At 31.5% G+C, this 144,179-nt stretch overlaps 4 protein-coding genes across 7 annotated transcripts in view; 2 read left to right on the forward strand and 2 right to left on the reverse strand.

Annotated features, from left to right (window-relative positions):
* Positions 1 to 5,567: 5,567 nt before the first annotated feature.
* LOC136974270 (RWD domain-containing protein 2A) lies at positions 5,568 to 19,311 on the reverse strand. Its single transcript, XM_067269107.1, has 2 exons — positions 19,032 to 19,311; positions 5,568 to 6,263 (listed from the first exon to the last, which is right to left on the reverse strand). Exons 1-2 carry the CDS (start codon positions 19,233 to 19,235, stop codon positions 5,586 to 5,588), a joined length of 882 nt encoding a protein of 293 aa, XP_067125208.1. The 5' UTR covers positions 19,236 to 19,311; the 3' UTR covers positions 5,568 to 5,585.
* A 6,418-nt stretch (positions 19,312 to 25,729) lies between these two features.
* cv-c (crossveinless c) lies at positions 25,730 to 95,850 on the forward strand. Of its 4 annotated transcripts, XM_067269074.1 has the most exons (21): positions 41,308 to 41,382; positions 41,415 to 42,052; positions 45,324 to 45,459; positions 49,794 to 50,408; positions 50,489 to 50,607; positions 50,687 to 51,155; positions 62,478 to 62,520; positions 89,832 to 89,903; positions 90,473 to 90,554; positions 90,648 to 90,708; positions 90,800 to 91,850; positions 91,933 to 92,077; positions 92,152 to 92,399; positions 92,474 to 92,785; positions 92,857 to 92,987; positions 93,065 to 93,253; positions 93,731 to 93,877; positions 93,990 to 94,147; positions 94,216 to 94,341; positions 94,425 to 94,604; positions 94,682 to 95,850. In XM_067269074.1, the coding sequence occupies exons 3-21, from the start codon at positions 45,394 to 45,396 to the stop codon at positions 94,794 to 94,796; spliced, it is 4,329 nt and encodes a 1,442-aa protein (XP_067125175.1). In that variant the 5' UTR covers positions 41,308 to 41,382; positions 41,415 to 42,052; positions 45,324 to 45,393; the 3' UTR covers positions 94,797 to 95,850. The 4 variants fall into 4 exon arrangements, with proteins under 4 accessions (XP_067125173.1, XP_067125172.1, XP_067125174.1 ...); XM_067269072.1 differs by lacking the exons at positions 41,308 to 41,382; positions 41,415 to 42,052 and adding an exon at positions 25,730 to 25,845; XM_067269071.1 differs by lacking the exons at positions 41,308 to 41,382; positions 41,415 to 42,052 and adding an exon at positions 35,716 to 36,021.
* Positions 95,851 to 106,286: 10,436 nt separating this feature from the next.
* LOC136974244 (solute carrier family 15 member 4-like) lies at positions 106,287 to 124,884 on the reverse strand. The gene is made up of 7 exons (XM_067269077.1): positions 124,199 to 124,884; positions 117,836 to 118,146; positions 116,629 to 116,788; positions 115,828 to 115,932; positions 112,436 to 112,641; positions 109,706 to 109,827; positions 106,287 to 106,871 (listed from the first exon to the last, which is right to left on the reverse strand). Exons 1-7 carry the CDS (start codon positions 124,757 to 124,759, stop codon positions 106,570 to 106,572), a joined length of 1,767 nt encoding a protein of 588 aa, XP_067125178.1. The 5' UTR covers positions 124,760 to 124,884; the 3' UTR covers positions 106,287 to 106,569.
* Positions 124,885 to 125,228: 344 nt separating this feature from the next.
* Positions 125,229 to 144,179, forward strand: part of LOC136974245 (required for meiotic nuclear division protein 1 homolog) — a 30,651-nt gene continuing 11,700 nt past the window's right edge. Inside the window, exons 1-9 of the mRNA XM_067269078.1 lie at positions 125,229 to 125,437; positions 127,573 to 127,698; positions 131,068 to 131,306; positions 133,673 to 133,854; positions 135,117 to 135,156; positions 136,373 to 136,473; positions 141,358 to 141,455; positions 143,641 to 143,705; positions 143,784 to 143,860. Coding sequence (XP_067125179.1) covers positions 127,590 to 127,698; positions 131,068 to 131,306; positions 133,673 to 133,854; positions 135,117 to 135,156; positions 136,373 to 136,473; positions 141,358 to 141,455; positions 143,641 to 143,705; positions 143,784 to 143,860 — 911 coding nt within the window. The 5' untranslated portion in view covers positions 125,229 to 125,437; positions 127,573 to 127,589. The remainder of the gene's footprint in view (positions 125,438 to 127,572; positions 127,699 to 131,067; positions 131,307 to 133,672; positions 133,855 to 135,116; positions 135,157 to 136,372; positions 136,474 to 141,357; positions 141,456 to 143,640; positions 143,706 to 143,783; positions 143,861 to 144,179) is intronic.

Genomic DNA, 144,179 nt, shown 5'->3' on the forward strand with positions numbered 1-144,179 from the left:
AAATTATTCTACATTAAAGCTAGTATATTCATCTACTAACATATTAAATTCTAATATGTAAATTTCAAGTGCATACTGTGTATATTGAATCTTGTGTGCATTATATAAAACAAAATATTATAAAAAAATAACTTTTTTCTCTAATCTAACTTCCCTAGTTAAAAAGATACCAACTGACATCATTTCACATAAATGACATTACAATACACAAATTAACATAAATTTATGAATATAAACAATCATAAACCATGACATTTATTTCCTCGGTAGTTTATTTTTATGAATTTACAACATTAAAATTGTTATTTTTAAAGCACCGATAACAACAAAACTACAGTCGACAAAACTTTCTGACCGATAATCCAGTCTAAACCCAACTTCAAAAGAATTGTGCCACGCTTTAAGAATTATCTTTATATTGTTTTTAGCTGAAAAACTTCAAAACTACAGAAACTATAACAAACTTGACATACAAATCTTACTTTACCACAATTTAACAATTACAAACTAATGATATTAATGTACACTACACTACATTGTAAAATCTCATTAATTGAGAAAAGGTTTGTCCAGATTAAGTCAGAACTAAATCATACAATATAATCTGGGTAAATATTTCCCAAATGTGATATGCATAAATGCAATTTAGCTAATGAGACAATATAGAGAATATAGCACAGAAATATAAGATAAAGAATAACCAAAATATAGTATAGTCGATTCTCAATTCAATAGACTTCAATTTAACAGATTTCGGAAACAATGGGCCAAAAATTAGCGGAACCCAAAACGTGCGACATGTTTTGGCAAGAATTGGTTCCATCTCCGTGCACATCAATCTTTCTCTTTATCCAATTTTCTCTTCTCCCGTGGGAAGAAAATGTGTATGAGGAGTCACGGTGAATCAAAATAATTAATAATTATGGTGATTATTTGACTTCCTCTATACGACAATACAGTACATCTAAATCTCTTCACCATTCAAGATAAATCAGCATTTTAACACTTATTTTACATTCACTTTTATGTTTTAAATCACGTAAACATAGTAACTTTATTATTTATACAATATTGATTTATCTTGTGATTTTTGTATTTATCATTATTCAGTTGTCCTTAGAAACAACTTCAATCAACAATACAAACACCCTTATTAGTCCATTGAATCGAGAGTCAACTGTGTGACTTATACATGACAAATACACAAAACGAGTTCCAAATTAAGCTCTATTTCGACAAGCTCTAAACTGAGAGATCTCTAAAATCCAAGAACTTCAGACATAATCTGACTGCATCATGAAACAGATTCTTTAAAGTCTTTAAAATTGGATAAGTCTCACAAGAAACTAACTCATATTTAATCAATAACTGATTAAACAAACACGAAATTTTTCTTCTTTCACACCTCAATTTATAAAATTTTTAATACTTAATGTAATGTTTTTTCATTCATGACACATAGTAATAGCCTAATTGTAATAACTATGTAGCAGTATTTAATGTGCATATAGAACATCCTTCATATTTACAGTTTATACTAATACATCATTTAATGAATGAGCAAATTTTCAGTATTCTATAAAATTCAGCATGTAAATTAAGTTAATTTATTGCATATATTCATATAAAGTGAAGATAATTTGAAGAATTATAAAACTCATTTACATGATAACTTTTTGTCAACTTAGAAACTTATATAATTTCAACTTACACGAAATATCTTTTAATCGGAATTTTACGAGATTAATTAATTAAATCGGGAAATACAATGTACCGATATGCAAATATTGTTTTACATTCACTCAATGAAATAAATAAAACTCGTAAACATCAAAAATAAAGTAAGAAAAATTTTTATTCTTTCCATGATTATGGAATTTGTCATATTTCTACAAACTAACACTTTCTTAGAATAGTTCATAAACAATGTGTAAACAAAGACACCTTCCTAGCAATCTGTATGACGATAATTAAAGTTTATTTAGATACTTTGAAGTTAGAATGGCTTATAAGATATAGAAGTCTATCGTATAGGATGGGACAAGTTTATATCTTTGTAACTGCCAGATTTTTCATTTCTACTTCTACTTTTTAAAGCTAACTTTGCTCCTTGTTGAATGAATACCTACGTAATGAACAGAGGCTAGAGAATAATATTTAGCCACAGTACCATACGATTAATTGTGAAGTAAGTATAGTATTTTCATACACTCACTTTCCCTATATATCTACACGGTATGTATAGGTTTAGAATATTTTCTTTATTCTAAAGCAATGTTTCTCGACTATAGACTAACAACAGTCGTTTTTTTGGCCTACAAAAGAAAAATTAAAACTCACCACAGCTTTAATTATATTAATGCAATACCCATAAAGTGAGAATTTACGGACACTTTTCAAATTAAACTTATTATAAAACTTTTAAAAAATCCAAGCAATTTATTAATTACAATTTTATCAACCTATAGCAAATTACTTATATATTTGATTGATTTTCGTCTTAATTACGATCGAGAAGTATTGCTGTATAGAATACTATTAATTATTAATCACGAGGATCGACAATTAATATTCTATACATTTAATGAAAAAATATTTTTAGAATTCCATTGCTCTGTATTTGTGATGGCAAACTAATAATGCCAAATTTATAATAACAAAGAATTTATCCGCCGTCTTTTAATTTTTCAATCTCTTAGAAATTATTTCTCCGAAGTCTCTTAAGTGTGCACTTAATACGCTATTTTCAAGAATGCATCTACTGTGTTAACCGAGAAACTCAAAACTGTACAATTTTAAATCATTTCTCACGACATTTCAACTTCTTAAAATTATGTTTGCAGCAAAAGATGTGCACTATAGATTTCAAAGTAAATGGCAACAAAACAAAACTCGTCGCAATATGTAATTTAACATAAAAAACGAATCGGTATCGTACGAATATTTTGTAGTAACTCCAATATTATTTATCTCGTTTGCTCCAGACATCAATTCATACTTTATCTGATAATTTAAGATCATTTTAAATTCTAGTATACCTTATATCTAAGGATATCAATGTAACATCTTGCTGTTTTACAATAATACTGATAATTTTAAATCTCAGTATTTAATGATAAACTATACAAGTATATCTTTTGACCATTTCATTTCTAGATATAACTGGATAATGTAACACCCATTAATTTCAAGGATTTAAATATTTCAGTAAAATTAGTATTTGATTACAAATCAAAATATTCTGCAAATTTCTGAAATGTTACAAGCAGTGCTTTTTATTTAGTTATGTGAATTTTCAAGAAAATGGAAGTAGCTGCATGTTAAACTTAAAGTCACAATATTATATAAATATAAAAACAGCAAAATCAATATAAACAGATCACATTAACCTTTATAAATTAAGACATCAATATGGTTTGAAATACATATAATTTTTATCAATTTTTTGCGTTATCGTTCGTCCAGTGGATAATTATTGATTATACGATTATTGTTCGGTTAACATCAAATTTCGGGACTAAAATCCCTGCCGATAACTATTTATCCAATAGCTGCACAACCGGAGGATATGCAACTTTTATATGAACTCCGTACGTAGGAAAATACGTTCCGTGCAAGACTTACAAACAATGCACACGTAAGAATTATGAGGATCTGCTAATGCATACTAGATCTATCAATAGTGTTAGTCTATACGTAACATGTACATTATTACACAGAGACTGGCATCTTTAGCAGATCGTGTATATCACTCGATCGTACGTGCACATTCGTTACTATTCATTCACGTAAACCTTAATAAATATTAACGTACGAGTATAGTCTAAAACGAAATGGCTATTAAAATACACCATCATTAACCGTATATTTTATTAACCACACAATGACTATTTTATTCACATATTAATTATCATCATCTTATGATGTTATTTAATTCTAATCTTAATAAAGATTTATATTAACATTCATTCAAAGATTCAGATCAATATTATTTTAAATGATGTCAATTGATTATTCTGATGAATTCAAGTTAAGGATGGTAGACATGATTAGGAATGATTACGATTCACTCACTACTACATCACAATATCAGATTGTAAATCAGCATCTTAACTAACTAAATTTAAACTCTATCCACTTAGTTAAAATTATTCTGGAATATTTTCTTGCTAAATATTAATTTCAGAAAAAATTGGAAGGCTTTTTTCATATGGCAAAGAAAGTGATAATTTTCATTTTTCTTGTTATTTTTATATGTAAAAATCAATTTAATAAGTTTTTGTACATAATAAAAATTAGACAAGAGAATAAATTTAAAATTATTGCATGATGAAGTAATTTATTAAGTCTTTGTAGACATCTGATGCTCGTGGAATGATATACTCTCGAGTGATTATAAAATATAGAACAAAATTTAATCCGTATATCACATATAGATTTAGCTACGTTCACAAAATCAATATATTTGAATTGATTTTGTGTTAAGATTTAAACACATTATCAACTCTGACAAGTAATACAAACCTAAACAACTTCCTATCTCAATAATATGATATAATATCAAGTGTTTCACAGCCTTTATTTACTTGAATTTAACTCAGAGACTCAAGTTGACACATTGTAGTTTCTAATGTTTGTTAAAAAATAAGTAACAATAAAGATTATTCAGTTATACGAGCTCTGCGACCGCTTTTCTTTTCCGCTAGACTTATTACGCCAAGTTGGCGTAATAAGTCTAGCGGAAGAGATAAGCCGTCAAAGAGCTCGTATAATTGAACGCAAGACTAGACGAGAAGCGTATTACCGAATAAAGACTATGTAATAACAAGTATCTTGGCAGTTTGCAGTAGGAACAAATTAGAAACTAAGTTTTATAATTAAGTAACAATATTAAATTACTTTAGGGCAGTATCTTATTAAAATTCACATCACCCTGGCACGAAGAAATGGTGTCCCGGTTGCAGATCGAAGTAATATAGAAAGAATTAAATGCACATACCATATTCACTCAGAATGCATCAAAAAATGTTAAAAATTTAAACTAATTTTTAATTTCATTTTTGTATGATGATATTTTTAGTGTCTAATAATGGTGATTTGCCTGAAAATTACTGAAAAAATATGAAAGTTATCATTAAAGAGAGATTTCAATTTCATGCAAACAACGTACTTGGAACACGCAAAATGGAATAAGGTTAACGGCTTTTGCGTCACACCGACTATAAATTACTTATTATAAATTGGATTTCTCCAATGATAACTTTCATATTCCTAACTTTTTAATGAAACTCAAAGTAGAGTAAAAAATTACATTATAAAAGTTATCCTAGAAACTCAAGGAAACTATTTGGCAAGGAATGAAAATACTAATATTTTTATTTAGTTACGAGGAAGCTTTAAAATTTCAATTCACTATTTAGCAAGAAAATAAGCTAGAATAGTTTTCACTTAAAACTTCTGAAAAAATTTATCATATATTTATAGTTTATATTTCGGAAAAAATAAATCTTAGAAGCAAAAGTTTCGACAGCATTATTATTATGTAAAATACTTTTAGTGTTGCAAACTCTAACTTTATTGTATATTTAAGAATGACCCGACAGTCGACCGTCTATACCGAAATAATCTCGAAAAACGTAACCGCAGTGATGTTCTTCCAGGAAGTGAAAAAACTCTCCCATATCCATATGATACTCCCGACCCGGTCCCTTTCTCGGCTGAAAGCTTATTTCTTCAAAAGTACCAAACTTTCTTAAGTTATTCTTCGAATCGAGTTCCAGAATCTCCTTCTTCTTCAAAATAATTTTCTTCCAATTCATGTGCTTAATTTTGTGCCAAAAATAATTACAGTCTTTAGTTGGGCCTTCGACGCATATGATACCCGGTTTTCCCGGTAAACAGAAACCCGTGAGTTGCAGTTGTTGACTTAATTCTAATATGGAACGACGTTTGCATTTATTATAGATGTGATGACTATATATCCATAACCTACAAAAATATTCGTCGTCTTCACTATCTTCGCTACTTGGTAGAGTATTACAAAATTTTGATTTTTCGGTTATGTATTTACATGTATTGTCTAGTAACCACTGAATGAGAGATCCTATACACAATTCACCTTTAGGTTGCTCGCTTAAAAAATTACTTATGTCTTCATTTAACTGGTGTTGATTGTCTCTGGTCAAACAATTCGAACGAGCGTAAATTTCCGGTTCAGACGATGGATAATCGTGGGGTAAACTGCAACTAACTTCTAATTTTTCCTGAAATAACAGGTATAATTTCCTTTAATTTAAAAATGATCATATAAAAATATAAATTAATAATACACACAAATAGAAGAGAATCACAAACATATTACATAAAACCTCTTTAAGAAATAGACATTTCTTGTTTTACTAACATTTGCTACAAGCTCTCAGATAAATGCATACAACAAATGTGTCTGACAGATCCTTTGACTGTTTAGCATACAAGTAAGAAAATGTTTGTAATGGGAAGACCATATCTCATTTCAGAGGGTAAAGCTGTATGCTGTATTACAAGTTGTGTAATTCTATGCATTCAGTACACATGCATCAAAATTATGCATAAATTGCATCTTTATCAAAAGAAAAACAAAAAACATACATTCATAACTGCAAAAATACATCTGTATTACTTTACTGTTATCAAGTTGCACTAGAAGGCATAAAAAGCCACACAAATTGTCTGTTTGTGTTCTACTACATTACAGTGAAATGTTTCCTAAAAAGTGAGAAACAACTTTGGAGTCTATTTATGCAGAAAATGTAGACTCTGAATCAAATAATGAAATTACTGCTAAGAGACAGCCCTCTTTGATTTGACCAAACTTCTTATATTAATATATCATAGTACAATCCTCTCAGTAACTAATGATAAAAGCCAATTGATAAAACTCTCATATAAACTCATGTCCAAAATTAAAGCAATGCACATAAATGTACATGGCAAAATCACAGAAATAAATGGTTCTCCATTGCAATGAACCTCGTTTAACGAGCACCTCTCATAATGAGTAATTTGCATAACCAGCAAAACAACTGTAAAAAAATGACTCGCTTAACGAGCAATGTTTTGCATAACAGGTGACGAGAAAAAGGGGAAGTCCTGGATTGTGCACATGTTACATCTGTGTTTAGCTCTCATTTCGCTAGCATCTTAGTGTTGCTCGTGATCACACATTTTTCCAAAGTTGTGTTCAGACATATTACGTATAAACATCAATGACCATATCCCGTTATATAATAAACATGCCAAACGATATGCCAAATTCTTGGGCTATGTAAAGGCAATAATTCAATATTAGAAATTAAATAATTCGACTAGAGGTAGACAGTTATGCTGCCATCTCGTATTAAATTTAACGACCAATTCCAAATGAATTAAATTTTGATTTTTTTTGTTTTCTGCAAATCAAATTCACATTCCGGGTTGGTTCATTCTGTGCTAATAGAAAAGATGATGATGACGATTTATGCTCCTTAACAATGTATATTGTGTAATTTTCTTTGAATAAGCATTATACATAAAGTATTTGAGTATTTTTTCAGCACGGAACACATTATCGTATTTTACATGAATTTATATGGAAAAAATTGTTTCGCTTAACGAGTGTTTTATATTACGAGTAAGATTCTGGAACAAATTGTGCTCGTTAAATGAGGTTCCACTGTATGTCCGATAAGTTACTGATGTATTGGGAACATTTCCTCACTGTCAGTAGTTTTAGCATATGGTTGTTTGTCAGAAACAATTTCACTGTGTATATAGTAGCAAATTACACTTTCTCACATGGATGTGCTGCTATCATATCTCATTTGCATGACAGGATGGCATTTTTTTGATTTATATATGACATAAGTTTTAGCTACTTAAATTTCATGGTGTTGATTTTACATAGGTTTTGTGTTTGTTTTAATTTTTGACACCAGTGTATTTTTGAAAAAAATGAGTTTAAAATTTTCCATGTTCTTACATACCGTGTTATATAGTTAATATGTTAATAGTGGTATCATGTGGCAATTGATTACAATTATAATAGGCAAAAAAGTTTTTACTACAAGAGTCCCTTATGTTGCTATACCAATAATTCATTACTTACAAGGAGAACACAGAGTAAAGTAGTTAAACATACCATTCACTTGGCTATGCCACTGTAAAAATATTATCCATACAACATAGTACATAAAGAACATGGCAAATTTTAAACTTGTCTTCTTGTGAATGCTTGAGAGTTGCATTGAGTGACTTTACCACAAGCTACAAGGAGGATACTAATACAATATATATATCAAACTCCACCAAGTTGGAGGGAGCCATTTCTGGTAGTCCCTTATGAACAGCAAAAACTTCTTAACAGTAAATAAATGTACTACCATGTCTTTTAATTTTGCTACTTATTTTCATTTTCTTAAATAATTAAAGATGTTTAACACAACAAATAAAACTCCCTTAATAATGACCCTTAGAAATAAATCTTGTTTGTAAATCAAGAAGTACCTATAATGTTTATTATGTTATAAAATTCTGTGAAACTATGTTTAAAAAGTTACAGGAGATTAAATTCTATAAAATCAGCATTCTCTTTATTACATTTATTCCTTAAGTATGCCTTAAAATGAAAGCTTTATTGTATAGTGTATTAGTATAATACTCTTATATACAGTAAAACCTGCTAATATGACCACCTGTGTAAGATGACCACTCTGAGCTGTTCCTTTCAGTGGTCACATCAACAGATTTTACTGTATTATTTAAATTAACTTCAAAAGCTTTAGACTAAATAGTATGAAACTTCTGGAGATAAATCTGAGAAAATATTAAAGCAAATAAGTATTAAAAGTATTCTAATAAAACTTTATTAAACTAAACTAAGTACAATTTATAGAATATGAAAGGTAAGAGGTATGACAAAATTTCTATAAAGTTTATGTTCTAAGAAAAGATATCTGAATCAAATGTACATTTAATTAGCTGCTTTTAACAATGGTTTGTTTTCTATTTGATCCATAACTTGATTCATTATCATTAACTCCCAATGTAGAATTGTTTAATGTTTTCTTTTTATTTGTTGGCATTAAATGTAATCAGAAGAAAATGAAATTTAACATAAAAATTAAAATATCACACTAACCTTCAAACTTCAGCAAATATATGTTAATACAAATGTGTCAACCTATTCAAGGCCTTCTTCAGATAACATTCGAAACAAGAACATCAACACAAAATTTTAAAGACATACAAGTGTTCAAATACATTGAAAAATATAGAAAAAATAAAATAAAATAAAATGAGCAATTGTTTATTGGGACAACGTCACAATGCCGCACAATGCAATTTATTTAATTTAAAATATATGCTCTCCACCACAAGTGGCTTGCCCCTATACATCATATTTTCCTTTAACAACAGAGTCGTGCCAGACATCTATTAACTGCTTTCGGGGGAAAAGTTTTTTGAATTGAAATTACGTGACCTCCAGTTTGCATCAGAAGTTTGTATATAGTTAATCGGGGCCTCCTGCCCCTATTGTTTCCATATGGTCTCATCTTTCATCTATCTAACTCCATTTTTGAGATTAACTTTCCCCAGGAGGGAGATAACTTTTTCTTAGTTATTCTTTGTTTTTTAGATTTTACTACTCATATTATTTTGTATGACATCCAATCACACTGTATTATCACTAGTTAATTACTCTTCTTGTCTATAATAACTGTATGTATATTATTTTTTATAAATTACTTTGTACTTAACATTTATTAATTCTGATGTATGTATTCTGTTATCAAATCAGGTCAAACTGACGAGGAGCTTTAGCTCAAAATGCATATTTGACTAAACCACAAGGCAGACGGCCGGATGGCCGAGCGGTTAAGGCAGCGGCCTACCGCTCCGGGTATGGGACCGACCCGGAATCAAATCCACACCGATCAATAAATCCCCAGGAATTTTTCGGGGGTGGTCTGTCCGGATATATTGGACCCCATCCCTCACCACCGGGCTGCCCATTGTGGGCCTAGCCAAAGCCATAATGGACTTGCTAAAACAGGCCCTTTTAGTGCCCACAGGGCAGAGAGTTAAAAAAAAAACCACAAGGCAATAAAGAAACTTCTTAAACAGTAACATTAGATTCCTTAAGTATGTCACAATATTGTGCACACATTCATGCTTATATATATATAATAGAATTTTAATGTTGATACAAACATTCAGTTACTATATTAATACATCTACTTATTCCCATTTATATAATATTTCAAAATTAGTTCATATTTTATAGGCTTTACAAATATAAATTAACTTGATTTAATTAAGTGCTTTTGTAAGTATACATTAAAACTGCTTAAAGACTAAAAATATGATTTATTACTTTTTGAGATTATTGTTCAAAAATTCAACAAATACATTGCTAAGCTGAAGAAACCAATAGTTTTATTTCAAAAGTAATGTTTTCAGACTCAACTTTCCAGAATAAATAATTTCTAAAATTATTCCACAGTCAACTCACAGTTATATTTTGCTATACTCTACCCAAAATTTTAATGAACTGCCAGTTATATTTTATGTTCTTTGTTCTATTTAGAGCTGAGGCCGGATCTAATGAGTCAGAAAACATTACATCCCCAGATGGTGCCATGGGTAACCGTCGGATGGTTATATCTAATGTTTAAGTGTGTCTGGCTGGAAAGAATCACTCGGAGGTCTGAGTGCCATAACTGGTCGATGCACGGCACAGTTGCAGGTTTGACTCCTGCTCGGGACCGATTCTTTTCTTCCAGATTATTCTAAATTTAAAATTAAATTACTACTTTCATTCAGAGATAATGCCTAACATCTACCTTTACTTATTCTAATCATGTTATTTCTAATTAATATTTGTAGCATAATTTCTGCCCAATTATTTTGGCTGATGGTTAGATGAACATTACTTTTCAAATAAAAATATCAATTTCCCCAACTTAGTAGTTTATTTAAATTTTTGAACACAATTGTTCATATTCAGTGATGTTAATTTGTTCAGAAAAAATAATCACATAAGAGTGAAATCATCTGAAATTATCATTACTAAAGATAACTGATTACTTTCAAAAATATTTGAACTCAATTTTAATATTGAGTGTAGCCTAGTCTCAGTTAATAACTTGCTTTCAGTTAATGCATTTTTGTTTTAACATTGTTCAATAATTACAATTTTCATATTTCTGTAATTACAGAACAATGTTAAAACAACTTTGCTATTTTGCTTTAAACACTTTTTGCTATAAAATGGTGTAAAAGTTCATCAATAGCTATGTACTGTATAGAAAACTAGCTTAATATGATGCTTCTATAAGGAATATATCCACCCTGTTAAGTAAGAACTACTTCACGTATCTAAATGCCTTTTACCGGTGCGCGTATCATCCACAACAGAGTTGTGTGGATGATATGCGCACCGGTAAAAGGCATTTAGATACGTGAAACTTTACTGTTCTCCGGTGTAGATATTCTACCATCTTTCGAAAAACTACTTACACTTTCATTACATTAATACAAATCAGATTAACTCATTCAATCAAGTACTTTCATTTACCTTAAAATACATAATATACAACGAGTAATTATTTATTGTGACATTGTCACAATGCTGGGCTGCAATTTATTTAATTTAAAACATATGCTCTCCACTTTTTCAAATTACTAGTGGTTTGCTCCTGTACAACATACTTTCCTGCTAGCAACAGAGTCCTGTTGGTCATCTACCTAACTCCTTTCAGGTGAAAATGTTTGAATTGAAATAACATGACTTCTTGTGCAAACTGGAAGTTTGTATATAGTTAAATGGAGCCTCCTGCCACTAAGCTTTCTGTATCTGGTCTTGACTTTCATCTATCTAACTCCATTATCAAAATTAAGGAAGGACAAACAACAGATGAATGACAGTGGCATTTACAAATCTACAATTTTTTTCAAATCTCAGCCCAAAAATATTGTGGGCAATTTTTCATATTACACAAATATGTTGCATGATATCAGGGAACCATTTCCTAAAATTTGAGAGAGCATGTTTTTGCATAATTTTCGAGGTTTGATTGTACGGTAATATCTCGGTTTTTGTCGATTTTTTCCGCAAAAAATTTGTCTCGGCTTTCGCCGGTTGCCTCGGATTTTGTTGGCAAGCCCACGCGACCTTGCTTCTAATTTTGTGTGTTTTCCTGCTGACGTGTGAAATTATTTCTCATTGTGTAAGCATTATCCCATGTGTCTAGCTAAACAATTCCATTGCTTTCCTTTCCTTTTAGCTTTATCATGGGAAATGCCATGTTAAATGTTCATTTATTCTTTACATTAGTCGTTTTCATTTTACATTAGTCTTTACATTAGTCTTAAATGTTCATTTATTCTTCACATTAGTCTTTTATATTCACTTTATATTAATTTCTTATTGTTTTTAGTATTAAACATTATATGTAGTCTCTATAAAATGTTTCTGATATGTATTTTAGAATGTCTATAACGAATTAATTGAATTTACATTGATTCATATGGAAATAATTGTCTCGTTTTCATCTGTTACGGATTTCGCCGATTGTTTTTGGGCAGATTATTGACAAAAACCAAGGTATCACTGTATTTTGTACGTTTGGAATAATTTATCACATTTAGGTATTTCAATCTTATTGAAATTTTGAGATTTAATAGAAAATTAAACTCTAAGAAAAATGCTGACTAACACTTGGGAAAAGTAAGTTTTGTTAAGGAATGAGTTCCAGTGTTTTATTACAAATGATACAAATTTATGAATCTAGTAGTATTTAAACATGCTCCACTTGCTACATGCAATGTGGAGTGTCCTTTAGCATGAGAAATAGTATGTTAGTGGATTGACAGCACAAACTGATGACTGAAAAGTTACAAAAAATGCTAGTTTGCCATATGTAATTTGTATATCCAAATTTTAAATAAAAGTCCAGAAAATGTTGGTTTAAATCATAAATGTAAATTAAGATATAAAAATTAAGGTTTTTATTGTGAATCTTCTTTATATTATTATTACCAGCTATGTATATTTTTACATGTTTTGCATATTTTGGGTTAAAAACTACATAAAAATCTAATGTTTACTGATCACTCTACAATGCTTTATGAAACCCTGTAATTAGATTATAAATTACAGAAATTTGGTTAGAAAGATATCGCAATGGTGTATCCAATTTGGTTTCTTAAAATTATCTATCTCTTTATAATGTTATATAAAAATATAGATAGAAAATTTATTTTTAGCAAATTGCAATAATATTGGCAAGAGTTTATGCAATGATTTTTTCCTTAGAACATAGATATGTAAATTCACTAGCAGGATAGCTAAACTGGAATATTTCTATAATAATAAAATTCAAGTTTCTTTAACATCTTATATGATAAATTTGTTAACAGATAAATTATGTGGCTAGTAATCACATTACATAAATAGTTAACTGATACTCAGTTAGCTAATCTGTTTAATTGTACTAAGTCATTGATGGCTTCATTGCCTGTTGATATTTTAGAAACAGTGACATCACTATCTGATAAAATACAACAATAATGATTGATGTTAAAATATATAGCTGTTATCTATGACAGAATCATGCTAGCAACGTAGATGAGCAATGTTCTAGCCATTAAACCAAGAGATTTATTTAAAAACAAGAAAAAAATTATTTTCAACTGCCTTAAACATTCATTTTCAGGTTCGCAAACAAAGTTATAAGTTATACATTCTTGGACTGCAATTTAATGATCAGATATAAAGCAATTTGGATGTAGTCAAACTGCTTTATATCTAATCATTAAATTAGCCTTGTTATAGCCTGATGAATAATCTGGCAGTTTGTTTGGCATTAGTTGAAAATATTATTTTTAAAATAAATCTGCTGGTTTTAATTTTAGTTTACTAATTATTTAAATAACTGATAGGGGTAGAGAAGCATCAAACTGTTTGACAATATCACGATAGTATTTATTATACACAGAGTAATCAATAAGCCTACCATCTATTATAAATAATGACCGTAGTCCAAATTTATTATCATCATTTACATCAATATGTATGAGATTTTTTATAGTAAGCAAAATGTTTTTCATATAGTAAGAAAGTCTTAAAGATCTCACTGAACATAAATGGAAGCACTTGGTTAGATTAAATTAATTTTTATAAGTTAATGTTTATTCATTTTGCAATGAATATATCTGACTATGTAATGTATCACACAGATAAATGATGACCTGTTATTCCTCCTAGTGCACAGAGGAAATAAACACTTTCTCAAACAAAAAGTTTTATCTGATGTTTTAAGCTAGGGATGCGCAACTTACAGGTTGATTCAAGTTGTATTAGATTAAACTGTTTTGAAATGAACTGCAGTATTATAAGTAAAATATATTGACATGAACATTAATCAAACATTCATAAGCAAATCAACAATGTCAAACTGTCAAACTCGTGTATATTGAGCCATTGAGAGGAAACTGGGGATTTTTCTCAGGCCCAAAGAAAACTTAGGAGCTCGTGTGATTCCTACCCCTATAAAATTAACATTATCTTTAATAACAGAAAATAAGATCTTTAAGACTGAAATTAATAAGCATTCTACATATTTTATTTTTTCAAAAACAAAAGGCCAAAGAGCTCCATACAAGCTCTCATTGATCTGTATATTATATAAACTTAAATTAAAACAATATTAATGTATTTATAAAGACCTGAGTAAATCTATTAATAAATAAATTTTTGTTCCAGAAAACAGCATTTATATTTTCTTTTCTTTTGAAGATAACAGGTGATTATGCCATCAATTCATGCATCTTATGAGGGTCTTCTGAAAAGAATACTACCATTTTAAATTACTGTAATTATGTTAATTATTAATTATTACCTGAAAATGATTTAATATATTTCAAAACATAGAAAAATCTACCAAGTTCCATCAACAATGTGTATTCAAACAGTTTTGAATTGTGCACTTCCTCAGCAATGGATCAATGGCATGGGCAAAATGACATTGCTCTGCTGCCACCCAGCTCCCTGAAATTTCTTCTAGTGGGGCTATGTAAAATACATTGTCTATATGCCACCATTGCCTAGGAATCTGCAAAAACCTCAGAATCGAATTATAACTGCTTTGGGAGGAGTAACAACAAATATGCTGCAGTAAGTTTATAAAAAAATTAACAATCGGCTGGATGTGTGTCATGTGACACAAACAACACATATTGAGGGATTGTAATGAATAAGTACAAAACTTCAAGAGTTTTTCTGTTTTGAAATATATTAAATCATTTTCAAGTCATAATTAACATAATTAGAATAATTTAAATGGTAGCATTCTTTTCGGAATATCCTGTATTGCATATACCATATTTGTCATGTTATAAATATGAAACTAGATATTGATATTTTATTAAATTTCTTGATTAAAAGCACTTGTAAGACAAAAGTTTTTAAATTATATAACTTATTCATGTCATGTGATGAATAATTATAGCCAGTAAATTTTATAAACAGATAATTGAAATGTTTCACATTAAAACGCAAGTACTTTCAACAACTTACTGTTGTCATCTTCAGGCCAAATCGAATATTGTGGTTTTCAAATAAATTAGCTTTTTTAACGGATTATTTAAATTACGTAAAACACGTGCGTGGAATTCAATGAACATATTAAAATGTTAAAACAAGCTGATGTAATATGCTACTCTAATATAAAATAAAGATAGAGGTGCCGTATTTGTGGTGTACCTAACAGAGACAATTTATAATCTAGATTGTGTAAATAAAGTTACCCATAATTGCGGAATTTCTAATGTTGGTGCATTGCACGGTGTTAAGGTGGCTATGTAAAGGCTCTCCCATATGAATACCTCTCTTCGATCATTGCAAGGTTTTAGCATTTTTGTGTCCCCCAAAGTGGAAGAAAATCTTGATTTAATACTTTTTTAGCTAATTCTGTTGTTGGTTTATTGTTTCTGATATCTTCTTGGTGTTCAAGAATGCGGGTGTGTAGCATTCTTGTGGTTGCTCCTATGTAAGTACTTTCTTCCCCTGATAATGTATGCTTTAGTAAGATTTCGTAAACTCTGGATTTCTCATTTAACGTGAGAAAATCTCTATCATTGCACAACATATGTCTTAAGGTTGCTTGAGGGACTATGGGCAAGAGAAAACCCCGTTTTCTAAATATGTGCGCTATTTTTAGGGATAAATGGCCGAAATACGGTATCGAAGGCTGTACTAGAGTGAGTTGTTCTTTGTTGCAGAGGCAGGATTTTGGAAATAATTTATTCTTGACCCGGTTAAGGAGACAAAGAAATCTGTAGCATATTACATCAGCCTGTTTTAACATTTTAATATGTTCATTGAATTCCACGCACGTGTTTTACATAATTTAAATAGTCCGTTAAAAAAGCTAATATTCAAAAACCACAATATTCGATTTCGCCTGAAGATGACAACAGCAAGTTGTTGAAAGTACTTGCGTTTTAATGTGAAACATTTCAATTAACTGTTAATAACGCCGCAACACAAATGTGTTAATTACTCTTTATTTTTTGTTGGCGTGAAGTGTGTTAATACTATTTTATAAACAGATAACTTTATTAAAAGAATGATAATTTTTATTATTTTCAAATATTAATTTCAATTTAAAAAAAACCATTAATAGATCAAGTAACAGATATTCTTTATGACAATTTTTTTTTAACTACTTTCATTGTAAATACAAATTTCCTCCAATAAAATCAATATCAACAAATGCTCCTTGTGTGATGTGTTACCGAAGAAAAAACGCCCATAGCTTTTAATTCTTTAAAATCAACAGCATAAAAACTATTTTAATTTATTTTCAATTATAAATTACTTGTTTATGATGTTCAGTGTGTTATCATTTCATTTCTTTGACTGCTTAAAAAAATAACTGCACTTTCGATAATATTAATGATTTCACACACATACCTTTAAATGCGGTATATTTTTAATTATACTTTAGCATTTTTAGTCATTTTTAAAGAAGAAAAATAGATACTTAATATAGAACAATGCTGTCAGTATAGAACTTATTAACTCAATTTGAAAATTTCACAAATTCAAATGTATATACCAAATGTCTGTTGTATTTTATATGAATAATAGACATTCAACAGGCAGGTTGAAATTTGTGAAATTATGTTCTAATGCATTAATTTTCAAATTTTGACTTAATAAGTTCTACACTGACAGCCAAGTTCTATACTTAGAATGCATTTCTCTTCTTTGAAGAAGGTTGTTAAAAACAACTGAAACATTAAGGTATAATAAAAAATATATATACTTCATTTAAAGGTATCAGTGCAAAATTATTAGTATTTCACTTCTTTTTAAAAAATATAATTATTTTCTGAAAATATTGGCTTTTTCTGCTCTGCAGGCACTAAGGATTTTTCTCATGACCAGTATGGATTCAACTAGATTCACAATGAGAGCAGCTGGATGATTTGGAACAAGGTCTGAAATATCTAGATCAATTCACCCAAAAAATTTTCTGAGCTGATCTAAAACTCAAGACAAATTCTCCTGGAGGTATAGGATAGATCCTTTATTACCTCAGCAATCTGATCATTCTATTAATTTGATTGTTGTTAACCTTATTTTTGAAATAAAATTTTAAATTATGATTAATGACACGGCAAATATACATTATAGAAATTCCAAAAAATGTCTAAAAAACTGTTTTACACATAAGTGATCTCATTTGGGTGAAATCTAACATCAAAAAATCATTGTCTTTTTAAAATCTGATGAGATTTGCATTTTTAGAACATGAAAATTTTGTTAGGTTTATCAGAAAATTTGTCCATTCTGTAACTAACCTAAAATGTCGATCTGTCTAATATTCTCATGAGTTAATCACTCAATTGTATTATATAATAAAAACCTTGTCAATAGTCCTGTCTTTTTTATGGTTGTAGTAATTTTCTATTCTTCTGTCTCTGCACATTTGTTGAGTATGCTGGTTCAATTTCATTTTTTTGATTTTTATTTTCATTTAGAATTATTTTTGGGCACATTTTTCATTATGATTATGGATGATCCTATACATGTTTTGGTTTTGATTTACAGATTCACACAGTTAGTTCAATCAGCAGTGCAAATACAATAATATTGCAACATATTTTTATAGTTTACACCACTAGTCTCACAGCTTGTTTCCAATTGATTAACTCAAAAACATCTGCTGTTAGCTAACAACCACATGTTTGCTAACAGCAGATGGTTTTTATTAACTGATGAAAAATGTGCCCAAAAATAATTCCAAATGAAAATAAAAATCAAAAAAAGGTAATTGAACCAGCATACCCAACAAATGTGCAGAGACAGAAGAATAAAAAATTACCACAACCATAAGAACAGAAAGACCATTCACAAGGTTTTTACTGAAGTTGTTTAGTGTTGCTGTGTTACTGTCCTAGTGATAATTTAGAATCCTATTAATAAGTTGTATGTAATAATTTGTAATAATTGTACTATTAATGTATAGCATAATGTTGGCAATTGTCACCATATATTCTGTTTCATTTATGTCATGCAATCGATAAGGGCAAGTAAGCCGAAATGAATTTGGTTAAGTTAATTAAATAGGCTGGATACATAATAAGCCTGTTCATTAGTCATAGTAACTAAGTGGTCTTTTGTAATTAAATAATACAGGCAAGAAGCTTTTAATGTATTAAAATTCTGCTTTGGATATTTATAACTTCTTTAATACTTTATCTATTTTACAGGCATGTGAATTGTTTTCATCTTTGCAGAACTGAATAATGTAAAAGCAATTTTATATGCTTTAAATTTATGCTTATATTCTTCAAAGTTCGGGTGTTTGTCTATTTAGGTTCAAAATGTGGCATATTGTTACAAAAATGTCAAAACTTATGCCTGAAATTATGTAATTATGTATAATCACAATATATAAATTATTAATTGTTTAATGGGTTTATATAATGCTACAACATACCTCTCCTATATTAAGATGGAGAGTAAAGTCCATTCTTGGTGGTAGAGTGTCAGTTTTTCCATCGATAAACGATTTGATTTCATCGATTACAGACAGATCGTCTAATTTAAATTCATCTCTGCTCGGATACATACTGATTAACATGTCTACTTCGGTTAATTGTAATGCCAACAAGTCTATCAAACTGCAATCAGTTTCCGACATGGTTAACGATAAATCTTAGCACATGTCCTCCAACATGTGACAAAAACAAATAACGACGATGGCGGCCATCTAGCGTCGTCTAGCGGAGGAAATTTATTAAATAAATATTTGTCAAATAATTTGTGTTAATATTAATACATGTTCATATTTTATTTATATAAAGTTATATTGATATATTTTTTCATAAATGCAAGTGTAAATAATTGAAATATGGCGGATTCGTCCGAAAAAATAACCAAGAGTATTGATCCGTGTTATTTAAATTTGCGTAATTCGAGAGGTCCTAACCTGAAATTAGTTACTTATTTCGGATAAGGTACTAGGAGTGGTTTTCCAATTATAATTAATTTTGAAAAATTCCGTTTGGCTCTCATTCGGGCAGGTTTTCGAGTTGGAATTCGAACCCGATCCCTCCCGAAATTCATTTTAATTTGAGATATTTAAGTGAGAAATTACTTAAAAGTGAATTTCGGTTTTAATATTTTTTACTGAAAATGTTTCAGAAAAATAATATTGGTCATATATAGATTATATTAATTCTTCATATGATATACAGAGGTTTTTTATACTTTTTCCACCCTGTAGGCACTAAGAGGGCCTTTTTAATCAAGCTTTCCTGGGTTCGGCCAGACCCACAATGGATTTATCGAGTGGAAGAATCTGAGAATTTTTCTTCTTTATGTATACATAACAAGGGAGAGTATTGGAATCATGCAGTGGCGTGTTATAGCTTCATGGGACTCAGGAGAATTACAGGAATTAGCACGTACAGTTTTGACTTCAGACATTTTTATTTGGGGAATTTTTTTTTGGGGGGGGGAAATATTTTCTTACGGATGATTGATTTGGGGCCCCCTGTTAGTGAGCCAAAACGATTGCCCTTTTCGCTCGTAGGATAACGTGCCACTGGAATTGTGTCAAATTTGACCTTCCGAGTTTTTTGCAATCTCTCGTTTTGATATCTCCTGAATCCCCCAAAAAAGTGGAAAAAGTGAAAGATTCCGCGTGTTTGTTTGTGTGTGTGTGTTTTGGCGTCTATTTCAGGATGGGGTAATTATTAAGAAACGAAATTTGGCACGGCAGCTTGCGTATAAAGGACATCGACGCTATTATTAAATTTTAGTAGTTAAAGGTCGAGAGGGTGGGGAGATAGTGGGTGGTCACGAGTGGGGTCGGACTTAACGAAGATTTTACTCGTAATTAGAATTTAAAACTTTTTTTCTATTTTTATCTTGAGGAAACCGTGTTTTGTATTTTTTTTTCTTTTCTTTCGAAGACACAATGTAGTGACATAAACTTAAATTTTTCATCCTTTTTATTCGGTTTATCCAACCGAATAAAAAGGATGAAAAATTCGCCCAGTGTTTAAGTTTACGTCACTACATTGTGTCTTCGAAAGAAAAGAAAAGAACTTTTTTTCTTTTATAAAACTCATCTCCATCCTCAAAATTAAGCTTTTTGCCATTTTATAATAATTATTAATATAAAAGCTTTTATAACAAAATCTCGTAACAGATGGCGCCACACACTATTTTATTTATTATGATTAATGATATAAAAGTTATTTTTTAAATAAAATCTCATAACCGGGAAAGTTACGCAACTCGTTGCTAGATTTTTTAATAATAAAGAGGTATTCTGCGCATAGCCGGGCCCCACACAAGCACTCGACGGCCCTGATGGAGCGATCGGGTGATGAAGGCTTACTTAACTTAACTTATACTTACTTAACTTATGTAACAATGCATTAAATTTAAATTATCACTAAGTATATAGAGGGTAAAATCAGGGGTGTTCAGTTATGAAATCTAAACATTTCCTGTGACACAGACATTCTATTATATATATATTATATAGTTACAAGTATTTATAAACAGTATAATATGTATAGCTACATATAACTGTATACAGAGATATATGTATATAAATACACATCAAAGAACAGCGATACAGTTTGATATCAATATCATTAATTAGATGCCAAAAAATTTAGAGCACAAATAGCCGAATAGATAAACAAAAGGACAAACAAACAGACGTATGGATACAAAATTTCTCATCTAATTTCCGCAAAACGTGAGGTTTTTCCCTCCACAGAAAAAGGTTGTGAATTTTATATAAAATTGAGAGAAAAAAATTTGTTAAAATTCCTGAAAATTTTCTTCTTTAATTTTTGAGAAAGCTCGAGGACAGAAAAACACACAAGAAAAAAAATCGTCAAGATCACTTACGAATAAATTATTTCTCGGAGGACATATTTACAAGTTTTCTCTTTATAATCGTTACAAAATTGTTTATTTAAGAATTTAAACGCATTTAAAGTCATTATCTTCTATTTTAAATCATTACGGAATACAATTACGTGACGTCACTCATTCCGAAAAGTAATCTCTATTGATATATAAATTGATATATAAATTGATATATAAATGACGTCATATTTCAAAATACAATTAGATGATTCATATACGATTGCATCGTCTGAATTTCGAGTTAAGTTAAATTTTATATTTGTCTAATAAAAGTAATAATTTTTATAAGAAATACGTTTATTATTCGTTATTTAAATGTATTTAATTATTATTTTAAATTTTCCTAACTCGTTTGCCCTCCGCCAGATGTCACGACGTAAACAAATTTTTTTAAATACTGTATTATATCGAGCATTTTAGGAATAATTATTAGCTTCTTTTAATTTACTAATAATATAAATTTTATTTTTAATATTAATAAGTATTAATAATTTACTATTTTCTTTATAAAGTTTTTGACGCGACGAATCGCTCTCGCGTCGCCTATACTTCATTATTTTAAAGTACCAACTGCATTGTTTATTATATTAAAAGGTAAACACTTGAGAATAATCTTTCAGATATTTTTTTTTATAATATCTTTCCTTTACATGTTCAATTTTCAGATAAAATAACCGTTTATAAAACGAAACACGAGCCGCGCCCCACACAAAAACACCACCAGAAAAACCCCAAAAACGAAACCAAAACAATTAAATAGCAACTCCCTTCTATTCTTTAACGGAATAATTATAAAATAGCCCAACTTTCGCTAACAGAAATAGCATCGGTTCCCAATTATTCGCTCACGGGATTCACGTCGCAACTCTTTAACATCATAGAAGAGGGCCTAAAGACACGAAACACTCATCCATTCTTTTCTTATCGCTATCATTTCATATGCTAATCACATCTAAAAGTTTTTTTCACTCCCCTTTTGTACGCCTCGTGTACTTTCAAAGGGCTTCGTTCATTATTTTTATAACTAGCTTCGGTAAGAAGTTCACCTCCATAGCTTTAATATGGCATCCCCAAGCTTACGTATCTAATCAAACCCCATTTTTATATTCCAATTTTCTTCCTTAGATAAATATCTAAATCTAGGGAAGAAGTTTCATCATCATATTATCTTTAGCATCATAGCAGACAATTAAGATTTTTTTTACGATTTTCCTCGTACACGTGTAGCATGAATACTCTCCTTTAAAAAAAGAAATTTGAGGAATTTTTATAAAAATTAAAATAATTAGAAGTTAAATATAATTAAAAACCTGTTCTATCTATCACAATTAATTTTAAGTCGTCAATTAAATTAATTAAAAATTAAAATATTTGTTTTAAAAATCACCATTGGAGTGAGGAATTTCAATTGAATTTTTAAGCATAATTTTGATTTTTTTTGGGGGGGGTAAAAATTAATTTAATTATTTTTTATACGTTTTATACGAGTTTAAGGGCTTTAAAACAGTTTTTTTTTCTTACGAAACCTCGCTATAACGCCACCCCACACAGCGCCAATGAATACTCACCAACTTAATTAAACGTGAGAATTAAGATAAATAATAAGGAAAAAACCGACTAGAATAAAAAAAGAATTTTTTTTCTATAATATCTTCTAGATTTTGTAGCATAGTCTATTATATACACCGATTTATTTAAATTTTTAAATTTAATAATAAAGGAGTAACTCTTGCATACCCCCGGATAATTATATAGAAGGGAAGCAAGTCGGAAGCTAAGCACATTTTCTAACGTCACAAGCATCCGACAAATGTGTAATTTCTTCGAAACAGGCAAAAATATCCATTCGCACGTTAAAAAAAGGGGGCACCAAGTTCGGAAAGTCACCCTTGTAATTTGCATCCTTGCAAAATAACTGGTTGAGTTACAGATGATAACACTACCGATGTCTGATTGAAGTTTGTTTTCCTGTTGTACTCGGCGCCGTCTGTTTCCTTTCGAATTTTTAATCTGATCTGGAATGTTTCGGTCGATATACCTCCCCCCTTACTACGTCTCTGCTATTGTAAATGTCACACTAAGACAGGTTAACGAGGTAGAAATTTAGTAAAAGTTTTCATTAAAAATCATTCAATCCGGAACGTTTCAATCGATAACGTTTCTACTGTACTAATGAAACGTTATATGCGGGGGTAGGGAGGTAGAAATATAGCAAAAGTCTTCGTTAAGATCGACTAATTTGGAATCTCTCCCCCGATGTATCCCCTTTACGGTAAATAAAAGTCACATAGCAGGAGCAACAAGGTAGAAATCTGTCTTACTCAATCTGAAATGTCTCCCCCGATATATCCCCGTTTATAGTAACTAAACGTTACGTAGCGGAAAAAAATAAAGTAGAAATCTGTGTAATGTTTAGTTACTATAAACGGGGATATATCGGGGGAGAAAGTGATTTTAATGAAGACTTAGATCGCTCCCGTTAAGTTTTCATTAAATTCCCCCGATATATCCGCCTCTAAATGTTACATAGCAGGAGCGACGAGGTAGAAATCTATCAGAATTCCTCATTAAAACCACTCAATGTGGAATGTTCCACTCGATATAACGCCATTAACGTAACTATTAAGCGTCATATTAGCAAAAAAAAAGTATCGCCCTTTAAATCGGCACGTCTTCCCCGCAAACACGTAACCAAACGTCACACTAGCGGTATATATACTAAAGACGTCGTAACGAGGTAGAAATCTAGCAAAAGTCTTCAATTAAAATCACCCAATCTATCATAACTTCAGTTGATTTGTGTCAAGAAAGAGCGCCATTTTATGAAGTATCTGGTTAATATTAATGAGTTACGAGTGAATGTTAACCATACTAATTGATCTCTCGAGCATATTACAGTGGGCATTAAAACGTAACCCACGTTTTTTTACACACAACTAAACGTTTTCTGTTACGTTCCTAAGGCAACTAGACGTTCTGTATGATAATGAAGTTATTTTTTTTTTTACAATGGACGTTACTCGTTACTTAAGTGACAATTTTATGAGTTTTGTGGGTCCAATTGACCACCTAAAATATAATTTTTTAATAGTTAAACCCTATAAAATCCTATAAATTGTATATTAAGTCATTTTTTGTCGTTTGAACGACATAAATTAATGTTGACAATGATTAGTTATCGTTATTAAGTCTGTCACTGGATGTTGCGTGTCGAGTTTTTTCCCTCCTCTTCCTCTCCGTAATTATATTATCTGCTATTTTCTAATGTTTTGATCGCTGTAGAAGGCTCCATTCTATAATTTTGACCCCCGTTAAAACGCATTTTTACTGCTTTTTATGTAATTAAACCGCTTAATATGAGAGGTATTCTTGAGTGTGTTTAAGTGGAGAAAAAATGGACGTTTTCGAGCTTTTAATTATGTTTAACTAACGCTAATTTTGATCAAAATTAAGATCATAAAGTTTTTAATTAATTGGGATTATATTAAAATATTTCAATGGATAAAAATTTAAATAAAGGGGGAATAATTTGTGGTGTATAGTCTTTCTAGCGCGTGTCGCGTCGCGTTGACTCGCGCGCGACACTTTTTACTTAAATTTATATAGTTTATCTACTTTTTTTGTCGTTAAATTGCACTTTAAAATATTATTTGTCAATTTAAAAAACTGGAATTTTATACGACTTAATATTTATATATAATAAATAGAAATCTCTTCGCGTGGAGTACGTGCGAATGTTACGCGACGCGACAAATTTTCGACGATAGTAATCTAATTAAAAATACAACAAAACAAAACTTTAAAAATTATATGCAAATCGAGACAATTAAAAATAAATTTTTGCTTTAAAAAACACGTACATAATAGATCAAATTAATTTTTAGGAATGTTAATTTTAATAATTTCGCTCTGCACGCGACGCGACGCGACGCGAAGCGCATCCATACAGCAAAACTTAATTACACGCGTAAAATAATAAAAATAAAGAGTATAATCACCCAAGAATATAAGCGAATAAAAAACTGCTTTAAAATTCAATCGAATGAACTAGTAAATAATACATTTATTGTGTATTTTAAGCTTAAAAAGCGCGAGTAACTAAGCCCAATTAGTGCGGGTAATACACGAAAATATACGTAAAAAAACCGCGTAAAAGGCGATACCGAGAAGTATGAGAAGTTAATTAGGCATCAATCCCATGTAACGCATCACGTGATCGAAGTATACTGCACTGTGACCTTATCTTAACTCATTTGCTAGCATTGGTTGTCATGACTGCTATCAACTCGGTGCCTCTCGAACTTGCGTCATAGTTCACAATCCCAGTTAGGAAGCGATACGTTAAGCGTTCGATTAAGGTAAGTCCCCCTTTCTTAACTTAACTCGGACCCTCTTAAACGTCACGTAACATATAAATTAAGAGAAGTAATTCTATATGTGGGAAATCAGATAGAGAAGAATGAGTGATCATTTTTAATAACTTTTAAAAAAAAGGTATCCCCTCGCTTGGAAGGGGGAGAGAGAGATCGTTACAATTGCACGTGATTAGCGGTTACAGTCGGTTTCACAATGTACATCGTCACGGTGGTCTGTTTTCGTATTCAGTGCATGTATTCTAGTTAGGGTCTTCTAGCCAAATGTATTCTTGCTCTTCCTACTCCCAGGGGTTTCTCTGTGGGGCACTTGCCTTTCAGCAAACTTAAGATTGAAAGCAACGGAGTGGAATTTATCTTAGGGGTGAAGAATAGAAGTTTGTAAGATCGTTTCTCCTCCCCTCCGTCCCTGCTCTTTTTTTCTCGGTCAGGTGAGCGCTTTCGAGACTTGTATTCAGACAGATTAAACTGGTTTCTCTTAAATGTTAGCACCTTTTAAAGGATGTGAATTAAAAAAAAAAAAAAAAATGTCACCTATTTCATTAAAGTAGGAGTCACGTAAATACAACAATAGACTTAACTATTGTTGTATTTACGTGTACAAATTATATATAATTTAGCTGCTGGAGTAGAGTTTTAAACACGTGTGAAGAGCGCTTTGTGTTACGTCACCCCTCCTATAGTGTGTTAAATAATAAGAAAAAGAGTTAAGTGACGTAACAAGTGTTCATATACCTATATGGGTGTTCTAATTTTTAAAAATTTGGGGAACTCTAACTAGGTTTCTCCTTTGCATAAAGGGTAATTTGTTACGAGTCCTAGATAAGTCTTCCATTCATTATCTTTTTCTCTTATGTGAAAAAAAACACATGTAAAGTCTAAAATTTAACAGTAACCTTGACAATATGTGGCGTATAATAATTATTCCCGTGTGAAATATTAACATAAACACTAGCTTATCGAAAACATGTGCGAATTCCGTCAGGCAGTCTAAGCCAAATCGTCTTTGAAGCATTCCTAACGTGTCTGAACAATTTTCTCATCAACGTCAAATAGGAAGTGACGTAACGAAGGACACAACCCTCCCTCGATTCTACTCTCTTGTCGGTTCGATGAAAGTAAATCCGTTACGCGGCTCTATTTCGTCCTCTCGTCACTGGAATTCCATCCCTCTATGAATAAGGTTATTCAACTTATAAACATATTTTCTTACCGGTTATTTAAAGTATTCGTGATTAATGAATTAACATTAATTCGCTAGAAAGTGGCACGTGACTTCTAGACCCTTTGACACCCCGTCTAACATTCAGAGGGGGTGTTAAAGGGCCTAATTACAGTGTCTAATTCTAACATTTAGACCCTATAACATCAGGCAAGGTTATAAGTATGACCCTTTAACATCTTCTAGACTAGACATGCGTATAACATGACCCTTGAGAGAAGTTAAAAGGCCTTCACTTCTAGGCCCTTTCACGTGGGGAATGAAGGGTTTGGACAGTAGAATCGGGGGATAACGTATGTTTCTAAAGTCAACATGGGGGATGTTAAAGGGCGTAGAAGACTCTAGAATCGGAAGAATTACGTCATACGACCCTTTAGCACCTTCTAGATGTATTTTAAACTTATAAATTTGTTATATTCTTCAGTTAAAGGCACAAAAATTAATGAATAAACTGCTTGTAGATAGTTTTTTTTTTTTTTTTTTTTTTTTTTTTTTATCTCGAGCGCCTTGGATGTATTATCTACACTGGAAGTTTGCCAATAACATATCTTGACACTAATTAACCCTTTTATCACTAGAAAGTTGTCGTCGACATCTTCTATCTCTGAAGAAATCGTACTGTTTGAAGATAAGAGACAATGCATTGATAAATTTGAGTAGTTAAGTATAATAAATTACTTAAAACCGGCTAAATTACTAAATTTCTGACCTATACAAAGGAGGGTGGAGTTTATAAGAGTGATTTTTAACAGGTAGATAATATATTCTATATGTGATTATTCTTTAATAGTGTTCTTCGTCACCAGACGCGACGGCGCGCGTCGCGTTGCGTAGCGTCACGTCACCTCACTCATTACCTAGTAAATAACTATTGTTTAATACTTAATTGTCTGATTTTTGGTAGAGTGAAAGTTCGTAAATGTTTAAATTTATAAAAGACAGGTGTGTTATATTGCTGATGTGGGAGAAGCCAAGCGACTATACGCGCCGCGCTGATTTGTTGAGAGAATAGATAAGATAAATACATTTTAATTTTCTTTTTTAATTAAATTCTCTCTCTTAACAGTTAAGCTGTGTAAATTTTTAATAACATTATGAATTTGACGTAATAAAATTAGATATCGAATTAATTTTATGGGCGCGACGTGACTATACGCGCCTACGTGCGCCCAGAATAATTAAAACGATAAAAGATAGTTATTATTACCATTTAAAATGTATAAACCTTATAATATTATAAATTAAACTGTTTTTAAAATATTTATTGGACGTTTAAAGAATTAGAAAACAAAGAAATTGTGAAATTAACGCCGCGCGCCTCATTATATACAGAACTAGAAAACCCCCCCCCCCGAATAACGTAGAATATATATTAAACTAAGAATAAGACATCAAATACTCGAACGACCTTCGAAATAACTCTCTGTATATAGAAAAATCAACTTAAAATAAGGAATGCAGTCGTTATAAAGAGGACATCTTCCCACACCTTAAACGATTCAAGCAAGACACTCAATAAGAAAGTGCTTACTTTAATTACGACCATTTATCTGCTCGGTCCCGTAGAAATTGGGGAGGAGTCTGAGGTTAAAGACCCTCTACAGCCTCACTCTTGTCTGATCGACCTCACAATGGGGAGGTGCCTCCCTCTTCTAAAACTTCTGGTGACACTTAACAGTACCAGAAAAAAAAAACCCATAAGAAAAAAGTATAATAATAATTCTGCTGACGTAAACTACACGTGACCCGGACTTATATACATCCCTCCACCTGTCCAGAATTAATTAGAAGTGTGTGCGTGATGTGAGGTCATCACGTTTGGTATCAGGATAATTATGTGCATGGTAGATGTAACCCTTCGGAGGGGATATATTGGCATCGACCTGTGATGAGAAAATATCACTTTCCTGATACATATAATATGTATATATACGGTATTTAAAGGTACGTATGTGTACATAACATCCCCATTTTTTAAATTAATTGATCTGATAATGATTTTGATTTATGAATATTTAAAAAAAAATGAAAAATATTTTGCATAAGCGATATCGTGTGATCGGTTTTTAAGCAGCGAAAAAGGAATATTTACAAGCTTTATGAGGAGTTTTATAACCTGTTTTATGTGCCAAATTAGGTAATAGTTTAATATATAAATTATTCCGGTGAATTTTTTGAATATTTCTGTTCTTTTTACTCACTTATCTTCCCTAAAAAATCGACCTTTAACCTCATTTCCTATCTCCTACCTATAAAATGTCGTCATTGTTTACTAGTAATATCTATTTAAGGATCTTGATAGAAGCGTGTGTTTTTTGATTATTATGTCAAATTGTCATTTTTTTTAAATGGTAAATTCCGTTAGTTACTGTTTATAATGAAGAGAAAAACAACAGAAGCCATTTGTCAAGCGCTCACGTAGCAGTTGCAGTTTAATAGCTGTTTGTCCAGATATTACCCAGATTCTGTGATAAACAACCAAACCAGGAAGTGGAGGAACCCCTCTGTAAATATTCTTTCATTTCCCTGTGAGGGATTGATGACTTTTCTCCTGCTCTTAAAACTATTGTTTACGAGAGGAGAAATAGAATGATACTAGAAATACCCCCATCGAGTGAAATATTCCCCGACAATTTCCCTTATGTACTGTACATGTCCAAAATCAAAGTATATAAGCTATTCTTTATTACATAAGTGGGGATTATTTAATTTTCTAGTGAAGAATCGATTATTTTTCCCTGTTCTTAAGAGGCGAAGCTATAGAACAACACTAGAGATACGCCCTTAGAGTGAAATATTCCCTGACAATTCCTTTGTCCAGATGCATGAAATTTAATGTATAAGTTAGCATTGAAAATCCAATTTTCTAAAAAATCTTTACAGCGTTATCTATAGGCGATTGGATTTTTAGATAGAGAACAAAGATTAAAAACGATTAAGAAATAAAAAAATAAAAAATAAAATGACAAAGTTCGCTACAGTTTATTTTTCTGGAACACTTTTAAGACATTGTAAAGAGTGTTGGCGCCAAGGATATCTCTTCAAACAGATTATTCTGTTTGCTACACTTTGTCTTGCTGCCTTTTGAAACTTGACTAGTCCCCCTTCACTGCTCTAATGGTAAGTCAAAACTTGTCACTTCTTTGAAGGTTTTTTCATTATAAATTACAATTTACTATTTTTAGAAGTCTAAATAAAAAATATATACATTTTTTAGAAGGTCTGATACACCTTCGAATGCGGGGCAATTAAAATAGTTTCGTATATAACAAACCACGTTTTTTGTAGCTCGTGTATCACGACCACACTTAATATAAACTAAGGTGAGTTTCATTAGATTCTTCTGTATTGTTATAATGTTTTGTGGGTGGTAAAGGAGTAGGATAATTTAAATTTAAAACCAGATAGAATTGCCAGTAATCTTAGTATAAAGCTACCTACACTGCAAAAACATCCCTCTACATCTCTCGTAACTCCGCATTCTTATCCCCCTTCAGAATTAGTGTTTTGGGATGATATTTCATCAACCCCACGTTAAAAATTCATCCCAAGGAGCTTAAAGATGTTTAGTGCCTTGTATTAAAGTTTTAATGATGCAATTAAAGATGATGAATTAATTCTTAAAGACTTTCCTGACGACTTTTAATGAACATTAAGTAGGTTTATTCAATATCATTTTTTTTTCGAATTTATGGGTACCTGGTTGCTTTGTTAGAGTATTAACACTGACAGCAACAATGTATTAAAGGTGATTCATAAGAAACAAAGAGAAAATAAATCAGCCTTGGGTGTGGCGAAGGATTGTAATAAGAGAAGTTAAACTCTTGGGTATGAGGATGCTTTCTAAGAAGTTGAATTAAAGCTTTAGGAGGTGTTAGAATTAACAAAGTGAATGTTTTTAGAGTCGAACGTGATAAATTTGTTAAACAAAACACGAAGAACGTTACAAAGAGGGAGAAAAATTCACTGAATGTAACGCGATGCCCCTCCAAAAAAAAAAGGCGAAACAAAACGGCGTGGTCTTTATTAATCGCTTCTTTAATCTTTATAAATTTCTATTTTAATAAAAATTAGCTTTTTAATACAATAAAATAGGATTAATTTATTTAAAATGCTGTAATTAAATGCGCTGTCACTTGATGAATAACTTTATGTATGATTCAGGTTGTCTACTCCTTTGATGCCATGAAAGACCTCATGCTGTGTCTTACCATAATCAGATTTTCAACGTCAAAGTTAAAAATTTCTAAAAGTTTTGGGTATTTTTTGCTTTTATTGATAAAGTTCCCGCTCTTATCTTTAAGGTTAAGCTGGTTTTTTTTTTTTGGATGAGCATTTAAGAGAAAATAAGTCGAGTGTAGGTCTTCCTGACGTAATATGGCTTCTTTTTCTGACATTTCTAAAAATTTTAAATCAATTCAGTTAATATTTATGATGTTTATTATGTTTCTGCCTCAATATAGTCCGTTCGCTATCAGAATATACCTTAAAGATTCCATAGAGATCTGATTATTAAAACTAATAAATATAGAACATAAAATTGAATTGTATATTAAAGTGTAAATATAATTACGAATATTTATATATAAAAGTATGATAAAATGTATAAAATTATTATTTTTTTTAAATTTTAAATTATTCGGTCCACTTTCCTAAGAAATAAACTTATTACTTTACCCATTTCGAAAATGGTCTAGTTCGGTTTCTATGACAACGAAGTATTTTCTAGAGCGAACAGACTATTTACATAATGCATAATTAAATATAGAAATTTTTTACTAGAAAATAAAATAAAAAATTATTATTATTACCCTTAGAAATAGTAAAATATTTATAATGTGTAATAAATAAATTTAATGCACTTTAATCAAATTAGAAAGGAAGAATACGACTGGTGAGAGGACCGCTTAACGTTAATAACCGTTAAATCACGTGATTCGCTCTTAATCTATAGCCGAAAATCGAAATTTGCATTATTATGTTTAAGCTGTATAAGCAAATTTTTTTTTACTAAAATCAAAAGTCGCAGACTGGATTGCGAAAGGGTGCCATCAAGGTTAACTTTCAACAGATTGCTGTAGGCTGAAGTATTTTGTAAGCGATACACAGAAACAACTACCGATTGTCTGCATGGCTTTTGATATTTTTATAATAGTTTACGCAGTGTAGGGTATCGTTATCCGTAGGGGAGATCATGTTCGGTAGAGCTAATGTAAACACGCGGTATGTAGCAAAGAATGACAGTTTGCAGAAGTCTAGGTGGGACACACGACGTTCATAAAGGGAGATTAAGAAAAATTTCAGCCATTTTTATTTCTTTTCCGGATATAAAAACTGTATCGAGCGGTAGAATTTAGCGATTTTTCCAGCTCGTTTCACTCCCTCACCTGTTTCAATTGGGGAAAATTCCTTTGTAACTCCTCCTCTTCATCCTCATCTCTAGCGATGCTGTATAATCTCTCTGGTGATCTCTAGCATATAATTTACAGCATAAAACTTGATTAGTTAAGTATAGAATTACAGATTTTTTCCTTGAGGAACCGCCGATAATGCGACAATCCAAAAAATTATCACGAATCTTTAACAAGGGATCGAATTTCGAGCGTGGTCTGGAAGCCACAGGAGACTTTCTAGATATAGAATTTCGTCGTATATTTAAATACATAATACGATTTTCTACTATTTTAAAAACGAGAAATCTCTCGTTGTATATCTGCAGCCCGACCGGGCGGGGTGAAAAGGCCACCCACCCCACTCTGTCACCATTGTGACCGAGTAACAATTTGTGTTCTTGGGAATGTTCCCGAGGAGATATTGCCCTCTTTGTCAACGTATTCTTGTACATAATTAGAGAATTGTAAAAGTTCTGTGACGTTAATTACTATATTGTAATTGCCCTCCTCCTCATCTCTCGCTCTTTTCTTCCTCCCCCTGTACATTTTTTACGATCTCGTAAAGTTAAGGAAACTTTGGACTCTAATAACAATAATTTATTGGTCACAAAATACCGATACTTATTTAAGGAAGTCGATATTTTGACCTTTAAGTCTACAATACTTTAACTGGAGTTCATGGCGAATTTTTTGGTAAGTATTCTACGAAGAAACTTCTTTACATTCAATATTAAGTTACCGATTTTCTTTGAATAAAAAAATTTCTTTTTTGAGGATTGTTTAGCGATATTTTTAGAATTTTATCATCAGTTCTTCTATTTTTAGTATTGGTTTTCTAAAAAATTTATTACAAATTTTTCTTTTATTTTTCTGTGAAAATTCTTAATATTGTTATTAGAATTTTCCAATTAACTCCAAATATTCTTTAAAATTGATGTAAATTCTATAATTAGAGTAAAATTTCTTGGAGAAAAACTTTTGTAATGTTTAAAAGTTTTTATATTTTTGTAATTTTTTCTACAATTTTTTAAATGTTTCTAATTTTTTTGGAACATTTTTGGAATAATTTTATAATTTTTAGAAGATTATTTAGGGAATTTCCCCCAATTTTTAGATGATTATTTAGGGAATTTTCCCTAGTTTTTAGAAGATTAATTGGGGAATTTTCCCCGATTTCTAGAAGATTATTTAGGGAATTTTCCCCAATTTTTAGATTTTTGGAACTTTTTTCTGGTTTTTAGGAAATTAAAGCATTTTTCCAATTTTTAGATGTTTTTAAATAATATATTTTAAAACTTTTATACGATTTTTGGAGCATTCTTCTAGTTTTCCAACAATATTTTAAGAATATTTGTTAAATTTTATATTTTAGAGCATTTTTCTAACATAATTTTTACTAATTATTAACTGTAATATTTTCTAAAAAAATTGTTTTGTAAGCTACGAAAATAATTGTCGAAATTTGTTAAATATTAAGAATAAGATCTAAAATGTAGCTCTAAAAATATACAAGTGAGTATATACAAAATATTCAAATATACCTACTTTACTACACATTAAAAAAATATTAATAATAATCCAAAAATTTAAATTAATGATAATGAAATAACCGTTAAAGATTTTGTTTTAATTATTCAATTTAATGATAGATTTTTTTGAAAATTTTTTAATATTTTATTTTTGAATTTTTTTGAATATAAATTAAATTAAAAGAAATCGTTAGAATAATTCCAGAAAATTCCAAAAATCCAAAAAAATCACTAGAATAATTATTTTAATAACTTTTTTGAATTTTTCTGGAATATTTCGGAATGTTCTCACATTAAATATATTATTAATAATTATAAATACATAAATAAATACTTTTAGGGAATTTAATAATAATAAAAAAATCCCTAAACGAGCTGTAAAAATGCAAAATTGATATTTTTTACTTGTAAAATGAACATTAATTACTAGTAGTTTATACAAAACCATAAAATGTTTTTCTAAAAATTGCATCGCTTCTAAAATATTAATTACCAAACGTTTCTTTTATTTGAAAGATTTTTTGGAATTTTTTATTTTTTTTTGAAAGAATGCCCTTAGAGAAGCTTATCTAAATAAAAGTTTTTATAGCTGCCATTTTGAATTAATAACATCTGTTCAAGTTAGACGCTTTTTTTCTTTTTCCTAATGCTTGTAAACTCGCATATTTTACTGTTTTTAGTGCATAAAGTTGTATACTTTACAAAGTTCATATTTGCAATTTAAGCCGTATAAATGCTGTATATTTTACAGTTTAAAACATGTATAAATTCTTTTAATATCTTACTTTGCGTACCAGTTTTTCAAGTAAACATTAAATTCCACTTCCTTTATCTTTAAGAAGATATTTTACTGTATTTATACAGCACAATTACATTTCACGCGATTGCAATTCCTTACGGAAACAATGTGTGACTGTGCTGTATAGATATAATGTATTAAAAATATTAAATTATATGCGTATATTGAAGTTTATATAGTAAACTTTAATCTGTGTGAGCTTGTATTGACACTGCGCATAATATATAGCTGTATAAGCTATACTGTTCATATTAATTCTGTAAATAAGTTCTTTTGCAGAATTGTGCAACTGTATGATAAGTGGTGCAGCATAATTTACTGTTTTTAGTATAAGCTGTAATTTACAGATCTTATACTACTTATACAGAACTGTATACTCGTATAATCAATAAATATACGTAACTATACCTGTATAAACAGTTTAAGATCTGTAAATTACAGCTTGTAATTCACAATAAGCTTTAATTTAGATGTAGTATGGATGCTGTATAACACAGTTGTATGTAAAATCAGTTTAATCCGTGTCGGTTGATTTTACATACAAATTTAATTTAGATTTTGTACTGCTTATATAGGTATACAGTTACGTGTAAGCTTATACGAGTCTGCAGCGTTATAAATACCGTATAATTTACAGATCATATACAAGAACACAATGTATTCATACATTAGAATTCTTTAAAAACGACACACGTTAAAGAAACAATAAATATTTTTACACAGTTGCATAAGTTAACATCATTGTGTACGCTTCCCAGAACAAAAACAACACACCTCTTGACGTCACAATTTGAATATAATTACACGTCACACTTATTACAACACAACCGATTATTAATAGCATTTAATTAACACAAACTCGATACTGGGGTGAAAAAGAAACACACACACAAACACACCGAAAAAAAATTAATTTAGGATGTAAGGTAGTGTATATACATACATATTATATATATAAGGCAAATTACCACGTGTTAGCTTAGCCCCGGGGTCGAAGATTTTTCTCATTCAAGCAATGTCATTCACTCACTCTAAACAACCACCCCGCCAGCTGAATATTCGACTCTTCCACCCCATGTATGACTTAGCTTATTGGTCAGTAGACGAGTCGAGCATATGGGTGCTCGTAGTGTGCAGGTGCTCTTCTATATTAGTAGGTGTCCTCTGTAGTGTTGTAGAAGGGGGATCGAATTCCAAGTTCCGCTACCGCTATAACAAGTAGGTGAAAATTTATTAATGTGCTAATTATTTATCTGACCTTCGTGAAAACACTTGTGTGTATGTAGTGTGTCTGTATGTATGTTCTTTTTTAGAGCCTTTAATTTAATTAAGAGGGTAGATACCTACATGCTATAGTTTCTAAAAAAGCGCTTATTTTTTCGAAAGTATTTTATTGATAAATAAATTAGAGAAGGGTTTCGCTTCTAACAATGACTTCTGTGTTTTTTGGCAACATGATATTTTGTCGTAACACAACGAAACGTATGTTTCGAGTTAGGATCAACCCAGCGTGTGAACGGATCTGGATTGTGTAACCTCGTCTTTAGGAATTTTTAATACGAAATTTTTCATCAAAATACATTCTTGTTTTGTTTGTAACAACGTGAAGTAACTTTATCCCCTTCGTTCCTCTTCTCTATAATTTGTTTATTGTTAATTCGAGAATTTATGTATAGAAATTGTAACATTTTCTTGAGGTTAAAACTAGGATTTTGTGACGTAAATAACTTAATAACCATGAAATGGTACCATTAATTAGTGGCATAAACCTTATAAATCATTAAATTATGATTATTTTCTTACCATTTTGATAAATTACGTTTAATTTCTTTGTTAATTAATTGCTAATTAAATTAAGAGTTATCTTGCTTATGTGATAAAATCTATGTCATTGCGTATAAAAATAAGGCTATAAATTATAATTTTATGATATTTTTATAGTAATTTTACAAAATTTTATAACCTTAAATATGTAATTCTTTATGAGTGGTTACAGTACTTATTTATAGTAATTTATACAATTTTTTAAATAGCTTTCCATAATGTTTCATATGAAATTTTACAACTTTTGTAATATAATTTTAAGATTTTTATAGTTTTTTATTATTAAAATATTTTATGTGTAAAATATATAGCCTATATAATACACATCTTCCCATGTTAAGCACAAGTTCCATAAATACACATTTAAGAACACACATTCATGAGTACGTACTCAAAAACACATAAATATACACACGCATACATAATTTTCTGGTTAGGAAGAACGTTTAGAGGTCGCTAATACATAAATATTTCTTATTTTTCATTAACAAGAACATCTTAAACATTAATTATAAACTTAAAAGTGCTAAATATAAATTTTACAACTAATAATTTTGAGGTCAACTGTTATAGCAGCGCAATAAAACGAACGATGTGAAAGGGTTAAAAAAAAAAACAAACTCGGCTGTTTTGATCTCTCTTCTCCTCCTCCTCCTCCTCATCCTCTTCTTAAAAATGGGTCTATATTAATATATCGTGTATATTGTTTGTTAAAGACGGTGTTAAGAGTATCACGAGGAAGAAAAAACGTCCCGGATATTGTTTTTAGGGGGCGTTCTTAACCGGTTATATTACAGTCAAAGGGGCGTTACATAACACTCGTTACAAATCACGTGTTTAACAGTTCTCGATCTCTTTATTTTGACAGTTTTAGTCAACCGTTTTCCATAGGAGACGTTAAGGTGTAACACCAACGTTTTTGGAAGGTTTTCACTGTTTTTTGGCTCCCAAATTTTTGTTACGCATGCCCAAACTTCCCTAGACGATACCCCAAGTTATAAATTGCATTTTCGAATATAAAACACGGTAAAAACGTGTTGAAAACATTATCAAATTAAACTAGTGTGTTCGCCTGTCGACAAAGGTTCGGTATCGTTTTAGTGTGTTCATCAAGGAACGGAAAAACCTCCCCCTGATTTAATTTACGATTATATTTTACTACAGGCTACAATCATAAACCATTATCTGAAGGAAAAAATGACGAAAGGAAAAAAGTTTATTGAAAAATTTATATCGTTACGTAACCATCAAAGATTTTTATCGGATGATAATAACTATGATCACTCCTTTTCGTAAAGGTGGACCCTATAGCGTTACATACAGACGTCTCATATGAATTGCAAATGTAAACACACATCCAGAGCAATGCGTTGTTAAAGTATTTTTTCGCCTCATTATAACAGGAACAATACTCATAAAGAGTAATTTACAGATAGACTGGGTGTTGCCGATTTTAGAAATGCCCTTTGCAACACTCGAAAAATATTTTTATGACGGATAATTTTGAACTTAACACATCCTTCAACGTCCAACTAAATCAAGTTGTCAAGCAAAACTTAAATGCCAGAAGCCTTAGAGTAGCGGAAGTCTTGAACAGAACAGAAGAGGCCTACACTATGCCACACCTCTATACAACCGATACACGTGTTCATCTTAACTTTTGTTATTCCAATCACGTGTCGCTAATCGTCACGTTCGAAAACACGATGATGGACTGCGCGTGCATATCGAGGATCCTTCATTGTTCAATTGTTGGCATCATCGACATTTCCTCATCTAGTTAAAGTCAGTGCTCTCGTGTATCAGTTCATCAACCTCATCTCGATCGCTTCTATCTCGATCAGAAATACAAAACATTTAATTATTCAAATACAGGGATGAAAATTAATTAGTTTCCAGTGTTTTTAGAAAGTTTAGATTAAAAAACTTCCAGCTGTGAGGAGTACAAACGGAAGAAAGGAGCTAATTTAGTGTTGCCAATTTGTCTTTTCTCTCCAGCAGTTCGGTGGGCGTCGAATGTGTCGTTTGTTTGAATAGATAACCAAATAATGGAATTTCACGTGATTTTCTTTCAAAAATATTCACTGAATATCCTTAAAAACTCAATGAATATTCATCAAATTCTTAAGTTAATCTAAAAAATTGTGAAACGAATTTTCAAACTTATGGACACAAATTGTGTATTTTTATTAAATTTTAAAATTCTGTATCAATAAAATTGTGTTGTATTGTTAGATTGAGGTGTTTTACAGATAAAATTTCTGCATTTTTAAAGCAAACTAGAAAATTTGCTGAGTTGTACACAAAAATTCTGCTGTTGAGTCAGTGGAGAGCATGCATACAGAACAATGTTGTATTGTTGAATCAGTTTACACAATTCTGCATAGATAAGTATGTTTATGATTAGTCTAAGAAATTCTGTACGGATAGACACACCATTGTTTAAATTAAATTTAAAAAATTCTGCAGGAAATATGGTATTTTGCATCGTTTGCATACGGTTTGCAACATGATGTTACTTCAGAGGAGCGATACCATTGTTAAATTAAGACAACAAAATGCTATATACGAGTGAAAATCCCATTGTGCAGACTTGTAGATAAGATTTTATTGCTTTTAACAATATATAATTTTATATTTAACAATATAAAACTTGGCTTATTGTCAAGTTACAATTTGGCACTCCTTAGGGATTTTTTTAATGGTTGCATTAGCTTAAATTATGCATAAAAACAATGATATATTGTTAAATTATCGTAAACAATATTTACAATTGAAATTTCTATACTGTTAATCTTCAAACAAACGAGTAAAGGCGACTTTTATATTATTAACACCGAGTGCTGAAGGTCTTGTTGAAGCACATCTTGGCATTCAAAGGATTAAGCGTGTAAGCAATAAAATAGCTACAATGAACAATTGTTAAGCAATTTACCACAAGTTTTACGTTCTGTAGATTAAATATCATTGTTCTGTAGCTTATAAAGTGTTTCCATATTCACATTTTTAGTTATTAATGCCAAGTTTATGGACTTAAAAGATAAAGACATGCAGTACGTTGCTTGAAGTTAAATTTAAATTGCAGATTTGAGTTGACTTACCAGACGCATTTTTTTGATGCGTCAACCGCTTCAAAACCCTCCTCTTAAACTCAAATTAAATTAAATTAAACTAATCTTAAGACAATTAAAGAATTAAAATAGTTGCAAATTGACTGAATTACATATTTTTTTGACTTATTCATTCTCTGCTTTTGCATATTCTATTCTTATTTTTTGATACGCGGGAGGAATTTAACTATTATAATTGAAGCGGACATAATATAGGGCTAATGTCCCCTCCTACGTCACGATTACGTCCCGGTCAATTAGTGTTTTAGCCCGGTATTGATCACAGATGTTCCCTGTTGAGTGGGAGTAGAGAGACTGTAGGAAGAGTTCATTTTTTCGGATGGGGGATTGATACACCGTCTTTTAAATGCTGAAAAATAGCCAAAAAAATACCCATTTTTTCCTCTCCCCCTAAATGGCATTCTACATATTTATGATCCCCCCGGTACATAAATATATCCAGTTAAGATCCCCCCTCTATCCATATCCATTTGGTAGATTATATAACGTCCTTAATTTAAGTGGACCACTTTATAAATTAAGATCCTTAAATTGATAAAAATCTAAAGAAACAAAGACAGATTAAGGAAAAGTCATAATTTAGTTGAGGTCCACAACGGGGATAAATTCTCCAACCCTGTAACTAAAGTTCAGGGGTATGAGGTTGTTTAGAACACATTGCAGGAGTGATTCTTCAAACCAAGATAATTCGTGACAGCTTACGCAATCTCTCCCAAACAAAATGAAAAACCTGGAGTTATAAATGCCTTATTTTCTTCATCCCCCCTTCATCATCATCATCTTCTTCTTCGAGCGTAACTCGTGTTAAATATCCAACGGGGGTTCAACGATCGTTGGATGAAGTTAAAACTTCTTCACGCTTCGAACGGAAAATTAAACGAAATCTCTCTTTGAATGGTGTGGTGTGGAAAATCCTTACGTCACTCCGATAGGATGATATCATTTCCGGATGACGTCAACCCGCTAAATCGTTCGAGAACGAAACCTTAACAGTGTGTGTATGTGTGTGTGTCTGTCGGAAACGTGATTGATGATTACTCAGTTGTATGTCGATTAGTGAGGTGTATTTTTTTGAATAAGTTACTATTATTGGAGATTTGGAACGTGGCCAGTGCGTCCATTTTTTCATTTAGAGTGACATCAGTAGAAGGAGGATTGTTTATTATTGGATAAGTTTTGTGTGGTTTCTCCTAATACCATCTCTCGGAAGTGTTTCGCGGTCTTTTAGAACGGTTTATTTTGTTATGTGAATGATCGTTACGTCATAATGGAAGACCCTTTTTGAAACGTACCCGTTCCGTTGTTCATTAATTTTTACATTATTACATCATATTAGAAGCGTAGACATTGATTATGACAATATAATGGAAGAATAGACATTGATTGTCGCATCATTTCGAAAGATTAGACGTCTATTATTGCGTCATACTCCACAAGTGAACGCTGTTGTGTCATATTGGAAGAATGGACGTTGTTACGTCACTTAAAACAGGAACATTGTTACGTCATATTGAAAAAATTGGGCATTATTACGTCCTATTTTTTATCATTGTTGCTTCGCACTGGAAAACTGACATTATTACGTCATGTTGGAAGATTCGGCATTGTTGCGTCATAGTGGAAGGCTGGATATTGATTATTACGTCATATTGGAAGGCTGGATATTGATTGTTACGTAATATTAAGAGAGTAGGCATAGCTCGTTACGCCAAATTGGAAAATTTAGCATTATTTCGTCATATAAGAAAGTAATAGGCAGGGGAGCCTCTAGGATTTTTTCCCAAAGGCAGAAAACATTTTTGTATCATGTCATTATTTGCTTCTGGGGAGATAACCTCTTGTCCAAGTATTTACAATCGAATGCAGGGGACAGTCGCCTGACTCGCCCTCTCCTGCCGGCGTCTTACTTATGAGACATTCATTACGTCACGTATCCAAAGTGTCATTGTAAAATCATTCAAGAATGTTGCACTGCATATAAGAATATCGTGTGATGAGACTCCATTAATTAACAACACAAGAACGATCCCCGCGCCGCCGTCATCACAGCTCCATGTGTTTATCAAAAACTACAGATTCAGGTGCAAGTAATCATCCTGTTCAGTTTCAAACTAGTGACATTTATACCCGAAATTCGTTTGCTATAAAAACAATCTCCATGCCCATCTGGGAGGAAATCAATTGGTCGAGAGATTGTAGAATATGTTTACACAGATGGTGACACAAAGATCCCATTACAGTAGGATTATCCGAGTGAGAATCCATGTGAGCAGCTTTGACCTCGGTTAAGACAAGTATGTTGTGGTATATAACGACCCCAAAGGGTCAAATACGTGTCCTGACATCCTTCGTCAGTATTATACTTGTTAATTCTACACTACTTCATCACTTAAAGGGATATCACGTACTTGTTTCTAGTTTGTGCTTGTCTGCGTGTTTTCGTAGACCCGACTTTAACAAAAAACACAACAACCGGAGGAGAAAACAATGTTGCAATGTTACTTTTACTCCATTTAAAAGTCAATAATGGAGTTTGTCTGTCATTTTTTCCTCCTTACGTCTAGACATTCAATGGGTTCCTTTCCATTGTCTATACAAAAAAAAAACTACGTTAATCGCGAGCTACAGCCCTGTCTTAGCGACTGGTATGACGAAAAATAACCATTGTGCTAATGTAACGCAATCAAAATTTTCCTGACACTAGATGCTAACAGAATTTCGGCTCGCGCTAACGACTATTTTACGTCACACTAGTCACTATTTTCGTCTCGATATATCAAATCTGATCAGATATACACATTCTTTACACTATTTTACACAGAAGCGTTATTGTACTGTACAAGAGCCAACGAGGACGTGCTTCGTTGCACGTACACACCCCTCACGTCAGGTCAACGTCACACAAACTTAAAATCGAAGCCGTGACGTCACCTGGGCCATCGGTGACCTTGTCTTCGCTTCGTCTTTTACACTTTTTTTTACGCTCGTTAATTTCGGTTTCGCTATCGATGCGACGGACGCGTGCGATCGCGTCGCATCGCGTGTCGCTTCAATATGTAAATTACTCTCTTCCTTATAGTGACACGCGACGCGATATCGTGAGACAATATTTCTTCGATCTCGTCACGTGGGTAACAATGCATAACGCAATTTATACACGTTATAAATTAAGCACGAAATTAAGACATAAATATTAATGTTTTTTTAGCTTTTCGTGCCCGATGTCAAGGCCATTTTTGTAGAAACGGCACTGTTTTCGTTCAAAGATAGGCGCGCGACGCGATAGTTCACGTTTAATCGCGTCGTGCGTGTAGTAAAGAATATTCCGAATCACTTTACAAAATCACAACTTGAGATGAAATCCTCTATAAAATATCGAAGAGAAAGCTCTAAAAATTCGAGAAACCAAGGTCATTATTCTAAAAGTAACCTTGAATTTCTACAAAAAACAAAAAAAAAAAAAAAATGTACATATATCAGAGACGCGGTTTCACGCTCGATCGCGGGGTATATTTCTAATAACATAAACATAACTTAGAGTAAGGCCAGTCTAACATAAAGTATTATATTTTCAGAACATTCTACAATAAGCCAAAGTCATTTTTCTAAAAGTAACGTTGATTCTGTAGAGAAGACAGCGCGATACGCTTCGACTACTTTCGCACGCGACGCGATCAACGCGACGCTTGTACCCCACACATAATAGTAAGTAACATTCCGAACAATTCTACACAAAACTACAATTTTAAATTACAGCTACGAGGAATTGTTTATTCGAACCAAAACGACGCTTTTGTTTAAAAATTTAGCGTTCGGGATCGTCGCAGCAAACGAATTAGCGATGCGACACAGACGCGAGTCGTCGCATCGCGACAAACACGCCGAAAGATACACGATTAGGATAAAAAAAACTGCCATAAATTATTGTATTTTTAGAGCTTTTTCGTGTTAATTTCAAGGTAACTTCCCTAATTCAAGGTAAAACTCAAGATAATTTCCCTAAAATTCAGTAGAATTACTACTCTAAACCGAACCTGGAATGAATATTTATACAAGTCGGCAATTGAAATTCGCAACGAATTAAAAGTGAAATTTATCATGAAATTTAATTTATGACGTAGAAAAAATAAGGAGAAGAAATTTAAATTTCATTTCGAACTTTTTCCGCGTTATTTAATAACTAGAGGCAATATTGTAATTGCTAAACTGGCGACTTCCAAGAAAAAAAAAAAAATGCAGTTTGTTAATTGAACGTCTGTCTGTAGCAGCACGACATATAACATCATTTATCTTATTTAAAATAATCATTTTGACCCTCCACATACACCAAAAATGCTAAACTTATCAGAGAAAAATTTATAAATATTTTTTTAACTACTAGAAATTCTAATTTAACTCATTTGGTGAAGGGTGCGCTTCGCTTCGAGTTGCGCGCCGCGTAAGGGGTGTTTTCTCACGTCGCGTAGTTATTACACAAGATACCAACAAAAGGGAGTGATATTTGAGTAGATCAGGAAAGAAAAAGTGTGCGGGTAAGTTAAAAATGTTATAAATTTTAATAAGGTTTGCATTTAAAGCACGATTCGATGCAACGCCATCATGGTGGATTATACGTACGATGTGTAAGTAATATCGATGAGAAAAGACAGAATTTAGTTTAAAAAAGAAAAATAGTTGAAACGAAAATAAATTATGAGATTGTTTGCCTAATAAGCAAGATATACAGGGGTAATGCGATTTTAGGGATCCCAAAATTCTAAGTAGAAAAGAGTTTTCCATCGTAGAACTAGAGTACAAAGGATATCGACATTGACATGAAGCGCATCCCTTAAATGAAATTTCTGGATCCGCTCCTGACACATAAAGGGTAAAGACAAAATATTACAGTTAAAGATACACCTGAAAAGTATTGGTTAGTCAAAGCGAAACGACGCGATTATTTACAAAATTAATGCTAAGAGTTACCGCGGAAGGTGTAATTAGCGACGTCGCATCGCGACTAGCATGCCGCACACTACACGATTCAACGCATTTAATGCATAAATTTAGTCTTATAATTCATGATATATAGCTTCTAATTTCGAGTGTTTTAATGGTTTGGAGGCACGAAAACGAAACGAAAATGTTTCTTTCCTCAAAAAAAGAAAAAACCAACACCTGATATAAACAAACCGGTCTCGAGTCTTTTATTATAAACTACTATAGAGTCAAGTGTAAACAACTTATGACCGTTTTCGGCATCGTAAATCATTAAAAAAGACGTGTGGGTCGCTATCACTTTTAACCTTGGAGCCATAATAGATACTCTCCTTTATTCTTCATGCAAAACCTAAAGATATATAACATTAAACATTAATTAAATATGCTCGATCCTATTTTATAAAGGTTAAGTAGAGCCTGAAGCCTTCAAATTTTAAAAAAAGAGGTATCGAATTTTGGCTGCCATGGTTTCATAGAACCTTACATGTAAATAAACTTTTAGCCAAAGGGTCACTTGACCTTGTGTCTTTCTTCATTAATACTTGTGACTGTTCGCTCTGATATATAAACTTGTTTCGTTTTTAGATACGAAAGAACAATGATACCTCCTTATTCTGTCCACGTATAATGGAGTACGGGTGACATTTTGGTAACCATGTTGACAAGTCGCCATTGTCAAGATCCTTATCGAGAATTGGAGCTGTATTTAGAACAAGCGCAGGTAAGATACGTAGCGTGACGTATTAAATTGCCTCCCTCTTCTCTGTTTACCGTTAAGTCACAAACGTATACAATGAAACGAAATTAATGAGCTTTCGACACTTACAACCGCTCTAAATTAGTTTAATTTGTTTTAAATAATAAACATTTATTTATACTTTATAATAAAATATAAACTTTGATCTTATTAATGGATGTAATAACTTTAATTTGCTTCCATCCTTATGCATAAAGGCAGTCCCGGGCAAGATATCGAAGATAAACCGTATAAATGTTACCGATTGTTCATTATTAACAATGATTCGTTATAGAAATTTAAATTCATCCAGTCAGAGTTTGTTAAATTCTCTTACGGTTTATCTTCTATATTTGGCAAAGAACTGCCTATGTTTATAAGGAATTTACTTAATCTTATCTTTTCCACAGGCTTCCAAGGTTGCTGTATTTATTAACGATTCAGCCTGTATACATAAACAATATGTGTACGGTTTATATGTGGAAAGAAGTGGAGATACTCATACAAACATAATGCACGAGTTTATTGCTGTAGTCATATGAAAACGATTTTAATCGTATATTCGTGTATTTGTACTTCATACCTTTGTAAGCGCTAATGAATATCTTTGTCTTTATGTAAGCGTGCTTACTCATTTGTTGTTATATATAGTGTCAGGGTCGCGAAGAGAGGGCCTGCAGGGACGTTTGACCTGGACACAAGACACGAAGAGGCCCCAAAATTTACTCTTTTATGTAAAAACATTATAAAAATTTATTCGCATCTTTTTTTATGCCGTTCAAAAGTAAGGCCCTACATTTGTGATTAAGCTCTGTCTTACTCAGGCCCCGCGCACAGTTCATAAATCTAACCCACGATAAACACGTGCACTTATAATCTAATTAGCACACATAAAACAGAGAAACTCCTACACAAATATGCATACAAACTTATTTACATTTATTAATGTGTTTTTTAACACCGGAATGCCTTAAATGTATTTTTAAGTTGCACTTAATTCTCTTCTTACTAAATACAGTAGAAAGGGGGAAGCTTTAACGGAGTTGCCATACGTCGAGAATCATTTTTCTTCAACATAAAGTTGAAACAAACAACCCCACGCTTATTTTCTAACGTCACAATAGAAATATTTATCATATTTAATAAAATTTATTCATATAATAAACCACACAAACAAGAATAATCACATAATTATCCGGAAACAGATATGATAACTCATTTCCTCTCTGTCTTTCCCTTTCGACCTTTCGTCACTAGTACTGTGTACTGATAATATGACACCCCCCAAAATACTACAGTAGTGTGAGGTCTGTGTGTTTACAACCATCAATCATTCCAATAACAAATGGTGGAAAGACAAAGACAAAGTTGTCACAACGAAAATAAATTCTGTCTCCGTTCTCTAAACAAATCGCAGCGGTTGGTTCTGAATCTTGTCACATCATCAGTCTTGTTTCTCATGGAAATGAGTTGTTTTCGGTAGTTTCGTTACGTGCCCTCTTACTGATTAAAAAAAAAAAAAAAAACAGAAAAAAACACTTAAAGAAAGGGTGATTAGTCTCTCGACACGGTTCCAATAAACGTTTATAATTTCCTCCCTTTGTTTGCTATTAAAATTACTCATAATTCTTAATTAAGTCGATAGAGATGGCCGTGCAACGTATAATGCGTACCCCCTGTATACAAAATAATACGAAGGATGTGGGAAGATACAGGAAATTCGCTTTTGTATGCGTTTTTCAAACAAGCGTAGCTTCAATTGCATTGATGCAGCTGCGAAAATACCTGTTGACCTTTGACATCTCATCATTTATCTTAGGTGACAGATTGCTGTCAACGTATGAAACGGATTTTTCCCCCTACTTCTTATTTTTTAATTTTTTAACTCTGTCCACAAACTCCCGAAAACTAATTAGCGCCATGTTATAAGCGGTAATTAAGTTAAAGTCAAGAGATGTATTTCTTCCCCTCTTCTTGTGTTAAAGGTGAATGTCCTATACTTGTAATGATAGTGTGATTTATTGTTTGTAACGTAATACACTACTTTGGTTTTTGGGGGTTGGGCACATTGTAGTGTTATGGGTTGGTCCGTTACTTATTGCCTCAAAACTTTTTCTTTTTACGAACGCGGTGGGAGTTCGCCGATGTTTATGACCTTGCTACATTCTGAGAAAAGATTAGTTAAATCCTCCAATTTCGAAATGGAAAAATAAATATTTATTAAAAATAAGAATTTTTAAAGATTTCAGAATTTTAAATTACTTCCAAATTATTTAAATTTATTAAATAATAATAAAATAAATAAAGTATTGTTTCGCTTTAAAGATATGCCGCCAGAGGGCGACGTAATCAACAGAAAGGTTATTATCGTTTACTATTGCTTTAGTGTTTCGCCATCTGTTGGTATAATTTATAACTACTTTGAAAACTTTTTTTTAAATCCCATTTTATAAACATTTATTAAGTGAAAATTTTGTAAAAATTAATTTAAATTTAATGTAAAAATCAATGTTTATAAATATTTAATCATTTTATCATAAAAGAATCTTCGTAAATAAATCGTTCAATAAATCGTAATTTATAAATATTCGCAATAAGGACTTCATCTATTAAAATGAGTTAAAACAACTAAAGAAAAATATTTTTATAAACAAAATAAGCATTACTCAAATGAAATTTAAATATTAAAAACAGATAAATAAATTATTTATTATTATTTATAAAATTTAATATTAATAAAAAATAAAAAAATATTTAAAATAATAAACTTTTTTTTTTATAGAGGGCATCTGAGTTATTTGAAATTCAAATTCAAATTCATAAACATTTTTAAGATTAAATTCTAACAAAATTATACATTATACTTATAAAAATAAAACTGATAATTATTATAATAAAATAAAATACATATCTTCAATAAATATTAATAATAAAAATGAAACTAAATTAATTTGTTTTTTTAAATTATAAAACAGTTAAAGCTTTCATTTAAAATTAAAAAATAATAATAATTTGGCAGCAAATTTAATCAAATAAATAAATAAATAAATATATATATTTCATCAGATGAGGTGGAAGGAAAAAAAATGTAGAATTTACTATTATTGATTGTATGCACTTTCAAGGATTGTTGTCAGCTTCTTTAGGCAGTTCACATTACCAGTTCAAGGTTGACCTATACAAATTTTGAATGGAGATCACATATAAATGGTTATAATCTATATACATGATTGGCATCTGCACCGTAACCATGCATACTACTTGTTTTCTTACATATCTTTATTACGTTATGCAATATTTGTCCTCCACGTTACTATTGATTATGAAAGCTTAAGTTATTCTGCCCTTAATTGTTCCATAAATAAACTAATAATTAAATTTGAAGCCTAGTCTATAATAAAATGATTATTATCCATACTTGTTTATGTAATAAATGTTGCAATTTTGATATTTGGTTCACTTCTTTCATCTAAAATTCTCATTAAAGTTATTGCTTATTTCTTATTGTGTCGAATACCTCTTTGCTGTAAAGAAAAGTATATTTGGAAATATCCTTTTGATAAATATTCTTTTATGAAAATAGGAAGCATTTCATAACTAAAAATATTTATTTATTATCTTTTTTAAGTGAATGCAGGTTTAAAAATTGTTATATAACTTATTTATTCCTGTATATATTCAGTTGTATAAATAATAGAGAACTCGGAATCTTGATACATAAAATACATGGTGGCCAAAGAGTTAGTTTACTACATGAATCACTCAAAGAAGCAAAGGATTAAAAAAATTATAATTTAATTTGTATGTTGATCAAGACAAATCTAATTAATTATAATTACCTTGTATAATATTTCAATTTAATATTAATTTATGTAACACTGTACTTTCAATAACCAAAACACAAATTATTTTATATTTAAATAACAATTTTATATTATTTTATAAGTTAATCCTCCATATATTTACATTAAATGTGTGTTATATTTTTAATTTAGTTATAATTCTAAGCTTCTTGACCTTTTAAAAAATCACATAGATTTCCTCAGCAATTTAATTAATGAAAAAACAAATTTTCTTAATGTTAAGTAAATTAAATGTTTGAAAGTAAAATTTTTAACTGGATTATCTATTTAAATTGCATTGAAGAGGAAGTCAAAAGTTATGTAAAATATTCTTTCCATTTTATTATTATGGAATCATGTTGAGTTAATTGAAGAATTAGGGAACTTATACTATAATTTAAGCAATTTAAAGCATGAATACTTTATTAAACTACTTAAAATACATTTTATTTTCGTAAATTCTCTTTTATTTTTCAGGAAGAGATAGGGAGGGCTTTTGAAACTTTGACAAAGAACAATTTAGATGCGGAACCTCTGCTTTTAACGAGGAGGAGATCGTCGTCTCCTTTACCGTTTTCCTGTAACTATCCAAAAAACATTCCCGTTTGTCGGAAACTTTCGTCTCCGAATATATCCGTCGACTGTAACTGCGATAATAAAATCGTCAGATGGCACGTGAATGGCGAAAGAGAATCAAATTGTTCCTGTATATTGGGAAAACTGAGAGACGAGGTGGAAAAAAGTGAGAACGAGAAAGATAATTTCCCACGTCCACCCAGCGGAAACATAGAACTTCTGACCGAATGGGTGGACAGTTTTGTAGAAGCTATAAACACTTCTCTAAGTGCTGATGATGTAGGAATTGACGAGAATGATTCTCAAGAAATTAACTTAAAGTCAAATGTAGATGGCTTTAGTAATTCTAAAGGAACTAGTAGTGTTTCTAGACCCTTATACATTCCAGTTGCTAAGAGAAATTCAGAATTAAATGTAAAAATAGATGTAAATAAGGAGAAAGTAACAAATGGTATAGATGAGACAGATTTTCAGCAGAAGGATAATGATTATTCTAAAGCAAATTCTGATAAAATGGTAAGATTATTTTACTTACAGTGACAATTTAAACAGTTTTTCAAAATTAAATAAAAATTTGTTTTTTTTTATTATTATAGAATAAAATTAAAAATCAACAACTTACCACTGTAATTAACTCCAAATATGTAAAAGAAGCAGATAAACAATCAGATGGACAAGATGCAATCACTCAAACTACTCCACAGTTGTCTCGCAGGTGCCTATCGGTTTCAATTACTTGTTTAGAATAGAAATCTATGCTTCTAAGGATACTTAAAAGATATTTTTGGATTTAGTTCTAGCATTACCGGTGTTACCGAATGCAGCGAAGAAATAGTTTCCATAAGTTCGTCGGAAAATAGCATTCCGAGATTTTCGTCTTCATCTTCATCGTCGGCAGAGTTTCAAACTGCGGAATCGTCGTCGAGCCTTAGTTCGGACGAAGAAATAAAAATTGAAAACTTTCCTAAGAAAATATTTCAAAAGGATCACTCAAGGACGGCTTCGGGGACGCCGCCACCTCTTTCTCAAAAGGAACGGTGTGCCATGAGAGAGGTTCATTCGGAGATTTGTCTGGCATTAGAAGAATGTCTGAAGAAAGGCAGCAAAAGCGGAAGGTTGTCCATCAAAGAGCTGAACTTGAAATCTTCCTCCGCACCTTTACTAGAAGTGAAATTTTCGGCCAGCAGTCCAAATTCTCCGATAGGCAACTCCAATTTTTCCGCAGACTTATGCAACGCTTGCAAACAGATCGGGGAAGGAAAAGTAAGTATATTAACATTAATATAGAGTTAATACGTTCCTACATCATTCCGTTAGCTCTTCTTTTCGTTTAAATATAAACTTAATTAAATAAATTTAAATATAAATCTATCCACTTCATCATCTCTCTTCTCCTCCCACCATGATAAATGTATAAATTTAAATAAGATGTAGCAAATTATAAAAGTTATGATCACGAAAAAGATACATAAACTTACAACCCAAGTTTAAGGTATAAGCCATCAAACAAAAACAATTTTAGGGGGTTATTCTACACAAATATAATTAACTTATTTGTGGAACAAGGGATAATCATAATAATTGTTACACCATTAAAAGCAGGAAAAAGAAACTATCATCATATCATATATAATGAATGACCCATAGATTTGACTTTAGATTTAACAATGGGAACTTAGTAGACGTAGGTAGTAGGACCCACCCAAAGAGAAATTATCCTTTTTTTTCCCCATTGAACAACATAGGTACTAAACTAACATCACCCACCCTTTACTAGAGGTGGGTGAAACTAGTTTTGGGGGAGGTCAGGGTCACGATTTCTCTATTAATTAATGTAATAGTTAGTATGTGTTTTGTCAGCACAAAGGCAAACTTACAGTGTTTAGATTTTTGTAAAATGGACCACCAACGCAGCCTCGTAATTGCTTACATACTGATGGAAATGCTCGAAAATATGTCTAATTTGCATGTTTTTGTAAAAGAATATTGATAAAGGGGAGAGGAATGTTACTTTTCTTGATTATTTTTTCCTATATTTGCCTCCTACAAGGAAGTTGACACTAGAGAGGTGTTAGTAGCATGTTAATAACTGAATTAGTATTCATGGATTACTTCTATCAACAAGTTATTAAAATGTCATAAACTTAATTTTTTTTCGTAAATATTTTTAGTAAACTGGGTCAAAAAATTTATATCGAGACTTTGCAACAAAATATTGCGTTTTTTTTTTTTTTTTTAAATGTCGCATCGTAATTACTACGCCATGTTGCGTCGCATTGCTATCAACGCGTCGCTCGCAAGCTATACATAATTTTTCAGTTATTAAAGTGTATTGTTTTATTCTTTTGTTAAAAAAATATATAAAATATTGTGAAAATGTGCGTGTTTTGTCTTTAAATAGCCACAAAGTTGAATTGTTAGGACTTTATCCTAACCTGTCAGCATTAGGATAGCGGCATTAGGGTACGCGACGCGACCGGATGCGTCAAGTTTACGTCCCCAAATTTATTAACGTAAATGCATGTTATATCTACTAGAAATATATTATATTTAGTAAAAATAAAATATATAAATGCGTCATAGCAGGTATTATAAATTGATTTTTTAAACAATAAAATATTCAACATTGCGCGCTCAATGCGACGCGACGCGAAGCGCACGGGAAAAAACACCCAAAGCTAAACTTTGAGAACGATTCCACTTTGTAAACATTAATTACAACGGAAAGTTAATTAATTATTAATTTAAATCAATAAATTTGCTAAATAATTATAATTAAGGCTGATTATTTCACTTTGTTTAGCATTAAATAAATTGGAGAGAAGAGTAAAGATCCACTTCATTACACTACAAAATATAAGAAAAAAAGAAAATGAATTAGGTCAAATACCTTTATTTACGGATTAATGAGCAGAAAGAAAAAAAATCTTTTAATCAAAAGCATTAATTAATATAGAAAAACAAAGAAGGAGTCATTGATCTAACCTTTAAATCCTCCTTGGTTTAACGTTAAGAAACGGGTTTTTACCATTAAAAAATTATATAAAAACTGTAGAAATATCGTTTACGTGTTTAATAATATCAAAAAATCCCACAAATTGTGGGCATTTTTTTGTGTAGGTGTCATTTAATTTACTTTGACCTCGCGTGGTTGCAGACATATCAGTTTATTTCGGACCGTTTTTCAATTTTTCAGCCTTCGTTTCTACACCAACGTGGGAGAATATCTCAGATTTTATTCTTAAATTGTCTTCTTTATAGCCTAAATAACCTTGGTACGAATATTTTATAAATCTTACTAAAGGATCTCCTTAATATGCTATGCAAGTTTGCATCTGTAGTGACGGTGCCATGGGCATTAATGCTGTTTTTACTCGATATAACCTTTCAGATTTTGTTTTAGAAAATCGATATTTTATTTACAGAATTGTGTATTTTATATTGCTAATTATTTTTAATTTTTTACGTCAGGCATTTGAATTATCTGATTTCTCTTCGTTCTATTCATTTGCAGCTTCTCTGATTGAATTGAAGCTAATTTATTGCTTATATAATAATCTATAAAAGTCTCTAAATTAAATTTATTATAAGAAATTCACTTATTTTTTAAATAAAATTGGATAAAATATGATAACTCTTCCTATTTATTATTAAAAATTTTTTCTGCCAATCAGACGCGACGTTTCTATTTTTAAATTTTTTGTTTACCAGTCAGATGCTAAATTAACGTGACGTTCTAGATACGTCCTACAGAATTCGCATTCTGATTGGTGAAGAGAATTTTAAAATATTCAAAATAGGCAACTCTAGAAACGTCACATCGTGCTTGTTTTGTATTTTACATTACTTAGAACGTTCTGTTTGTTCTAAAATAAAATTTAAATTTAAAAATATACTTAAAAACACCGCAATTCTTCGAATTGGAGCCACAGGATAATTATTATGTGGCACGAAACCCGTTAATTACTATCAATTAAGCCTACGTTACGAAGCTCGTCGCCATTTGTTACCTTGATATTTTCACGAATAATAAAGATTTCTCCATCTCGTAACACGAAAGAATTAATTTGCATAAAATTTATGAAAGATGTTTATCATATACGAAGAAAACAGTTAATTGAGGAATTCTGTTGCGTTGCGAATGTTCTATATCGGTTCACACGAACGATCGCCATCGCGATGGTAATTGATCTCTTTTGTCTTCTTGTTTGTTATTGGTTAACGAGATAAAAATTAGTAATTATCACCGTATAATGATTTCGTTGTGTAAACTTTATCTATCGTTGATGCCAATTGTACCTTCTTTAATTGAAATTGGAGATCTTCAAAGTTTAGTAAATTAATCATTGACAGTTTGTTCCCTAGTAAACATTTTTTTTTTCTTGTGAAAGATTCAATTATTTGTAGAATTTTCAATGTTTTTCCTCAGAATTGCTCTGAATATAGATAAAAGCGGAAATGGAGGGAAAATAAGTGAAAAAAAATATATAAAACAGTTAGGAAATGAACATCAGAGTAATACTAAAAATCGAAAATAAGTACTAAAAAAAACTGAGAAAAATGGTATTAAATATAAAGGAATAAAAAGCAAACACTTAAGGCGGGAAAAATACCAAAATAACTAGGGAAAACTCTCATTCAGTTGTCGTTACTGCTTTCCTGTTTGATGTCGTTGATTCCCAGTTTCGTGTTTACGATTTGCATCTTGTTTCTTTCTTTTTAACGTTATTTTTCTCTTTTTACGAAAAAACACCGAATAACAAGGAACGAAACAATGAGTAACAGGAAAACAGGAAAGCAAACAGAGAAAACAATGGCAAGAACAATAAAAAAATGGCACCGAAACAAAAAACTTGAACAGTACTAAAGAAAACAATAAAAACCAAGTGTAAACTTAACAAATTAGTTATTCTCTTAGGAAGTTAACACCAAAAGACCTTCTAATAAGAATTAGAGACCTTCAGAGAGATTTTTCTGGTGTTTTTAAACACAGCTTATATTGATATTTCGGTTTGGGAATGTGACGAAACACAAACGTGTATATATACAGTATATAAAGAGGGGAAATTAACACGTGTTTCGCACCTGCATTCTGGAAGAACGGGTCAGGGTAAGGTAGGCAAATGCTTAACTATGTCAACTGCCGAAAATGGTCTTCCGTTTATAGGACCACTCCCGTCTCGATCGCTTCCCTCTACTCGTTATAACGTGGGTGCTAACATCTGCTGTACTCTACACGCACGCGTAACACTCCATTCCGTCACGTTTCTATACTTTTCTACTGTTCGATCGATACGTAACTTCGATTTTTCTCTTTAAAAATTTGAAGATAAAGACAATTCTTATCGAAATTTTGACCAATTTAGTCGAGAAATTCGCTCCTAAACTACATACACATACAATGGAAACATATGTTTTACATTATGCTTCATCCAGCTTAAGTCTATTTGTTCCACCCACCACTTCCGATTTGTTTCATTCAAAAAAAAGTAAATAAATAAAAGAAAATTGAATTCCCTGTAGGGATTTTTAGTTATATATAATCATTTTTTACATAAATATATAAAAATTTATACAAAAATTAACAGAGAGTCTTCTATACAGGAAACAGGAGTTATACTTTCATAATGTAAATTTATACGTCATTTATACGAAAATTCATGTATAAATATGGAATATTAAATCATTATAATTCTAAACATAAAATTTTTAGATTTATCTTCGTTATTTTAATAAAATTACTTATTTTTGTATAAAAATTCACCAAGAGTCTTCTGTAGAGGAAGTAGAAATTCCAGTTTTATAAAGTAAATTTATATAAAAATTTTTATAAATAAACATAAAATACTAATATTTTAAAAGTTTATCTTGATTATATTACTAAAATTTTATATTTTTTATATAAAAATTAATATAAAAAGTCATGAAGTCTTCTATAGAGGAAGCAGGAATTACTCTCACGATGCAAATTTACATATAAAACACATGAAATTAAATATTTACAACTGTAAAAATGACTTTTTTAAGGATTTATCTTCATTATTTTAATACATAATTCCCAAAATAAGATTTGGTTTTTATTTGTTCAATTTTTTTCTGATTAAACTTAGGAGTTCACTAAGCATATTTATGTTTACTTATCTGTATCCATACATTCTTAAAATAACTTAATCAAATATATAAGGAGTTACTCTTGGGGAGTGACTTTTATAATGGAATTTAGAAGCTAGTGAATGGTGTTTGCCAGTAAAGTTATATCTCTAAGGTCACTGGTGTGTTATTTAGGGAAGGGACAACCATTTCCTGTATAGGGACTATATATACTTCCCACACTATCCTATGTCCGGTTCTTGCTACATTAATTTTTTTTTTACCCCCACCAGTTATGTGAGGAGGAATGTGCCTTTTTTTTATGTTAGTACATAAAGTGTTACACTTTATTCATAAAAGGTGATGTGTATCAACAGGAAAATATATTTTTCTCGTTTTTTATTGATTATTTAATGTCTGGCGATGTATATGATGTGTTGATGTGTTTATTATATTATAAAATATGTTGTTTAACAAGCTTAGAAAGGTTGATTAATCACCGTTGCAGTGAGCGTACTATAAGATTTTATTAAGTTATTGCATGTATGAATGAGAGAAATTTTATGATGTTTTAGAGTAAGTAACTTCTTATTAAGGCACTTTTATATTTAAAATTTATCTAAAATTTTTTAGGAATCTTAAAAATTTCATTAGTAGCTTTGTTTATAATCAAACTTTTCAAGCTGTAGCTTGTGAACTACTTTTTCTTTTCTTGATTTTCTACAAATTTAGCAATCTTAGACAGGAATAAAACATTATTTCTGGGTTTAATTATCTTATACTTTTTAATTTCTATAAAAATAATTTTAAAATTTGATTAGAATTAATAAAAATTAAAGTTTTTTTTCTTTATAACATCCTATATGCAACCTGTAGCTCTTGATCTACATCAGATTTTTTAATAAGTTTAAATGAGTTATTTCATTATTTATTACATTGAATGGAAAGTTTTTGATGTTTTTAAAGTGTAAAACTTTAAAAATATTTTTTTTCCTTGTGTTTATTTCCTGTTTTTATCAAAAGATTTCTTTATCTAATGACCATTATACAAGTTCATGTTCTACTCATTAAAATATGCTTTTAAAATACTAATAAATGAATATTTTTTATATATATATATTTTAAAAATATTCTCTTTAATTCATTGTTCTTTGTAAACAAGAGTCTTTACTGAGATTTTTTCATTAAATCTCTCTTAAAAACATGGATTTATGTGTAAATTTTAAGGTTAAAATCTCAAATTTGAGAATTTTTACTGAAAATTTGTCACTAACTACATATTTACTAGCAAATTAAATGATTTGTTATATAAAAATCCTACTTCCAGCTAATCTTCCTGCCAATTATACATAATTAACTGATTTTATAATTGGGAAAACAGCAACAAGATTAGGGATTACACCAAAAAACACTCCAATAATTGAAAGAATGTTAATTACTTAACAATTTTCTACATTAAAAGCATTATTTAAGATATATAAATAAATAATTTACAGCATAAATTACCAAAGTATGTAGGATTTAATATCCTACACACTTTGGTAATTTATGTAATATATTATGTAAATGATTTAAGCATCAAACATTAAAAAATGCAAGATATTAAACATAAAAACACAAACAATTGAAGAATATTAAGCATTAAAAATTAAAATGCAGGATATTGGGCATAAAATATTAAAAAATGTGAAATATTAAGCACCCAACATCAAAAATATCAAAAGAGGAGCACGTAAACACAAATTAAATGTCACTTAATCATTTTAAATGCGGAAGAATTAAACATTTATATAATCTTCTTTAGAAATCAAAGAGAATTTAGTAAGTCACTAGAGAAATTCATACTTTAGCAACTTCAATTCTGACAAGAATCAATTTAAAACAGATTATCTATCGGCTTGTTGTACTTGGCAATCTAATAAGCCGTATTCTTAAAAGAAAACTACTCTTGAAAATTCCAGACAAATACTGTAATAATGTTGAAATGTAAGAGATTCTCGAGAGGTACTTATATAACCGGAGTAATCCCGAGAAAAATCATTTTCCAATAAGTTATCCCACGCTTCCGCAAAATATCAGAAGTTTCCCAGATAATCATTTTCTAATTAGAGAGAAAAATTGGCCGATAAAATGTGGAATTTTTTAATAATTCTTCAACAGATTAAGAAAATTTTTGCTTTATTTTTATATTAAATTTATAAAAGTTATAAAAATTTTCAAAATTCTGTGCATTCTTTACTGTTTAGAAGAATAGAAAATGCACAAGAGAAGGTTTGTTTACCTTTATTTGCATTGTCTCTGTAGGATTTTAGAATAGAAAATATGGGATTTATATTTTTTGGATAGTCTTTTGGCTGTATTTACTAAATTTAAGATGAGCTGACATTGGTTTTTTTTATTTTTTAAACACTTGCAGCTTAGATATAAACAGGAAATGAAGATATTAGATAAGAATATTTATCAACTATCAACTAAAAGCCACTGGAGACTGTAAGAGTTTTCTCCTTTCCTTTAATCCGATCATTTTTACTTTTATAACACATTTTTAAACCTTCAGAAATGAAAAATTAGTTTTTAAATTAATTTTTAGATCCAGAAGATATAAATTTCTGTATAAAATCTTCAGGAATTTTGTAGAAAAATACATTTTATGTGTCTTATTTTTATATTTGTATCGGAGTATCGGGATCAATAGCAGCAGCATCCGCTACAAATTTCTACGTCTTTTTTATCCTCTTACATTATGTATGTAACAAAAATAATATATATATATATATATAATAAATTACATGTCTAATATATATTTTATGCATTTATGTATGTAGATATTTATATAAATATAGAATTTATTAATGAGAAAACATGTGGCATTATTTAAGATGCCAATTCCCAGTTAGAGATTGCTACATAGAAAAATCTGCCCCTATACTTTTATATTTATTCTACTATAAAGATAGGGTATGGTTTACTTTATACTTTTTAACAATTACAAGTAAATTCATGACTTTACAACTTATAAAATAAATTTTCCCAAATATTTTCTTACCGTTGCCCTGTCTTTAAAGATATTTTCCTACTGCTTAGGTATTTTCTCAAGCCCCTATTGCAAAATTCAGCTTCCTGCTACAAAAGATGGACCACCGGCAGGGTAGTGGATAAAACCATCAAACACCGGTAGCCGGTCGGTTTACACAGTGCCGACGGGCCGGTGCACGGTGTTTTTGAGCTTTCTTCGACTATCTAACACCTAAATAGGGGCCGGTTTCTTATAAGTCTTCTCGGCAGCACTCCTCTTGGCAGATCAACCAAGCGTTGCACCGAGGCATCAAATCCAAACTAAAAAATGCATTTTCCTGCAGCTGAAGGTAGTTTCTAAAATGTTTTCCTCTTTAAAATCCAAGTTAAATGTATAATTTTAATAAAATGATAAGCAAACACTTGAATTCTCTGAGATTTCCCTAGGTGATTATTGCTTTTATATAAAAACATTACATAATTCTTGGATAAAATATCCTATTGATAGATTTTTCTTTATCCAAAATTTATATTTTAAGTCAAAGAAAACAAATATTTAATATTTCTTTCTATCAGAAAATTCCATTTAACCAGAATAAAAATATTATAACATTATATAACAGGATTTAATTTAGATTGTAAGCTGTTTTCTACTTTTATTTACCATATAAATTATAAATATCTTGTTGAGAAATGTCAAAAGTATCATTTAAAAATAATATTATCACTACACAAACAGATAAATATGGATTAAAAACTCTCTTCCCTCCTCTCTTCGCCCTTCTTTTATTATTTTCAGATCACAATTTTTTTATTTTTAGGGGTTTTTAATACAATATTTTGGGATTTAACATCAGAAAATCAATACTTTTGCAGCTTTTTAAGCTCTAATTTTATATATTTAGAAGATTTTATCACCTTCAATCCATTGTTTTAGAATTAGAAAATTCTTTTTGATCCTCATTATCATTAACTCTACACTGTATTCACCATCATGCCTTTTAGAAGGATTATTATTGCGTTTTAAGGCAACTTAACATTGAGATCTAACAGGAAATCGATGAAGATGAGACAGGAAGATAAATTATTAAACAGTGTTTTAATGTTTGATTGATGATGATAAGGTTAAAACGTGGAAGTTACATATGGAAATAATGTTTAATATTTGAGCGATGACGATGAAGTTAGATGTGGAAACAACGTTTTAACGTTGAATTAATGATGATGAGAAGGACCAGGCATGGAGGTTAAATACAAAAACGATGTTTTAACATTCTGTTGATGATGAGGAGGAAGATCTGGCTGGGAAATTAGGGATAGAAACGATGTTTTAGCACTGGATTGATAACGGTGAAAGGAGGAGGATAAAGTAGGGATGCCAAACAGTATATTAACAATTATTTCTTCTCCCAACCATTGGATTACATCACATTTTAAGACAATGTTGACGAACAACGTTCACGGAATTTGTCATTTTTGTAGAAATTAATATCGCAACAACACGAATAAATGACAAAACATATTTTGTGGAGGAACGTTTGGGATTTAGTTTTATTCATTATTTATGTAATTTACGTTAAGGATGATAAATAAGGACGATAAATATTTAATTACAGAGCTATTCACTTTATCATATTGCTATTATTGATCAGGTTTATCCTGTAAACAATTCGCAGAAAAAATCCAGTAAAACTTAATTAATTTCTAAAAAGTTCGAGTTATTTTGGAGTATTTTTTTGCATTTTTAACACTAAAAACTTCATTTAAAATACAAAATAAAAAGAGAAAAATAGCTTTAAAAAAATTCTTGCAATTTTTGATTTTATTTTTTGCATTTTCTGTAGTTTTGATGATATTTTATTGTTAAAAAACCCGGAAATTTTTTGAAAAAATCCAAAAAAACTCAAATTCTAAAAATTAGGGTTATTTTTGGAATTTTATTTTTGAATTAATGCTCAAAAACTCTATTTTCTTGTATTAATTAATAATATAATATCCCAAACTTTGCCAGCATCTCCCGGGAGTGTGTGTAAATCGGCGAAAATTAAAACGAATTTCACTGCTAAAATGCATTTTTTCCCGCTAAAACTGCTAATTTTTTTGAAGAAAACGTTCTTCGGAGTAATTTCTTCCAAAAAATCTCGAATTTTTATTAAAAAATCCACTTTTTTTAAAACAAAAAATAAATGGAGCTTTCGTTAAATAAATTTTCATTTATCGCGCGCGGGAGACGTCACAAGTGTCTTTCTTACTTGTTACTTGGTTCCGTGTTAAAGTACGAAAAGCGACGGTTCTAGCGCGTGCAGTTTGTAAGTAATTTCCTGACGTCACAGGACGTCAGAGTTACAAAAGGTGAAGCGAGAAAAGGAGGGGGTGTGTGACCTTCGTACGGTTGGTTGTGTATGCACAGGTGTAGATGTACCTGCCAGGTATGTTGATTAGGTGGTAGCGCAAGTATGTTGTCCCACATTACAACCCACCCGGCCTTTCTTGTGTATTTCGTCAAAGAGCGCACGCCGCTTATTCGCGCGTGCATGTGTAAAAATGGCCACCGATTCGCACAACAAATTTCAATGCCCCACTTGGAGGAACGTAGTGGACAGCGTACAGTCGACCTGCGCCTCTGTTTTAATATGTGTCGATCCCCGATACGCTTCTTGTATGGAGTTCACGCGTAAACACTGGGACGATCTGTGCGTAAGTATGTCTGTCCGTTCGCTTTCTAAACTTGAGAAACTGATAGGAAATCACCTCGAGTAACTTCTGTATATACGTTATTCATCCGAATTGGGACTGTCGGTGCGTGTGTCTGTCCGGATTTGGTTTAAGAAACTAGTAAACGATCACCAGAACGGGACGAACACGCGCTAAATACGCTTCCTACGTTAATTTACTCAAATATCCGCGCGTAAGTATGTCTGTCCACCGTGTTTTCGGCTTTAGAAACTAGTAGACGACCCCCCCAAACTTAATTACTCGCGGGTTGAATGGGTGTAAAGCGCGCTTTAAACACGAATTAACACCAGTTTACTGGTACCAGAAGCGATAAGGGGGATTGGAGACGAGTGTAGAAAAGGGTATCGAGCTTATAAATCACTTAAAAAATCACCGCAAATTACGTTACGTTATCGAAAAAACCCTTCTCAACCCGTCCGTAAATCCTCTAGCAATTAAGCAATAGTGACACCAGACATATTACGCTGTCAAGTATTCAACCCCCGTGCAATAAATTGAAAACCAGATAGTTCCAAGGTTGCAGGGTCTCTACTATAGCCTTAAACGTGGGTTGTGTGTTACGTACAGTACAGTACGGGCGTAACATTCCCTACACAGAACAACCTTCGAGTGGTGTAGACTGTATGGCGTATTTTCCCGGCCGTTTAGACACTAGGAAAGGGGTGTAGAAACGTCACAGTTACGTGTAAACTCACCCCCCCCGACTTGGTGTGTTTGCTTAAAGTCTCGTTTACTCTTTTACAGGTGACCGTGCCCGCGAGATCTCACTCCGTGCAAGAATTAACAGGTAAGATGATTTTTATGAATGGCGACGGATGTACAAACAGACGTCCGTGAGAAAGTTCTTTTACCTTTTATTGCGTGGGTGTTGGATGTTTGTCTCCTCTTTACTCTTATAGGAAGTAAACACGGGGCCTTTTATGTGGGTCGTCTTGCTTTTTTTTTTATATTTAAACAATGATTTTCTTAATTTTTTTAAAAATAAGATTTTAAAAATGTTCATTTTATTTTAAAGAAAAGCTCTTACAATGGCTCTTAATTGCTCTCTGCTTCGAAAATCATATTTTTTTTTACTCGAAAAAAGCATAATTTAGTGTTTTTAGTAGTTTTTTAAACTAAAAATAAGGTTTTTTAGTGTGTTTTAGTGATTTTTTTGCCAAAAAAGCATTTTTAGTGGGCTTAGTGTTTTTTTACTCGTAAAAAATTTGTAATGTGTTTCAGTAGTATTTTTTACTAAAAAAGAGGTTTTTTTTTATTGTGTTTTAGTTGGTTTTTAACAGAAAAAGCACATTTAGAGGGTTTTAGTGGTTTTTTTTAAACTTATAAAAGAGTTTTTGGTGTATTTTAATGGAGTTTCCTACTAAAAACAGCTTTTTTAGTGTGTTTTAGTGGGGTTGTTTTTACTGAAATAGGTATTTTTTAATGTTTATTTCGACTTTTTGGATGATTTAATATTATCGTTTAAATAACTTTTTAGAATAAAATCATAGAAAAAAATCTCAAAAAGCGATGTAAAAGTCGCTGTTAAATTGATAAAAAAATTTTAAAAATGAAAAATAATTTGGAGTTTTTTAAGTAAAAGACAGCGATTTCTGGAAGTCGACCTCCAAGTAACGTTACCTTTACTAAAAAAACAGCTTTTTATCAATATTTTTTTGAATTTTTTGAGTGATTTTTAATATAATTTGCTCTAAAAAAAGTTAATACATCATTTTAATTAAATTTTTTAGTAAAATTTTGTAAAACTTCCCTAAAAATGATGCTTTAAATCCTCGCTTCCCACTTCAAAAAAAAAAAATTACTTTTTTGTCATTTTATTTCGAATTTTTTGAGCATTTGTTCTAAATTTTTATTTAAAAATTATTTTTAAAATATTAAACTTAAAATTAAGTATGTTATTTAAAAAAAAAATTCATAAATTTATCCACAAATTAAACAATTTTATCAAATAAATTTTATTTTAGATCTTTTAAAAATTATTACTTAAAAAAATCAAATTAAATATAAAGTTTATCATATTACAATTCGATTTTATTAAATAAATTTAATAAATTTATATAAAAATCTGTATAAAAACTACTTTAAAAAAAAACATTAAAAATTGATACTCCAATGATAGAAACATTTATTTTTTGATAAAATTTAAAAAATGTAATAATATTTAAATTATTTTTTTATTAAAAATATAAAAATTTATTAAATTTAAAATATTTGTATAAAAAGTTTTAAAAATTTAAAAAGATAATAAAGATTTTTATACGCTAAATCACTGTAAAGTTGGCTTCTCCGTCGAGCTTCTCTCATTAAGAAAAGCTTAGCAGTGAAGCTAATTTTAAAAATTAAACTTATTTATTAAAATTCTTAAATATTAATAGAATTTTTATGTATTTACACGCGTTTTAAGGTTGATAAGACGTACTTTTTAAATAGTTTTATACAGTTTTTATTACGAAAAATCTGGTGAAGTTGAAGAACGTATAGTTAGAGATAAGGTGGAGTAGGGTGTACTTAAGTCCTTCTACTGCAAAAAATATGTATTTTACGATGCTTTAAGTGTCAAAGGTTAAAGTTGACGGGTTGCCGAAGCTGTCCGCAACAAAATTAGAGCATAAAATGGGGGTAATCGGCGCTAAAATGGTCGATTACACTGGAGAATCCATTGCTCATCTAATAATTAAGGAAGCAATTAACGATGTTTTCGTCTGGAAGAAAATAACACTTTGCTAAGTAATAATTTCCTGTAGCATCTACAAACATGCGTATACAATTTTCTAGTGATTACTGATTTATTTGCTAATTAATCGGAGAACAACATGCACCTCATTTCAAACATTCCGTTGATGTAACCGGGGCAGAGGTTTCTGTGTTATTAATATGGATTCTCCTATGCTAAAAACAAGAAGACACGTGGATAAAGAGGAGCAAAATGAAGCTATATGTGCATTTCTTTTGAAGTGCAGGTGCACTTGGAGGGTAAGGAGATTGGTAAAATCAATACGTGGCACGATTGTGTATGGATGTATGATTGCCTCCAGGTACTTGGAACAACAACACAAAAGAATTTTCGTATTAAATTCCTGTTAAATCTATACATAAAAAAAATAACAAAATTAGATTTTTGAGGTCTTTTTTCCTTATTTTACACGAAAAAATGGATTCTGGAGTGTTTTTTATATATAGAGAAAAATCCTCAGAAATTCGATTAAAGTGCAAAGATGAAAGATGGAATTTATCACTTCATCTTTGTAATACAGTTAGAAAAAGCTGGTTGGATGCTAGTCACAATTGATTTACGTCATCGAAAATAGGGAAAAAATAGAAAAAGTATATGTTAAATAATTAAATAAAATCCATTTAAATGTACTGAAAATGATAGCTTCGTTTGCGTGAAGAAGAGGACGTTCTTCGGCGCATCGCTTCGTAAAGGATGATGTTTTGCTTCTGCATATAGAGAAAAATGGGAAAAAAGTTTAAAAAATCTTATCTAATTCCTTATAAACCATTAAAAAATGAAGTAAAATCTTTTAAAATTCAGTAAAAATTGCACTTCTTCGTCTCTTTGTATGATGATGATGATGATGATGACGACGACGATGTCGATCGATTTTTCAGCTGTATCAATACTTTTTAATGGATGATATTTTGCTTTTACAGGTAGAAAAGTAGGGAAAACATAAAAATCTTTATCTTATTTCCAATAAAACATTAAAAAATCAGATTAAAATGCACAAAATATGGCGTTATCATCACTTCTTCATACAAAAAAGGTATCACTTTTCAGCCGCATCAATTCGTTATAATGGGCGATATTTTACTTCTAGAGATAGGAAAGTAGGGAAAAATAGGGAAAAAGATTAAAAAACTCAATTTTATTTCCAATAAGACGTTAAAAAGTTAGATTAAATGCACGAAAATTGGCATCATTCTTGTACCTTTTACGAAGAAGGTATCACTTTTCATCCGCATCAATTCGTCATAATGGATGATATTTTGCTTCCGAAAGAAGGAAAATTAATTTCGGATGAAGATAAAATAAGAAAAATTCTTTTGTTTCTAACGAATATCAGAGATTATTTATCAAAAACGTTCATCTTATGACTTTCAATTCTTTCTCCTCTCTTGTAAGTACCCTACCCACTTCTAACAATGGAAAGTACGTGATCTATATAAAGTAAATTTATATATTTTTTTATTATTTTTCCTTTGTAACAATGTTTAAGAGTTCATTCAATGAATCTTTCATACACAATTTTAAGTTGCATTTAATCCTTCAATGGCTTGGACGTATCCTTTCTATGTCTTTTTATGAGGATAAATTTACAAATATATTTGTCCTAAATGACTTTTACTACGTCTAAACATTAAATTTCCTTTAAAAAATCAAAATTTCTTTGTAAAAAAAGCTAGAACAAAGATCTTGTTTGAACTCCTCACGCTCGGTTGGATGAGAATTTTTCCCCCTTTTCCTCGCAAAAAATAGGGAAATTCGACGATTTAAATGCTTTTCTCTTCTTTAAAATCCCTATTTTTGGCTCTAAATTACGATATTTAATCCCAAAAAAAAAAAAAAACGAGAATCAGACTTTTCTAGCACAGGAGCATCATTACCATTATCATTCCTCAGTCTTCCTCCACGTTTTCCATGCTAAAAATGGGGAAATTAGATCATTTAAATACTTTAAAATTTCTATCTTTGAACCTAAATTACCTTATTTAATCCATAAAACGAGAATCAGAAACCTTTTTTAGCACAGGAGCATCTTCATCGTCATCCTTTCTCATCCAAGTCGATTTCCTAGAAACAAGACGATTCTTCATCTTCTACGCGTACTTTCCTACCTCAAATCTCCCTCAAAACTTAAATTTCCTTTATAAAATGTTATAAAAATTAATATTTAGGAAGTTTATAAGTAGTATAATTCGCTACATCACCGGTTAAGTAGGGATTTTCCGGGTTATTTCCCCACCTAAAATTCATCTTTAACGATAAACTTCGTGCAGAAACCTTAAGAGAGTTAACGATTAGGGAAATTTATACAAAATTCGCTTTAAAAAAGGACATTTTAACTACTCACAACGCGTAGAAACACGGGGAAATCGTTTCCGTCCAGAACACCGTATCGAGTGACGTAGTTCGAGTCCACCCTCTCAAATATCGCGGGAAAATGGGGCACGGCACCGTAATCATACGTCATCACTCCACGTGACTCGGCGAACGATCCAACCCCCAGCACAGTTATCGCACTTAACGGGGTTTGACGGCCAAGGTTGGTCGCGATCACGTGTTCCTACGAACAAAACCCGATTGGGCGAAGCCAATACTACGTTCTGTGACAGCATACCGGCTGGTGTTCTGGTCCGGGAGTCGCGTTACTTCGTCACGCGCGTGGTAAACATCATCCATGATGATGTATGTTGACGAGGAGGATGATAGCTCCCCCCGATCTTCCGTATCCTGGATGAGTGATGCCGTCAACGCCTTCATGAATAGGAGATTTATCAGAAGTTTCAGCGAACGTATATCTGGTAATAAATATCGCGGTTGCCCATTGGGTAGAGCCGAAAGGTGGTGGAAGAAAGTGCGAGAACACAGGCTAACAGGTAAGCCAAACACTAAGTCTTCTAGGGGGGTGTGGACACCGGAAACGGGCCGCAAAAGGCCACGTGACTCGCCCATCTCTTATTGTTGATATCCGTTGTACAGTTTAATTAAATTCGTCCCCACGTGCAATTTTATACGTAACAATACGCATTTTATATTGTGTGATTCGAGTGTAGTATATTGTCATATTGTTCACTCTATTATGATGTGATGTGTAGTTTTCTCTGATGTAGGTCACGTCGAAATTCCAAAATGTCTAATTTTGTCTCAGAATATTGTTTTCTGGGAGGAGTTTTCTTTCTTTCTCCGAGATTCGGTGTTGTAGTGCTTTTTTTTACTGCTTTTTATTGTTTACGAGTCAGATTTTGTTCGTTTTTAATGAATTTCGAACGTTCGTAACTCAAATTCTGCCAATTTTAAAGAATTTAGTGTTTAAAAGCGCAATTTTGCTGCCTTTTTACCTTTTTAACTCAAATTTTTCCAATTTTTAGTGTTTAAAGGCGAATTTTTTTCAATTTTACAAAATTTTGAACGTTTCTAACTTGATTTTTCTTTATAACTATCGAATTTTTACGTTTAAAACACAAATTTTTCTCCCCTTTACAGATTGTTGTACCTTTACGACCCATTTTAAACGAACGTTTAATGTAGTAAGTATGGTTGCTGTATATTCGAATTCTGTGTGTAATCCAAAGAAATGATTCTCGGTAGACGACCTTACAGCAATGGTTAGAAAATTTACGGTTTATTTTAAAAGGTTTTTAATCAAATGCATTTCGGGTTGGTTTATGTTTCCAACCCCTCTTCGGTGCCGTTAAAAGTACAAATCATAGTAAGGTTCACGACATTATTAAACATCACGTAAAAAGGGGGGAATACAATAACTGTATATATTTTATCAAATTGTATTAAACCGCAATAATTTATATATTTTTATATTATAGAGAATGGTTATATTCCTATGTGATAAAAAAAATATAGAAACATAATTTTAAGATGTACCATCATATAGGCTAATATGTAAGTTTTATGTTATTGTATTCCCCTTTTTACGTGATGTTTAATAATGTCGTGAACCTTACTATGATTTGTATTTTTAACGGCACCGAAGAGGGGTTGGAAACATAAACCAACTCGAAATACTTTTGATTAAAAACCTTTTAAAATAAACCGTAAATTTTCTAACCATTGCTGTAAGGTCGTCTACCGAGAATCATTTCTTTGGATTACACACAGAATTCGAATATACAGCAACCATACTTACTACATTAAACGTTCGTTTAAAATGGGTCGTAAAGGTACAACAATCTGTAAAGGGGAGAAAAATTTGTGTTTTAAACGTAAAAATTCAATAGTTATAAAGAAAAATCAAGTTAGAAACGTAAGGTCTCTTATACGAATAGTTGGACCCGTATACTTGTAGTTACCTCTCGTGTGCTTATAGTTACGCTTCGTACGAATGTAGTTGAGTCTCGTGCATGTATAGTTTGTATCTCGTACACGTGTATTTGTTCCTCATACATGTATACGTATAGTTCGTGCCTCATACGTACGTACTGTACAGTACTTGGTATTTCATACAAGCGTAGTTTGTGCTTCACGCTTCAGATAATTGCTCTCGTGTACTGTACGTCACGTATGTATAATTATGCCTGGTACACGTACAATTAAGCTTCATGCACGTACAGGTATGCCTCATACGCATAGTTATGTCTCTTATATAGTGTTATGTCTCACGTTTGTGTTATTTATAACAATGTCTCTTTGATACTCAAAAGAAAATTTTTATTTTTCTAATTATATCCTTCGTTTTCATTTCATTTCTCGTTTCTTTTGACTGTCGTAATTGTAATTATATCTTTTTTTTTTTTATACTTTTTATTACACTTCTTCTTTTTATATTTTGACAATTGTGTAAACATTTTTGCTGAAATTCGACTGAAAATCTCGCGTGAATTTTATTCGAATTTCACGTAAAAATCCCTAAATTTTAGTCTAATTCCTTGTAACAATATCCCTAAACTTTATCCGAACTTCACGTAAAAATTTCTTAAATTTTAACTAAAATTCAACCGAAATTTCAACATCTAACGCAAGCCAAATTTTAGCCGAAAAATCGATTAAATTAAGCCAAACTTCAGCTGGAAAATGCCCAAATTTTAGCCCCAAAACGAAAAATTTCCTTTAAAATAATTTTTTAGAATATCAACGCACAGATATATCATTTTTACATGGCGCACACAAACACACCGCTGTAGTGTTATTTATGCCCGTAATAAAGCAGTTTAGAACACTTAAACAGTGTCGGAGAGAAAATATATCAGTCAAATATCACTGCGGACGAGGGCGATTAATACAACGGCTACTATTATTATTATTATTTTGTGCGTGTGACGTCGATAAACACGTGACGTAGACGGAGACCGATGCGTATATCACTTAGCGCGTGTTTATCACACCCCGTAATAAAGGTGAAAATGCTACTTAAGCTTGGCATTTGCGCAGTATATTTATTCATAATAGTCAAATCGATTGTGTGTTAGTTGCCTTGGTGATTTTTCCCTACTGCAACGAATTAATACGCGCGAATAAAGTGTCGTTTCTCTTTTCTCCTCCTTTAATAGTTTAATTGTACTTTTTCCCCCTTTTTAACATTTTGCTCCTTCCTCCTCTACTTCGGCTTTTTGTCCGCATACATTTTAGTCCCTTAAGCGCGTGCTTGTGTCTGGAGGTTGTCAAAGGTGTGATTGTGAGGCATACGTGTCATTGTGCGCGTGATTGCCACAACTTATACGAGACAGAAGCACGTACGAGGCACAATCCTCCGATTGTGCTTTGCTTTTGCCTCTCAAACTTACTTTTCTGCCTCTTATGATTGTCACATTTGTGATTGTGCCACATACCTGTAACTGTAAATGTGTGATAACTTGCAAGAGACAACTATACAAGGAATAAGCACATATGAGGCACAATCATCCGATTTATCTTGTGCCTCTTATATAGTTGTCTCTCTTACAAGTGTGATTTTGCTTTACACGTTTGATTGTGCCTCCTATACCTACGACACTACTTGTATCTGTGCCTCGTGTACAGTGCGTGTGTGTACACAAAAGCTGTATAAATTCTTAGAAAAACACACAATTTAAATCGCAAACATTTTATATTTTATCACAAACCTTCAAAGCTTTCTTATGCACATTTAATTCTCTAGTGGGATATTTTGACACGTTCCGTTTAGCTTCATTTCATTCATCCATCCCCTTTGTTAAAATTGTTCACGTACAGTACCATATTCTAATCCCCACCTTCGTAAAAACATTTATTTAATTTAGAAACTCGAATTTTTATAATTTGAATCATTAAAAATTGCTATAGTAACACCATAAAGGCGCCTAATATGTGACGTCATTAGCGTGTCGCTATAGGTAACCGATTTAAAATGATATCAATAAATCGCTCATTGGTTAATATAATCGATGACGAAAGACACCGGAACATTAATGAATGTCATGTTAATATACACCTTTAGAATTAAATACAAAAATAAAATTTAAAAAACGAGCGTAAAAGTCGATAAATATTCGATAAAAATCGATTAATTTCACTTCGAACGATTCTAGAACGTATTTAGAATTTTTAAACTTGAAAAATTCTAGAATCGTTAATTCAAATTTCAAAACTTCGAATTATCGACTCTCATTGGCCGATGAAAAAAATCGGAAAAAATCCGATTGGTTCTCGTCTATTGCGTCACTTATTAATAATAAAAATCGAACAAATTGTCAGAAAAATGACGAACCAAAAAATTTCGAAGCTGAAATATTTTCGTAAATTAATAATTAAAAAAAAGTAATTTATTTATTTAAGTGTGTAATTTTATATTACGCATAATTGATGAGGGCTGTATAATATTCTAGAATCGGCATTTATTTTAACCTTTAACTTTTAACCTTCGGAATCTGTACTCGCTCGCATTTACTCGTTTGGTATGATATATTTTTTTCTATTTTTTTTTTTATTTATTTATTTGGTGCGATGGTTCAGATATCGTTTTCCATTTACTCTGTAAACAAAGATGGAAGAGGAGAGAGAATATAGAAAAGATTACTTGCTTGATTATAAGTCTTGTAACGATATGACTCTTGGAGTCCATTTTGAGATATCCTAATTGATTCTGTATGCATACAAAGGAAGGAAAAAAAAGGTGTCTAATTATTTTTAAGTGGGTTTATTACTCTAGTTGTTAAGAATGATCAATTTTCGTGGATCAAAAACAACTTGACACACTTTCCTAAGCGAGCGAGATACTATACACCTACAAAAATACGCGAAAAGGGTCAAGTACGAAGAACTATTTCCCCTCTTTTTTATATATATTTCTACTTTTTAAAGGGTTATACATACTTTCACGGACGTAAACTTTAATAGCCTAAAACTAATCCATTCATAAAACAATACATTTATTGTAGCATGAATTATATACCTCATACATTCGTATGTATATAAAAGGAAAGGAAGGTGAATTAGTTTCTAAATTTAATAACTTTTTTATATATTTTTAATCTTTTATAACTTGTAATTTACTTGATTTTCTATTGGTATATATCATTTATCAAGGTAATTTGCATTTTTATAAGGTGTTCTCTATTTAAATAAAGAAGGATACGATCGATGTTGATTGTTTCCTTTCATTCTTTGTTTCTTTTTTTTCTAAATTTACTGTATAAATTTTCCTGTATGAATTATCCTATTTATTCTTCTCGAAAATTTGATAATATATTTTAAAGATTTTTTTTAGAATTATTATTATTATTATTATTATTTTAAAAGTATTTTTAAAGTAATCGCTTGCCGAGATATAAATTTACTTATTATTTTTTAATCTTTAGATGGAAATTTTTCTGTAAATTTTATTTTATTTTGTTAGTTGGTATCTCGCATTTGTTACTATTCAGGTAAATGCCAACACATCAATTATTAATAAAAAAAATTTTTTTAGATGATTTCCCACAAATATTTTCTCATTCGAACAATAATATGTCATTTCGTGAAATTAAAATGTTCCAGAACGCATTGCACTTTAATTTTTAAACTTCAGAAATTAAAATGACCGTTTTTTTCTAATTTTAAAATTCAAATATTTAAATTATCGATGCTTATTGGTTGGCGAAAAAAATTAGAAAAAATCCGATTGGTTTTTCTTTCATTGCGTCTACTTTTTTATATTAAGAATCGAGTAGTTTTTGCTAATTTTTCTAACTCAATAAACGAAAACCAAACGGGATTTATTTTCTAATCTCTCATAAACCAATGAGCGTCAGTAATTCAAATTTTTGAAATTTAAAAAGTTCAAAAAAATAAGTAGCCGAAGTTATAACTTTTAAAACGATTATTTATATTTAATTACAAATAAAAAGATATTTTTAGAGGATTTTATATCTCCCCACCAAACACAAAGAATAAAATTTTCCAGTGTAATGAAAACGTTGTAGAACGTTTTTTGGAATTTTAAATTTTAAAAATTTGAATTATCGACGATTATTGGCCGATGAAAGAAATTACAAAAAATCCGATTGGTTTTCGTTTATTGCGTCACTTTTTTTTTGTTAATAAGAGAATAATCGTTAAAAAAGGTTTAGGATATGTGCCAGCCGTTCTATAACCAATAAAAATATAAATTTAGATGAATTTTAGTGCTGTTTCAGACAACCACAACAACAACAACAATATACCCTTTGCTGCCGGCTGTCAGCTGAAGATATTTTATTGCTAACTTCAATACTGTACTGTACACATCACTTCCTCATGTACTGTACTCTAAATGTAAGCATTCTAACATCATTTTCCTTGTCATTTCTGATAATTTTTAAAATATATTTACATAGGGAAAATTCCCGACTACTAATTATCAACTGTGTCGTTTAGATTCTTTATTGCATCATCATCCGGTTGTCATGGAAACGGATGAGGATGAAAGAATCTGTTCTCGAATGTTGACAGAACGTTTTCTTTCAAATGAATAAATATAGGGGTGATGGGATTTTTGATAAATTCGAAACATCGTCGTAAACGAAGACACGGACGCTTTGGTATAGAATATCATCTCTTGGGTGTGCCACTTGTAATAAAAAAAACAGCAATAACACTTTATATATGTAATATAAATAAAATATTTACAGTTATATAAGAATTTTTTTTATAGTAAAGAGACGAGAATTTTGTAAATAAATGCGACAGAGGAGAATTAAACTATATGATATACAGTCCAACTGTCAACAACGGCCACCTCTAATCAGTAAAAAAATTATTTTTTCACAAAAGTGCTTACAGATAACCTTGAAACAACGACCAGTCATTAAGGTTCCCGTCAGTGGCCGTTGTTCGGAGGTTCGATATTTTTATTTTCCCCGGTCTGTTATATATAACAGAAGGAAAATGACCTCCAAGTAAAAATCTTGAGGGTCACTATTGGACTCGGGGAACCCTAAAACGTTGAGAAATGCAAAACAAAAAATTTCAGGGTTTTCTGTATGTATGTATGTTTGTTTGGGAAACATGATTTTGTTCACCCAATTTGAAGCTTAATAACTCCCGTATTTTTTGTGGAAAATTTGTGAAATTTTGCATGGAGGTTTGTTTACTAGGAGGATTGATGCTTTTAAATTTTGATGGGTAAAGGTTGAGGAGTGGGAAGATAGAGATGGTCGCGTGTCGTATCTCGATCGGGGTCGGACTTATTTTTTATTCGTTAAAAACGCATCGTAACTCTCAAAATTAAGCTTTTTGCCATTTTATAATAATGAATTATATAAAAAGTTTTTAGAATAGAATATTATAACAGATGGCGCCACACACATTTTTAATTGTTGCAGGGAAAATTAAACAACTCGTTGCTGGATTTTTATTACGTAAGAAATCTTAAGATTTGCTTACATAATAAACCTTTACTTAATAAACTATAGGATTATTTACTTTCATATTTATATAGTATACAGTTTCCTTTTTAACTCGCATTATTATATTCGTTATACGTGACGACACTTTTCATATGACACATTATTTTTATCGTAATTTTAAATTATTACATAATAAACTTTTTAAATTAGTATCTTAAGTAAAAGCAAAATGGCGGTTAACATACAATCGAATACAAAAGCAAAATGGCGGCTTATATCAGTTTTAAAAGTGAGGCATTTGAATGTATATTAGCTGCCATTTTTGAAACAAAATGGCGGCTAACATATATTTCGATGTATTTGCTTGCAAAAAACCCCAATCTTGCAGTTTTTATGGTAATTATTTTCGAAAAATTAAAGCACGACAGACAGATATAAATGTCATAACTCTCGATTCAAAGTGAGACTTATACACAAAATCTTACAGTGCGTTATATTAAATTTATCAGAAAATCTTCTCTTCATAAAACGTGTAAAAATGTAAACGTTTTAAATAAATAATTCTGAATTATGTTCGCACAACTAATAAGAGGATTAAATAGCATTAGTCAACTGAATTTATAATTATAGTTTGCCGTGCAAAGTGATATTTATTCAGTATATTGAATGACTTTTATTGTTACTGTACATATACATACAGATATATACTGTATACGAGGGTGGGTGTTAACCATCTGCTTGATTTAAGATTCCAAAGTAAGACATACACCACCTACATCATCCAGATTAAATTTCCTTTCGGAGTCATTCAGCTTTCGACATTAAAAATTTCATATCGGTATTGTCTCTTATCAAATAATGCATTTTAATGTAGAATCTCTTCTAGTTTCTAGTTTAAAAATTTATATGGGAATAAATAGAAATTTTATATTATTTAAATTTAAAATCGCTATCTTTCAAGTTAATAAAAAAGTATAACTGAATCTTCCTACAGTATAAGAATTTATATTGTCTCATGGTCACGTAACCTCTTCAACTGCAGGAGTTGTGACTGTTCAGTAAAATCTGGAATTTTCCTATGAAAAAATAATATTTTACATTAAAAAAATTAAAATCATTTTTATTAAGAATTGTTTTCAATGCATTTTATAGGCATTAAAGGACTTAAAGTGTTCATTTCTAAAAATTCAATAAGCGAGATGAACTGGAATTCTTGCTTATGCAATGCCAAATGTCGCCATGTGATCAATGCCTATAAATTTTCATAATGGGAAATATTGTCTCATTCAATTTTTGAGGTTTATATATATTATATTATTCTGTCAGTTTTTACATCCAGGTATGGCTCTTGAAGTACCCCAGATTGCTGGTGGATATTTTAAAATATTTTCAATTCTTAAACGGAAAAAAAATACTCAGTTTAATTTAATGTGATGTGGGTGACGTCCTATTTATTTTCTTCTACTTTACATCAGTAGTTTGTATGGACATTACGCCCACTGCCCTGTTCCTCGATGGAGCGTAACGATATTGAATAGCACAGGATAAATATTATAGCAATACAAATAACCAAGAATGGCACAGTAACAGTCCTCAAGAGCATTTAGCTCCTCTTTCTTTAATACATTTTTTTCAATTATTTTTACAAGAAATAATTTGAAATGACTTCGTAACTTAAAGCATCGGCATTAAATCTGACGTGTATCAATTGTGTTAAAGATTTAAAAGCGTAAAAATCTGTTAGGAACCATTAAACTTCTTTCAAAGAAATAAGGCTTTTTAATGTAACCTTTGGTCTTAAGTTTTGGTTTGAATTATTTGCTTTACTCTACTTGTTTACTTTTAAAAAAATGTACTTAGAAAGGCTTTCAAACGTTCGGTTTTTTTCTTAAAGCTTTGATAAGTAATTTATCCGCCAAAAGTGTAGAACGGTAATGAAATAAGCTGGAAAATCATAAAACTTTTGACCTTTTAGATCGCTATCTAGACTCTGTGTTATGCTCCTTATTGTCTAGAATGCCTCAGAAGAATGCCATAACCATATTCACTTTAAAAAATATTCATCTATGTTATTAATTTATAAAAATGCACCATATTATAATTATTTCCTCTACAATTTGATATAAACTTTTTTGATTATAAATGGATTTTTTAATAGCCAATCACGACTTCAGTTTTAAATTAAGCGAACCAATCATCGCACGAGATTTAAATTTTTAAATCACGTGCGATAATTGGTCCAGCTTCTTAAAATTATATTTTACTTCCTTTTATGATATAAATTACAAATTTAAATTATTTTATGATCTAGAATATAATTATACTTTAATGTATTTTAAAATTAAGATTATAATTGTTTTAAAATAATTATTTTTGATTTTTAAAATTTTATTTATAAATATCTCAACAGATGGCGCTTATATGAAACATTTTAAAATTTTTTATTTTAGAAAAAATTATGTTTATAAAAAGAATATTTATTTTTATTCATTTAAATCTACTTAATGTCTACATTTATGTAATTTTTCGTTATAAAATATCTATTTAAAGCGTAAACAGGTATTTAAGATTGAAAGCAATAAACAGTTAGGCCTATATTTGCCAGTCTGTCTGTCTGGCTGCTGTAAGCATGCATATCATCATCATTCCCACAATCAATCAATAATCCACTATTAAAAAACATGGCATAGATCTAAATTATTAAACAATATTTCAATTAAGTCGATTAAATGTCACTCATTTAAATGTAATGTTTAATTAAAATGCGAAATATTTATACTATCTCTCCTTTTTTTTAAAAAAAGAAATTAATTAAACCTTGTTTAAATACACCAAACAAGCCGTTTTTCAAAAAATTTAATTGACAGCCAATCACGGTTTGAGATTTAAAAATTCAAATCTAGAGCTGTGATTGGTTCGATATTTAACACTTTCTCATTCCAAGTGATTAGAACAAGTATTGATTTAAGTTAGATTTTAATATTCTAAAACGTATTACGAGACATATACATAAGATTTTAATGTTGTTAATTTTTTTTTTTTTTTTAACAGAAGCTAAGTAAATTTGTCGCATGGAAGAAGTTTGGCGCTTTAGTGCCACGCGAAAACACGCTGAAAATAATGAAAAGTAGAGCTTTTTTGGTAGAAAAATCCATAAAATAACCTAATTTTTGCTCGAACACAGCTTATTCTCTTGAAAATCATTTAAAGTCTTGGACTCGGTGGTGTTCGTTAGTATAGATTTTGTTAATCCAGATTAAATTCTTGACCTTTAGAATAATGCTAAAGTCTCTACTAATTATCCAGATTCGTCTTAAGATATAGAATAAACGTTCGAAGCTGAGCAATTATTTTAGATTTGCCTCCATTTTTTATTATTTTTTTACAATCTAAAAAATACGGAAATACTCCAATTATATACAGGAGGAAAAAATTGTATTTTTTAATTTTTAAGGCGATTTTAATCTTAAATTTCTCGTGTTATTTGAGTAAAATAAGCAGAATTAAACGGGGAGGAGGGAGAGGGGATGACTGAGAATATTCAATTTAACAATCTCTTAGTTAATTTGATACTGCACATTTGATAATTATCCGGATATTATATAATTTTGAATTAGATAACGTCTTGCACAGATGGAAATTTAGCTGTATTTTTTATTTATTTTTTTTGATATTTTTCCAGAAAATCGTAGATAATGACGTAGAAACTGTCGTGCCCCGTTTATAAATTTTTTTATTTTTTAAACTGTTTATGAAAAAAAATATATATTTTATTTTTAATTGCGTGTTTTTAGAATGGAGATGAATTTTAATGAAGGGATATTACGATAAGTCTCTATAAATATTTTCTTATTTAAGCACAAGATAATTATATGACATACGGTAAAACCTGCCTAAACCGGAAAAAATATTCTGTACCGTGTGATTCCCGTTTACGCAGGTTTTAGAAGCAGGGCTCAACATTTTTATGCCCACTTTTTGACAGGTATCAAATTAGCTAACAAAGATTTTAAAGTTAATTTATATACAGGATAAAAGAAATTCCAAAAATAACCCGAAAAATTGGATCAAGTAACAACTGCTCCGAATCAAAATGCAAAAAACAAATGATTCGATTTTTTTCCTGTTGCATCGAAAGTACCAAGTTTATAACTTTAGTACGAAAATTATAAAATAAAATTTAACAATTTATGTAATAAAAACCTCATTATAACGTTTTTCATAATGAATTATACTCATTGAAAGTTAGGCACCAAGAGCCTCCAAAGAGACGTTAGAATGAAACTTTATTAGTGTGAACATAACGAGGACAGTAATAAGTGATTGCAATATTATAGCAAAGGAACAACAGTACAATTCAAAAGAAACATTAGTTCCTTTAGGACCTCCTTTTTCTTGAATACAGTCGGAACTGGCGTCTGGCATTTACGAGTGTGAGGAATCTGGAGTGGTATCTGTTGCCAGTACGGGCAACAGATACCACTCCAGATTCCTCACTTGTAGGTGGCCGAAGCCGGTTGTCCCATCCGGTCCCACTTCTCAGTGAATGACAAATTTGTACCAAAGAAGTGTGGCAACGTGTCGGAGACATTCCTAGGAAACTCTATGTGTGGCAATGACGTGCTGCAAAATGGTTGTTTACAGCCGTCCACGAAAGACGCGAGGGCGCAGGATTAAGAGGTACAGTACATTTATAGAGATGTCATGCGAGATAACCTGTGTCATGACGTATCCATGCCCGAAAAATCATGCCAGAACAGCCACGCGGCTGTTGCAAAACTCCATCAGCTATGCCTATGGATGCTCCAGGCATGTAGTCTTTGACTATATTGTATAGGCATGTCTGGAGTTCCAAGACCTCCAAACAATAGGCAACATTGAAAATTCTGAAAGTAGCGAGCCTTCTTATAGGCTACAGGAGTAACGATTTTAAGACACTCTAGTGGCATTACCTGGCGTAAAATGGGACCACAACTGCAATCGTTCACATAGCTGTACGTCGAGTTGTGCAGTAGTGGGTACGTAACTTTTTTGTTAATGGGTGTAGTAGGTCGATGATGGTCTCTTGACGCAGTGTCTCTACGAGATTATGAACATATTATGTTGAAACACCAGGTTGCAGCTCTTCGAGAGATACTAATATTTCAGAAAAAGGAAATTTTTGTGTTTCAAATTGATCAATAGATCAATTTGACACACATCCCCTTTCTATCCCCTTTCAGTTGGGATGCAACACGAAAAAAAGCAATCAAGAGAACAACTACAAGGTTGAATAATGAGAAATTAAGTACTACAACACGGATCGATTTGTGTCACAAAGAGGATGAAGATCGCAAAAATTGTAAAGTATTTAAACCGTGTTTTATTTTTAAAATCCTTTGCCTGTTATAACTGCACCTTACTAATTTCTTCACCCCTCATAAACTGATCGCGTGCATTGCACAAATGATCACTTACGTTTCAATTAATTATAGTATTCTGTAAAGTAATTGGACGTTTTAAAAAAACGTCAAAGTACACGTAAACGTCGACGTAACAATAGGCATTATCGGCTGTCGAAATGCCGTATACACTTTAATAAGTGGCGCCCTCGAGGAGAAATTGAGAGAAATAAATTGAATTTTTTTCAATATCTAAATTAGGATTTTCTGTCTTAAAATATTTTATTTTTCAGATGAATTTTCTTCTTTTTTTTTAATTATATATATTTTTAAATATGTATAAAAGAGTTTTGCTGTATATTTGAGCTTCTTTATCATCATTTTAATTTTGCAGCTTTTACCATTTTTCTTAATCATCATTCTTCATCTGTTCCATAATCAGCTCCATCTTATTCACGATCATCATCGTCTGTACATCGTCATATATAATTTTTTTAAATCTATTTTACCACGTCCATCTTGTTTATCATCATCTTCTTCTTCATCTTGCCTTTGTTCTTATGATAATGAGGAAAATAAAGGATGATAATAATAAGAAGGACAACAATAAGATGAAGAACAGGAAGAGTATCATGAAGATTAATAAGAACAACAACAAGATGAAGAGGAGGAAGAGGATGATGATGGAGATAATGAATAATAATAAGAACAAGGAGGACAACAAGATGAAGAGAAAGATAAAGAATAATAAATTTACCTTCTCTTCACCTCGTTGTTGTCCTTGCTCTTGTTATCATTATTCTTTATCTTCCTCTTCTTCCTCATCTATTACGCAATTCGTCTTCGGTCATCATAATTTTTTAATATAAATTTGTTATCATCTTTCTTAATCTTTCCCCTCGACTACTGGAAGGCTCCTCGTGTCTAGATTAATGATTATATTTACATTCCATTCCTTATCGATTCGTCAAGGTATGGAAATAAACTTGCATTTCACTAATCGTAAACACCATTAAGAGATCCTTAAATAGATTAAACTCTAATTTGTCTGGCAGACAGACGGACAGACAGACAGACGTATTTACGAAAAGATGAATACGAACATCTCACGACTTCGCTTTCAAATGCATTTTATAACACTCTCCAAACGAATCGATCGGATTACTTAATTAAAAATATTTAATTAACTGGTTTAAATGTGTTTAATTAAAGCAAACTTAGTTAAATTATTATAATTAAGCCATTTTTTAAAGCAAATTTACTTATTTTTTCCTGCAAACTCGCTCGCTACTTTGACGTATCAAGGCGAGTTGATGACTGCTTCTTGTAAATATTTTAATGAAAATATTCACTTCCCATAAGTTCAATGTCACTTTTATAAGAGTAAATATTATTATTTAAGAATTTCTACATCCAAAATAATATTTTCCCAGTTTATTTAAAGGATTTTTACTTATTTATTCACGTGTTAAACGTCAACGACTCGCCCCTCTAGCCCGCAGATGATGCTGCGACTTCTTCTCCTTTAAGCTAAATTTCCTTTAATATTGCCTGTCCAATTCCTTAAACATGTTTATATTTTTAAAGTTTTATTAATAAAATTTTATATAACAATAATATAAAGTGCTTAAAAATAATTCTAATATATATTTTTCCACCTGGAAAACAACCTGTCACCTACGAGAAACGTCATTTGACTTAAGGAAAATTCATTAATCTTCACTTGATTTTTTAAAAAATTATATGTTAAAATCACTTAAAATTAAATTTATTTTTATTTATAAAGGGATTTAATATTCTTAATTTAGACAAGAATTAAAAATAATTTTAATTTGTAAAAGGGATTAACGTAAATTCTTAATCTTCATCGTACACGTGAGTCGATGTTCGTGTGGGTGAATTGATTCCGTGACGTTTTATAAAATTTAAATTTTAAAAAATTAAAAAGAAAAATAAAACATATTTTCCTTCTTTAAATTTAATTATTATTATTATTTTTTTTAAAATATCTTTTTAAAATTATATATTTAATACATGAAAATTAATGATGATTTAGAGATGCTAATTATGTTTAATTTAATTTTGTTTAGTTTTAAAATGAACTTTTTCTTTTTTTTTAATTTTAAATTATTTATGTTTGATTGTTTTTTAAAATTTTAATTAAATAAATCTCTTATTTATTCTAATTTAATTTTAAAGTCAAATTCCCATCGCATTAACAACACATTTGTATAATTTTTTTTAAAATTTGATTTAAATTAAATTAAATTCGAATTACCTTGAGATTTTTTAAATTCAGAAACAACTATTTTGACGTTTAAAGATCATTTCTACGTCATAATTAAGAAAATAAAAGCCTTTAATAGCTTTAAATGTTAAAAATAAGAGAAATTAAACATAATTTAAGTGAATTTTTAAAAAAACAAATACGAGATTTCCTGGCGACAATTATGCATTAAAATTCGCACCTCACTCGACAATTTTCAAATTAGTTAAAGAACAAACGTAGTTATTTTATAGGAAAATTTAATGATTTCGATGGCATTTTTGTAATTTAACTTATAAATTTACGTACTAATTAACAATTTATTTAAGTTAAATAACGATTTAGTTCTTAGATAAAGTCGTAAAGTAGTACTTTATCAGCGCACGCGACCCATATTTTATCATTATGCAAGCTCCTTTACAGAAAGTTTTAAAGGTTGTTATACTTTTATTGAAATTTATGATAATAAAAATTGTGTTTTCTTCATCGATAGCATCAATTCCTTATCAATTTTTTCTACTCTCTCTCCCTCTTAAAAAATCTCTCAGAAAAATCTTTGTGAAAGGTGATAAATTTGAAGTAAAATTCTCATATCAAAAAGATCTTTTATATTAACAGTGAAAGGATGCTTCCAGAGTGGAGTTTTTATGGCTATTTTCTTTGTAAAGGCTATTGTATATACGTACAAAGCGGGTCAATGTACTACTTGTCACGTGTTGGCCGTTAAAAGATGCGGATGGGAATACTTTCTATCCAGATGATGCGCAAGAAAAACGCAGTTTAATTACTCGAGTATTAAATATTTGCCCATTTTTTTTTTACTTTAAAATTAATTTTTTAACTTCTAATTTAAATTCTAAAATATATATATATATATATATATGTAGGCCATTTTTTCCATCTATTTTCGTTTGTATGCCTGTTAGTTTGTATTGAATCGAATCTCCAATTCTATCAGGAATAAATGGTTCAGATTTTCACGACTTTATTCTATTTATATACTGTTAGAATTGTATAAAATTTTGTTTCATATGCTCGCTTTGTTTCAAGATGGCAATCGTTTGATAGATGCATATTTAAATTTGGAATGTTTCAATGTAATAAAACAAAATTTCAGCCGTTTCGGGATTATATATCGATATATATACACTTAACTTAAGCTGTTTCGTGCGTCATAAAGTAGTTTTATTTAACTGAAACGAAACAAAATGGTGGATCGTAGTTTCCTGTTTCATTCCTGCATAATTAATTAGAGAAGAAACCTTTAATTTATTCAGAAATTGTATCGAATATTTAAATTTTATCCTATTTAATTGTAAATAAATGAAATAGAAAAATACAGTCCTCTATTTTGTTTCGTTTCAGTTAAGTAAACCAACTTTATAATGCATGAAACAACTGGTTAAATTTTCTCAATATATATTCAGTTTAAGAAGCTGTTTCAGGCATTTAAAGTGGTTTATTTAATTGTAATGAAACAAAATAAAGGCTTTCTGTTTCATTTTTATATAATAAACTAGGAAAATAATTCTTAATCTTTCCATACGACTTATGAATAAAATTAATGGTTTCTTTCCTAAATTAATTACGCAGGAATGAAACAGGAAACGACAGTCCACCATTTTGTTTCATCACAATTAAATAAAATTGCTTTAAATGCATGAAACAGCTTGTTAAGCCGATTATATATTGATACATTTTAACCAGCCATTTAACGAGTTATAAAGTCGGTTTATTTAATCGAAACGAAACAAAATGAAGGACTGTACCTTCATGTTTCATTTTGACGCAGTTAACTTTAAATTATATTCATAAATGATATTTTAAAGTGAATTTTATATCCGATTACAATAGAAAACACCATTATTTAGGATTGCATCACGAACTTTAAATGAAAAAACACGTTGATAAGGTCGTTCCATCTGCAGACTAATTTATAACTTTTTCCAAATCTCTTATATAACTAACTTCTTTATAAAGATAACGAGAAAATAGTGTGTCTGACAGACGAACAGATTTATTAAGTTCGGTTTTGAGACCCAGTGACCTTATCCGGACGTTCACATTTCTAGTTGTAAGCTTAGTAAATATCCTAAAGGCAATGTTGGATTTGGATAGAGTTATTAAGCTTCAAACGTCAGCAACTAAATCCTTAACTATGAGTTAATACAATGTCCCAGCTATCCCCTCCCTGCTCTACTCCAGGGTTTATTTGGTCATTTTAAACTTTAAAATATGTTTTAATTTTGATATTTTCTCATAAATTTCTCGATAAGGATCAACATTTTCTTAATAAACTATAAACAAAATGAAAATTTAGTGTTAAAAACTTAAAAGTATATAAAAATTAGTCATTTTCCCTGCTTTTTGGGATCAAAACTGGTCCCTTTTTTTACACTAGTATCGATATTTCATCTTAAAAATTAATGCCATTTATCATCGTTAATGGATATCTGTTTGTTATTATCTTCTTTATATTGACATAAAGTGGTATTAAACACGGAAAGAAATTTAGAAATATTCTCTATTGACACATGAAATGATCCGACTCATCTCACTGCTCAGAGATAATTTCTTCATCACTTTTCTATAGCTAAACTATACAAATAGTATTAATCTTCCTCTAAAAATGACAATATTATGAATTATATTGTAAATATTTGTTTCTAAGACTTTAAACCAGCTAAAAGATTTAAAAATTAAGTATTAAATTAAGTAAAATGGCGATCATCAGTTTGCTCCTGTATAGATGTTTACACTGCACGAAGACGAGCTTAGAAGAGGAGCCGAACATCAGGGATGTGTAATTTCTATCGAACATAACTTCATTAATTAAATTAAATTAAATTAAATTAATATTTAAATGTTGTTCGATGAAAAATTTTTAAATATATTTTTGTTTTATTAAATATAAATTCTATTCATCTATTTTTAAAATTTTAATGAAATATTCTACATATTTAAATCTAAAAATAGTTCGGTTATCAAATGGATATTCAATAAGTTTTATTAAATTTTTATTATATTTTCCATACAACTTTATCGTATTTTAAACTTTTATAAAAGTTTAAAAAATAACCTTTCTAAATTATAAATATCCCTTCTTTTTTCCATTTTAAAATTAATATTATCCATTAATTTATATAGTTTTTACGAATTTAATTACCATTAGAACGATTTAATTGTAATTATCCAACTTAAAAGTCATTAAATATAATTTTATTTATTAAAAAAATAATATTTAAAGGTTGCAACATTTAATTTATTCTTGTTTAAAAAAAAACACAAGAGAAAAGTACTGAAAAATCAAAATAAAATTTATATTTTTAAGCATAATTAAAGATGAAATTTAATTATTTTTAATATAAGGACTTATTAAGGATTTAAATAACTAAATAAGCATATTTTATAGATTTAAACTTAAAATTTTATGAGTAAAAAAGCTTAAAATTTACCTGAAAAACTAGTAAACACGATAGAAAATGAAGTTAAAGACACTTATATATATATATATATATTCATTTTATTACTGACCTGATAAAATGACCTGAATATTTTCTTATAATATTTACATGTTTGTGTATAACCGGAATTTTAATTTATATTTTCAAAAAATAAAATAAAGTTGGTTAATATATAGGCTAAATGCATTATAAACGGGCGGAAACGTACGCTTTAACTCTGTTGACGAGTAAAAAGTGTCTCCCCTGACATCATTTTCTCTTCTTTAAGTTGTATATCCATTCATTCATTAAATTTTGTGTTGATTTTGGGAGGTAGATTTGTTGCTAGGTTACGGATCAAGATGACCCAAACTGCAATAATAAGTGCAAACGATGACCTATATTGTAAAATACTGAGACAGGAATAGTAACCACCCTCATCACGACCTATAAAATGTACCTACGTTAAGGTGCACCTTTCGTGATAAGGTGAACAAAATCAAGAGAAACCTTCGAATTTTCCAGAAGAAAGAAAAGAAAACAATCCTTAACGAGAGATGAGGTTTTTTTTTGGAAACTTTATACAAACTCTACCTTTGTTTCTGTCCATTCTTATCTATTTCTATCAGTTTAAACGAGATAAAAACACTATTTTTTTATGTTTTACTAGAGAATTTCTTCTGATAAAATGAGCTTTATTTACTTTATAGGCCTAAACAAGAAATGATATATTTAATTTCCTATACTTTCTTATTTTATTACAAAAGATCGATGCCCTGTGGTGGTCTTAAGTACAATTTTTTTTAAAGTTTTAAATGATAAAATTTAGTAAATATTCTACATTTTAAGAGATTTTCTTATCAAAAAATCATATATTTTTTTCCTTAAAAACATCTCTAAACTTAAACAAACTATCACTCTAGAATGACTGGTTGAATTTCCTATATTTTAGGTTAAATAATTATAAAAATCGCCATTTAATAAATATTTTAACGAGTTTTTTTATACAATTTTTTGTTTAAAAAAGTGCTTTTTTACACAAAAAAAAATAAGAGTTGCATAACTTTCCCGGCAACATTTTGGTAGTGTCATCTGTTATGATATTTTATTTTTATATTTTTAACTGTTATAAAATAGAAAAAGATTAATTTTGAGAGTAGGGACGGTGTTATAAAACATTGTAGATGCAAATAACGAGTAAAATCGTCAAGTCCGACCCTACTGGAAATACGCAAGACTCCCATTATCTCCCCACCCCCTCGACCTTTAATGACTAAAATTTGACAGTATCAATCCTCCTAATACACAAACCTACCTGCAAAATTTCAGAAATTTTCGACAAAAATCACACGAGTTATTAAGCTTCAAAGAGGGTAAAGCAAATCCTGCCCCCATACACTAACATCCATACATACTGGATAAAACCTCCCATTTTTTTGCATTTCTCGACGTTTTAAGCTCCCCAAATCCAAAAACGACCCTCCCAAATTTCAAATTTTTCTCTGTTATACAGAATATAGCAGCCGGAAAAGTAAAAATCGAATTTTTTAAAGCGAAACAGAATGCTGGAATGTCACGTTAACAGACTCGACTTTCTAATTTTCCAGTTTAATAAATTACAGAATTATACGTCAGATAAATATTTTAGGATTTAAAATTGCATTTTTTTTAAATAAAGAAAAAAAAAATACATTTTCTGCAAGAACGTATCTTTATAATATAAATCTTAGGTTGAATGTCCTCTTAGGACGTTTATACCTAACGAAAGTTTAGTTTTCCAATCACGAATGTAGTGTTATAACGAACATTTTACCTTTCTAAAAACACATTTTTTATAGAAAAATAAAACGAAATAAAAATAAAAAATAATGTAATTTGTATGACGAAAACAGGAGGAAAAAAATTGCATTTACTGCTAAAAGTCAATGTCTTGCTAGAAGCAACATTTTTTTTCTTCATTTAAAAAATAGAAAATGGCAATTTACTTCAAACAAATTTATGTAATTTTTATTATTTTTGTATCTAAGAAATAATGCTAAAATTCTGCACTGTACAGTCGAACCTCTCACAGCGGCCACCAAAAACATTAAGTGTCATTTAAGACTTTAACTTAAGTGGATTTTTGGAAATTTCTATCAAAATTTCTATCTAAAAATCACGTCAATGGTAGTTTTAACAGAGGTTTTTTGATGTATATATATATATACATATATACATACATCAAAAAATCGATTCCAGGAAGTTTAATGGCGTCTATATAAGTCTTCTGTGGAATAATAATTCTATTGGGAATACATCCTTACAGATACAGGATAAAAATGATAAAGTACACGTGCAGCATCCCTTATACACAACGTGCTCGCGTTATATATACACAATAGTTCTATATATAGAAGCGTCGATCTCGATGTTGATTTAGTATTTCACTTCATACGTCGTGTTACCATATAAAACACCTTTGTTAAAACATTCTCGCCGAAAAAAAAAAAAAAAAATATATATATATATATATGGCTATGTTGTGATTTAATTAATAAAATATGAAATTTTCGGTGTAAAAACACGCGAATCTTCGTCACCCTCCTTCGTTAATTGCTAAATATTCGTTTGATTAAATTATAATTAAAGTTTTAATTAATTTGAATGGAAAATTTCCGGTCTCGTTTCTTATAAATTATCGTTTTTTTAAAAAAAATCCGTCTGTACGGGAGCCGACCAATCGGCAATTAGAATTTTGAATTTTTAAAAAATTGTTTGACGTCCGGATCACGTGCTCCGCACTCGACCAATCAGGAATCGAAATTTTGAATTTTGAAATATACTTGACGTCGTCGCTTGTCTATTTATCTCGAGTAAACCAATTAGACAAGCGATTGAACATTTTTCAAAATTCAAAATTTCAACTCCCAATTGGCAGTCTCTTTATCACGTGACTTTGAGACTACCAATTGGGAATTTTGAAAAGTCACGTGCCTTGTAGATTCGAATTTTAAAATGGTTTCTAGCCGACTTTCGCGTGCATTTGTATTTTTACGAATTTATTCACCCGTTTATTCTCCAAGTATTTGTGAAATTTTTACTCGTTTTGTGCCTAATATTTCTGCAGACTGATACGTGTTCGCTTCAAGTATTTTTTGCCATAGGATTATTCATCTGCTCCACGTATTTTTTGCCAAATTTTACTGATTTGCTCCAAGTCCTCTTCCACAGTTTATCAGAATTTCAAATTTTAACTTCGATAATTGGCATTCGATACAAGCGTAATAAAATCTGAATACTAATTAACGATGACGATCGCCGAATAATGCTTGCAAGCGCGCGCGGCTAGAAAGAGGTCGAGAACGATGACGTAGGCAGTGACGTATCTATCAATCGTAGCCAACAATTTTGGGAATAGAATTTTATAGAGCGGTTCTTGCACCTAAACTTGAGCGGATTACGTCATTCTCCAGTTGATATCACCCCCATTTTACCGTTTGCCATGCTAAATAGATGCACGGGACATACTATTTTACGTTTGAATTGTGTGAATCGACGTAAACCCTAGAATAACGATTATAAATTCGGACGGATCTTTGCAAAATTATATACTAAATACCTGTAATTTTTCGAGTATGTAGCTATCTATCCGTCACTCTTTTGGTAACGTATTTGATATTTATTCGCAGTAAACTAATTTCTGAAATTTTTGTTATGTTAAAATAAAATTACGGGGGACTTGATGACATTAGCGTTACTACGCGTCGCGTCGCGTCGAGAAGTATAAGATGCGAACGAAAATAAATTGACGTTTTTAATATTTCTGACTATTTTGAACGATGAATATTTCAAAAAAAGAAAGAAATTCTTAAAAAAAAATTAGAAAAATTTCATGTAAATTAACGAAATGCTGGCGCGTCGCGTCCTCGCGCGTTATTCGCGATGATATTTTATGAAATATTAATGAAATACAAAATACTTTCGATGTAATTTTGCACTAATGCGCTTTAATAAGGCTGTTTTGTTCTGTTTTTGCCGTTTTAAAAAGAAAATAAAAGATATTTAAAGACAACGCGTCGCGTTGATACTTTGCGTTCGCGACGCATTAGTCTTGTGCATCTATTTTATCGTTTATAAAGCCCGAATAATTATATTAACACATTATTTGCTTATAACTTGAGTTATTTCGGGGGTAGAAATACTCCGAAATAACGCCAGAATTTGTTACGTAATTAAACTCTTTTATTAATATATTGATATATAAAAATATAAAGGTTCAACCTTTTAAACGAAAGCGAGAGCTCTTAGATGGATTCTAAAGACGTTCACGAAAGAAAAGGGAGGCGTGGTTTCGTCTCGTGACGACGTCACTCCCGGGAGAAGTGACGTCAATACGCGCTAACCATTATAGAGTCTCACGTGCCTACGAAACACCCTCGTATATAAATGGTTACGATTTAAGACAAAAGAAGTGGGTGAGAAGCCCATTTTTCTCTCCAGGAAGCTCAATTCTTCTTCACTTTCTTTACAGAACTCGAAGCTCTCGAGGCTTGTTCTTGGTTAAGAGCTGCAGGTTTCCCGCAATATGCTCAAATGTACGAAGGTAGGTTTCGTTTTCTTAAAAATTCTCCCTTCTTGCAAGCGTAATTTCAAGGGGGAAGATGCGAGTTGCACCTCTTTGCACGTCTCTCGGCCATTATCTGTCTGGGATGCTGCGTACTTAAAACACGGATTAGCCAGAGTATTGTCTCGAAGAACCCCCCTCTTTGACCACTTACGAAAGGTCAAAGCAGAGGTTATTCATTTTCATAGCTTCTTAAATGCCAACGATTCATCTCGAGATTTCCAGTCGTGTTCAATCAGCTGGATCTCCAGCCGAGTCGTATTAACGTTGGAGAATCTCGTGCAGTTTCGATCCGCGGTTGTTAGGTGGTTGCCAGGTAGAATGGTGGCTCCTGCTAGCGGCTGTTTTCGACTATAGTATATAAGATGCCTCCATCCAGCGCTTCCAATACTGATATATTCGTCGAAGCACCTTCTAGACGTGCAGCTCGTATCTCTCTAATTATATCTTTATGGAAGTAATGTCAGTATTAATCGGTAGGTTTGTTTTGCAATGTTAAAAATAAAAATATATAAATACTTTTGTGCTAAATTTAAGATTTCTTGTAGATAACCTCTTCCCGATTGATATCAGTAGCGTGAAGAAGGATCACGAGTTCTTGGATACAGATTCGATACAGTCCTTGTTCAGGTTTGTTTGCCATTTTGTATTAATGATTTTTGTGTTTTACATAAAATAAACGGAGCTTTTTAATGTTAATTTAGCAAATTTTAATTTCTATAGGCGTTTGAATACTTTAAACAAGTGCGCCAGGATGAAGATCGACAACGTCCCCAGAAAATCCGTAAGTGGATCTTTTTTATTGGATCCTTGATGAATTATGTTAACGTACGTAAGTGTATAACCGATGCTGATGTGATTTATGTTAATGTTAGTTTCTGCCAGACGACAGTGACGAAGATGATTTCTGTGCCTTAAGCGAAAATTGGCAGTTTCAACGCTCCAGTAGACGATGGTCGAGAGTACCTCCTCCTCTTCTAAACTCGAATAATTCATCCAATTCGACTAAAAATTGTGTACAATCTCCGACAAGAAAGTTTCAATCGTCGGATGATGTATACAGTAGTAGTCACGATAGCGTTTTCATTGAAGATCAGCAGAGCAGTCCAGACAGCTTGAGAAAAGCTTTGTCCATTCATTACGAAGAAGATATATACGTTCCATCGTCTCCCATTCCCATGGAAGAAGATCTTAGACCTTCCGGTTCCGGTTCCGGCAGCTCTCCAAGCTTTGGCTCTGATGTAACTTTAGAGAAACAATCCGAACTCTTAGATATCAGCAGAGGACTTAGAAGAACAGGAAGCGAACGTTTACGCGAGAGCGCTAAAGCCCTCTTACGCAGGATGGAGAGTCTTAGAGGGAAGAGGAAGAAGAAAAACAGACACGCAGTTATCATAGGCGGTACACAAAATATGAATGAATCCGGTATGGATCACAATCATGCCAATATATCAGCATCCCCTCAATTAATTCACCATACTTTCTTGAGAAACTATCCATCCGATGAAGTGGGGCAAGGAGATGATTCAGACTGTAGTCAATGCAGCACTCCGCAGTTTAAGCATCGTAAAAGGGGGTGGAGAATTTTAAATAGAAGCGATGTAGACTCTGTAGTACACAGTGATTCCGAATGCCCAAATTCTTCCGTAAATTTTCAATGGAAAGACGCAAATAGCAACGACACACACGCAAATCATCCACAGATTCAGAATGGTAGCTTGAAGAGTTCAGATGAGATTCATAAAAGTTCGGAGGATCAGAAACTTAATAAACGAGAGCGTAATTACTTAACACCTCAAAGTGCAGAAAAGGAGGATCGTCTGAGTGTTTATGATAACGTTCCTGCTCCATTAGCCATGTTCGATGATGCTTTCGATCAACAGGACGATTCGGAAACTATCGAGAACGGAAGCGACGAAAGAAACGGTACCATTAAATATTAAATCATGATTTAAATTACTTAAACTAGTTAAAAATTGATCCTAATTAAGTTTATCTTAATTATCAGCATTACACATAAGGACAGAAGATGTAGATTCTGGAAGCATGGGATCCAGTATGGCTTGCAACAGTGATAAAGACATCACGGATCATCACGATACCAATGGATACAGAGAGAGGAGAGATTCTGGAGTTGGTTTATCGTTAACCAGGTATGTATAAATTATGATTCTGTAAGTTTAAATGGTTCCAAATACGAGGATTTCTGATTAATTTGATAATTTAGAAGCGGCAACAACGGTCAAAGTTGGTGGCATTGCTTTCCACATCGACAAAGTTCTGTTGGCATCAGGCAATCATTCTCTTCGGGCCTTCAATTAAATTCTTTATCGGCTCCCCAGTTAATGGTCCTAAGAAAGTTATCACTCCTCAAGTTAACGACATTGATGGAGAAATATTCCCCTTCGAGTAGATCAGGTTGGAATTGGGCGGTTCCTAAATTCATCCGAAAGATGCGAACTCCTGATTACAAAGGTAAGAGGAATACAAAGGAAAATTCGCGTTATTTTATTTTAAAATCGATTTAATAATAGTTTCCTGCTCTTTAGACAAAGTAGTTTTTGGAGTACCCTTGTTGCTGGTGTTACAACGAAGCGGTCAACCCCTTCCGTCGATGATAGAAACGGCCATTCGCCATCTTCAGAACACTTCACTGAATTGCACGGGCCTTTTCAGGAAATCGGGTGTCCGTTCCCGAATTCAGAAATTAAGAAACCTCAACGAAACTAATCCGGAGAGTTCCATTTACGAAAATCAACAAGCGTACGACATTGCGGACATGCTGAAACAATACTTTCGTGAATTACCAGAGGCCTTATTAACGAATAAATTATCAGAAATATTCTTGACCATCTTCCAACGTAATTTTCATTGCTTATTTTTCGTTTTTTTCTTAGTGACTATTATGAATTAAATTATACAATTCTTGCAGATATACCAGAAGAATTAAGAAAAGAAGCAACTCAAGCGGCTATATTACTAATGCCAGATGAAAATCGTGAAGTGCTGCAATCTTTATTATCTTTTCTTCAAGATGTGAGCTTTCATTCAGAAGAAAATCAGGTAAGTTTTAAATCAAGTTGGCTTTCTTCGCACGTTTTTTAAATTAAATTTAACGAATTTTATTTATTTATTGACAGATGACGGCAACGAATCTTGCTGTTTGTTTTGCTCCTTCTCTGTTTCACTTGAACACTCCCCGAAGTGCCAGTGCTAGTCCAAGAAGAAGCAAAACAGTTGGTGTACCGGATCAAAGAGAATTAAATGAAAATAGGGCAGCTCACGAATGCCTCACTCACATGATTAAGGAATATAAGAATCTTTTCACGGTAAGGAACTTATGCCATTTGTTACATCATTCATCATCTGTCTAAAAGAACTTAGAATTTGATATGTTTCTTCACCTTCATCTCTTAAACAAAAAACCTTAGCTGTTTGAGGAAGTTATCTTAAATCTCCTTAGGCTGTTTGGTTTATTTGAATCTTCCTTAGGCAGCATAAATAGAGGATGGTGATGATGTGTAACATCATCACCATTCTCTATTTATCCTCTAACATCATCACCATCCTGTAATTATTATGCATAATATATTTCTTTGAAATGCACCCTTTCTTCTTTAAGTTTTATTCATTGTTTCTTAAGCTTGTGTACAGTCATTCCATCTTCATCTTTCTTCCATCATGCTCTTTATCTATCATTTATCCTACATTCTCCAACATTATTTGTTCTTTGTGATATCTTTTACTTTTTTCTCTCAATGCTAATTTATGTTATTAATTATAATTAGACATGTTTAATTCTGTAGATATCAGAAGATATGCTGGGTCATTGTCGTTCTTTGTACTTAGAAGAATGGGAACCTGCCACTTTAGAAGATTTAGGAAAAACTTCATTCAGGAATGATGGAAATTGGAAAGCCTATGTTGATAATTGCATTCAGGGTCTTCTTAAGGTAATTAAAACACTTTATATAATGTATAAATATTTACTTTTATATACTTTTATCAAATAAGGCTACAAAGCATTAATTTTTTTCTAACTAAATGTTTCATTTTGTTTAACAGGAAGCAAGAGATAAATTTAAAGGTTGGATACCGATACCGAGTGATGTCGAGATTGCCTATAAGAAACTGACAGACAGACATCCATTGAGATTATGGAAAGTATCAGTTGAAGTAGAAGCACCGCCCATAGAACTCCTAAACAGAATATTAAGAGAAAGGTAGGAATCAGTTTCTATACTCCTAATGTTTGATTTTACTCCTTAACTTACAAACTTTCATTACTCAGACATATCTGGGATGATTCATTGTTAAAGTGGCGTGTAGTCTGTCGCCTGGATAAGCAGTCAGAAATATTCCAATATGTTTGTGCTTCACTCACACCTCACCCACCTAGAGATTATTGTGTCCTTAGGTAAATTTTACATTTATAGTTTAAGCACTCCACATCCTTAAGGATTCCTATTTTTTCCTAATTTTTTTAATATAATTTACCAGATCCTGGCAAACAGATTTACCTAAAGGAACGTGTGTGCTGATAGAGACATCAGTAGAGCATTCTGACGCTCCAATGATGCTGGGAGGAGTAAGAGGTGTAGCTCTAGCTTCGCACTACCTAATTGAACCGTGTGGGTCAGGAAAATCCAGAATCACATACATAAGTAGGATAGATACCAGGTATAATTACTTCATCCTAGAGACAATTAATTTAGTAATTAAAGTTCCAGTTTCTAAAAATTTTTCTTGTGTTTTAGAGGGAGGACTCCGGAATGGTATAACAAAGCTTATGGCCAGCTCTGTGCATTAAAAATCATCCGTTTAAAAAACACATTTGCCCACGGAACTGAGGGACCCGAGACCAAAGTTTGAATTTGAATGAAACACGTGTGCCAATCAAAACTAGTCTAGGACAATATTCAGCAGGCTGAATGGTGATAAAGTCATTCTTCTAGTCACAACAAAAGCGTGCCATAAAACTCATCAAAAGTGTTAATAATTTAAATAATTATTATTAAACTGTTACACAAATTCAAGAAACAACTTAACAGAGGGTGCTTTTGCCTTACACTTCATTTTTTTGTTTTTTTATTATTTTAATCATTTATACATCACACACAACTCTGAAATGCTCCTTATAACAGTAATTATCTTGTAAACAAATTCAAGATAATTATTGTTTTGAATTTTCTCCAGGACACAAAGAAATATGTACTTTTGTGTATTCTCTGGCAAACAATTTTCTATAACAAAGAAACAAAAGGACCATTTTCTCATTCCTTTGAAACAAATTAACTTAAACCATCCTTCAAATCATTCTCATAAGTGCCAGATCAAATTAGAGAGCCACTTTATCGAATTTTGACTCCGTGGCGTACACGAATTTGTCAAAACGGGGTCTTCGACAGGGTCAAATTTGCCCCGTACCTGCCAGTAAACAGTGGGAACAACAAGTACCGTACCTGCTCCAAGTCACATATATACATGCCAGTTACAAAAATGCTGTTCCAGTTTAAATGTTCAATAATAATTTTGTACTATATATAAATATATATTATAATAATCATCATAATATTCTGTTATATAAAAATCAATATAGATATATATAGATATATATATATATACCATATCACACACACACACACACACACACACACACACACAATCATAATATCAATATATTGTATAAATTAAATAGTTCTTTTTTCAGTATTCAAAACAGAAATATAAAATATAAATATATTTTAACTCTTATCATAATTAAAATAATAACTACTTGCCTGACTTTTCTGTTGTTAAAATTCAACAATTTGTACAGTTCCTGGACTGTAGTACCATGATGTGTAACTACTGTTTGTTTCTTCAGTTGTATAATGTGTAAATATGTGAAAATATGATGATTAAACCACCTAATATAAATATTAAACTTTTAAAAATGCGTATTTTGTTTTAATAATATATACACAGGGTGGATCAAGAGTCAATTAATCATTGTAAATACGTACTTGTCTTATCCGGGTAATTTATTACTTACAAACTGTAGAACAATGTATTGAACAGTTTTTGTAAAGTTTGTATGTATTAAAATATGCATACAATGCAAAAATTTATTTACAAATGGTTAAATAACTTTTGAGCTCCTCTGTATATATTAAATCCTTCACAATAATATATTATACAGGTTCAAAAGCAATAAAACCTCTTCTAACTTAAATAAAAAAATTTCATGCTGATTTATTGATAAAACCCAAACATAAAAAAGTGCATTTTTTACATTAAATGTTATAAAAAAAAATTAATTATTTTTCTATTAACTTAACATTTATAATTCTGGTTTAATTGCATTTTTATAGTAAAAGAAATTTTAAAACTGATTTTATATAATAAAATTTTATCAAAAAAATTAAATAATTATGTGAATTAGTGTAGTTATTGACCATTTTTAATTAAAAATAAGAAAAATAAAAGAAAAATACACAAAACAATCACTAAAATATTAATTAGCTCCTTCAATAATTCATTTTTTCCATTTTTTTATAAAAATTATAAAACATTACATAAAATATTTTCACTACTTTCTAATTAAATCCTGAAACTTTATATTAAAAATACATACAAAAACCATTTTATTATAATTTAAAAATTAAAAAAATAATTTTAAAAAATGCAATTTCATAAAAATGCAATAAAAATAGCTTAATTTTTCACATATTATTATTATTTTAGAAAGGTTTACATCACTGATTATCCAACTGAAATTGCAAGAAATCACAACTTAGATTTTAAAAGAAAAAAGAAAAAAACTAAATAAAGCATGAATTTTGATTTATATCTAACTTTGGAATGAAGAAGGGGAAGACTTCTTTTTATAATTTATCTCGAGTTTATCTAGAAAGAAAGATTTGTACTTAGTTACAGATGAAGTAGATAGATGAAGAGGAGGTGCTGCTGTCTTATAAAAAATACTTGCAGTATGCTAGTGGCGGGTATTGATGATATTTAAAGAGTAATTTATACCTAGCACCGAAATATATTAAGTAACTTCGTTAACTTATCGTTGTAAACTGTCGTTGCAGCATTGAAATATAAATAGCGGTTATTTAACACCTTATTTTTCTTCATATTCTAAAAAGAACATTGAAAAATGTCAATCAACACCCCTCTAGACCTAATGTATTAAGAACAGATCCTTAATTCTCATTCCAAAGACAAAATAAAATGCATTATTCGAAGCCAACAACCACTTTAAATAGTTTAAATAACATTTATTTAATTTCCTAAAGAATTAAAAAAAGTAATTTACGAGCTGCAGATAATAGAGAGTTATAAAGAAAGATAATATAGGTAATAAATTATTTATTTATTTATTTAACAATGATTTGTTGTAATGAACTCGAAAATATATAAGCTAATATTGGAAGATTATTTATCGGTCCCGTCACGATAATTACAACCGTTGAATGCAAGCAACTATAGTTTTCGACCAATCACACGTAAGTACACATAATCGATTTTTACTTCGCGCCAATTAGCATCGGTTTCACGTTTAAATCAGCCATTTAATTTTAATTATGTATCCATGATTAATTAACGTAAAAAATAATTATTAAATGCTATAAATATATATTAATAAATTTGAAAAAATAAAAAAATTATAATTTAAATACATTTTAAAGCTTGGTAACTATTATCAGAGTCGATAGATACAATGGTCTCTCAGCTATGTTCTAAAGTAGAGTTAATGTGTCAGATTGGCGATAGCTGGCGCTCGAGTCGCTTTGAGGCGAGGAGAAGGTTTATTAAGAAAAATCTAGTATGGAATATAATAAAATTAAAAATAGAACAAGCAAACAGGATAATATAAAAACAGACATAAATAATGTAAAGAAAAAAATTAGTGTTAAGTAATTATCCAAACAAAACAATTAAAAAATTGAAAAAATAAATAATTCAGAATAAAATTTCAGGTAAACAAAATATAAAATACATAGCCTTTCCATACATTCAAGGTCTTTTTGAAGAATTAAGTACAATATTTGGTAGGTCTAATATAAAATTAGCCCCTACTTATAAAAAAGATTATGAAATTGCAAACGTTGTATACTCTACTCCATGTACAGTACTTGCAATAATTCTCAAATTTACATAGGAAAGGCAAAATTAAAAAATAAAAGTTAGGTTAAAAAGACATATTGCCGATTTAAAATACAATAAAATTAATTTTGTTTTTCACGAGCATTGTACACTCCATAACTGTAATATACTGTAGATAAAAACAATATAAAAAGTTTGCATCGTAAACGTAATAATCATAGTAGAAAATTTAAAGAAAGCGTTGAAATTATAAGATCTAATAATAAATTTAATAAAAATTTAAGTATTAAAAAATAAATGATAGCTGGATAAAATTAATAGCGAGGTTGCGGCCGTCGTTTTCAGCCCAAAACGTGAACGTCAGACGTTCGAGCGCCGTCATCTGGCAATTCTAGACGATCGATAACGGCGTTCGCTACGTCTAGCATGGCGAGTAGAAGATCGGCTTAAACTTCATTTTTTTTTGTGTGTGTGTGTGTTTGGGTTTAAAATTATTATTATTTAAGCATTTACGAATAATACTGTAGAGAAACAGACGATTTTAATCCAGGAACTATTTAACAACGTAATACGTTTGTAAATTTTCTAAAAATAATTTCCCGAGCTGCTTTCGGATTTACATAAGCCACTAGTTCCCTCGACAAAAGTATGAGATAGTCCTATCATACGATAGGAGACATCACGCTATTATTAAAAATAGTTATTTAGTATTATTAAACATCCTATAAATACTTTAAAATAGTTAAATTTGTTTATTTACCTTCGCTGGTAACCCTCGAAATTAAATGTACCCGCCATTTTTTCCACAAATTTCCCGTGAGTCAATGCGCGACGTTCACTGAGTCACGTGATGTTGCGAACGAGTGCCGCAACGTATTTGACTTGGATTTCAAACGTCAAACGTGTACTTCTGCTTGCCGTACAAGTTTAACGTTTGAACTTCGGCCGCAAACTATTGTTGCCTGGACGAGCAGTAAGCGAGCTCGGGCTTCTGGGACGGCTTTTGCGGTTTCGTTTCGGAGTTTTAAAAAACATTCCCGCGTTAGATTTTGATTTTGGTGTCAAAAATGCTCAGTGAAATCCCGGCATGTGCATGAAAAAATTTCTAGAAAATATAATTAACTCTGAAATATGATATAATCAAAAAACGAAAATGTCGACTTTCTCCACTTTGACGCTAATAACAAAAAAGTATTTTGACATTTTTGAGTGCTGTTTTTCGGAATATAAAGCCAGAGAGTTGCTTCATATTTTTGCCGAGTTTGGTGAATTTAGGTGAAACTATGGAAAAGTTATCCGAGTTCAAAGAAAAAGGAACCAGGTTCACGTATGGACAGCCCCATGTGCTGTACTTGCTCTCGCTGTTACAGCGGCTGTAGTGGCAGTAATACTGTCTCATCTCCACTAGGTGGCACATTTCACTAGTTCTAATAAGGTGGAATTTTCTCCAATCAAAATATTCTGGAACTTTCTGAAAAATCTAGCTAGCAGTTTGTGGTAGTGACATTGTTCTGGAACATTCTGAAACGAGCACGAGATTGGACCTGTCCAGGATTGTCGAAGATTGAGGGAGACACAGTTCCCTCAGTCGAGACTGGACAAAATCTCAAGCGTGGCTGATTTTAACCAGCGACTCCAATTTATGGAAGACTTTTCCCGCTTAAATGCAAAATAATTTTATTTTATTATTTTTTACTTTAGTTTAATTTAATTTTTTTAGTATTACAATTTTATTTTTTATCAATACTTTTATCAACTGTAAATCACTTATAATCTTTTATTTGTGACATATTACTGCTCAAACTGCTCGCCCAGGATAACTGCATCGATGAACATCGTTTCCAACATTTCTCGATGTAACTTATTTCACTAGTAAAATAGAATAAATAAATATGCAAATTATAAATGTAATGTATATGCAAATTGTTTAACGTGGAAGTGCAGTATATAGCTGCCGTCCGATGTTATTTTTAATATTATCGGTACTGTATGCAATAATGTATCGATGTAAAAATGGAACCCTGCAGGTAATTTTTTAAATAGAAATTGCACCAAGGCACGTAAGATTTAACGTAAACGTCGAACGCCACTTACAAGATAGCGGCGCTCGACGTTCACGTTTTAGAGATGAAAACTTCGGCCGCAACCTCGCTATTATATTTGCATGCTGAAAAAATATCTTTAAAAACTGATAAAAATTTAAAATAAAATCAAGAAAAAAAAAATAATTAAAAAATAGAATTTAGGTTCTCTGTAGAAAATAATTGGCGAAATTGGTTTCTATAATTTTACTGTTATCTATCAGGAAATATTTATATCGCCATTTATAGCGGATCGGGGGAAGATGCCTAATATTATGCTTATGAAGGAAATTATAGCGATAATTTGGGTTTTGGAAGCCTCTAACGAAAATATCATATTCTTGAGTATGTTTTCAAATGAAACTTTGAAGTATATCCAAAATAATTGTATTCCGTTTGCAACGACGACTTTTCTACTCACTGGCATTTTAGGCATCTTACCCCGAGTATCCGGGTGAGATGCCTAAAGGATTGGGGTAAGATAACAAATATTCGAAAATTAATTTTATGCAATTATATCTTATCCAAATTTAATTTATTGCATATGTAGTACGAAGTACTTTATAGTAAGTGTAACAACACAGTGTAAGTATTGTTAAGTTTACCCCGCCCGTTCTAACTAGCTCTATAGCTAGCTGAAAGCTTTCTTCAGTCAGGAAACCTTTTTGAGAAGTCCTTATATAATTTCTATGCATATCCTGCAATAAAACGAGAAAACAAAAATTTATTAAAAATAGGCATGTTATCCCAAGAAAAATGTGGCATCTTTCCCATTTGTCGGGGTAAGATGCCTAGTGGAGTCACGTGTTCTAGCGTATCCGATCGGAATCGGCGGTAGCTGAGCAAAGGAAACTTTAGAACCTTAACTACATCACACATTAATTGTTTTTCGCAATTTTTAATAAATTCTATTTTAACTTTTGTTTTAAAATGACTCTAGAAACATTTCATAACAAAAACTTCGTTCTTATCTAGCTTTTATTCTTCTCGGACGTAGAAAATGTGGTAACGGTAGCCAACTACAGCTTTCCGCACTCAATATTGGCCCAACGATCCACCGTACAAACACATGACAATATCTGATGTCATCGTTTGAAAATAACAAAAATTAGGCATCTTTCCCCTATTACCATCTTACCTCGATCCAGTGGCGAGCTAGGGGGTGCGGTAGGTGCGGTCCGCACCGGGCCCCTGGAAAGCGACAGGCTCACAGGGGCCACAAAATCAGGAAAAAAAAACCCGAAAAATTTTTTTCGGGGGCCCACAAATCTGGTTCCGCACCGGGCCCGGAGAACCCTAGCTACGCCACTGTCTCGATCCATTCTAATTCATATAAAGTTGTCCAGAATATTCACAAATAAAGAATTAAGTCTAATGCAAAGTTTTCGGATTTTTGCATAGTTTCTTCTACAAACTTGTATTTTCTAATTTATTTTCAGATGAATAGTTGTTTTTCACCAATTAGTACTATAAAATTGCGGAATAACAACACCAGAGAATGGCCATCTTTGGAATATTCAGCCATATTCCAAATACCTTATTAAAAGTAAAACATATAATAACGAGAAAAGCTTAATTATACTAATTACACTTCAAAAATAATTGAGTCAAGTAGGTGTAATTTTAATTGATAAATTGTCACAAGACGTTTGTGTCCTTAAGACAAATGTAGAGTCGTCACAAACCCTATCTACAAGTAATCATTCTGTATGGACTTGTGTGTATTATAATAGCAAAGTTATTTATCTAGCTGGGTACTAGTTTTATAAAGCAAGTCGCCAATGTAAAACGAAAACTTGCAAACCTACACAAACAATTAGAAGTATCTTAATGGCTGCCACGACATACGCTAATAAAAACATACTACATAATTACAAAAACCCTCGTATATATTATTTAGTCACTGCATTAAAAACATTATTAAAAGTTTATCTCCTCATTGGCTTACTCTATAACAGCGAAATTCCGTCCGGATACGTCGGCCCCCATTGTGGATCTAGCCGAACCCATAACGGGCTTCCTAAAAAGAGGACGTCTTAGTGCCCACAGGGCGAAAAGAGTTTTAAAAAAATCCCCGGGCAGATTTATCTTTGTTACAAAACGCTACTTTCACAAGCACACTTTAGAAAATCTAGAAATACAAATTTGTATATCGTAATAATATTAGTCGCCGTGCCTGTTCTCTACTTTATAGCGCCAGAGAGTGCTATAAAGTAGAGAAAATTTGTAAAGTTAAAAACTATAAAAATAAATTTAAATTTATCAAAAAAATAAATTTCAAAATTTCAAAAGTTGCTACTCTTAGCTGATTTGTCTGCAGTCGCCGCTACGTCGCTCCAAAAGTCGCTATTGTGGCGACAAGTCGCCACGGTTGGCAACATGTTCTAAACTATAATGCAGTGATGTGTAGCGATTGCTATTCGTGACGTCATTTTCGCTACACTCGCCGGGTAAAGAAACGCGGCCTTCCAGTGTAGTCGTACGTGTCGGTCTATCGTGCAAGTTACGATGGTACTGTACAGTACATCGCACGAGTCTCATGAAATTCAAATTTGTTTATAGGTAAATGACCAGATTATATAAAGAAACGAGTAAAAATGTCCTCAACGGAATAAAACAATTCGGTTAATGTTACCTTAGGTTCCGAGATGGGGACGTAGGGATTTTTTCCCTACGTCGGCGACCGCGCCGGGGAAAAATTTTTTCCCTGCGATTCAAGATGGCCACGCGACCGGCCGCCATCTTGAAATGCTATGCAGAATCCGCGGATTTTAACCGAAATGAAAAAAAATTAAAAAAAAGGGAAAAAGTAATTTTTTACTCACTTTTCGATGGAGTTCGACTACTTCTTCCTTTGTTTCTTTCCTTTTCGATCCAATTTTTTGCCGGTTTCGCTAAACTCCGGATTTTCGTTCGGTGAAGTTCTTTTATTCGCTGTTGTTTTCGCTTCGGCCGCCCTTTTATTGGTCGGTTGGCGTTTTCCTTCTTTTGAATTAGTATTACTATGCTGCTTTTTGGTATCTTTCCCTTCTTCTTGTTTCTTGTTAGCTTTCTTTTTCGTAATCGTCGCAGGCGCTGCGGGAACGGTTTCGGGCTGGAACCAAATCGGCACTTTTCCCTGCCCGGACAAGTGTTGCTTAAGTGTTGGGCAAAAGTTGGAAATCTCTCGCCTGGTTTTCTGGAGGGCCAGGAATCACAATCAATGCAAACGGACTCAGTCGGCTGTATGCCTAATTTCACAGCAAATTTAAATGCGCTATCGACAAAGGGAGGTACACCTAACTCCAAACGGTCGTCTTCCATCGACTTGTAAAAATCACGGGAAGTGCATTTCGACCGAAATTCGTCGTTGCAAATCAAATCGACCGAACCGCTCATTTCCACACAATCGGTAATAACTAAACGAGGGGAGGTTGGAATGGTGGGGAAAAAAAACACAGCCTATCCTTAATTTCTAGTTACAGGTTCGTCTAACGTTTAGCTAAAAATTGTAAAAAAAAAGAATACTTACTAATGCAAGAAGAAATATTAACCACAGTTATTATCCGATAAGAGTTAATTTGAAAACGAAAAATCGTCACGAAAAAAAACACGAGTCATAATCCAAATCGCAAAACACGGCAGCACACGTTTCCAACTGGTAGTCAATTTGCATAAAATTGCATTGAAACGAACAGAAATCACGTCACAGATCGAGCATTTGCATATTCGCGCGTAACACCACTATGAATTTCCCGCCGATATTACTCTCGCACGACGTCACGAAAAGGCTCCCTCTACCGTCGCAAATTTACACACACCGTCGCCGTTTCGAGGTTACAGGATACTCGGCAACATGGAAGTCGGGGTCGAAACCGACCGGGGAAAAAAATTCTCGAGGGCGTCGACGTCACGAGTCTAGGGAAAAAATTTTTCCCCGTCGCGGACGCCGACGTAGGGAAAAAATCCCACCACCGCAATCTTGGAACCTAAGGTAACATTAACCAACAATTCAAAGTCATAATAATATTATGTAGGATTTTCCTATTATTAAATCCGGGGCAAGAGATAAAGGAATGAAAAGAAGCAGGATGAATAACTGGAAGACAACTGCTAATGAAATTCCGCTGCTGCAAGGTATTTTCCTGGCACAATTACAAGTCCGAATGACGCGGTTGAGACTTTAACAGAGCTGTAGAGCATACTGATAGGAACAAAAAAAGCAATGAATCGTGGCTGTACGAGCGAGCCTTCGCGAGATATAGTCATTTTGGGGGGCCTGTATGTGAATTTTTCAAGACCCTCAAAAATGGAGTAAAATTTAAAAGTGAAAATTTTCACAAGTACAACTGAAAAAAGGGTCAGTCAGGTACAAGGATAAACCGATGCTGTCGAAATGGAGGGACACCAAAGATGTCTTAGTGACGAGCTTCACGTATGATGATTCGATGAAAATCATAAAAACAAAGAGGTACTGATAAAATAAAACCGAAGATTTGCATTGAGTACAAATATATGGAGGGTGTAGATCTAATGGATCAAATTACATCGACCGTCCCCAGTACGAGCACCCATCTCGGGAAATATAAAAAAAATATCTTGAGAATTTTAGATTTGTGCGTACTCGATGCACACATTATCCACAAAAAGTTAGGTGGAAATTTAACACTAAAAAATTTTAAATCAAAAGTAATAGAGAATATTTTCTCGGCAAATGGCGAAAGCACGGTCCTTCCGACAGTATTTGGAGGGAAGCGTACCTTCTGGCCGACCGAGCGGATGCAAAATCATAACCGGAGAAACCGGTTATGAAACCATTGTGGTTAGGTGTTTTCAACAATTTGTAATATTTAATGTGTATTAGCTTATATCAGATTCCCAAGGACCCGTTTCGTTTCGGCAATGCATAGTGTCTTCTACTAAAGCAATCGTCTAAATAGCATAAAAACTCCACGTGTCGTGGAAATAGCATATGGAGGTTGTTTTTGTTCACATAACCATCATACGTAACCCAATTGGAAAGGTAACTGGAGCATCTCGTAAAGCAAAAAGCTTCCATATTGTACAATCGTAAGTATAGAGGAACTGTATAGTCAATTTTACTATGAGAGTTTTTTTTGGTCAGTAACGACTTTTTCACGCAGTATGACATGTATTTTGTGTACCTGTGTATAGTACTGTACATGGGTATACAATGGAAATTTTAGATCTTGCAGAGTCTTATGCAATTGCAGGGTTTTAGGTTACAATTGGACCTTTGAGATGATGATAGGGATTTTTCCCTGACCCGGAGAAAACTTAATGGCCCATAGTAGTTCCTATCTCCTGTAAAATTAATGTTATATCTACTGTCAGAAAATAAAAACTTTGAAGACTGCATTTTTATTAATAAAGAAAAATCTTATGTATTTTATTTTTTCGGAAAGATGGCTAAAGGTCTCCTTTCCGCCGGGGCTTCCCGTAAGCTCTCGACGGCCCCGCTTGCGATCCCCTTTGACGCGACGAAGTTCGTACGAGATCCGAGATCCTACCTAGTATTGGATTCTAAATACTAGATGTATCGTCGTATCTAAGGCTCTAAAAGCACAGGAGGGAGTCTTAGGAAAAGCCTGAATTGTCTATTCCAGGAATTTCCATTGCACATTTGTCCATGTGTGCGTGCAGCAAGTGGTCCCAATGTATGAGATTGTATCCTGAATTTCTTAGAGAACATCTCAAAGAATCAAATGCATGAATTTCATCCAATAGAATACACTTAGCATGTGACAATTTGCTTTGAGGCATCGCAAAGTAATTTCTCAATTTCACTTACGACGCTCAGACCTAATCACTGGAAAATTATTTTAATGACTTACAACCATCAATATGGTGGCATTAAGTCGTGTAGTGAACACAGAGATTGTAGAACTTTTAAGACTTTGTGCTCACTTTGTATGAAATATACCCAAAAAACAATTCAATCTTAAAAGTACAGACTTCTTAATCACTGACAAAACCAAAAATACAATAAAACTGGATGGAAGAAATTGTATTTTTGATGATAAAATGCTTTTAGAAACTAAAATGTCATTGTCATGTCAAAGTAGCAAATGTAAACTGATAAAAAAATTTATAAAGCAAAATTTCATTCAAATTTTTGACTTTGGGAACAGATTGTAGACTGTTTTTGCTTTGGACTGATTATTTCGCTAAATAAAAATGCTACAAATTAAAATTTTTCAACTCTTGTAATTTAACATTTGATTTATTTTAAAAAATTGCTTCTATATTTAACATAATAATTACTTACATACATATTTTGTATAAGAGACGAGTATCATACATTGTATGTTTTCATAAAGTCGTCATATGTATACGTAAAAAAATACCTTGTGAAGGTTTTAAAATTAAATTGGATAAATCAAACCGATTTAATTTATGATTTTACACTATAAAATCAATTTATTATCGTAAAATTATTGTGTCGGCGGTTTCCGAAACCTATAATTGATCTACGTGTCGCGATCCAGACGGAGAGATTCTTGCGGAGGAATGACCATCGTCGGTCTCTTGACCTCTATCTTATTTTTGAATACCGTAAATATTATGAACGTCGCCGCCTGAATTCCGGCCAGGAGAAAGAAGTAGCGGTCCAGATGTCCTTTGTTAACGTCCCCGTTCGAGAACCAGTAGTCCTTGACCACGAAGAGCAATCCGGTGCCTAGAAAGCTTCCGATGCCGGTGCAGAAACAGAACAGGCCCATGATTATGCCCTGCATGGTACGAGGAGCCTGGGAACAAGCATATTCGAGTCCTGGAAAGACATCTTATCTAAATTATTTAATCTTTCAAAATGGGAGATGAGAAATCTATTAAAGGTTATCATTCAAATTTATGAGAATTGAGTCATGGCAGTAACTTCAAGCCAAGTGAAAAATTCACTGACTATATATACAGGAATCAGAGTTGCCGATTTTTGGGGATCATTTTCTCTGTCCCCAAAAGCCTATAGTAATTTTGAATATCTCATTCAAAAGATGCTTGTTTTCTTAGGTAGTGTGCAAAATTTCAGATTTTTCCATAAAGGGGTTGCTAAAATATAAGCATTGAAAAGTGAAAATTACCAAAAAAGCTGTATTTTCTTCTTTTCATCATCTGGCACTGCATACACTCCTAGATAAAAAAGCTACTGGGTCTAGAAAGTTCAAATTTTAAACTCAAGCCTTTCTTATTATCAGTAAGGTGCCGGCAAAATTTCCAGATCGACGGGTCAGTTCGTGGGGATTCTTACAGAGCTATTTTACTTGTATTGCTTAATTTTATGCTTACAAGGATAAAATTGGATAGAAATGAATGGTTTTCATTCAGAATGTTATCCAGAATAACAAAAGCTCAAATTTATCCAAATTAAAACTAACAATTTTACAAATGGCTTATCAAAAGTGTTCGGTCGGCACTTGCCAAAACGACGGCTGCTGACCAAACTGTACAGTCCGTCGTCATCTTATGCCTTCGTGTAATAACACAATTGTTAACAAAAAAACAATTGATATCAATACAAAAATATGAGATGTACAAAAATTGCAACAATTGAAAAATTATAACAGTCAAATTTTAAGAATTTTTCTTTGGTAAAGATAGGCTTGGTGTTTTGAAGTGGCACCTGCAAGATTTTTGCGTGCATTAATGTTTTTACATTTTCCTTTGAAGCGCCAAGCTTATCTTTACCAAAGAAAAATTCCTAAGAAAAGATTTGACTGTCATCCAAATTGTTATAATTTTTTACTTGATGCAATTTTTGTACATCTCAGATAGTAATGTTTGTTAATTATCCAAACAAAAACATCACTTTCATCAATATAATTAATTAAACAATTGGTTAATTGTGATATAAAGACATTTTCAACTTATGACGATCTGTATTTAATATTTATTATGAGAATTAACTCCGTCTTGTATTTTAACTATAGCTGTGTATGCTGGGCTTTTGAGGAGGTGGGGTATTGGTGAGTTGGGAGAGGGTCAATTTATTGACCTCAGTATTTAATTAAAATAACAACACTTCAAAAAACAAAAAGTTGCTTGGGCTAAAGTTAACAGAAGATAGGACCCACATGTTTGTCCCATAGACTTAGCATTGTATCTTTGCCACTACGTCATGCCTGAACTATTGCATCTTTCTCAAACCTCTATTTAGTGGCATCATCTACAGGAGCTTTAATTTGATACTTGGACTGTATTTTTAGCCCCATTCAAACCAAGCTGGACAAGCTGAAATCCTCTTTCAATTACTATATAGATTACACAATTTGATTGATGGAAACATTTTACGGCTACATGGCTAACCATAATTTTGAGCATTGCAGGCAGAAACAATAAATAATAGGGTCGGGGCAGCGCAGATGGGAGAACAGGAAATGATGCCTCTTAGACATCATGTCACAAAATGTATGTCTCGATAAAGGGGCCCGGGTGCAAGAAACTATTTGGGCCCAAATGTTTTTCTAAAATAAAAAAAATTTACAAACACGAACATATATTAATGCATGTTTATTTAAAGCGTGATTTTGTTCTTGCTAATACATTAATTACTTCAGAAAAATTACTAAAAATACTGCATTCTTGATAATGTTGGGGCCCCCTCAATCGCGGGGCCCCGGTGCGTAGCATCCGCCGCACCCCCCCGATGGCCGGCCCTGCTCTTAGACATCATGTCACAAAATGTATGTGTGATAAATTATGGTTAAAGATCTTAATTGAGTTCTGACTTCCAAGGTGTTAGGACAATGTCTTATTTGAACAGCTGTTTGGCCAACTACTCAATTGAAAATTTCTTTCCAGGAGAAATTTTTTACCACTTCTAATCTTCAAACAAGTAAAACGGTAAAGCCATTTTTGGGATGAGACTATGTCTCGGAGAGCGTGAGCAACGCATGTGCAAATCTTGCACTCGCATCTGTTTGTAGAAACAGTCTCAGCATTTTGTATTTTCTTTTGACCCAGTTCTCGGTCCCCCGACTATCTACAACAGGGCTGGGCAACCTTTTTCTATGTAAGGGCACGCATTTTGGCACCAAATACTTTGTGCCAAATTGCAACTCCTGACATGTACTCCTTCATACCTCTAAGATGAGCAGCCATTGACAGCAGCGAGCATGATTTTAGAGATGAGACATAGTCCATCAATTAAAGCTTGAGACAATGAGTATAATCTATAATAATAAAAATATGAAGACTATAACATTCAGAGTAATTTATTATAATCTCACATGAAGATTTTTATTGGCATACTTCGATCTCTCTCGAAGGCTGGATGGCCAAGGCAGTTAAGAACCCATGGCTCGGAGACACCCGAGATCAAATCTGAGCAAGCAACCCCGGGAATTTTTTTATGGACAATCTGTCCCACATATGTTGAGCCTCATCTCTCACTACCAGGTAATTCCATCATGGGCCGAATCAAACCCATGATGGGTAAGGAAAAAAAGGCTCACTTAGTGTGTCTATAGAGCAGAGTTAAAAATAATAAAAAATCTCATTTAACAAATTGTAAACACAAGAAGGCAATTTGAATAAATAAAATTAAAAACCTGTTTTGTGTAAAGAAAAATACATTGCATAGAATATATATCAAAAAAAAGATCTCACCTGCAACACTGGCAAACACTTCACTCAGACCAATCAGCGCATACTGAGGAATCTGCCAGAATATCCACATGTCTGCCGCCACGTAGGTGTTATTTCCAATTACCTGACATATAGTTCTGTTTCTAGAAAATGAGAAAAATAATTAGTTTTAATAATATCCCTTTTCTGTATTAAAATAACAAATTTTGCATTCATTAAATAACTTATAAATAGATAAAACTATTAATATAAGTAAAATCCCTCTACACTGTGCAATTTTTAGCTCATTTTACTTACACTTAACCATAGCAATGGTTTCTAAAATGATGCAAGGGTCAGTGGTATCAAACAAAAAAATCAGTTCATATTTAATATATGCTTAATTTAAGTTTCTAATCATCTATGATGCTTTAGAGACAGGAAGATGTATAGCTAGAGGTTTGTGATGCACTGTCAAGTTAATAGCAAGGTTGTGGCTGAAGTTTCATCGCAAAAATGTGAACACCTGATGTTCAGCACCGCTTTCCCGTAAGCCTAGAAGTTTGACGATGGCGTTTGGAACATCAATGGAATCGTGCTCGACGTTTCAAATGCCATTGTCAAACTTCTCGGCTTACGGGAAGGTGGTGCCGAATGTCCGACGTTCACGTTTTTGCAATGAAAACTTCAGCTGCGACCTCTCTATCGTGTGACCTCAGCTGGCGCAGCAAAACCATTCATCAGAAAAGACCCTCCATTACTAACACATAGTCTACCTTATGAAAACTACCTATATCTTTTGTATGAATGCTTGGAAATTCCCAAATTTCATCGTAGCTTTGCCGATCAGATATCTGTTTACATATATTAATATAAATGGCAGACAAGATTATTTTGGATAAAACAAAATGCAACGTGTTTTGCTGCTGTGCCAGTGGCGTAGCGACGGGGGAGCAGGGGGATATATCATGCACCAGGCGCCACTCGCAGAGGGGCACCCAAATGGTCTCCAAGAAAAACTGTATGTGTTTTTGAAGGGGGGGTGCCAATAAAGTGTCGTGCCCCAGGTGCCAGTTACGTTCGCTACGCCACTGTGCTGTGCATTAGTATAATTACTACAATTTTTTCAAACTAAAGTTAGTTTGAAAAAATTGTAGTAATTAGTTCAATATCAGATTTAAAATTATTATTACATCACTTATTATGTATAGCAATGATTAAAACATGAATAGAATAGAAGACAGAAAATGAACACTGGAACAACTGTGCAAATTTCACTTGCTAAAAAATGAAATATGGACAAGTGGACTTTCCTTGAAATAATAGTTTGACAGTACCATGTTATAGCAATATCTTTCATACTTTTGTCAGACAACAAAATAACATAAAGCAACTAATATGGTAGATTCTTGATTTGAAATGGAAGGAACAGAGTAAAATTTTTCACTTAATGAAATTTGTAGTTACAAAAATCACTACTACTTTAAATCTAACTATATTGTTTAATGAGATTTACAATCTCATTAAACAATATACATAGATTTAAAAACATTATATATTATTTTTTAGATAGGTATGTCATGACCAATGTTGTGGACTATTCATTAGAACTTGCTTGACAATGTTTTCGATGTGGTCGACCACTCTTAAAGCATATTATATGAATGATAGAAAGCCTCTTAAGAGTTCAGCTTCCTGACACCTACAGAAAGCAGATTATTATTTCTCCCTCATCGTCATTGCTCATTTCTTGCACTTAGTTTTTATACTTCAACAATGATGCAGTCTTTGAATAAGTGTCTGCAGATAGACAGGTTGTTGTTAGCATTAATAAATCTTCAAATGACACTTTTTATTGCTTAATTGCCATAATAAGATTGGCCCAGTCCTCTTCAATTAAATAATGAATTCTGATGGAATTTCTAATTTACTTGTCAATAAATTGTTAACCAAAACCTACTTGTGTAAAAACAGTTTGCAATGGTACTCTGTGGAACTTCATTTCAGTTTTTCTCTAAAAAGACTTTCCACAAACAAGAACATTCTTGTCTCTACACCATACAAACCAATTTGGCATGCATTTTTCAGTACCTGCATATTCACATTTATGCTTTATTTTCTATTCTATCTGATTCTATTGTTAATTAAAGCTTTCCAAAATCCTCTCTTCATTTTCTAGATATACAGCAAGTGTGTTCAAAAGACTGTTGGGTTCCTTTTGCTACTTCTGATATTTTCTTTTTGCTATTGTCCATGATCTTTTTGGCAAATATATTTTCTGCTATGGACAAAATCTTTACTCTCTCTTAACTGCCATTTCTATCTGCTTTGGATTGAAAATGATCAATACACCGATTAATTGGTCACTATTGGCAATGAAAATGTTAACATGCAATTCAAACTTCAAAGTGAAATTTATATAGTATGAATGTTTAGTTCAAAATAGAGAGATACATATAGATGAACTCATAAATCTCACTGTCCAATTATTCAGTAAGTTGTTGAATCACAGATGTGTTCATTAAATTTTGAAAATTTCAAATAAAATTTGAAAAATATTGATTTTAAAGTGCCAAGATTTGATTGATCAATATGAATTCAAGAATAAGAGAGCTGCTTTAAGCATGTAATGACATTCAAAATTTTGAATTTTCTGTCATGCAGTCAGAGATATTATCATCCCTATATAATGTACTAGAAGTACTTCTACTGCATTAATTCTTGTAGTGAAATTTGACACAATTAAAAATAAGTAATAAAAGTTACTCTTACTCTCTGACAAGGTCTAGCCGAACTCCTTCTAATATTCCGGCCCCGGTCATGGATATGACGGCACAGAACATTCCGAGGCTTATGCGGCACAGAAGCGGAATCTTTTTACCACGGCGATCCAAACAAGGATAGATGACGCGGTCCATCAATGGTATAAAAATGAGTAAAAATACGATATCAAATAGGGTCAACCAGGCTGCGGGAACCTAAAACAGATATAAAAACAATCAATATTGTTGTTTACATCATTTAAACAGAATTTTAGAATTGGTTTTCTAACAAACATTTTCTGCCAAACACACAAACAAATATTTGTAAATTAGCAAAAATTTATCGGATTATTGCAACAATAAATTCAATAATCCAATTATTAATTAATACCAAGTGATCTGCTGATATTAATTAATAAATACATATGAAGTAATTTGACCAGAGGTAGGTGGTAAGGCCATCATTTTTTGATGAATTTAATAATTAGAATTAAATTAATTAAGTTTAGAATATTCTGGAAGAAAAGAGTCAGCCTGGAGTGGGACTTGAAGAACCCAGAACTCCCACTCACCATGCAGATGCATTGCTAATTATGGCACTCAGACATCTGTTCAAGCTTCACTTCCAGAACTATTAACTAATTTAGATATAATTAATGTCCGTGCCCTCTATGGCTCTTAGTTGACTTATGCTTTAATCACAGTACGGTTTGTGTATATACGTACACAAATATTAAACAACTACACAATATATTCATATTGCCAAACAATCTGCAGATTATCTATCAGAATATATTAAGACTAATAACTAGATACAAATCAATTTGGCTAGAGGTAGGCAGTTAAGTGATCAGTATAGTAATATCTAAATTAATAGTTCTGGAGGTAAAGATTGGACGAAGGTCTGGATAGTGTAACTGGCAATTTATCTGTATGGTAAGCAGGAGTTACGAGTTCAAATCCAACCTCTAGCCAAATTGATTACCTAATTAGTTATAATTCTTAATACTGTCTAATAGATAATCTAGCAGAACATTAAGTAATATTAACATATCAGGCAGTTGTTTAATGTAAAGAGTTAGACTTATAAGAAATAAACTCAGTGACGTGAGCCGACTACATTTGTTGCTACACACCACGAGAAACACATTGTGAGCATTTATTTACTATAGACTTAAAGGATAACATTGGAAATTTTAAATAAATAAACTGGTGGCATCAACTAGATGCCATTAACTCCTAGTCTTATCAAATCTACCAGCGGTGTTCAAACGAGAAAATGTTCGTTACATCACCACCGGTATTATTTCAATATAATCCTTTACAGATAGGTTTAATGAAAACATCAAGACATTAAAGTGCCCAGAAGCAGGGTGTAAATAAAGCTAACTCATGTATAGAATATACTGGTGGTGAGTACATTTTCTTGAAAAAATGCCAAAAAGTTTGTGCAGTAAATTACCTTATCATAGTATGATCGAAAATAAAGCGAGTTTTCATATTTTTCTCAATAATGAAGAAAGGCAAAATAATGGATTAATGTTTAAAGAATTAAAGATGGCTCATAATGGTTATCCACAAAATACATATTATAGCTTGAATGAACTGTTCATTACACTGATATAACAAGTATTAATAAATTGAATTTTCTAATGGTAGCTGTGTTATTCGTTCAGTGAATGGTTGTCTCTTCAATCCGAAAAAGAATTCCTTCAGTAGACTATCTCACAGCTATTCAGGTTAAAACTCCTTTATTGTTTTTTCACAAATGCATTTTGGGCTAGTTTAATGCTCTAGTCCCTCTTCAATGCTACAGAAAGTAAAATTACAAACATTGAACTGACAAAAAATAATGTGGGTAGATAATGTTAAGTAACATAAGGAAACACATTTCACAATACCATAAAGAACTTCACAAAATTTTCACACCCATACAGTACTTCTATTTTCCATTTACAATATTTACATAATCTTAAAAGTATCTTTAAGGGCATAAATCGTATTACATCGAGACGATTTTCACTATGCCACTATAAATGATTATAAAATTATAAACCTTAGTAACACTTTATAATAATTTTAAAAATCTTTAAAAAACTTTTTAGGTTTTTTACAAATATATTCTTTAAAAATATTTCATCTCTTCTCATTTCTAAACTATAGGTATATGTCGTAAAAATCCTTAAGCGATTATTTATACAATATGACCTTTTTGTGCACTACGATGCATAGTTTTTACAATACAATTTACTGACTTATTGTCACACCCTCTATCATGTTGTGCCATTGTTGGTCAATTTGTATGCCATTTGAGATATTTATTAAATTACAGGTTATGACCTGTATTACCATTATGTTTTACAAACTCAATATGTTCTTTGAATTTACATTTATAAATATTTTTCTCTAAGTGAAGGATTTTAATATTATTTCTATCAATTTGACAGTTCCTATTTATATTACTCAAAAAACACTATATTTTTAGCATATATTTCTACATTTCACAGACAATTTTGGCTATGTTCCATCCTTTGCAGTTAGTCATATCTAACAGAGGTAGCTGACAACAATGTGGCAACAAGTGACAGAGAGTAATTCTAATGTTTATAGTACTTATAGTATTGATAAACCTGTTTTTCTTTTCAACATACAGGGTCTTCCAAAACAAATTATACCATTTTATATTACTGTAATTATGATAATTATTATACAAGAAGTATGCAACGTATGTCAATTAACAGGTAACCCTGTTAGTTTCATTTCTGTCTGTATTTGAATACAACTTCTAACAAGTGCTGTAAACAAAAATGGTAACTCCACAACAGAGAAGGCTTTTGCATTCTGCAGTTCATAAAGTCAGAATCACTCATCATTGTGCAACGCGAGTAATCTGCAGGAGCTATAGAATTGTGACGGCCGTGGATACGCCATAGCAAGCATAGAAAGAATTTGAGTATTGGTCAGACACGTTTAACACGAGGAGCAACCATTGAGAAATTGTAATGGAAAAATGCGAAATTTGGACGTTTTTAAATGTTTTAATGTATGTTGAAACATTTTTTGGTTAATAATTAACAATTAAAATAATATAAAATGGTAATATTTTTTGGAAGATCCTGCATAATTACAATGGTTTGAATTTAAGAAATTTTATTTTATGTACATAAAATATGTTAATAATAAAAATGTAGCATTTTGGAAGTAATGGGGGGGGGGATATTTACCACCTACAAAAAGTATCAGCTCATAACTTGAGCTATAAATGTTACTTTTCTTTGTTTTCTTTGACTGGTAAAGAATTGGTATTTTGTTATTAGTTTACTTATCAAAACCAGGTACTGCAATTATCTGTTTAATGATTTCGATAAGTAAAATAAATAAATTAATTCTAAAAAAACTTACAGAGAACTCTTCCTCCTCCTTTTTACTGTCGGAAGAATTGCAAGAATGTTGAAAATTTGGAGAGAGTTTCATGTGTATTCCTTGAACTAAAAATGTTGTTTGCATCTGTAAGAAAAATTTATTCACTATTTAAGTAATGAAACATGTCGTTATTATATTAATATCCATATTTTTAAAATAGTTTATCGTGTCTTACATATAAATAATGTTGTAAAATACATAGTTTATCCATCATTATCAAACTTAGAATATTGGGTCTGTTCAAATTCACACACAATACATTTTGTCAAATATATTTTTTCATAAGTTTATAAAAACCAATTAATTGCTAACAAAGAAGATAATCTTGTCTTTGAATATATAAAACACCATTTTATATATGTATAACAATAAAACTTGGACAGAGATTTACTTAAAAATATTCACAAATTTCCAAAAAACAAACAAACAAATCTTGTATTTTAGCATATTTTATTTATTTATTTTCGTATTTTAGCATATATGTAAATATTTATTACTCCTCTGTAAGCTCTTTGCATAAATATGTAAATATTTATGCAAAGCACTTACAGAGGTCAATTCTTATAACTTTTTCAATTATATTTGTGTGGAATAAAAAATGCAAGTATTGATATCATGTACTGTACAAATTTAATATTATAGAAATATTTAATTTAAGTCTTAAAATATGTGATGAGTTAAAACTTTACAATTTATTATTTTTTTTAATAACTAATCTGTTAAACAGTGTTTCAATTATAGAAAATTCTTAATGTCAAAGTACGTAAAATCAAAACAAACCTGAAAATAAAGCAACCAATATGGAATAAGTGCTACGAAAACTACCATGACTCTACCGAGAGTTTTCACGTCTTCGACTACGGCTTCGTGAAATTTTCCGCCGTACTGAACTTTAGCCATGTCTAACCAGGAGGGAGGAGATCCGAGACTTCGGTTACTACTAAAAAAAGAAACAAAAAATGGATTTTAGAATAGTTAACGTTACTGAAAGTCTACGCAAATCATCAAATTTGCTTTGTATTTTATATCAGCTTGAACATTTAAAAGCATCTACACAGATAATACAAATATAGTTCTTGGCAATTAAAGCTTTGAAACAGGCAGTGAATATTGACTCTCCTGATAAGAGATTAATACATAAGATAAAGAAAACTGAACAAGATGACTAATACAACTTGGAGTTAACGTTTGAATATTCTTACATTCTTCAAGTATTACATGTTTAATGTCGCAAAAGCTTTACACTTCCCTTTCATTGATAGAAGATATTATTTATCAATTAATTAGAAGATTAAACGTGGATAAAACAAATTGTCAGGCATCTGTAACAAATTAAATTTAAATTGTAGATAGAATTCCATTTGTAAAATCACTGATGAAACACATCTGTATAAGCTTTAACTTGAAAGTTTGCACTAAAGATGTCCTTAGAGAGGCAGAAAACATTTTGAGGTTTAAAGATTTCTACTGAAATGTAAAGTTAGTCTGTATTATTTACATATGAATGAGCAATAACAATTAAGATATCAAAGAATCTGTATGCAAGGGTGGTCGTGTTTGAATTTGTTTTTCGAGTACACAGAATGTTTTCAGTACTTCAACTGCAAACTCTAGGTCTATTCAGTATTCTATTAAAAATACCTAGAATGATCCTCAGGAGTCAAGAATAGTCAGGTTATGATGTTTGCCATAAGATGCTTATTATCATAAGTTATCGGCACAAGCAATTGAGTGGATTTGTATGCTGTCTTATATAAAGAAAATAACTTTGTATATACTATAAGAGTGTAAGTATTTTTTATAAATTTGATTTATTTTATTGAACAACACTCCAATTCATATTGAATAACATAAAATAATTTTCATATTAATTCCCAAATTTATGGGGAAGTGTATTTCGAAACATAACAATAGTATCAATGCCTTAAACAATTCACCAGTAGCAAAACTTATATAATAGTTAAAAATATATCGTCGTCTTACTTACTTTACCACTTCCGAATTGTTTATTCTCGATGTTCGACGACGATTCGACTTCCACGCTTCTTTGAATATTGCAAAAACTGCCATAATTGCACTTCCCGACGGATTCTGGGTTATATATAAAGGCTTACCAAAAATAAATATTATTATTGCAACACCTAAGAAACAGGCGGGAATTAGGTATCCAATAAAAAACCCCAGATAAGACTGTTGGACATATGCAATTGCACCAATTGCAACAAAAGAACCTATGTTTATACACCAATAAAACCAGTTAAAAAACACTCGAAGACTGTCGGGTCCTGCGGCTCGCACCTACGGAGAAAGAAGGAAAGAATTTATACAATATTTTAATTATATTTTAAAATCAGATATAAAGAATGAGAATAATCTAGACTTTCATTAATTTAAAAGGTAGAGTATATAATATATTATATTAAAAGTAAAGTCATCTAGCAGCCTTCCACTTTTTAAGTGGAAGGCTGCTAGATGACTTTACTGTGGTTCAAGTTTGCATATACCTTCCACTTAGTGATTGCAATACCGGTATACCGGGATATCAAATACTGGGATTTTGAGTCATTTGCACAATTTTGTAATACTGGTATTCACAAGTTTAAATACCGTTTTTCCAGTATTTACTAGAAATTTTTTAAACTGTTTCCGCTATATGTTCAGGGATTGTCAATATAGCAAAATAGTATACATTTTTGTTTTTATGTCTCCCTAACGGGCAAAATGAATTAGACCGTGCATACAAAGTTGCATCGTACAGTCTAGAGAAGTGATCAATATGTAAATCACCCAAGGAGGCGGGCCAAAACTGTCCTATTACAGCTCAGAGCGATACTGCACACGCGCAGGATTCGTAGTCTGATATTCGTATCTGTGAAAAACAAGGTTGTAATTGTGAAAAAAGTGCTTACTATTTCGAAAAATTTCGATATTTTTTTTTTTTAAATTGGTGAGTTTGTTATTCACATTGTATTTGCATATCATACTTTAGGGTTCAAAATATTTTTCAGATTTATTATATACTCATAATTAATAAACCCATAATAATGAATAAGAATAACTTTAAAGAACATAAAAAATCTGTTGATAATACTTCAATTTGGTTTCATTATTTATATGATGAAAAGAATACGGTGGCACAATGTAAAAACTCTTCAAGAGTTATTAAAGTGAATGGAGGAAGTACAAGCGGACTCCATACACATTTAAAAATGAAACACGATACAAATTTGTTAAAGAGGAAAGAATCTAATCGCGATGAAGATACAAATTTAAGCACAGTTTCTAAGCCCAAGCCATCGGGGATTTTAGATTATTTTGAAAAAAAAAAAAAATAATTTGGATGAAATTATAAGTAAAATGACAGCATTAGATGGTTTGCCATTTCGAGTGTTTTGCACTTCTACCGAATTAAGAAAATCACTATCCGCCAGAGGTTTTAAAAATTTACCAACATCGATTAATATTATAAGAACCGTTATAAACTACAGTAACGGTGTTTGCAACTCTTTGAAATATAGGACTTACACGTGTCTCGGGAAGTATGCCAGCCAAAAAATGCGTGAAAGTGCTTAAATCTAAATTAGGGAAACATGGATTAGCCCCGAAAGAAGATATTGTATCCATAACGACTGATGGAGCAACGGTTATGAAAAAAGTTGGAAAGTTGATTGGTGCAAATCAGCAATTATGCTATGCTCATGGAATTCAATTAGGAGTAATAGATGTATTATACAAAAAAATAAAGAACAGAAGAACCCAAATACTGTGGATATAGAAACTTCTGATTCCGACTTTGAAGAGAGTGGGGGTGATACCGACAATGAAGATAATGACAATGTAATTGTTGAAGAAGATATTGCTAATGAGGATGAAATATTAACTCGTCAAGAATTGTTACTTATAATTAACGAAGTTCGAAAAATTGTTAAGATATTTAAACATTCCCCTACAAAAAATGCCTTAGTACAAAAATATATACTAACTGAAAATAAAACAGAACATATGTTAATATTAGATTCTAAAACACGTTGGAACAGTTTACTCCTAATGATGGAACGATTTTTGAAACTGAAAAATCCAATCCAAAAAGCAATAATCGACTTAAACCTGCAAATTAATTTTTCCGATAGTGAATTCGACTTAATATCCAAAACTGTATCGGCTCTACTTCCAATAAAACTGGCTGTGGAGGCATTATGTCGGAGAGATTCTAATTTATTAACAGCTAATGCAACAATAAATTTCGTGTTGCAGTCACCGAAAGAACAGCGCACACAACTATCTGAAGAATTATATATTACATTGAAAAATCGCACAGAAGAAAGACATACCAAAATAGAAAAAGTCTTACGGTATTTAGATAATTATAATTATTTTTAAAATGAAAATAAAAAGGAAGAAAAGAACCAATTCAAATTTGATCAAGTTTATAGTAAATTTTCTTAAAATTTTTTACCCACAAACCTAGCCGCATCGAGAAGAATTCGGTAGAGTTATCGAAGATGACGACGACACTAATGTCGATAGTGAAAAGGAATTGTCTCTTGAACAAAAATTAGAATTAGCGATAACTAAAAAAATTTCAACAAACCAAAATACAATACAGAAATCAGTTATGTCCAAAACCATCCGACGAGAAATCGCTTTATTTGAAGATATTTAGAGGTAAATACTTGGAAAAAGTATATCGCCCATTGCTAACAGTACCAACTAGCGTAGATGCCGAAAGGGCGTTTTTGACAGCTGGTAATTTTTGCACAAAATTACGTTCCAGGCTTAATGACAGTACAATTGATGCATTATGTTTTTTAAGATCACATTTCAAAAATTTGTAATACCACCACAGACTGAATAGTGATATTTACACTTTTTTGTGATTTAAATAAATAAGATGTTCCTTGTTCTTTTACTTTTTGTGATTCTTTATATACTGTTATAATTTATAAGTTACAAATGATTTTTTGTGATATTTACTCTCTCTAATAAAACTGGCAAATAAAACAAACACCTGCGTTTTCTTTCTTTTTTTTTAAAATTCCTACTACCGGTATTAAAACCAATATTCCGGTATTAAGATCTAAAAAATACCGAATACCGGCATTGAACTTTTGGTCCGATATTGCAATCCCTACTTCCACTAAAAAGTGGAAGGTATATGCAAACTTGAACCACATTGACACACATCTGAACACAGGAAGTGATTTCCTATAGTAGGTAATGCAACTTTGTCATTATGCTGTATATACTGCAATGCTGCTATGGTCTTCAGTGACATCATTTGTTTCATATGGTCCAGTCTATGTTTCATTTGAACAACCCTTATATATTAGTGGTGCCCAAATTTAGCAATTGGTGGGCCAAATTGCATGTAAGTAATAAGTAGGCTGGTCACAAATATTCTTTGTACAGAAGAATCTCCTTTTAATGGATCGCTTGGACCACTGAAAATCATCCATTGTTCCAAGAATCCGTTATATCGCAAACAACAGATTTCTACATATCTGTTATTTGAAAAAATTTCATTTTAACTCCCAAGAAATACCAGTACTTGAAATTATTCAGTCTCTTGAGATCTCTATCCTACAGAAACACATATGTTTGTAATGTACTTGTATATTATGCCACACCTGTGTATGGCAATGCTGATGAAAACTGTACATACACTGTAAGCATAAAAAGAGGCAAATTACAAATGCTCATTAGCACTTTGCTTGACTTTATGATTTTTTAAAAAAACTCGTCCATCTTGGTTTTTTTGATGCCACTTTTCTCTCTCTCGAATGCAACATTGCTTGATATTAGCAATGTCACGTACTGTATGTATGTATACCCATCAAGTATTTCTAAGTCGTAAAGGTCTTCACGACTTAGAAATACTTGATGGGCATGCTAAATTTTGACACTACACTTGGTCCAGCAACAGTGTTCATAGGTTACTCCTCTGCAATTGTATCAGCTGGCCGACATTACTTATTACATTCGGGATTTGTACAATTCTTCAATTGTACAAATCCCGAATGTAATAAGTGCATCATCAAACTCTACAAATTTCTAGAAACATTCAAATATTAACTAAACGTTAAAATGCAAAGTTTACAATACATTTGGAGTAGAAAAAAATCTGTTATTATTAACGGACCTGCTAAAAGGCTAAATGGAAGTAACATTACATTGATTTGGCAGAACCGGGAAAAATTCTGTTATTCTGAGAAATCCACTGTTTCACGATCTGTTAAAATGAGATTCTACTGTATATTCTATACATATAAAAGTAGACACTTCTCTCATTTATGAGTGATGGATCAAATATGTTTGTAGCCCTGATTTGGCCCACTGATTTATACAAGGTGACAAGAAATATTGACAAATTTTATTTTGTTCTACATTAAAACTACTGCTTTCAGAGTAAAATATTAACTAATTTAAATTCTTCACTTTCTTTTCTATATTTGCTTTTGTGGTAAGAATGTTATTTGTTTTTTAAGGATAGGAAATGTACGTAATAGAATTACTTCTCTATTTGAAGCTGGAAATAATTAATTTGATATTGTTCGAACATTTGTTATGTCTCATCAATTGATTTCAGAAACAATTAAGCAATATAAAAAATTTGACGACGACGGCGACTGTCCCGGAAAAGGAAGAAAATGCAGTCGACACTTCTTGTATCTGTCAAATTATCCTAAAGTGAATCAAACAAAAATTAAGAATATCAATGAAAAAAACTGCATGTGAGATCAGAACCAGGAAACAATTTATTGAATAGCCAAACAGCAGCTTTGACTTAAACCTTACAAGATAAAATAGTCCAACTTTTTACAGAAGAAAATGATTACGTCAAACTGTACATTTTCTGTAGGAAAAGATTCTTTTCACAGATGAAATATTTACTGTGGAGCAATCACACAATCGGTAAAATGACAGTTTAGTCAGCTGCAATTTCTGGAACATTGGCAATCATTGGACACTGTCATAGTTTGGGATGGAATTTGTGCCAGTGGCAAAACATTTTTCGTTTTTTGTAGAAAAAGAAGTAAAAATCAAGAAATTTATTTCAGAGAGATTTTGGAAACTCTTCTCCTTCCTCAATCCAAAAAGCTTTTTGGGAATCAAGAATGGGCATTTAAACAAGACTTTACACTTACACACAGAGCTAGAGCAACTCAACAGTGATGTAAGGATCTTCACATCTGTTAAATGGCCTCCTTACTCACCAGATCTTAATCCCGTGAATTTCTGTGTATGGTCAATTTTGGAGGCTAGGGCACATGCTAAGTTCCACAAAAGTTTGAAATCATTAAAGAAATCTCTGATGATAGAATAAGACAAAATATACAGAAGATTTTTAGCATACTATTGCAAACTCCATATCAAAGAAGAATGAAGTTCTTTCAAAGTTCCTAAGATATATGCAAAAACATTTTAATGCTATTATTTGTTTGTTTATTAATTTTTCGTTTGTATTAAAAGTTATTAAATAAAATGCTTGTCGACATTTTTTTTATCACTCTGTAATCAAAATAAACTATCTTCATAAGTTATTTGCAGGTTTTTAAACCCAATCATGCATAAAGGAAGAAAATCCCGCCATCCTTGGATAAAACAATTGAACATCCAAGGCAACAACTATCATTTCACAGCAATATATTGTGCAGCTTATAATTCCTACATCCGCATAAAAATAATAAAATGCAAGTCTTTAAGCTGTAGATATTTGCCATTCTTTTTATCACAGGTAACACAGAATTAGCATTTTCCTATTACTTTAAAACTTAAATCATAATCCAACATTTACAATTCTGTACAGAATTATAATTGATGGATTGGCCACATATGCTAAATATAAAATTTTTACATATCTGTAATTTATCTACATTAATAAAATAATGTCTATTCATCTATTTATCCACTCAAACATGTTATAAACAGAAAGTCATACAATGCAGCTCCAAATGTGGCAATTGAAATCCTTAGGCAATCAAAAACGTCAAAGAAACACGTCTCTAATCGTGACCCCCGGCGAGATATTTGTCTCCTAATTTTTCGTCGTTAAATATGCAATATACTTAACAGAGCATCCCGAACCCAGAAATAGGCAGTTTAAAGGTGTTTCTCGCGTTTTATCGGCTTTTAGCCATCTCTAGCGGAAAATATTTGACTTTTACCATCGTTTCGAGAAATACTTCGACTTCGATAAATAGTTATTCATTTATTGATTCTTTAACCAGAATCAATAAAATAGATAATCCACTAGATAGTGCGTGACCTATGCAACACGACTAAGCACACAAAATAAATACCACACAAACAGATAACGTACCAAACAGAAGAATCTCTAAACAAACTCTACCTGATCGGCTCCAAAAGGGGCAATGTTAGCCTTCACCGTACCGGTGGCGATGCCAATGATCACCAGTATCAAATAGATCAACCAGGTGCACGGTTCCTGATCCGAAGGGTTCGGATAGGAGGTGACGACGCAGACGTTGGATATGCCGGTAGTATTGTTAGAATACGCCAACTTGGTCAGCACGCCGTAAGATGCGGTGTACAAAACCAGAGCTATGACAATCGTCCAGAAACGTCCGAGAAAGGAATCTGCTAGCCAACCTCCAAAAAACGAGGAAATATACGTAACACCAGTTAACACATACAGTGCATTCATGGCATTGTAATAAAGCCATTCGAAGGGTTTTTGATATAGAAACAAAAAAAGATTTCCTGCTAGGGAATAAAATGCAATCCGTTCTAGTGAGACGGTTAACAATATGCAAGAACTCGATGCATATCTTCTGAATTTGTCACTGTAATTAGTTCCTGTTCTGTTTCCACATGATATGTAACTCGTACTTGTAGAATTTGTATGGCTTAAAAGTGGATTCGTCTCGTCTTCGTGCTCAGACATGTTCATCTTAGCAATTAAATGCTAAATAAATCACAAAACATTACGTAAAAAATGCAGGCATAAAATGCGTAAAAATCCAACGTGCATTCGCAACAGCTGACTTGCGGGAAATGTCACATGATAATTAACAGCTTTACGAAATTAAATAAACGTATTCGTCGATATAAATAGTTTTAAAATAAAACGTAATTAATTGGATATAATAATAAGTGTATAAGTACTTTATAAGCTGTTAATTGTCCAATTGCGTATGCTAATATTATGTTTAAATTAGATAAAAAATTAAGTCATAAAGATATATTAATGTATTTTATCGATATTTTATTATTAATAATTGTTAAATTTGCTTAAACTTTTTAAAAATATTATTTTATTTTTAAGAAATTGAGTATCGTGTATCATATGATGTTCCTAGAGGGCATAACCTCGACCACGGCGAATGCACGTGACTTTTCGTGTATGACAAGTACGAGCGTGAGACTTATCACGTTGATTTTTTTATTCAAATTATTGATTAAAAATTGATTGGTGTCGCTTAATTTATTTAAATTTAGAAATATTTTTGCTGTATTTAAACATATATCTAAATTATAAATAGTATATGTTATAATATAACTTATATTTGACCCATATTTAGTTAAATACTTCAAATTCTTCGTGAAGAATTAAGGAAAAAATAACTAGGTTATACCGCTACCAATTTTTAATTTTATGTATCAAGTGTACATTGTGCAATTAATTTCATTATCTACATGAGTGCCTAATTGTGTGCATTAAAGAATGGCTACAATGTCCTTATATATTAGAATGTGATTGGGTGCACTGGCTGTAAAATTAAGATCAACTCCAATTGTTCCTCCAATTGTTAGAGATGATTGAGCCTATTGTTGATACTTGCCATTTTAATTTTATTGCTTATTTGCATCACTAAGGAATATCTTTTTGACACATTCGGATGATGACGTGTTGTATGTAGGTCGAAAATGCCGTGGCTCCCATAACATTTGCATTTATGTGCCGATTTATTTCGAGGTGTTGCAAAAGAGAAAATTTCTCAACTGTCTTAAAACGGGCAAAGTTCTAAAATGGTTGTCGAGGTCTGTCCCAATCGTCAATATGGAAGACGATATCTAGAAGAATGTTGACAAAAAATGGAGTATGAAGGAAAACATGCAGATGGCTTTTAATTAGTATGCGTAGGAATTTTTAAAGAATTTTGTAGACTAAAATAAATACAATTTTTAAAGGAACCGTAGATGTAGAAGTGATCTTTTGCATGATATACTTCTTTGAAATTAGAGCTGTGTACAGCATAATTTGATCCTCTTGATAATCTAACTCCACATTGGTCAATAATTCAAACCAAAGATAAATAAATTAGAAGCATGATTATCTAGCTTTCTATATACATTATTAAGTTTTGAGATGATTAATCTGAATAGAACAATTTTGTTTCACCAATTTAATATTTTGGTTAATGTTACCTATGGTTCTAAAATGGCAGCTCGTGTCCGATTCCAGCAAATAGAAGAAAGGAAACAGTGGGGACGCACGTTCTAACTTAACCTAACCTAACCTATTCTAATAAATTACCATAATTATTACCAACAAAATTATTAGAATAGGTTAGGTTAGGTTAGAATGTGCGTCCCCACTGTTTCCTTTCTTCTATTTGCTGGAATCTGAGACGAGCCGCCATTTTGGAATCATAGATAACATTAACCAATATTTTTTTTTAGGAGCTAAGTTATTTTATTATTCCCTTGTGTTTTATATTGTGCCCAAACCAGTGCTTTATATGTATAAATAACTTTTTTATAATCCTGTTTTAATAGATAATGTGGCTCTTGTATTTCTGATTAGGCAACATATGGATCTTGTGACAACCCTGTTATATACACTACTGCTCAAAAGTTTAGCAACCCTGCTAAAAAAATAGAAATTTCCAATTTTTTTGAAATTGCAATGAAGGTAAATGTGATTTAAATTTATAATTTACATATTGTACAACCCAACAGTGTTGGCCTAATAATACGTCATTCTGATTAGCTAGACCGGTGACACTCAAACACAAGGAACTGTAAAAAACTTCTAGAACCTATAAAGGAATTCCTCTCTACATATTTATCTCCATTCCCACCCAAGTTGAGCTATAGTTTCCTGTACCTTAACCTAAAAACTTATATATAAATTTTTTCTGTCATTATGCATTTTTGTCTTAAAGAACCCCTTATATTCTTCTACACAACTCAGTTTGAGAAACACTGGGCTTGACTATTTCATTAGATTGCATTGATCTATGGACTGCTGTTTTTGGTAACTTATAATCTTATAAAATGGGAGCCATTTGCTGCTGTAGGGAGGGTCAAAATTGTGATCTTATGTCACAATTTTGTATGTTTTAGTAGTATGTTTTGGTATAACCATTAAAATTTCTTCTAACATTAAAAAATTATTCATTCCCTTTCAAACAGCAATTTTTTATACATTGTAGACACATATTTCATGCCATCATTATGCTAAAATTCATGTTATACTTAGTTTTTGTCAAGGGGAAGAGTTCAAAAAGAAAAAAAAATACTTAATGAAGTCATTTAACTTAAAGAATAGAAAAATATGTTTTGTTTCATAAATGCTTACTAATTTACTATTATAATTTTAATAAATTATAATAGTAAATTAATATTATAATTTAACTTTAATAAATAGTAGATTCATATATTAACTGCAATAATTTTCAATAATAAAAATTCCTAAGTTATAAATATGATATTTGTATATTTTATAAATTATTAATTCAAATCAAAATTTTTATTTAGTAAATTAAACAGAAATCATGGCAGTTTACATGAGAAAAATTGCATTCGCTTTGAAAAATTCTGTTGTTCGGCAGACTTTTATTTCAAGAATGATGCAAAATTCTTCAAGAGGCATTCGACAATTAAGTGAGTTTGATCTGTATTATTTTTATCCTCTATTGCCGACTCCTTATTTTTAATATATAACTTAATTATTTTAATATAAAGATTCAATTTCTTGAATCAAAGCTAGATATTAGTTTGTGTGTAGTGTCTCATATTTTGTGTCATTATCAATGTCAAACAATATGTGTTCTAGCATGAATTAGTGATGTTGGATTATGAATCTATGGAGCTATTGATAACAAAAGTAGAAACATTCTTTCGTCTACTCCTGATAAGTACAGTATTTGTAATAAAGTCTTTATACATCTGTGTAACTGACAAATGCAGATGGCTACAGTTAGGAGCTGTCCATAAATGATGTCCACACTGGGAGGGAGGGTGTTATGATCATTTGGACAAAGTTGGACAAGAGAGAGTGGAGGAATTGAGCTTCGGTGGACATCCATTTATTTCATAAAATTTTATACAGTTTATGCATTTTCTCATATTTATTTCAAAATTTCTTATGCATTTCATTTCTACTTCTGATGATATCCATCAGTCATAAAGTGATAAACATTCTATTGGGGATCAAGCTTTGTTGGATACTTTTACTGGGGGACAAGCTTTGAGGAGAGGAATTACAGAAACTTGGACAAACTGGAATAAGAGGGAGAGGGAGAGTAAAAATTTCAAGAAAAATGCAGATGTAATTTATGGACAGCCCCTTACAAATGTGATGTATAGTCTACATTGTAAAGTGACTATGTGATAAGAGACAAGGATGCTTGCAGTGCCAATAGTGGTAAAATTTGAAAGTTGGCACTCCAAATTTAAAAGTTTGTATATTGAAAACAATGCACAATACCAAAAAAAGTCAGTTACAAAGTTGTGGAGTACAGCTGATTTAGTACACTGCATACATGAATAATGAGAATAGAAAGCACAAAATGCTAATATGCACATCAAGCACAGACACAAACTGTATTTCTCATGTGTTTATTCATTTCTCGTGTGTTTATTTATGTGTGTTTCTCAACTTCCTACGTCTTCGTTATTGTGTGTTGTATATCGTGCATCGCTTATACACGTCATTGTATAAGGAATTTACTACGCATTCTGTATAGCTTAAAAGTGCTAGAATTTTTATAAGATTTTTTTCAGTAATGAGACCAAATGCATTTATTTTGTATCTGCAACGATACTAGATTGTATTCCTGTCTTCAACTATAAAAATATTACTTAAAAATCCATATAAACACATACTGTTTTAAAATCTAAAAACACACCAAAATTATCACAAAATTACAAAACCCTACTTCATTGGAGTAAATAACATTCAACATTTCTAGTATTTTTGGACTGTTAGAGTCCATCGTCGAGAGCACAATAAGTTTTAATAGGAAACTGTGTCCACTAACACTTTCTAAACCAGCAAAAGAACACAAAATTCAAATATTTTGAAACCCGTTCATTTCAAACGAACTGTTTAATATTTCAAGCAAACAATTTTCTAGTAACTCCCTTTAGTGCCTTCTAATGGAATTTTTAAAAAAATTAAATGACTTAAGTTTCATCGTTTTCTTCTTTATACAAACCGACAAATGTAATAGCACAAAAATTTAAAAAAAAATTGAAACTAGAGCAGCATCATTCAAAACTAAGTATTATTTATTTTTATCCAATAGTTATTTCCATTCTATCAGTATTTTGTATTTCTGCTGCTATTTGCCTCTTTCTAATAGCCAGATAGTTGATGCGTGTAAGATACCAGCTTACCACTCTTAGAGACCTGGGATCAAATCTGGATGATTAAAGAAAACCCCAGAAATCTTTTGAGAGATGATGTCCTGGATTTGCTGGACACTGTCTCTCATTGTTTGGTTGCTCCCAATATGGGTCTGGATGAATCCATAACAGATGATTAAAACACCCTCTTAGTTCTCACAAGACAGAAAATCTCCAGGCCAGGCCCACAATGGGGTGAATGGGTGGGAGGGAAAGGAACCCAATATATTTGGGATGATCACCCATGAAAAATTCCTGGGGAGTTGCTTGCCCAGATTTAATCCCAGGTTTCCAGAGCAGTAAATATTTTTACGATATAGTTAATATCTGTGATTTTTCTGAATGCTAAATCTTTTATTCTTTGTACAAAATTTATTGTTATAGAAATGATACAATACATCTATAAAAGTATTAATGTGCGTAATAAGTCTGATAGATAAACATCAGACAGTCAGATTGCCAAGATAGTTAATTAAGGCATCGGTCTATTACTATGAAGATCTGCAAATCTGGATGAACCACTCCAGAAATTTTCTGATGGTCTGTTCTTGATAAATCTCCCCTTCGTCGCCTGGCTGCCCTCGTTGCGGACCTGCCTGGCTAAACTCGCGACGGGCACGGAATAAGGGTTTCTTAATGTCTAAATAGAAGAAAGAGTACAGGAAAAAAGATAAATATTTTAGAAAAACTGGTCTTTATTAAAATGGATCTTTCCAACATATTCCAGTTATAATTTACAAAATGTGAACACTTAATTAATTACAATCTCTGCAGTGTAATTTAAAGAAACAAATTAATAACAGCAAAATTACTTTTACTGGTAGTTTTTTTACAATGGTATGCTTAGTTTACCATGCTGTAATTTGAATTTTACTTTAGGGGTGTAGGTCATTATTTATTGAATTTTAATAAGGATTGGTAATTACCTGAAGGAAAGAGCAATTGTATTAGAAAGAGTATTGTAACCTTGTTAATGTGTGGTCTCATTATGGCTACAATGACAATTTCCCAAAAATATAATAATGTTTTTTGAATTGTAAGTATTATATTTTTTATAACAACATATAATACTGATTTGTAATCAATATATTTTTACAAATTTCTTTTCTGTATATTTTCAAAATATCATAGTCTTAATATATTTTGAAGTGACAGTAGAAGTTGGTTAATTTGGCATCTATGGGAACAGAGTAGTGTCAGATTTGAAAAATTTGATATGTTATACATGAAACAAATATTACAGACATTGCTGTATATTTTGTACCAGTGCATACTGCTATTCATTCCAATTTGTTTAATCAGTCTGAAGATGATACAGTGCATTACTATAGAGTGTTAAGATTAATTGAATAGTCTACAAAAATGTTAATGAATATGTTTTTATTCAGAATCTTCGGCATACCACACGTCCAAATGTTTGGAATACCGGCACGTCGAATTATCGTCGGACGCTTCCGGATTATCGGCCGCTTTTCGGAGAGTGCCAAATTATTGGATGCCGGATTAACGAACTTCTAATATATTCCTGTCTTAATGTTCTTATGAGTAAAATTTATTTGTACATAAATATAAGAATAATTTATCATTTTAATCATTTCTTTTTGTTGGTTTATTTTTAACTAGGTACCTCCAGTCATTGTACACAGTGTAGTAGAATCCAGATATTTAATAACTTTGGAATAAAATTGAAGAACTCCGAAAGCAAAATTACAAGATGTTGCTTCGTTACCAGTTTTATGTCTCGGAGATTCTTTTGTACTCCCGCTAAGGACCGAATACAGCAAACTTTACCCACTCTTCATCCGAAGAAGCGGACGACTCGTAAAAAACCAAAACCAATGGACGAAGAAATTATTAAGAAAGTATAAATATATTTAACATTTTTTAGACAAATTACTTTTATTAATTACATTAAAAAATATTTCCCAAATATAGAACAATGTTGGAGCAAAGAAAACAGTATAAAATCCAAAATTATTTACATTTTTTGATTTATAGAATTTAAAATTTAATCACGTATATAAGGTACAGTACAGATTTTAAAACAAAAAAAAAGTAATGAAATGACTAAATTCTGTTTAAGAATTCAATAGATTGCAATTTTAATCATATTTTTGTTTTCATAGACTATTTCAAAGTGCAAAATCACGAAAAGAAGAAAAACTATTAAAATTATTCATAAATTTCTAAATTATATTTTATGTCTGCCTGTTTAATTAACTAACATCAATTAAACAGGGTGTACAGTAAAGTCCTTACACCCATATAACTGACAAATGCAGACAGCTACTGTTACAAAGGTGATATATAGTTATAAAAAAATGACTATGTATTATAAGACTATTTGCAGAGTCCCTAGTGGTAAAATTTGGAAATCGGCACTTCTGTCTCGAAAACAGAGCACAATACGGCAAAAAATTCGGTTACAAAGTTTTAGATCACGATTGATTTAGTGCAAAAGGACATCCTACGTACACGAATAACACAAACAGAAATTGCAAAATGCTAATGCAAAGGTCGAGCGCGCACATTAAAATGTGTATTTCTCATTCTCCTGTCTTCGTGCTGCATTCGTTACTGTGTTGTATGCTGTGCATTGCTCACATGCCAGTGTATAAGGACTTTACACTATGTATAAACTACATCTTGGTCAAACCTAAAATAGGTTCAAATCATCTTAGTCAGTCTTTTCTTACATATTTCTAAAATAATTAACTAATTTAACATATAATTCTGTAAAAGTAAAATAAGAAATAATGTTTTCCATTAAAGAGTTATTTCTCTATTTTAAAATTAATTTAAATGAATAAAATATAGAATAGTTACTCTTCGTAACGAAATTTGTGTAATAAATTACTTAATACTGATTTAAAGTCTTCAATTAACCTGCAAAAATTTAGTAATAATGTAGTTTTTTTGTTTGTATTGCAAATATTTTTCAAAATTTTATGAATAATAAACAAATTCGAAACTTAAATACCGAAACAAAAGACGTGCGATCTGTGAAAAATTAGAAAACACTGATATTTTTTAAATTCTCACGAAAACTTATCACGTAACATCTAGATATTTCATTGTAGTATTACACTATTATGACTTAATTGGCTTCTGGAAAACTATCATTAAGTGAACTATTGTAAGTCAAACTCTAATTTCACAAAGATTTGATGTTATAAATTGAATTTTTATACTTGAAAATACAGTTTGAAGACTACATTCAGATCATAGAATATATAAAGCATTTCGTAAATCATAATAGGAAATTTATACTAGCCACAGAATAGAGTGTATTGCACTTGCAATATTTTTATGTGAAATTATCAAAAAATGATAATTTTATGCTTATAAATTGACTATTTGTTCTCTCGTAAGTTTCCCAACGGAATATTTATCGAGTAATTGAATTTTTTGTGAATATTTAAATGTATTTATCTTCCTGGCATGTTTATTAATTATTTATTTATATAGTTTAAATGAAAGTATATAATAGATTAAAACAAATACTATAGCTCATTCACTTATAAATGCTTTAATAATTAAATTAAAAGAAGTATTACTTCATTAAACACTAAAACAAGATAAACTACTTTCTGCTTTACAGTAAACTGGAAAGTACTTTATTCAGCTACTTTTTTTAGAGCTTTTCGAATGAAAGAAATGAGTGATCCTTAAATTAAAATCTTTTGAACATAAAGAAAACAGCATTCAAATTAAAAATACACATCATTCTCTATAACTTTCTGAATCTCCCCATTTTCAGGCTACGGCTTTAGAATGATGCTGTTGTAAGGTGAATATTGTTCTAAAGTTGTATGTAGCCCGAAAATGGGGAGATTCAGAAAGTTATAGAGAATGATGTGTATTTTATGAATATAATTCCATTTAAGTATCGATTTGCATAGGTTTTGAGTTTAGAACATTGAAAATATTTTTCAAGAAATAATTAGACTTGTTACTCATCAGTAAGAAAGTTTAGAGTCTTGTTTGATAAACAGAAAGCAGTTTTTAAGATGCAAAGATGCTTATCTTTATAAGTATTTTTTATTCTTTTATCTTAAAATAGCTCAAATTCAATATAAAATTTTATAAATAAATTAAAGAGAGATAAATTTGTGGTTAATTTACGAGCTTAGCACTGAAGATGCTAAGCTTATTTAAGAAAAACAAATTATAAATTTGTACAAAACTTATATTTATTAATAATAATGACCGAAACTTTTTACTTTAGGACGAATGGACCGTAGTGGCTCTCGCCACTGCAGAAGAGTATGATCTCGAATCGATAAATGTCGGTTTAAAAAAACAGGGTTTATACCAGCCTTCGTCGATGCCCGACGACTTGCACGATGTATTGCACATTTCGGCAAAGTATGAAGTTGATAAAGAACCCAGAGAAATTTATTTTTTTAGGTAATAATATGATCAATATTTTACATACTTTTGGTAGTCTTACATATATATGAGGGAAAGTCAAAAATTATCCATGCTTTATTTTATTTTATTTTTCATTTTATTTACACAAAATGTAGAGGTTGAACAGATACATTATTTTTTCTACATAGTCTCCTTCCTTTTTTATGCACTTGGTTTGGTGGTCCACAAGCTTGTGTATTTCCTCCAAGAAGGTTTTTGGTTGGTCACCATTTATGCACTTCTTCCTACACTACTTTATCCATAAAAAATCGACGACTTCGTAAACATCTTTGAGTGATCCAAAAGATAATAGTCAGAAGAGGCAAGATCTGGGCTGTAGACAGAGTATTCCAGCACCTTGAAACCCAAATGGGTAATGGTTTCACCAGTTTGGCTGGCCATGTGTGGGTGTTCATTGTCATGCAATAACAATCACTGTATCTTGCACTGTTGATCGTACCCCCCTTTTTCGGGTAGTCTTCCGGTATAGGCTGTCGAGTCCCAAGAAACAGTTAGTATCACCTTTCCTGCAGAAAGTTGAATCTTGGATTTCTTTTTCATTGGCAAGCTTGGGAGTTTCCACTCCATACATTGCTTTTTGGATTCTAGCATATAGTGATGGACCCACTTTTTATCTCCCGTGTTACTATTCTCCTCAAAAATACTTTCCCTTCATTGTTGTAGTGGTCAAATAAGTGTTAGTAGATCTCAGCACGTTTGCACTTATGCTCTGTTGTGAGCTTTCTTGGCATCCATCTCGCACAGATTTCATAGAAGCTGAGCTTGTTGGAATGATTTAATAGGCAGAATCATGACTAATCTGCAGAGAACATGCTACATTGTCGATGGTAACTCACTGGTTTACCTGTACCATTTCTCGAGCTTGTCGAATCTTCTAGTCAGTGGGTGCAGGTAATGGACATCCTGCTCCCTCTTTGTGCATCTTGCTTTGTTCAACCACTTTTTAGCTTCTCAATCCACTCATACATCTTTGTAGTAGAGCCCTGTCCCTGTATTGTGTTGTAAGCCGATAAATTTCAGTCCCTGGCATACCTTCTGACCAGAGAAATTGGATCACTGCTCTTTGTTATTCCTTAGCGCACACTGTTAGTGAAGCAATCATGTTTACATTGAAACGGAAACGAGAAAAATGACACTTTGAAGAAAGTGCAGATAATTTTTGACTTTCTTATACATATATAACTTGACAATTAGTTCTGTGTAAATAAAAAAAAAAATTAAATATTCTTTTATTACAGGGAAGGATCTGTAGTATTTTGGAATGTTCCTGAAATTGAGGTAATAAAGTTTAAAACCTTTAATATAAAATTATTATTTCAAAGTTTCTTTTTTGTAAATCTAGTACAATTTGTGTAGTTAGAGTTTAACTTAAATTGTTCTGGGCCATTTGGATAATAAATAATAATTACTGTTACTTAAAATAGTTTTCACAGTGATATTTATTTTACTAAATGAAGTAACAGAGTGAAAGAATTCAATATTCTAGAATAACAGAAATATTATCCAGAACATTGATTCTTTCAATTTGTTTCTTCATTTGTCAATGTTATTATATAGTAAATCTAAATATATCTTTATACACAAAGATTATTTTGGAGATTCATAGCATAACAGCCAGGCGAGCAAAGCAGCTCGGAGTGTCATCTGTCATTCCGAGGAACCCGATAGAATCGGGATTAAGGCTTTGAAAATTTTTATAGTCAGTTGAGCCTAATCCTCATTACAGGTTGCTCTGTAATCAGAATAAGACAATTTTCAACCAGTGATTTTGGCTTCTAACAAGGACTTAGGCTTGATCCGGTCAAAAACTTCTTTGTTGGCAACTCCTGTTGTCCAGGGGATTTGCAGTAATAGTCTCCAGCACCAAAGTTTAAAGGTATCAATCTTCCTTCTGTCCACATTCTTAATTGTCCACGTTTTACAGCCATACATAACAATCGGAAAGACTATTGCATTGACTAACCGGGCTTTAGTTAGAATGCTGATGTCTTTACTTTTCCGAATGGAATTATGCTCACTATTGCACTCTATCCAAAGGCTAATTTTCTTTTAATTTCAGGTGTCGAATCCTCATTTCCGTCAATCTTAAAATCCCGGTCTATCTCGATTTTGTTATCGTCAATCTTTATGCTGCATTTTCCACTTCTAGAAGCTTTCATCGTGTCTCTTATTAGGCACTTTATTTTTGGTCTGAATATTTGACTTGATTTTAAAAAATAAACAAAAATTATAGCATTTTATGAAATTCTATTTTATAATTATAGCATTTTTACATTAGATAATCTAAAATTTCGGAGGTAACTTCAAATTTATCTCTTTTATTTTAATGTATTATATATCTAAGAGATATATAATACATTAAAAAAACATTAAAAGGATCTTATTTAGACATTGTGATGCCAACATGAATCATGAGCTTATAATACGAAATATATTCTCAGGCAAAAAAGTTATTTTGTAAATAAAATTTGCAGAAGTTATTTTATATATTTAGAGACAAGAAGTGATGTTATTTTTGAGAAATTACGAAACAAATTCTTATGAAGAAAACTTGATTCTAGAAGAAAGTGAAGTTATGAACTATGTTTATACCGAGTAAGTCTCTTTTGTTCAATTTGTATAATCTGATATATTTGAGATAAAATATTTTTTAATGATTAAATAATATAAAATGATGATAAAGAATTATAATTCTTTCAATAGAGTAAGGATATTTAAAATTTATTACAGTGATTCTTGCAACTGTGTTATAAAAAAATGACATGTTCAAATTGAATTTTGCATGTTAAAAATTGAAATAGTTTATCACTAGACAGATATTTAAAGAGTTAAAATTATAAATGAAGATATACAGGATGCTTCAAAATATATCAGCACTTATAAGGAGAAGATACCCTTGCAGTTGCCACTGTAGGGTGGAAGGGCATATTTTTTTTTGAAGTTTTTTTGAAGTTGGCCCTTCTATGGAAGGACATTGTTATTCACTATCTGCAAGAAGTTGGGATCCAATTGTGAACTCCACAATTGGATCTCAACTTCTTGCAGGTGGTGAATAACAATGCAGGGAATGACCCGTGACTACAAATTCAGCGTAACAAGTTACTTCCACATTAGTGTTAACATTTTTTTGTATTTTTGAAGTGCCCTGTATGTAAATTTGGAGGTGCTCATATCAGTAGTCCAGATAACATAACACCACATTGAAAGAGTGATTTTGAATCTCTCTCAAGATTGAATTTTTAACACATCTGACATTAAAATTTTAAAATTATCTGCTTATGATTATACGTGCACGACTAAATACAGGATCTTTCAAACAGAATGTTACTATTTTAAATTATTATCAGAGAAAACCATAACATACATTAAAACATTGGAGAACTGTCCAAGTTTCACATTTGGCCATTAGTTTCTCAATGTATGCACCTTGCATCACATGGCATACATACTCAAATTCTTCCTATGCTTGCTACAGCATTTCTATCATCACTCCTCCCATGGTAGCCACAGTTCCTGTACTCTTTCAGATTACTTGTGTTGCACAGACAAGTGATTCTGACTGCAAACTGCAGAACACAAAATGCCTTCGCTGTTGCAAAGTTGCTATTTTTATTTATGAGGCTTCCTAAAGGTAATAGTAGATGGATGTTTGAATGCAGCGAGAAACGAAACGATTGGTATATGTCTTATACTTCTCGGATAATAATTAACATAATTATAATAAATTAAAATGGAGCATTCGTTTTGGAAGATCTTTATGTTGATATATTTCTTTTGTGATATTCTATAATTTTAACAATTTTGAAATAAAAATCAATAATTGCAATTCTACTTCTTAACATTTACTTCTAATTTTGCATCTTATTTTAATATAGGCTCCAAGCATAACACTACATCAACTGCTGTATAACATCAGGCCATTTATTGGCAATAATAATTATAAATTACTAATAAATTCGACCTAGAGAGAGGCATTAGGTGCCATCCCGTATTAAAATTAATAATTATAATTTAATTAAATAATTTTAGATTAAACTGGAAGAAATATACTGGAAGAGATCGGACCGGAGGTCCTAGTAGTGTAATTGGCAACACGTCGGCATAGCAAGCGGGAGTTGCGGATTTGAGTTCTGTTCTGGGCCAATTTATTTCTTCCAGTTTAAGCTAAAATTATTTAATTAAATTATAATTATTAATTTTAATAGGAGATGGCACTTAATGTCTTCCTCTAGAGTCAAATTTATTGTTAATTTATAATTATTATTGCCAATAAATAGCTCAATGTTATACAGCGGTTGATGTAGTGTTATTGTAATGTATCAGATTTCGTAAGATGCTCCAAGCATGTATTTAATAAGCCAAAAATAATAATTCTATTTCATTTTACATTTTAAACACATTTGTAAATGGTTACTTTATAATATGAAATCTTTTAGTTTATATTGGGCTACAATTTTAAAAAATTGTAGACCTTAATTTCAAGAACGGAGTTAGATAGATGAAAGACAAGACCAAATATGGAAATTTTAGGGGCAGGAGGCCTTGATTAATTATATATGAACTTCTAATGCAAACCAGAAGTCACATTATTTTAATTCAAATATTTTCCCCTGAAAGGTGTTAGATAGATGATCAGCATGACTCTATTGTTAAAGGAAAAGTATGATGTACAGGGGCAAGCCACTACTAATTTGAGATGGAGAGCATATATTTCAAATTAAATTAATTAAAAATATGATTAAAAATTTCAGCCCAGCCTGATGATGCCAAAATAAATAATTGCTCATTTGTATTATAATCCTTTCTTATGGGAGTTATTTTTGGGGAGGATATCAATTGTATTGTGACATTTCTTTTTGTATGTGTGTTAGGCTCAAAGACCAAAATCACTCATTGATTGGAAAAAACAGCCACAAAGTGAAATTCGCGTCATGGCATTTGTAAAAACGGCCACAACACATCGTGGCTAACTCAAAACAACCGCAAAGCAAAATTTGTGTCGTGGCTTTCACGATATTTGACCGCGACACATTCTGGTTAGGTTAGGTTAGGTTACTTGGACAGGTTGAAATTGGTTTGAATGCTTTAGTTAGAGTGCCCGATGTTGATCGGGGACATGCAGCTCCCAGAAATGTTTTAGCTGTTGTTAGAGACCCGACGGATTAATGCTCGTATCAGTTAAGAAATAAGGGTCTTCTCGATCGACTTTACGCTTGTAATGAATTTACAATTTCTGAGAGTAACTTTACTAACATTCAGGACATACCCTCAACTTCACACTTTGCTTAGCATCCATGTTAACATCTGGAAGTAAGCAAGGGTTTATAATGTGTTACGGTATTGATAAAAAATGTAAATGTCGCCTAAAGAACATAAAATGCAACTTGAAATGTCTTGTAAAAATAAATAACTCTGAAACATTCTTGATTCTCATAAATAAAGATTGATTTATTAATAAAAGTTCCTGACAAAGTAATTATTTTTAGTAAATTAGTTGTTAGAAAACATTGACATATCAAGCACCACAACAGATTTTCACAAATGATTACATGTTGATGAAAAGTAACCAAGTAACCTAACCAACCTAACCAGAATGTATTGTGGTCAAATATCATGAAAGCCACAACATGAATTTCGCTTTGTGGTTGTTTTGAATTGACTGTTGCAACACGTTGTGGTTGTTTTTTCTCTCAATGAGCAATTTTGGTCTTTGAGCCTAACATATGTAATAAATAAATTTTTCTTCCTTCATTCCTTCATCTTCATTTTTTGGCCAACCTCCATTGATATGATAATGATTTAATTTGAAAATAAATTTTTTAATCAACTTGTATTAACATGTATCTATTAGCATAAATTTTAAAATTTAATTGCTTAATTTTAATTTATCTTAAATTATTTTATATATGGCTTGGGTCTCTTCTAAATTAACTGCATGTCTCTAAATTTTGTCAGCAAAGATTACCATAGAAGGCAAGTATGTTCCTCTGTATATGTATATTTTTTTACTTTTATATGTATATTTTAATTTAACAATTTTGTTAAAAAACTTCTTAAAAACAATAAAAATGTTCACTTTATAACTGGGAACGCCGGGGGTAGAACGGAGTTGTGACCCCTTTTTGGCGGCGTTCAGGTCGGCAAGACCCACCCCACTGTCAAGGATGGCTAAATGTATCGTACTATCCCAACTTGTCGGGATCGGTGAGTTAATTGTCAGATCGAGTGGAGGAAGTGTGAGGTCGTCGATAAGAAAAAGGCAATATCCGTAGTAGCAGGACAACACAGATAAGATTCATTAGAATATAGAATCGATCACATCGAAGCAACACGTTCCATCCCTAATCGCGGGAGAGAGAGAGCTCACAATTGTTAGGGGATTCATACCTCTCGGTTATCGCTTATGATCGAGAAGGTTCTTCGGGTCGGCTGAAGGTTCTTCTAGCGTCTTCCCTGGCGGTGAGCGGCAGGATCGGCGTCGAGGCGGAGGCTCCGGCGTCTGGAATGGCCTTCGTACAGGACTCGGGTCAGCGGGTCGTTCCCCTTCTTCCGACCTCTTTCTTAGATCTCTTCCCCCTTTATATACCCCCGGTCCCTTCCGTAACGATCACCAATCGCAAGGGAGGGTGGTGACTTGAGTTCCATGACTCAGGTGGGATCCGGAGAAGGAGGGAAGCGGTTTTGACGGCGGAAGACTGTACATCCTTCGAAGCTTGATCGTTATCGCGATCTCGATCGTTATCTCCGAGGGAATTTGAAATAATAAAAATTTAAAACTCGGACCGGCTCAATTCGGTCCTCACATAACAAAAGGTTCCACATTTAACAAAGTAATTTCTCACAACAGACCCTTCTCTGTAGGCTACTGCTGGAGGCAGAGCCTTACCTTCTCCCTGTAGGCAAACTCCGTAGGCACTTTTTGTCATAAAGTGTACAGTTTTATGCCTCAATATAACAGAATTTTATTGCCATCATTAATATTGCTCAGAATAGGAATCATTTTCACCCGAAAACAGTTACAAACGTCAAACTAATCGGGAAAGTATTTAATAAATATACAACTGCTATGCAGAATAGGACAAAGTTTTAAATAAAAGTGTACCATAAGTTCTCAGAATTGTCGATTAGATCTTTGGTGCAAGTGACAGGTAACTGCAGAACTTCCAGTTTGCTGGAATTCGATGTTAGACTTGTACGATTGATCAGAATGTAGATTGGTTATGTGCATCAAAAAATGTTGCACGTAACCAATCAGAATCTAAGTTTTGTCTGTGGCACATGATCTACCTTCTGTCAATCATACAAATCTAGCATTGAACTCCAGTAAACTGAAAATTAAAAATTGCTTGCAAATAACAATTGTCATTTCTGAGCAAATTTAAATATAATTAATGTTTTATTGAATTTTTTTTTAACTAATAGTAAAAATTAATTAATACTCATTTATTTTTGTTAATTTTATGCTCTTCAATATTTCAGTAACAAAACGAGACTCGTTAATGGAAGAATTTTGTTAAATTCGGAAGGTTCTACTGATTTAGAAAAGTATACATTTTCTAACGGAATGGCATTATCTGGTAAGTTTTTAGCGTGTTACTCTTTGGTTTCTCAATTTTCAAAATACCATTGAATCTTATTGAAATTAGTGCATGTTATCTGCTATTTATCGTTCTTCAAATTTGATGACTATATACCAGGGTGGTCAACCTGTGTTGCAATAGGAACCACATATTGCCTATAAGAAATATGCAAGAGCTGCATCCTTTATTAGAATAGTTAGTATCATGTACCAACTTTGTAATAAAAGGTATATAAATATATGGAAGCCACAGTAAGGATCTAGAAGACACTATCAGTTTAACCAGAATTGACCAAATTAGCTCCACTATTGTACATTTCTTAGATATGGTCATTATCTTAAAGCTATATGAATATCTCAAGAAGCAACATTTCATTCATTCTGTACATCCTTGATCTTAGATGATCTGGGGCCATAGAAGACTGTGGCCTTTGCAGCCTTCATAAAAAGAACATTCACACATTGTTTGCACATAAGATAAAGTGAAAGAATTAAGAGTATGTTAAAGAAATGAAGAAAAAGTTATAAGTTTAATGAAATGTATTCAAAACAGGACAGAAGCTAATGATACGCAGTGGAAAGTACTTACATACAATAAATGGCTTACATAAATAAAAGAAAATAGCAACAATGGATAATTTCAATATAGTATAAATATGAAATCCCACAATATGTAATCTAATAATGATAAAGATTCGCAAGACTAAAGTAGAATATGAAGGAGTTTACAAAATTCTAGTCAAAGACAACATATGGAATAAAAATGTCATAGATAGAATATATGTCAAGGGCACTCAATGATAGGTTAAAAAGCACAGAGGATAATAATGAATGTGGTGTTATCCAGATTCACATCAATGCAAGAATAATAAAATGTATTAGACCAAGAATTATTAAAGGTCGGAAGTTCTAAATGAGCTTACAATATGGAAATGCTAGAATTACGAGACTAAGAGGAAGTTGCCATAATGGATGTGACCAAGTGTCTCTCAAATGCATCGTCGTCTATGCATAATTAAAAAATCAATAATTTTTTAATTTCATATATTTAATAATTATTTTATCTATTTAAATAAGTATATTAAACAACCCAAAGCCCAATATATACGTACGATCGTAGCCAAACGATTGCCTTAACATTCGGGCTATAAATCTGCTAATAATTAATACTAAGTAATTTGCTACTAGAGGTAGACATTAGGCACCGTCTCTTATCTAAATTAATAATTATAATTTTTAAATAATTTAGAATCATCTGGAAGAAAAGAACTGGTCCAGAGCAGGGCTTGAACCCACAACCGGATACATCCGGAAGCGAAGGCTTGCTCGGGGTCCAGGTGGTGCAAGTGGCAAGTGCACAGCATGGCAAGTGATGGTTGTGGGTTTAAACCCCACTTTGGGCCAACTCTTTCCTTCCAGATGATTTCTGCCCCATGGCCACTAAGAAGACCTTAGGGGCAGCATGGTCTGGCTGGTCCGGCGAGGGACAGGGCCAATCCAGGGTCAATTTTCATGGACAAAACAGTCCATGAAAATTTTCAAAACAAAAAACAGTTTTACTGGAATCAAACTGTTTTAAAAAAAAATTATCTACTGTTTTTCAAGCACTTTTGAATGTAAAAAAACTTGTCATAAAGAAGGTGGTATTTATAATGGAACATAGTCATTTAGCAAGCAAACATAACGAGTCCATTGTTCAAGATGACATAAAGATAGAATAAAAATAATACATAAAAATAAAATGTAATAAATGTTAATTTAAACAAACAACTCTACGCAAACCCGATACATTATAATGCCATTGCCAACCGCTGCCGTATGCTATCGGCCTATATAATGGCTATATTAATAATAAATCACCAAACAATTTGACTAGAAGAAGACGTTAGGTGCCATCTTGTAATAAATTTAATAATTATAATTTTAATGAAATAATGCACTATATTCTTTTCACACAAAATTGTTTTTTCTTAGTATCTGTTAATTTTTCTTTATGTAAAACTTCACTGTGTGTTTTTGAATCATTTCTATAAATTTAACCATTAACAAAGAATCGTATAAAAACTGTTCTTTGTCAATGATATCATTCGTCGGTCTTTGGCCGATTCTTTATATTAAGACTTAAATTAATGCATTTTTTTAATAATAAACATTAATATATTCTTTACAAATTATTTTTACAGTCAAATTAGCTCTTTGGGAATCATTTCTGGATCAATATGGAGACAGCATTGAATGGATTACAGATGTGAGTTTACATGCCAAGTTACATGTGTATGCCAAGTTACAACTTTGGCATACAATATTAATATTTATTATTTTTCAGAACATGAGATCAGGAAAGAAAATTAATATTACTAAAGACCAAGTGTTTCGGAAGACGGGAGAATTGTACGCCTTGAGGTACGATTGCAATTAAATTTGCTTAAGTAGTTTATTGTATGCATACATTGCTTTGGTATATACTTTGGTATATAAGTACAATGAAGTAAATAAATGATCTTATCAAGAATCTTGAAGTTAAAATTACATATGAGTACAGAGAAAGAGTTAAATATACGAGTGTATCTATAAATGGGCTACAAAACAGATACTTTGTTGATTGGACTTTTGTTTAATAGGAAAAGTCCACACCGATCTTTTAAAAAACTATTTAAATGGATGAAATTTTCATGGAAATATTTAATTCACTTAATAAAATCTGTTTGTGTTTGACAAAATC

Source organism: Centruroides vittatus, unplaced genomic scaffold (assembly GCF_030686945.1).
Source record: "Centruroides vittatus isolate TY-2023 unplaced genomic scaffold, ASM3068694v2 contig_345, whole genome shotgun sequence".
Taxonomy (NCBI): domain Eukaryota; kingdom Metazoa; phylum Arthropoda; class Arachnida; order Scorpiones; family Buthidae; genus Centruroides; species Centruroides vittatus.

What these genes read in the sequence shown, in the direction of transcription:
- LOC136974270 (XM_067269107.1), bottom strand. Translation starts at nt 19,235, where the DNA reads ATGTCGGAAACTGATTGCAGTTTGATAGACTTGTTGGCATTACAATTA. An exon ending in TCCATCTTAATATAGGAGAG is followed by an intron (nt 6,264 to 19,031) that starts GTATGTTGTAGC and finishes CTGTTATTTCAG; the next exon opens with GAAAAATTAGAAGTTAGTTG.
- LOC136974244 (XM_067269077.1), bottom strand. Translation starts at nt 124,759, where the DNA reads ATGAACATGTCTGAGCACGAAGACGAGACGAATCCACTTTTAAGCCAT. An exon ending in CCCCTTTTGGAGCCGATCAG is followed by an intron (nt 118,147 to 124,198) that starts GTAGAGTTTGTT and finishes CTTTCTCCGTAG; the next exon opens with GTGCGAGCCGCAGGACCCGA. An exon ending in AGGAGGAGGAAGAGTTCTCT is followed by an intron (nt 112,642 to 115,827) that starts GTAAGTTTTTTT and finishes TATCTGTTTTAG; the next exon opens with GTTCCCGCAGCCTGGTTGAC.
- cv-c (XM_067269072.1), top strand. Translation starts at nt 45,394, where the DNA reads ATGTTGACAAGTCGCCATTGTCAAGATCCTTATCGAGAATTGGAGCTG. An exon ending in CTCCGTGCAAGAATTAACAG is followed by an intron (nt 62,521 to 89,831) that starts GTAAGATGATTT and finishes CTTTCTTTACAG; the next exon opens with AACTCGAAGCTCTCGAGGCT. An exon ending in TCGATACAGTCCTTGTTCAG is followed by an intron (nt 90,555 to 90,647) that starts GTTTGTTTGCCA and finishes TAATTTCTATAG; the next exon opens with GCGTTTGAATACTTTAAACA.